The 127,580-nt window shown below is 51.2% G+C and overlaps 26 protein-coding genes across 31 annotated transcripts; 19 read left to right on the top strand and 7 right to left on the bottom strand.

Moving 5' to 3' along the window:
- Positions 1-15,611: 15,611 nt before the first annotated feature.
- On the bottom strand, positions 15,612-16,198 carry LOC128275329 (uncharacterized). The gene is made up of 2 exons (XM_053013797.1): positions 15,995-16,198; positions 15,612-15,932 (listed from the first exon to the last, which is right to left on the bottom strand). Exons 1-2 carry the CDS (start codon positions 16,196-16,198, stop codon positions 15,612-15,614), a joined length of 525 nt encoding a protein of 174 aa, XP_052869757.1.
- Positions 16,199-18,167: 1,969 nt separating this feature from the next.
- Positions 18,168-45,541, bottom strand: LOC128278353 (centrosomal protein of 135 kDa). Its single transcript, XM_053017071.1, has 10 exons — positions 45,371-45,541; positions 44,957-45,227; positions 44,567-44,790; positions 33,640-34,940; positions 33,368-33,578; positions 33,186-33,301; positions 20,457-20,582; positions 19,980-20,133; positions 19,693-19,799; positions 18,168-18,821 (listed from the first exon to the last, which is right to left on the bottom strand). The coding sequence occupies exons 1-10, from the start codon at positions 45,539-45,541 to the stop codon at positions 18,179-18,181; spliced, it is 3,324 nt and encodes a 1,107-aa protein (XP_052873031.1). The 3' UTR covers positions 18,168-18,178.
- LOC128278354 (uncharacterized) lies at positions 22,643-32,645 on the top strand. The gene is made up of 5 exons (XM_053017072.1): positions 22,643-22,765; positions 30,818-31,213; positions 31,291-31,450; positions 31,522-32,357; positions 32,594-32,645. The coding sequence occupies exons 2-5, from the start codon at positions 30,825-30,827 to the stop codon at positions 32,643-32,645; spliced, it is 1,437 nt and encodes a 478-aa protein (XP_052873032.1). The 5' UTR covers positions 22,643-22,765; positions 30,818-30,824.
- Positions 35,189-36,667, top strand: LOC128278357 (luciferin sulfotransferase-like). The gene is made up of 5 exons (XM_053017074.1): positions 35,189-35,567; positions 35,639-35,987; positions 36,045-36,150; positions 36,215-36,293; positions 36,376-36,667. The coding sequence occupies exons 1-5, from the start codon at positions 35,233-35,235 to the stop codon at positions 36,494-36,496; spliced, it is 990 nt and encodes a 329-aa protein (XP_052873034.1). The 5' UTR covers positions 35,189-35,232; the 3' UTR covers positions 36,497-36,667.
- On the top strand, positions 36,759-38,116 carry LOC128278360 (luciferin sulfotransferase-like). The gene is made up of 5 exons (XM_053017078.1): positions 36,759-37,084; positions 37,146-37,494; positions 37,554-37,659; positions 37,724-37,799; positions 37,867-38,116. The coding sequence occupies exons 1-5, from the start codon at positions 36,759-36,761 to the stop codon at positions 37,985-37,987; spliced, it is 978 nt and encodes a 325-aa protein (XP_052873038.1). The 3' UTR covers positions 37,988-38,116.
- Positions 38,109-39,342, top strand: LOC128278355 (luciferin sulfotransferase-like). The gene is made up of 2 exons (XM_053017073.1): positions 38,109-38,552; positions 38,608-39,342. The coding sequence occupies exons 1-2, from the start codon at positions 38,212-38,214 to the stop codon at positions 39,272-39,274; spliced, it is 1,008 nt and encodes a 335-aa protein (XP_052873033.1). The 5' UTR covers positions 38,109-38,211; the 3' UTR covers positions 39,275-39,342.
- On the top strand, positions 39,756-41,063 carry LOC128278358 (luciferin sulfotransferase-like). The gene is made up of 5 exons (XM_053017075.1): positions 39,756-40,102; positions 40,158-40,509; positions 40,573-40,678; positions 40,752-40,827; positions 40,900-41,063. The coding sequence occupies exons 1-5, from the start codon at positions 39,774-39,776 to the stop codon at positions 41,018-41,020; spliced, it is 984 nt and encodes a 327-aa protein (XP_052873035.1). The 5' UTR covers positions 39,756-39,773; the 3' UTR covers positions 41,021-41,063.
- LOC128278359 (luciferin sulfotransferase-like) lies at positions 43,111-44,328 on the top strand. Its single transcript, XM_053017076.1, has 4 exons — positions 43,111-43,445; positions 43,511-43,971; positions 44,042-44,132; positions 44,208-44,328. The coding sequence occupies exons 1-4, from the start codon at positions 43,111-43,113 to the stop codon at positions 44,326-44,328; spliced, it is 1,008 nt and encodes a 335-aa protein (XP_052873036.1).
- Positions 45,542-45,885: 344 nt separating the features above from the next.
- LOC128268909 (general transcription factor IIH subunit 4) lies at positions 45,886-47,856 on the top strand. Its single transcript, XM_053006206.1, has 3 exons — positions 45,886-46,194; positions 46,281-46,385; positions 46,461-47,856. Exons 1-3 carry the CDS (start codon positions 46,010-46,012, stop codon positions 47,668-47,670), a joined length of 1,500 nt encoding a protein of 499 aa, XP_052862166.1. The 5' UTR covers positions 45,886-46,009; the 3' UTR covers positions 47,671-47,856.
- On the bottom strand, positions 47,795-52,171 carry LOC128268910 (BAG family molecular chaperone regulator 2). 6 transcript variants are annotated; one of them, XM_053006211.1, is made up of 5 exons: positions 52,117-52,171; positions 50,183-50,557; positions 49,828-49,970; positions 48,647-49,040; positions 47,795-48,534 (listed from the first exon to the last, which is right to left on the bottom strand). In XM_053006211.1, the coding sequence occupies exons 2-4, from the start codon at positions 50,377-50,379 to the stop codon at positions 48,676-48,678; spliced, it is 705 nt and encodes a 234-aa protein (XP_052862171.1). In that variant the 5' UTR covers positions 50,380-50,557; positions 52,117-52,171; the 3' UTR covers positions 47,795-48,534; positions 48,647-48,675. The 6 variants fall into 6 exon arrangements, with proteins under 6 accessions (XP_052862171.1, XP_052862167.1, XP_052862168.1 ...); XM_053006207.1 differs by having other exon boundaries at positions 47,795-49,040; XM_053006208.1 differs by lacking the exon at positions 52,117-52,171 and adding an exon at positions 50,827-51,369 and having other exon boundaries at positions 47,795-49,040.
- Positions 52,172-52,501: 330 nt separating this feature from the next.
- On the top strand, positions 52,502-54,809 carry LOC128277895 (T-cell immunomodulatory protein). The gene has a single exon (XM_053016497.1). It carries the CDS (start codon positions 52,678-52,680, stop codon positions 54,508-54,510), a length of 1,833 nt encoding a protein of 610 aa, XP_052872457.1. The 5' UTR covers positions 52,502-52,677; the 3' UTR covers positions 54,511-54,809.
- A 161-nt stretch (positions 54,810-54,970) lies between these two features.
- Positions 54,971-60,939, bottom strand: LOC128267227 (neuralized-like protein 4). The gene is made up of 5 exons (XM_053004026.1): positions 60,772-60,939; positions 56,733-60,697; positions 56,564-56,668; positions 55,498-56,498; positions 54,971-55,440 (listed from the first exon to the last, which is right to left on the bottom strand). Exons 1-5 carry the CDS (start codon positions 60,937-60,939, stop codon positions 55,019-55,021), a joined length of 5,661 nt encoding a protein of 1,886 aa, XP_052859986.1. The 3' UTR covers positions 54,971-55,018.
- A 749-nt stretch (positions 60,940-61,688) lies between these two features.
- Positions 61,689-68,263, top strand: LOC128275310 (transcription termination factor 2). Its single transcript, XM_053013773.1, has 6 exons — positions 61,689-61,743; positions 61,816-61,878; positions 61,942-63,152; positions 63,198-64,997; positions 67,893-68,050; positions 68,119-68,263. Exons 1-6 carry the CDS (start codon positions 61,689-61,691, stop codon positions 68,261-68,263), a joined length of 3,432 nt encoding a protein of 1,143 aa, XP_052869733.1.
- Positions 65,262-67,755, top strand: LOC128269178 (dynein regulatory complex protein 11). Its single transcript, XM_053006563.1, has 2 exons — positions 65,262-67,531; positions 67,608-67,755. The coding sequence occupies exons 1-2, from the start codon at positions 65,262-65,264 to the stop codon at positions 67,753-67,755; spliced, it is 2,418 nt and encodes an 805-aa protein (XP_052862523.1).
- Positions 68,264-69,461: 1,198 nt separating the features above from the next.
- On the bottom strand, positions 69,462-72,385 carry LOC128275300 (probable glutamate receptor). Its single transcript, XM_053013760.1, has 5 exons — positions 72,128-72,385; positions 71,519-72,041; positions 70,891-71,084; positions 70,091-70,392; positions 69,462-70,023 (listed from the first exon to the last, which is right to left on the bottom strand). Exons 1-5 carry the CDS (start codon positions 72,383-72,385, stop codon positions 69,462-69,464), a joined length of 1,839 nt encoding a protein of 612 aa, XP_052869720.1.
- Positions 72,386-74,651: 2,266 nt separating this feature from the next.
- Positions 74,652-76,608, top strand: LOC128275290 (uncharacterized). The gene is made up of 5 exons (XM_053013749.1): positions 74,652-74,945; positions 75,009-75,337; positions 75,403-75,782; positions 75,855-76,270; positions 76,588-76,608. The coding sequence occupies exons 1-5, from the start codon at positions 74,652-74,654 to the stop codon at positions 76,606-76,608; spliced, it is 1,440 nt and encodes a 479-aa protein (XP_052869709.1).
- A 172-nt stretch (positions 76,609-76,780) lies between these two features.
- LOC128275250 (epoxide hydrolase 4-like) lies at positions 76,781-77,988 on the bottom strand. Its single transcript, XM_053013692.1, has 2 exons — positions 77,815-77,988; positions 76,781-77,752 (listed from the first exon to the last, which is right to left on the bottom strand). The coding sequence occupies exons 1-2, from the start codon at positions 77,986-77,988 to the stop codon at positions 76,781-76,783; spliced, it is 1,146 nt and encodes a 381-aa protein (XP_052869652.1).
- A 316-nt stretch (positions 77,989-78,304) lies between these two features.
- On the top strand, positions 78,305-80,316 carry LOC128277733 (apyrase-like). The gene is made up of 6 exons (XM_053016240.1): positions 78,305-78,447; positions 78,516-78,741; positions 78,799-78,999; positions 79,061-79,348; positions 79,407-79,764; positions 79,836-80,316. Exons 1-6 carry the CDS (start codon positions 78,305-78,307, stop codon positions 80,282-80,284), a joined length of 1,665 nt encoding a protein of 554 aa, XP_052872200.1. The 3' UTR covers positions 80,285-80,316.
- Positions 80,317-81,114: 798 nt separating this feature from the next.
- On the top strand, positions 81,115-83,367 carry LOC128267664 (epoxide hydrolase 4-like). Its single transcript, XM_053004551.1, has 5 exons — positions 81,115-81,383; positions 81,454-81,578; positions 81,636-81,748; positions 82,647-82,821; positions 82,881-83,367. The coding sequence occupies exons 1-5, from the start codon at positions 81,171-81,173 to the stop codon at positions 83,284-83,286; spliced, it is 1,032 nt and encodes a 343-aa protein (XP_052860511.1). The 5' UTR covers positions 81,115-81,170; the 3' UTR covers positions 83,287-83,367.
- Positions 83,368-85,111: 1,744 nt separating this feature from the next.
- LOC128267557 (uncharacterized) lies at positions 85,112-90,699 on the top strand. The gene is made up of 5 exons (XM_053004423.1): positions 85,112-85,940; positions 89,062-89,257; positions 89,322-89,561; positions 89,629-89,791; positions 89,851-90,699. The coding sequence occupies exons 1-5, from the start codon at positions 85,112-85,114 to the stop codon at positions 89,995-89,997; spliced, it is 1,575 nt and encodes a 524-aa protein (XP_052860383.1). The 3' UTR covers positions 89,998-90,699.
- Positions 90,700-91,089: 390 nt separating this feature from the next.
- Positions 91,090-91,995, top strand: LOC128267951 (probable DNA-directed RNA polymerase III subunit RPC6). The gene is made up of 2 exons (XM_053004916.1): positions 91,090-91,488; positions 91,562-91,995. Exons 1-2 carry the CDS (start codon positions 91,090-91,092, stop codon positions 91,967-91,969), a joined length of 807 nt encoding a protein of 268 aa, XP_052860876.1. The 3' UTR covers positions 91,970-91,995.
- A 457-nt stretch (positions 91,996-92,452) lies between these two features.
- LOC128275243 (uncharacterized) lies at positions 92,453-95,092 on the top strand. The gene is made up of 3 exons (XM_053013679.1): positions 92,453-92,552; positions 92,630-92,836; positions 92,912-95,092. The coding sequence occupies exons 1-3, from the start codon at positions 92,453-92,455 to the stop codon at positions 94,768-94,770; spliced, it is 2,166 nt and encodes a 721-aa protein (XP_052869639.1). The 3' UTR covers positions 94,771-95,092.
- A 159-nt stretch (positions 95,093-95,251) lies between these two features.
- On the top strand, positions 95,252-97,332 carry LOC128267552 (ufm1-specific protease 2). The gene is made up of 3 exons (XM_053004418.1): positions 95,252-95,364; positions 95,444-96,635; positions 96,707-97,332. Exons 1-3 carry the CDS (start codon positions 95,326-95,328, stop codon positions 97,300-97,302), a joined length of 1,827 nt encoding a protein of 608 aa, XP_052860378.1. The 5' UTR covers positions 95,252-95,325; the 3' UTR covers positions 97,303-97,332.
- Positions 97,333-98,645: 1,313 nt separating this feature from the next.
- LOC128275211 (uncharacterized) lies at positions 98,646-100,404 on the top strand. Its single transcript, XM_053013629.1, has 3 exons — positions 98,646-99,182; positions 99,267-99,589; positions 99,681-100,404. Exons 1-3 carry the CDS (start codon positions 98,646-98,648, stop codon positions 100,402-100,404), a joined length of 1,584 nt encoding a protein of 527 aa, XP_052869589.1.
- A 424-nt stretch (positions 100,405-100,828) lies between these two features.
- Positions 100,829-103,510, top strand: LOC128275198 (uncharacterized PPE family protein PPE24-like). The gene is made up of 8 exons (XM_053013618.1): positions 100,829-101,030; positions 101,263-101,406; positions 101,492-101,626; positions 101,942-102,112; positions 102,199-102,477; positions 102,540-102,779; positions 102,869-103,012; positions 103,338-103,510. Exons 1-8 carry the CDS (start codon positions 100,829-100,831, stop codon positions 103,508-103,510), a joined length of 1,488 nt encoding a protein of 495 aa, XP_052869578.1.
- An 8,163-nt stretch (positions 103,511-111,673) lies between these two features.
- LOC128268328 (uncharacterized) lies at positions 111,674-113,193 on the bottom strand. Its single transcript, XM_053005386.1, has 5 exons — positions 113,086-113,193; positions 112,224-112,311; positions 112,064-112,149; positions 111,822-111,989; positions 111,674-111,760 (listed from the first exon to the last, which is right to left on the bottom strand). The coding sequence occupies exons 1-5, from the start codon at positions 113,191-113,193 to the stop codon at positions 111,674-111,676; spliced, it is 537 nt and encodes a 178-aa protein (XP_052861346.1).
- Between the last annotated feature and the right edge of the window lie 14,387 nt (positions 113,194-127,580).

The following is a 127,580-nucleotide window of genomic DNA, read 5'->3' as shown; positions in this document are numbered from 1 at the left end:
TAAGCCGTTCGGTAGACTTCTGCCAATTTTTAAAACGTACAACCATGGATCGTCTTATAAAGCTGGTGTACGACGGCTCAACGCACAACACCAACTTTCCTACTCGATGTCCGATCCCAGCCGGTGATTATTACTTCCGCAGTATTCAACCTTCCCTATTTACTATTCCTGGTTTTCTACCAGAATCTAAATTCGTGTTGAAAGAACAGTATTACTCTGGTCCAAATTGTAAGCCATTGAGCTTTATTTCAGTGTATGGTAAGATGATGCGTAAAGCAAATAACATCAACTAATATTTAATACTAGCCGACCCAGCGAACTGTGTTTTGCCCAAAGTTGATACTTTGCAATAAAAGGAAACGTTTATTACATCCAGTAGTCATTCTTTTATTTCCTGCAATCTCTACTATTCTCGATCCCCACCAATATCAAAACATTCGTCTATGCAGATTACATCGTTCTTGCCTCTTCCCACAGATCTTCTGCCATAACCAGGAAAAATCTCCAAATAGCCATCTCAAAGCTCCAGCAATGGAATAGATTTACAGGATATGAAATTCTAAGCATATACAACACGGCCCACCGAAAGCCAAAACCCATACTGTACAACGTGTTTCCCATGCCCCAAGTACGATGAACTAAGATATTAGAAATAATCATAGACTGCAAACTGAATTTTCTGGCCCACTGTCGCCACCTTAAAGAAGTGACCAGAAGCCACATCAACCTTTTTCGCATGCTCGACTGCGGCAAAATCCGCAGCACCCTCATCAAAATACTCAAAAACTGGTTCCTTACCAAACTTCTCTACGGCGCCGAAATATTTAGCTTCGGTGGCCAGAAAGTCACTGAACTTCTCGCACTTGTTTACCACACTGCAGTTCGGAAAATCTCTGGAGCTTTTTGCACCAGCCCCACCGACTCCACCCTATGTGAGATGGGACTACTAACTACTACCCTTCTACTTGGTTCTTCTAAAAAACCTAATAGACTACTCAAGCAGACTCATAGAAAAAGTCTACAAACCGACCAACGACCTCAAAAGAACAAACAGTACAATTTTCTCTCTAACAAACCAAAAACTCGAACTGCTATGGCTACTGCTTAGAAAGATCAAGTTGTAAAAAAGACCAAAACACATCCCAAGTCCTCTCCAACCGTCCTAACCAAGGGCGTAAACTACTAAATTTCCTCAGAAGCATCGGATTATACAGTGAATACTTTCTGATCTGCTCCCAAATCTGTATACTTTCAGATAAACTCCAACCAGTAACAACTTCAAATACCGACCACAACAGCCAACTAACAGACGAATGAAGCCCTACGCTCAAAGTTTCTATAATACAACAACAACAGGGCTGGTTCGTCGTGCACCATTCTCATGACATGACCATACCACCGGAGCTTGGCGAGGTGTATACGCGTTGCACGACAGTGAGACCGTCGTACGGTGCGTATAGCTCGCTGTTGTAGCGACTTCTTCATCGTCCCTCCACAAACATGGAGCCACAGCGTTATCTAAGCATGTTCCTCTCGGGAGGATGATTTCGTCAGTGTTAGAAAAAGTCCATGTCTCAGATGGTTCGCACCTTCGCACCTGAGCTGCATTGGGGAGCCTTCGACGAGCTCGGAGAGCGACGAAGTGTACCTCGAGCTTCGTAAAGAATTGAAAGATCCAAATCGTGGGGATAGCGGGAATCGTAATCATTGGAGAATCATCAGCTGGTTACTGTCAACATTTTGACTTGCAACATTTGGTCTTTCCAACATTTGGACTTGTACGTTTCTGCTTGTAGGATTATACGATCGATCATCATGTGGTCTCCGAAAGCGGTATTGTACAGAAAGCACTCATAAGCCGAACGGTGGAGCTTTGCGACTTCATAAAGAGTCCATCAGAGAACCGTTTGTTAAAGCTAATGCATGATGTCATCTTACGGACTCCAACTTCCACAACAGATGCCCAGTCCCGTCCGCTATTTATTACACTCACGACAATAGGCCGGCAAATATTGCCATTCCGGGATTCTTGCCCGAATCTAGCTTCCTTTTAAAGTCCATGTACCCAACCGGGCCAGATCAAAAACGGGGATTTTTAAAAGCTTAAAGATGAAAGGGAACAAACGGATGTAAATAAAAAAAATGTGTAAAAAAAAAATCAAAGCCAATTCAGCGAAACGCAACCCCCCAAGTGTGTTGGCACCGTTCACAGTACCATCGGAATTAAATGCACATGAATCGGTTGTCTAGATCTGCGATCACCATAAAATTGGTGAACAAATCTACATAATTACATTTAAAAAAATGACATCACTGCAAAATGCAATAGTTACATTAAATGTGCATTACGGTTTTCGACATATTTGCGTTCACTTTTACTGCATCTGCTGGTAGTAACGTTTGGTGTTTTCGTCTAAGTACATGATGCAATGGCGGCTGATCGCAGTTTCAGTGATGTTGTTTTCATCCGCATTTTCAAGGACATCAAACCCATTCGTCTCTGTAAGTATTCCGTTTCGTTATAAACTTATACTGGTTCTCAGTGCTGGTATCTATTTCAAATATCGTTTTTTTCGGTAGCTGGTTCCAATAGTCACGAAGATTGAAAAGGTCGTTGCGAACGAATACTTAAATATGACGATAGTTGTTCGCCAACAAGGGCCGACCACAAACCAATCCATCGATTGGGATATTGAGATCCTTCGGAAACAGAATGACTTTAAGGTAAGCGAATTATTATAATTCTAGTGGTTTGGGTACATTCGATGTACGTAACGATGTATGGCCATTTGTTGAGTTTGTTAATGCAAGATTCACATATTATATGATTAAACCTTAGTTTACAGCAACGTACCATATCGTCTCGGCAAAGGGAGTTATACAGAGAGCACTCGTAGGACGAACGGTAGACTACTGCGCGTTTATGAAACGTCCATCCATGGACCGCTTGTTAAAGGTTATGTACGATGCCCTGATAACGGACAGTAAATTACCTTCATGTCCTCTTCAGCCTGGCACGTACTACATGCACAATGTCAAACCATCGAAAATCAATGTTCCAGGTTTCTTACCCGTAACAGACTTCGTGCTCAAGAATTTTTTTCAGCCCGGCCCGTATCGGAAAACTGTTGCCTGTATTCTCTTTTATGGAAAATTTTTACGTATTAGAGACGACGCTGATAAATAGTTTAATAAATAGCTGATAGGATATCTCTTTCGGGTGTTGTATATAGCACAACTTCAATTTCTTGCCCGAGTCGAATTTTCCTTTTTTGGAAAAGTTTTGTTCTGATCTTCAGCAGAATCCGCTATGCTACACTCGTTTGTATGGTGAGATGGCGCGGCTAATCGCCAACGTAGTTAAGGATTTAATCTGACTTAAGGATTTTCGCTGACTTTCTATGGATTGGTTGAATATAGTTATCCAAAAATGCGTTATCAAATATTACAACTTATGATAACTAGAAAATAAATTTGGGTGTTATTGTCTTATCTCAGAATTTAAATTGCGCTCTCCGCTCGCCTATACTACTATAGACATCGGCGATCAACTAACATTCGTGTTATTATGGAATATTCGTGCTAAAAAATACTCAGAATAAAAATGTAACCTACGAGCGTTCCGATCGCGTTTGACCGTTCATTTAATGATCGCTGTCAGCTCATTCAGTTGCAATTATAAAAAGCTGAAAGGCATTTAATGAACTCATTTACGACGCGATCTTTGAAAACAAAACCATTAGTCCAGTTCAACTTAAGCTAACAACAGGGATAACGAAAATGATGTTTCATTATTTCTTTTTATTACGATTTGAGATTCGTCACACGATTTTTGTTTAATACCTATCATTATTTACATCATTTTGAAAAACCCTTCCAATTTATTTGCTTTTCGGTCCACAAACGGTTTTAGTACAATTCCATCCCAACGTTCGACCGATTCGTTCAATTTTTCCACTCCGAGAAATGATAAATTTTGCTTCGTTATTGGTTCTTTCGGCTATGACGTTATCGTTACACTTCGTACCTGCGAACTCTCTTGCTCCCGTAAGTAAGAATTATAGTTCTTAAGCATTTGTTCTCAGAGTTGGCTTCACTACACTATTTTACATTTGCTTTGTTTTTTAATATTTAAACAACAATAGCTAATCCCTGTAGTAACGCGTGTTGAACACAGTAACAACGTAAATTATGTTAATATGTCTTCACGTATGACTGGACCTATCACAAACCAAACTATTGATTTGTTTGTACAGATTCACCGAGAGTTGAGAGATTTGAAAGTAAGAGAAGGGTTTTGTTGAAAATTGCTTGCTCAGTGTTAAAGCATTAATATGTTTTTCATGGTTCTCAGTTAACAGCGGCGTATCATGTCGTCTCTAAAAATGGACCCGTTCCGAACGCACTCGTAAGCCGTTCGGTAGACTTCTGCCAATTTTTGAAACGTCCAACCATGGATCGTCTATTAAAGCTGGTGTACGATGGCTCAACGTACGACACCAACTTTTCTACTCGATGTCCGATCCCGCCCGGCGATTATTACTTCCGCAGTATTCAACCTTCACGATATACTATACCTGGTTTTCTACCAGAATCTAAATTCATGCTGAAAGAACAGTTTGGGTCTGGTCCAAATCGTAAGCCACTAAGCTCTTTTTCAATGTATGGTAAGATGATGCGTAAAGCAGACAACATCAATGAAAAAATATGAAAAAAAACAAACAATGTGAGAAGATACACGATCGTCAAATAAGCATGTTTCAACAATAACTTTTTTTATTAATATGTTACAACTCGTTCCTTTACAAAAAAACAATAAATTTTAGTACAAAAACAATCGACGTACTGTTAAGTATAACTGAAAAGTTCAATATGACTACGCCTTCTTCTTTGTTTTTAAATGTAAATATACAAACATCAACGTAATCAATGTGAAATTGTATTTTACAGACACAAAATTTAATAACTCTGTATAGCTCACGATATTCAAATTTCAATGCGGTTAACAGTATAATCAACATTGCCACATGAATGCCTCAACGCAGATTCGTCAATCGACAGCGAACCAACGAACCAATTCATCGATTGGGTTCTCCAGGTTCTTCGAAAAAGAAAGGAATCAAGGGTAAGTGGCAGAGGTATAAGATAACTTTTCGCATCACAACGCAAAGCATTTCATGCTTTGGTGTGCATCTATACACTTATTACTATCCTGCAGCTTTTAAGAGACGAATGTTAGGCTATTGCAGCTCAAAGTCTTTATAATTCAAAAAACAAACAAACAAACTATCCTGCAGCTGTCATTGTCGTACCATATCGTTTCAAAGAACGGAGCCGTTTAGAAAGCATTTGTAAGCCGCTCCGTAGACTTCTGTGCATTTATGCAACATGCAACATGAATTTATTTATGAACGACACTTCTAACAGAATATTCGTTGCTTTTTGATTGCGACTAAGCAGCTCATACAGCTTATACAAACCTTTCACACAACAGTAAATTATTCAATAAACAAAGTGAAACAGCGTGATGCTGATGCTATTTAACTGATGGTTATGACTTACCACACGATATCACTAAATTGACTTTATTTCGTTGTACAAATATCGTTTCCGAACCAGAAACCGACAAATCATCCAGGTTGAAAATCATGCATAATTTATCTGCTTTTAATTGTAGCAGCTATTTAAATCAACTAGACATGAAATAAACGATGACTCAAAAACCTATTTATATACCAGCATTATGAGTTCCGATCGGTTTTGTAGTTCCTAAAATGTTACAGTAGACATCAACATTAGTCAACCCGAAAGGAAACTCCATCATGGAATTGCGTCCGTGGCCGGCCCTACTAGCAATCATTTTAGCAGCACACATAAGATCGTCCGTGTGTTTTATTTCTGTAAGTGTAAACATTTATTTTGTTCTTCAGCCAAATTGTTGTTTTCGAACCAATTAACAAACCACTCAAAGCTCGTCCCCTACATCGCAAAAATTGAAACAAATAATCAATCGACCATGACATTTGTAACGATGAGCACCAGCATTCGTCAAATGGGACCGATTACAAACCAAACCATCGATTGGGAAATAAAGATTTTTCGAGAAATAAAGGATTTGAAGGTAACACTGTTAACCCTTTGTGAGGACAATAGTATGGATGTAACATAATCCGTTTTCTTAATTTGCTTCCGCTTTCAGTACACAGCGTCATATTATACCGAAGGAAATATGCGAAAACCACTCCTTACTCGATCGGTAGATTTCTGCGCGTTTATGAAACGCCCATCCATTGATCGCCTCATAAGGCTTATGTATGACATCGTCATGCGGGACACCAATCTACCGAAATGTCCTATGCCGCCAGGCACATATAACATCAATAATATAAAGGTATCGCTTATAAAGGTTCCAGGTTTTCTGCCGGAAAGCAAATTCGTTTTGAAACATACGTTTATGACGGACCCAAATCGGAAGCTATTCTACGATTCCATTTGGTTCGGAAAGCTTATGCGTATTGTAGGTGATGGAACATAATAAACAGCAACTAACATGAAGATGTGTCACTGAAAACTCATTCAAGTTTGTCAGAATTTTTTCGAAGATCATTATACTTTGTATATACTTATCATTATATATACGTATCATTATACTTTGTATATGATCTTTGTTTGTATACCAGGGGTGTGCGTTGAGAATGAGACTGTTAAAAAGATGGCTGTAGCTGTCGATTGGGACATCCCAGTTTATCGGTTCATTCATCATTACCTTGTGTTGATATCCGGTAAATGATTTCATGTCGAAAAATAAATTATTTCAGTGTGCAACCCATCATTTAAAGGGTTAAACTATGTCAACTTTTGTGCCTGAAAATGACGTTTTGCGGGGATTATTATTTTTCTGCTTCTCTTGAAGAAAACTGCTTCGGAATCGCACCAAATGCTTGTCGGGACTTGTGTTTGGAAGATCGCAATGCTTTAAGTGGTTTAAAAAAATTCAAAATGGCGATTTTGACTTTACAAAAAAAAGCGTCCAAGGATTCCAAAAAACGGATTTTCTGATGGGACAGAAAGGTGTGGTGTTTCACAAGCTCCTACAACCTGATGAAAACGTTAATTCCGATCGCTATTGACAACAAATGATCAATTTGAACCATGCATTGATCGAAAACGACCAAAAAGTCGTTCCTGTTTTTTTTTTAATGGAGACGCCTGGTTGCCCGTGGCAACAGCCACCAGCCGCCCCTAAAAACAAAACTGTTTGAGGATACTATCAAATCACTTGGATAGGTGCTATCCCTCCCCGCGTTATTCACCAGAATTGGCTCTTTCCGAATATCATTCTTTTTCATCGATAAGACACGTATTGGCTGAACAGCCCTTCGTTTTTCTACGAGGAAGTCGAAATTGGATGACTAATTAGTTTACTTTAAAAGACGAAGAATTCTTTCGTCTGGGAATCCATGATTTAGCAGAGAGATAGGAGAAATGTATAGCTAGCGATGGCACATACTTTGAATAACATAGAAAATCGCATTAAAATTTTATAAACATTTTTTGTGTGTTAAAAACAGTCTCATTCTCAACGCACACCCCTGGTATTATACAGGGTGGCCCAGCCAGAATTCTTTTTTTCATTTGGTTATAAAATAAAAACGGCTTAATACTTTTCGATGCTTGAACTTTTATTTGAAAGGTTGATTCTTAAATTTTGTTTTATGTAAAACAATTTTGGTCAAATGTCTACCACGATTGGTTTGGCAGTAGCCAATTCGGTTGACGTATTTTTGAGTACGTTTTCGATTGAATCTGGTCCTATTTCGTCAATAGCAACTTGAATTTCGGTCTTAAGGGTTTCAACACCTGCTGGTATGTTCACATAACATAAATATTGATTATGGCTGTCACTGTATGGCACGTAGCGCCGTCCTGTTCAAACCAAACGCCGTCCAAGTTCTCAGCTTCAATTTATCCGAAAAACCAATCAGACAAAATCCGCACCAAACAGTCACTTATTGTGGATGAATTGGCTTCTCTTGCACGATATGTGGGTTTTCCAACCCACAATACTGCTTATTAACAAGCCACCTAGGTGAAAATTGAAGCCAGCTTCAATGAAAAGGGCTTTTGACGAATGATTTGACGATCTACCACTTTGGAAATAAATTTTTAATATTTCCCAGCTTTCTTCAAGCGTAAAACGTCCCATTTCAAAGTGTATACTAATGATTACAATTTGCAGAATGAAGTTTGACGTCTTAAATATGAAGTAATTGGAAGTTCAAAAAAGAGCCCCAAGTGGGCCACCCTGTACTTTGAAGCGCATAAAAAATTATCGCTTGTTTAAACCGATATCCACTTAAATCAAGCACTTCAGAAATACAGCAAAAAGAATCTCAAGCAAGATCCCAAAATCTTCAGATTGTTCCTACACACAAAATGGAATGCGTTTAGTTCACGTAAGGTAAAATTAATATAATACACCATAAATGGTACTTAAAATGAGATGGTACCCAAAATGTCGTTTTAATGTTGTTTATTAGCGATTATAATAAATGTGTCTATTACCTACGCACGCACTACGCACATGTTTCATAACTAAGTAAGCCGGATTTTCAACAGCTTAACGTCAGTTGCTTTGCGCCAGTTGCTACAATCTGCTTTTTATTTCATACCGTGTACATGATGAACGTTTGGCTATTGACGGTAACTTTATCAACATGTATAATAGTTTCAAACTCTTTCGTGACTGTAAGTATTCCACGGCGTGCGTTAATTCGATATCGTTTCCGTCGCAGCATCAGTAGTTAATTTTCAATTCTCTAACACCGATAGCTTCTTCCATTAGTCACACGAGTTGTGGTAAACAAAAACTTCCAATATGTGAACGCTTCAGTAAATATTAAACAAATGCAATCGATCGGGAACCAGTCTTTTGATTTGGATATTCAGCTTTCGCGACAGTTAAAGGATCTGAAGGTATGAGAGACATTCATGAATGGCATGATTATTTGAAATTGTTCAATGTGGGTATATTTCCAAGTACCATTTTTAACATTTTTTCCAGGGCGTTGGGTCGTACCATGTTGTTTTGAATAACAAAACAGTGCAAAAACCACTCCTGAGCCGAACGGTGGACATCTGCTCTTTTATCAAAAACCCATCACAGAACCGCCTGATAAAGATTTTGTATGATGTACTGAAAGAGGACTCCAACTTCCCCACCAGGTGTCCAATCGCCCCGGGTACATATTACACACACAATATCAGACCCTCTCGTACTGTCGTTCCTGGTTTTCTGCCCGAATCAAACTTTCTTCTAAAGGGAATGTTTCATTCTGGCCCCAATCAGATACCGATGTTTTACGTTGAAGTGTACGGAACGTTGTTGCGTGTCGACGCCGTCAACAGATATTGAGCACTCTTGACAGCAAATATAACCATAATCAATAAAACATCATTGCAAGCATAATAATGCATAAAATGGCCACGAAAGACAATTGGAACGCAAGTTCTAAAAGCAATTCATAAACGCAACATTAGAAAGGTTTACATTATCCTGCTAACACAAGAAGAAAACGGTCCAATTGTCTTCCATTTGGCGCTCTGGCGAAGGTCAGCACAATTTGCAGCTGATACCGTCGTATCATACCGTCTCTAAAAACGGAGTCGTTCAGAACCCAATCGTAACCCGTTCGGAGGACTTCTGTGCTTACTTAAAGCAACGAGTTATTATTTATATGGTTGTTATCAAGTTATTATCAACGAGTACGACACATTGAGCGTAAAATAAAGAAAGGTTCTTCAAGTGTGTTGTTAAAAAATAGCCCGAAGCGTAGAATCTTCGAAGAAATTAAGTAAAAGCAAACGTTTTGCAACCTTCCTCAAAGTTAGTAAAAACATCACAAACTTTTGTTTACCAACTTTTTGAGTCATTGAAAGTATGGAAAACAGCCTATGAATGAAAGGGTTTCTATTGAAAGGAACAAACGGATATGAGTAAGAGATGGCGGATTATAATAACTGTATAAAAAAATTCAAAACCAATTCAGCGAAACGCAACCCATCCAAGTGTGTTGGTGTTCGGCGCCGCGTTCGGTGTTACCATCGGAATTAAATGCACGGAAATCGATTGTCCAGATCTGCGATAACAAAAAAATTGATGAACAAATCTACATAATTACATAAAAAACGGACATGACTGCACAATGCAATAACTACATTAAATGTGCATTACGGTTTTCGACATTTTTGCGTTCACTTTTAGTGCATCTGCTGGAAGTAACGTTTGGTGTTTTCGTCTAAGTACATGATGCAATGGCGTCTGGTCGTAGTTTTAGTGATGTTGTTTTCATCCGCATTTTCAAGGACATCAAACCCATTCGTCTCTGTAAGTATTCCGTTTCGTTATAAACTTATATTGGTTCTCAGTGCTGGTATCTATTTCAAATATCGTTTTTTTCGGTAGCTGGTTCCAATAATCACGAAGATTGAAAAGGTCATTGCGAAAGAGTACTTAAATATGACAATAGTTGTTCGCCAACAAGGGCCGACCACAAACCAATCCATCGATTGGGATTTTACGGCCTTTCGGAAAGCGAATGACTTAAAGGTAAGCGAATGATAACCGTTCTAGTGATATGGTTTGGGTACATTCGATGTACGTGGTGAGTTTAAAAAGTTTTCATAATTTGAGCCAAATGATGACGATGTGCCAAAACACGTCCAAGTAAAACAGCTGTAAAAAATTGACTGATCACTCGAAATGGCCGAACTAATCACCATAAGCGAGTGACATGAGTAGCAACTTAACGCCACAAAAAACGTAACGAACGAACGTAACAATATACGTATCACGCGTAAATACAAAGTTATCAGAACTATTTGAACACACCACGTAAGACCGTTTGTTGAGTTTGTTAATGCAAGATTCACTTATTGTCTTTTTATGTTCTTAACTATATCTTCATAAACCTTAGCTTACAGCAACGTATCATGTTGTCTCGGCAAAAGGAGTTATCCAGAAAGCACTCGTAGGACGAACGGTAGACCTCTGCACGTTTATTAAACGTCCATCCATGGACCGCTTGATAAAGGTTATGTACGATGCCGTGATAACGGACAGTAAATTACCTTCATGCCCTCTTCAGCCTGGCACATATTACATGCACAATGTCCAACCATCGAAAATCAAAGTTCCCGGTTTCATACCAGAAACAGATTTCGTGCTCAAGATTTGGTTTCAGACCGGTCCGTATCGGAAAACTACTGCCTATATTGTCTTTCATGGAAAATTATTACGTATTAGAGACGACACTGGTAAATAGTTGATCGATAGGAAACCTCGTCTATGCCAAAAAAAACAAACCATCAAATCTGCTATTCTTACATAAACCTGGTAAGTCACTTGTCACTTGTCACGTAAGTCACTTGATAGATCACTTGGTAAAGACCGTATACGATGTCTTAATACATGACTCGGATTTAATAATCAAATATGTTATTAAGCTTGTTGGGATGTTAAATGCACGTTTATTATGCTTTTTAAGACAGCCAGATGTTTATTACATGCACAACTTCAGACCTACTCGCATAGCCACTTAACGTTTTTATGGATGGATTAAAATAGTTATCGAAACATGTGTTAATCAAATACTAATAAAATAAAAGCATTATGGATCAAGGCAATGACAATGACTAATGATAACTAGAAAATAAAGTTGTGTTTTATGGTTTTATCTTGGAATTTTAATTGCGCTAGCCGCTCGCCTATACTACTGTTGAAAGCAGTGATCAACTAACACTCGTGCTATTATGAAATATCCTTGCCAAAGAAAACCTCAGAATAATAATGCAAACTCCGACTGTTACGATCTAATTTGACCGCTCATTTAATGATCGCTGTCAGCTCATTCAGTTGCCATTATAAAAGGCTGAAAGGCATTTAATGAACTCATTTACGACACGATCTTTGAAAACAAAACCATTAGTCCAGTTCAACTGAAGCTAACAACAGGGATAACGAAAATGATGTTTCATTATTTCTTTTTATTACGATTTGAGATTCGTCACACGATTTTTGTTTAATACCTATCATTATTTACATCATTTTGAAAAACCCTTTCAATTTATTTTCATTTCGGTCCACGATCGGTTTTAGTTCAATTCCATCCCAACGTTCGACCGATTCGTTAAATTTTTCCACCGCACGAAATGATAAATTTTGCTTCGTTATTGGTTCTTTCGGCTATGACGTTATCGTTACACTTCGTACCTGCGAACTCTCTTGCTTCCGTAAGTAAGAATTATAGTTTTTAAGCATTTGTTCTCTCAGTTTACTTTACTTTATTAATCTACATTTACGTTGTTCTTAATATTTAAACAACAATAGCTAATCGCTGTAGTAACACGTATTGAATTCAATCAAAACGAAAATTTCGTTAATATTTCTTCACGTATCACTGGAACTATCACAAACCAAACTGTTGATTTGTTTGCACAGATGCACCGAGAATCGAGGGATTTGAAGGTAAGACAAGCCGTTTGTTAAAAATTGTTTGCTCTTTATAAAGTTAAAGCTTTAACATATGTTTTCATGGTTGTCAGTTAACAGTGTCGTATCATGTCGTCTCTAAAAATGGAGCCGTTCCCAACGCACTCGTGAGCCGTTCGGTAGACTTCTGCCAATTTTTGAAACGTCCAACCATGGATCGTCTTATAAAGCTGGTGTACGATGGCGTAACGCACGACACCAACTATCCTACTCGATGTCCGATCCCGCCCGGTTATTATTATTTCCGCAGTATTCAACCTTCGCGATATACTATACCTGGTTTTCTACCAGAATCAAAATTCCTGTTGAAAAGCCAGTTTTACTCTGGTCCAAATCGTAAGCCACTATGCTATATTTTAACCTATGGTAAGATGATGCGCAAAGCAGACAACATCAACTGATATATAACAGTAGTCAGCGAACTTCGTTTCGTCTAAAGTTGATTTTTAAAAATATAAAGAAACGTCGATTACATCCAACAGTTATTCTTTAATCGAATAATAGGGTGTGTTTGGTTCCATTAAACATGAAAGTTTATTATACCATTGATTAAATGTCATTCATGGTTAAAGTGCTGCTGGGTATACAATGTTTTTAAGTTTTCTTTTAGATGCATACACAAACAAATGTAACGGTGTTCCAACTCGCGAACACATAAAATTGACCGTGGACTTTTCAAGCATCAATCCACGTTCTTGCACCGGCTGTACCTGCGCCTTGTTTCTTGTCATCGCAAAAGCGAATCGCACGGGTAACTGCATACGTTTAAATTTAAAGTGCATCTCCGTCGGCAATAGTATTTCTTCCGCACCGCCAAAAGACAGCTCATACCATTCTGTTTCTTCGTCTAAAACCTAATCATATAAACGGTAGTGACACCGTACAACTTCCTTTGATCATGAAAAGGTACACCACAATTTAGATGAAAACATTGGCTAAGCTTAAAAGGGTTTTAGGATTTTTTCATAGTTGATCATCGGAGCCATTAGAGTTCTGAATTAATCATCGAATTCAATGGTATTTGTTTGACTTATTGAGATGCACGATAAATTAATAAAATTGATTAATTTGCAGCTGCATTTAAAACACCAGGGCAGAATGTTGATCCCTATGTTGTTTCATGTCCATCCTATTTGATCATTTGATCTAATTTAGTTCAACTTTTGTCGATTAACCATTTATTTTGAGCACAACCAATTCATGTTGTGTTTAATGTTTATCTTTTCATATTTATCAATCGAAAAGAACATACGTTAAGTGTTGGGTAAACTATAAATACTACCTTCCATCGATGTCGTCGCTCATTTAAAAAATGTTCGAATTCACGGCACTACTACCCAGGAAAACGCCGCAGCGAGTGATGGTTATTTTAGTAGTGATCATTTGTCTACACGCAACCGGATCGCGCTATGCGCCTATCGCGGAAAAGGTTGACCACACGGTAAACTGCCAATACCTAAATGGTACCATCAGGATGCCGTCGCCAGCTACTGTGGAAGTGTTGGTCCACAAGCCCATTACATCGGCAGAGGCAAGTGTTTACAACTAAATGTGTAACGGTTTGTACTATGAAAAATGAACTAATTCTGAAACACAAACGTGCAATAGGTGAGCTACTCAATATCGGTCACCGGTCGTGCTATCGGTTCCTTCAATCAACCTGTTTTCAACGAAACGATTAATTTTTGCGATGTTCTGCGTCATCCTCAATCGTATCATTTTAAAAAAGATTTCTTTGTCGAACTAAAACGGTACGGACGCATACCGAACCAGTGTCCCATCAATCCCAGGATGTACGGGTTCTACAATGTCCTATTTAAACAGATGTCACTGCCGTCCTTTCTGCGGGGTTACGAATTTAGAATCGAAATTAATGGAAAGGTTGGACCTGAAAAGGATCAATGCCTCAATGTAGTCTCGACGGGTAAAATAAAAATTTTAAAAACAAAATAAAGTCGTTTGCACATCAAATGATGCAAGAGGTTCATTTGTAGCCGGCATAAGCCCAATTAAAATTAAAGTGTTATTTTTAATCCCTGCTCTTTGGAACCCATGGTACAGGCGTTAGTAAAAGTACTTTCCCTAAACTTCCTGCTTCTTTATCGAACCGTACCACTGAGCACTGAAAGCGGGCTCAAGCTTTCGACCAAGGTAAAAACTAAGATCGAAGCGAAAGTTGGTTAGCGGTAGCTGACTAGGTACTCGTAGCCCGGAATGGCTCGTGTTGAAGTAGTAGACTCCGGGTTCGATGGGACATCGCTTGGGCATCACTCCGTTACGGCTCACGTCCTCGTAGATCATCTGCAGTATCCGATCGCTCGCGGGACGCTGCAAGTAGCCGCAAAAGTTCATCGTTCGATTGTAGATCGGATAAACATAAGCTCCGGTGAGCATTGGAACGTAGTATCGAATTCCGACCTGTCAAACAGAAACGATTACTGAAACAGCGGGCAGGTCGGTTCCCGGTTTTCTACATACTCGCATATCGTTGATCGTTGCAAACGTTACGAAACTGAGATATGATATATAGCTTGCACCCTGGCGTGTGATATGCGCACTGACATTGGCCAGTCGAGGATTACTTGCGAACTCTACCCGTGAAACCTGCACGATCAACTGTAAGAATGGTTTAGTAAACCCTTCTCATTTTATCAAGTTTAGTTGCAGGAATGTTCACCTTTGATTCCAAGTTTTGAATAAAGATCCATGTCAACGCGAGCACCAAAAAGTATCTCCAAACAACGGCCATTGTGGATTGGCAACTGACGCTTATGTAAAAGAAACTTTTAGGTAAGCCACATTCGTAAACAGCTTCCAAAGGTCAGACCCTAACCGGTGCCATGATTAGCCGTGAAACATTTAGATGTGGAGATAAAACGAATGTTACTCGTACCGTTACGGTTCCGGGGTACAGGAGATTCATCTGTGATGAAACATTGCCACGCACCGGTGCACCTGCGTTAAATGATTACCTATTTATCTAAAACACGGCGGTTTAAAATCGCATTTTATTATCGTTCACAAAATTTGACTTCAGAACCCGAACGGATGTAAATCACATTCACGTTGCGGTAATGAACCAGCGATTCATTTTGATTTCCTTTCCACGGTGGTAGACACCGAGCTCGATGAGGAACTCTCCGGACGGAACCACGCTCATCATCAGGTGTCTATCGTCAATCTCAAAGTTGCGCACCTCGTAGTGACCGGTCGGGATGGGACATTGGGTGGTTAGGTTCGAGTGTTTTACCAGCTCCGAGGCAATGTAGCGATCGAGCAGATTCCGGGACCGTCGCAGATCCTTTCCACACAGCTGCTGCTTCCCGGTGTACATCATCTGGTGGTACTTTCCGGACATTCTCTTGCACAGCCGCACGTCATACTAGCGGAATATCACCCCGAATACAGATTGGAACCGTAAGGAAGATTCTGGATCGCGCTTACCTCAACGTTCTTGTCCAGCACCTGTTTCAGGTCCAGATCGAAATCAATCGCGGTCGTCTTGTCCAACCGCCGTACACGTAAATCCACGTCCAAATACTTTGGGTCCCATTCGTCCGTGTAGTTCGTAATGCGTACGGATCCGTCAATCGGCAGGACAACACAAGCAGCTAAAAAAGCGCTCAACAACCAGATGATGGCAGCCATCTTCTGTTGGGCCTCGTTTTACAGCGGAACCACAAATGGCAAGCTTATATATGCTTCATCCATCGTTAACATTACTCCCATTAAGCAGCGAAACGGCTTTCCGACGGGGGTCATTGGGCAAATGGCCGATCCGACGAACTCATCAGATTTGCCTTCTTTTTGTATAAAAAATCACTCAATTTGTAAAGCGTGCGCGAACCTTGTTATGGTAAGCAGATGGGTGATTAAGTCCTTAAAAAACGCATACCTCGGCTCATCAATTTCAAGTAATGAACGTAAACCAAATGATTGCCCGCCACGGGCCGTAACCCGTGAGCGTGCCCCATTCGAGTATTGCACCATACAATATTTAATCCACAAAAAGGCACTTATTCCAACAAAAGTGAATAATATCCACAATCATTAATCTACAATTTCTGGTGGCACTTTCAAAATTTAGGCAGTCCAGCAAAAATTGCAAAACAAACAAGGGTTAATAATAACTGTAACAAAAGTCATTCCAGCAGCGGACTGTCCTTCGCAAATTTCCCGTGTTACGTAGCATTTCGAGTGTTCGAATTAGGCAGCTGTACACTGAACCGTAACTGATAGTTATGTGACGCCGGTCCCCGAGTGCTGGCCATACTTTTCACTGCCCGTTTACCTTCGGTCGTACCTACAAAGGTGTGCAAAGAGTGACAAATAACCAAGCACCTTACCGAATGAAAGCCCACTACACAGCGGTGTACTACACCCGTAGTCGTTCGATTTAACAACATAATTACCATCAATGGCTTCCACCGGCACCTCTTCTGACTGCGCCGGGCGCATCGACGATTGATGATCGAGAACTTTTGCCCACGTTTCGACGACGGCCGTCGTCGTTTGCGTTGGCCTTGTGGTTGTGCTACTGGCACTGAAATTGGCACCGAACTGGGCCCCGGGACCGGCGAGCTGAATTACTCCCGATGAGCAGGAGTCGCCCGACGGTGGTTCATCAATTATCATTACCCGACCAGCGGCGGCAGCAGCATCGGTTGGGGATCGTGTTTCGTTCGATAATGCACCCACCGGCGAATGCTGGCGGTGCCACAGATTTCGGCCTTCCTCCGCCGGCTGATTGTTCTTCAAAATTAAACGATCACCCTCGGCAGTTTTATAGATGACTACCGTTGACCCGGCACCATCCATTCGTCCTTTAACGATGCCTCCATTGGGCGGCTGCGCCGCGTGCAGTGCCACGTTCGGCCCACATTGCATTTCAGCACCACCGCCACCCGCGGCACCGGCACACCGTGGGGGAAAAGAAAATTATAGAACGTCGAAGGTAATTAATGGAAACCGATTAGCAGCACCAAATGGACACCATTTCTCTCGCATCCGTTTGCTTAGTGGGAATAGCTGAGGGAAACTGCCGGAACCAGTTTGGTTTGGCGAAACTCCTTAAACCAAAGGAAAAAGTTGTTGAGCCGCACCCAACACCTACCTCCGGGACGATAGTTTCGCAGGAGAGGGACGAAGAGACAGTCGAGCGAAGCGAACTGAGCGAAAGATCGCTAAAGTAACTCTCACTCCCGGAGGAGCTTTGGTCGAGTTGCACAGCATCGGCCATTAGTTTGCGCTCGGTCGGCCTTTCGTATTTGGTAATTTTCCAGCCAATTGGGGCGCCCATTTTCGGCACTGAAAGAAACCCGTCCATGTAGAAAAGGGCGTCTCGCACAACTACAAAGTCAAAGGGGCATTTTACCAGACTTTTGAGTGCCTCGGTCGCGACGCTCCTTTAGCGGATGGGGTCTTTTCGAGTGTGCATTCGTCCTTTTCGGATGTTCATTGGGTTTTGGCGATTTCGGATTCTGAATCGTATTTTCGGAAGCTTCTTGTGTATGAGTCCCTTCGCGTTGGTATATTTTATTCGCCGCATCTAAGTACCTTCTAATTCTTGTCACGAGTTTACGAACAAAAAGGGTCACGTTAATGGAAACTTTGCCTGAAACAGCTAAACTACATCGTGGAGTACCTGGTCGTGTCATCGTCATCATCCTCCACCTCATGATCGTCGGCGGCACGCGATCGAGCAAGTGCGAATCGTTCATCCGTTAGCTTCCGTCTCAGTTCCTGCAGCTGAACACTATACTCGCTGGCCAGCGCTTCACTGCGACGAGCTGTTTCCTGCTCTTCCGCCAACCGTTCCTGCAGAAGAACATTTTCCGACGCCAGCCTATCCTTCTCCTGGGTTCGCTGCACCAGCACGACGCGTTGCTGTTCAACTTCCGCTCTGCTTGCCGTCAGCAGCTCTTGCAGCCCACCGACCGCCGCCCGATCACCGGTACGTGCAAGCGACAGCTCCTTGAGCATCGTTTGCTTCTCACGTTCCAGCTGCTCACGGATGTTGGAGTGTTCCTGCAGCTCCTCGTTCAGTTTGTCCTTCTGGAGGTCGAGCTTTTGGCACAGCTCCTTGTTGGCCTCCAGGTCCAGTGACAAGGCACGGTTGTCTTCCCGCAGTGCATCAACCTCCGACTCGGCTGCAGCCAGTTTGGCAGACAGCATGTTTATCTGCCGCTCGCACTCGCGAATGTCCTGCTCGCGCTGTGCCATCAGATCTTCCAGGGTACCGATGTGGTCTTCCGCTTCCTGCAGCAGTTTTCTTTTGGCGCGATAAACAACAGCAAAGACGACGTAAGCAGGGGAAAAATAAATAACCAATAAAGTCATAAAACTCTACACTATCCGCCGCTACCGGGTGGAATGCGCCAAGCTGCAGCGAAAATCTAATTATCGTCTATACTGGTGGTATCTATACCTACGGAGCATTAATTCACACACACACACAAACCACGTTGCACGTTGTGTCAGTCCAGCCAGCGTGCGCCAACCGGTCGTAAGGGGCAGCAGCCAAAATAATGAAGGTCGAGAGTTAGTGCAAGTTATTTTCTAATTTACGGCCCTCTCATGTACACCGAAGCGCCACAACACCGAGTCTCCGTTGCGGCATCGTACGGACAGGAATATTAGTCGACCGGAGCCGTAGGTGGAAAAATGCATTTTCTTTCGAGTGATAAGTATTCCCCGTCTGGCACTACACCACACAGAGTCAACGTTTCATTTTGCGTTCAACAAACTACGGTGAAAGCTAACGTCAGGATGGTTTAAGAAATACATCCTTATTCACGCGTTGTTAAACGGTATCCATGAGGTGAGAATGTTGACTAGGTCCCGTAAGGTAAGAAAAATGTGTCTAAACCCAACTTAATACCACATCTAATTTGCTTTTTCCAATATTATTCAAAGATAGAAAACATCAATAATTGGCTACTGGTGCTGCTTTACACCAAAACTGTCTAAACAATCAAAGAAAAAGATAATTGTTGAACTAATTGGAGTCTACTACAAATTGAGTAAAACAATGCTCTAGACCTTAAGTAGTGCCAACTGTTTCCTCAGACAGACCGAAGACTCTTCTACTTTGCGCTAGTCATTACGGCCTAAATTTACGACACAATCCCGGGGGCACTTACTTGGCTTCGGAGCTTTCCATTTCCAGTGTCTGATTGCTAGCCTCCAGCGTGTTGGCGCCCTCCGACAGTGATTTGTACTGTTTCAGAATTTCCTCCCGCTCACGTTCCTACAGCCGAGAGAACAGAAAATTGTAAAAATTCCCATATTTCCATCATTTTCGCCCGGCCGCTAATTAGGTTCATTGTGCTATTGAATCCTGCGGCGGAATGTTAAAAACAATAGAGGGCTCTCCGAGCTCACTACCGGGTTCTGCTCTGAATTTCAAAATTCCGAAGAATTTAATTACCTTAACTAGCAGCAGCTCCTCGGCACGCCGTATTTCCTGAACATATTCCCGCAACTGCGTCTTCATACCGTCCACCTCCTGCTGGGAGTCCTTGAGCTTCCGCTTCGTTAGCGCCAGCTCGGCGATGGCGTCAGTTAACTCGTTCGACAGGCGCCTAAATTGCGGCATAGATGCCGGTTCCGCATTGGAATGGAGCAGAAAAGCAAACACATAAGTAAGACGCGGTGGGCCACGGTAGGAGCATTCGAAAGTGCCAGAAGCGCGCGTTGGTCAGCCGCAGCCTTGGGAAGCGGCGAAGACACTTTGCTGTCTTCGGCCGAGAGTCGCAAAAGGAGTTATTTTAAGATTTTTAGGTTAAAAACGGCTTGTTTCCGAGTGCCAACAGCACATTCGCCCTTTTTCACATCATTATTCGTGCCACATGCTGTGAGTCGGCGTAACGCTACCCTGAAACCACTGAATAGCCTAGACACGAACCCATTCTCCGTTGCGGCGTTGTCGTTGCTTCGCTGCAATGTCGCCATTTTCATTTTCAGTGTGTCCGTTTCGGTTGCCACGCTCCGCAGCGAACTCTCCTTGTGGATGATGTCGGTGCTAACGGTGCTGGCGATGATAGAAGAAAACAAGAACAAGTATTTAAAATAAAGCGACTAAATTTGTGAAAACATTACGCAACCCCATCACCATTAAGCAGCTCCAAATATTGTCCCAAACTTCGTTGTGGCAGAGCATCTTACCGGTTCAATTTGAATTGTGCAAACTCACAGCATTACACTACCAATCGTTATGCATCGTTGGGAAATTAAACGATCCTCACAACCACCACGTGTTGGCCCGGAAATGGACCCCGAATGGCCCGCGCAACATCCCCAACGTAAGCTTCCGGTTTAGAAACGTGCGAAAAAAATAATCAAAATTGGTTTTTTGGCACGATGATTGGGAGTTCGAATCGCTTCCAAATTATCTCCGCGAAAGTCCTGCCCAAAGCGGATTGGTGTGAAAAAGAAATGGGACACGGCGGAACAACGGCGAAACGTCTGCCAGTAATTTCCCTGTTTTACACCAAACCGTTTCCTTCGTTAGCTCAGAGCAGCAAAACACGCGGACACTCGGTGTGTTAGCTAACTGAAAAGCGGATTGCCAAACGGCAACCTTTACACACATTATCGACTGGCGTCAAAAATTGCACCATGACTCGAGGGTCTACCAAGGGCCACGATGACTGGGCACTCTCCCGGCACTCTTCGGCACGGCCCAATAAAAGTGTTATCTAACGATAAAAAAAATGCAGTCGACGATGATGTTGATATAACACGTCCGTCTCTACAACGAAATTCCTGTGGGACGTTGCGGGACGCACAGCGCCAGATCCAGTGACCCACAGAAAGGTGCGCGCCTGCAGGTCTTATGCTACACCGGCCAGTAAAAGTATTGCGATCCTTTTAATGAGGCACCCACCCGAACACTTCCATAATCGGCAACCCCGTTGAGCGGCCAGCTCTGACAGATTGGAGAACATAAAACACTTTCCACTTTACGGGATTGCATAATTCGCCACACACACACACACACGACAGGCGGACGGAATTCCCATTCTCTCATAATTTTATGTTTACTTTGCAAGGACGTTGCTTCATCAGTTTCAGTTTCGATGTCTGGGCCAGGCTTTTGCCTTTTCCCGGTTGTGCATTCTCTTTCTTGATTCTTCGCTCACAACATAACTGAAGATCCTCTGTCTGTCTGGTCGATCTTATGCTTTCTGTGCTTACCTTTTTTCCTTTCCCTAGCAGAACTTACGCAGTTCTCTTTCTGCCTCTCTGCCTCTTCTCTTTGCGATGATTTTAGTCATCGCGTTCCTTCCTTCCCTCTTTCTCGTGTGTCTTCTCTATTGCTTCTCACTCGCCGCCTCACTTATCGTCTGTTCCACTTCGCACCGTCTTTCACAATAAGTGGCTCGGCTGCGAGAGCGCCGTCCCGCGAGTCGAGGCGTCCGATCCGATGCGACGACGGCCACACGATCGGGTTGTACGCGGTGATCATTTGCCATGGCAGTCTTGCGCTCGTCGTGATCGCGTGCGGTTTGCTGTTTGGCTCGTGCCTTCGTCACACCCAGATCGAGAGTCGATAGCACGCCAAAAACAGACAGACGGAATGATCATTTGCGGATCATCAACAGTGCACCCGTTCGCGTCGCGTTCTCGGGATCAGTCTTTTCGACAAACGTGAAACAGAACGACGACGACAGAAAAGCTTACCCAGTCAGAGTGCCGCGGTTCAATGTTGTCGCTCGTCGGCGGTATCCTTAAACAGGTTTTCGACACCTACGGCCACCGAGACGACGCCGACGCATCGCTGTGGTAGTGGCGGCTCCTTGCTGTGTTCTTTCTGTTTGAAAGAAAGAAAAAGATACCTCCGAAGAAAGGAATCACGCGGCGCGCGCCCCCGTGAGTTGCCTGTCGATCACGAATGGGCCGTGAAGGTGTGTGAGTGTTGTTGGCGTGGCCAAGGTGCGAAGAATCAGAATGCGTTTCATTCAAGTTCTTGCGTAGAGCGCGTTGCCTGTTGGGGCTAAGTGCGCTGCGCCGTGTGGATTTAAACGGGAAGCCAATCGCAAGTGACGTGACCGGTCGAGACGAAGTGAATTCATTGGTGGGGTAGATTTAATTTAAAAAACCGTGACAAGTGGCACAATCTTGTGAACATCCGAAATAATAGAACGGGTGTAACGACGGCAACATCCGAAGTCGGTGCTTCTTTTGGGTGTTTAATGATCTTTCTATCAATCGGTAGGTTTGGCTTTCGATGAGTATTTTCACAGTTTTCCACAGAAGAAACTTAAAATAAATCCAATAAATTGCCGACGAAACATTAATTTTAAGGTTCCTTCGCTAACCGCCCGTTGAAGTCTTTCGTTCCATTGTCGCAGGTCGGTTCGGCATAGTGTCGATATTTTTTCTCTCCGAACCCGCGCTATTCAACCCATTCTTAGTCGGAACCCCGCCGGTCATCAATCACCTTACGGGCCGTACTAAATCTCGTGCCACAGAAGACCTGCGGCTAACAATGGTTCAAAGACCCACACCCGGTCGGACGGTTGAGCAAAGAAACGCCCGCCTTCCGCCCCTTCTACCGGCCGATCGGTGAATGGTTAAACACTTACGGTAAATGAAGACAGGCCGAAGTTACTGGAAACCCCTGTTCTTAGCGGTGTTGTGTGGACCCCGCGCACGGCGGTTGGCGGTTAGAATTTATTACCATAAATTAACACCACATTTGTCGGACATACCGGAGAACACCGGTGAATGTGCTGACGACTGTCGCCGCGACCTTAATAAAGCTTTCTTCCATCGCGTGTTCCCGTCGGACGGTTAGGTAGAATTTTGTAAATTTTGCCCAGTTTTGTACGACTTTTAAACGGATCGGATTCCTCGTGACGAAAGCAGAAGGATGGACGGTTTCTCGTGTCACTTTCTAAATCGAAACCGCCCCAGGACCATTCAGAGGCAGCGGCACGCGACGGGTCTCACACGCCGGACACTTTCGGCAAACACCGTATCAGTTCGTGTAGCCTTCGTGTCGGACAGCCACCTTGAATTGCACGCGTTCTGCTCGAACTGCACTGCAAACGATTTGCTGCTTGAGCGGCAACCAAAGTGAAGCTGCTGCCACCACCTTGCCAATTGGGCAATTTCCACATCGCATAACTGGACACCCACCCGGGCAGCTACCACCGCCAAACATGAGGCGTGTCTAGTTTGTATGTGGCGTGGCCACAGTCCATCCTGGCCGGCGGCCGAGGGGCTTGCGAGATGAGGATGGAATTTTTCGAGGCCGATAAATGGAGCCACAATGCAACGAGCGCCACAACAACCAGCGTTGTTGTGGCAATAATTTGGCACCAATGGGAAAGTTTTCCCCGCCAACCCCCTCCCCGATGGTGGCCAGCTGATGAGCTCTCAGCTGCTGCTGCTGCTGGTGCTGCTGAGAGATGCGGCAAGATAGGAGCATAAAAAATGTGTTACCAACGCGTGGCGCCAGTTGTTAATGAGTAAGAAACCTATCCACAAAACATTGCAAGCCACGTGTTGCCATTACTCACAGAGAACCTGCGCGCCCCCGTGGCGATTGCGCCAAGCAGCGGCGCAGTGCGCGGCACGCACCGCGTTTCCATTTCACCAAGAGCCCCTCTCTCTCTAAACGAAAGCATTCGGGGGTGTTTGGGGTTTTCTTTTCACTGTTTTCACTCCGTTTCGATTTCAATCGGAGCGTTTTGCAATCGATCGATCAGTCGCGCGCGCATTCAAAGCAAACATTATGCACCGTTCTTTGTTTCAATCGTTATGCGCAATGTTTCATTGTGCTAAAGTCGGGAAACGAGCTGCTAATTGCTAAACCCGTTTGAAACACACTCGAAGAGGGCTTCTAACTCGCTGTCCGCGAATCTCTGTCGATCACCATCCTTCATCGGGGATGACGCATGGAATGATAATGACCCACCACAGTAGCAGCAGTTTCGCTGCTGGTCCAGGAAGGCCACCGGGAAAACCTCCACTGCGATCGCCTGCCTCCAAAGTACATTAGGCCGCTCATCGGAGCTGATTCACGGTGGCAACCTTCGCGCCACCACCGTCTTTCCATTTGCAATGCAATCGGGTGCGGGTTTGACCGCCAAATGGAGAACCTTCGACGGTTCGAACTCTGCAACTTGGGGTTCGATTCCATCGGGGCCTTTCGAAGGACGTTCTTGTCCCCTTGGGGTCCGTGAAAGTGTCCGTCTCAAGTACGGAGCTTTTCTACATTTATTTTTCCCATATTATCCATAGGCTTCTCTAAACGAAACGATTTCTAAGCCGCCTTTCGAAACACTTCAAATGGCGTCAATTTGCATTACGCAGCACGAAGCGTGCACAAACACAGCAAACATTAGGCACACCAATCGGAGGGGGCCGATATTGGGGAGCACCACGCGCCCCGGCGCTGATTGAGTAACAACAACGTGCCGTGTGTCGTCGCTGCGATTAAGCGCGAACAATTTCATTGTCATTGTCCCCCGTTACCTCGCGTCGGAGCACGTAATGTTGGGGACTGCGAAGCGGATAAAACGCGCACTTCACGGCCACGCGAGATCTCTCGTGACACCAAGGAAACGCCGGACTTTTCCCCGGCAAGAGCGGCGGGGAGTGATCATTTTCTCCTCTCGGTTTTGTTTTGCCAATCGAACCATAATTGCAGCCGCGAGCAGAAATTGGCAACGTCGAGCATTTTGCGGCCCAAAACATTGAACCAGCGCGCCGTTTCACACGTGCTTTATTTGGCGTTTTCTTTGCACTCAATTTGCATCTTTTCCTTTCTGAGACGCGACGTGGAACGCGTTGTTTTCGTGGTTTTCTTTCGGCGCACAACGCGTTACACGCCTCTGATTTCCTTCCGTATGGCCGGAGGACCCGCACAACCGGAGGCTGTTCGGCGCCGCGGTTTCGGTGAAGCATCTCGTGGTTTTTTTTCTTTCATTCAACTCCGCCCGGATGCTTTCGTAACATCAGACGGCGGGCGCGTACCGACGGCGGGCAAATTGAGCAACTTTGGGGCTGTTCCTCGGGCCACCGTCTGGTAGCGTTGCAGACGAAGGTTAGGAGACGACCGAAAAAAAAACGACCAAGCTCAACCTTCTAAATTTAACCGATTCAAAGTGCGATTTATGCAATGCGAGATGAAAGAACCCGAAGGCGATGCAGGAGGACCCCGTCCGGTGATAAATCATCGACCCTCGACTCGGGCAGATGCAATTGAATGAGAGTGAGAGTGCACGCCTTAATGTTGTCCAGGCCCAGCCCAGCCCATTACTCAATCGCATCGCCGAGAGGTCAGCGCGATTCGTTGTTCCTCCGCGTCCAGTTGGTACCGATTCGAGCGAATCATCATCATCAGCCCTGGAGGGGTAGGCCAAGATTCGTTTATGACTTCACCCGCCCGGCGGCAGGAGCTCGCCTTTTTCACTTCATCGGGAACCGGTTTTTTGGTTACATTATTTGCCCTTTTCATGCCCTTGCTTGCGCGGCAAGTCTGTATACTTAAGTTTGTTTTACGATCGGCATCGAGGCCACTACTAACAACGGATGCCAATCAACCGAGGACGGATACGCGTTCTGCGGAGTGGGCTGAAACGAGGTTGGGATTCGGACAGACGGACGGATCAGTATTCCATCGTCGTCTCGATATGGGAGGCTCTTGCACAGACTGCCGGCAAAAGTGAGTGTTCTTTTGGTGACCCACACGATCGCGCAAAGCTCGAGCTGCACCCTTTTCCACTCGATCGAATAATGTGCCAACGTGTCGTTTGAAAGTCCCCGACCCACGCTGCCGCGTGAAAGAATCGAGGTTCCTCGCTTACCCGCCCGTTGGTGTCTTTCGTTTGAATCGTCGCACTCGAAGCTGCATTTCCCGCCAGCAGCCAGCAGCGCCAGCCCGATTATGCAATAGCGCCGAGCAACGACAGAAAGAAAATTGCCCTTTTCGCCGGCAACGACAGTTATGATCTTGCCGATCCTTCCCGGTTTCGGCGGTTCGGGATTCGGGCCCAACGGTAACGGCAATGTCTCCCGCGCGATTCGTGTGCGTTGCACTCGTAACTTTCTAACGTCCTACCGGGGACAGCCGATGCTGCTGCCCGGTTTTCGTTGGCTCGATCTGCAGCCGGCGCGCTACTAGGCCACTTGGGCATCGCTTCCTCGACTAACAGGCAAGCGCAGAGCGAAAACTTGATTTTACGATTTACCCCGGAAAAATGGGTAGAGTTTCGGTCGGCAAGTGGACACGGTCGGGCTCGGTGGGTGAGTATTGCGTAGCCACCACCTGAGACCGTCCGACGGAACGGAAGCCAGCAGGGGATTCAGTAATCCGCGTAAGCTATAAATGCATCCTCTTTCACATGCCACTAAAAAGTTTACCAACGGATCTAAAAGCAAACGAACTCATCATGCACGTTGCCTCGGAATCGAAAACAAGGCCCAGGAACCAACCTTCCAACCTCGGTGTGACAAAAGCGGAAGAACGTTAACGACCGGCAACTTCCGCACAACTAAAACGCGGCTCTACCGCGTTGGGGGAGAATGACGCCTGCGGGCCAGCCAGAGCGCCAGCGATCTCCGTCATGGCCCCGACGACGATCTCCCGACCGTCGGTGTCGGTCGTTGTATTGCAAATTCAACGAGAAACACGACGACGGCCACGTGAAACAACTCAGACTTCCCGTCACTCACTCACCCGTGGCGTGACATTAGATATTACCATTGTGTCCCCGTGCGCCTTGGGCGGTGGGAAAAAGGAAAAGTGATTTCCATGTCACCCCAGTCAGTCTCACCTTGGCGTGTGTCATCCGTCAAGCGCCCCGTCCCGGGAGGGTTTGATTTTGGTATCGATAAATCAAACACGGTCCGGCGCGAAGAGTGTCGTCGCTTGTGTTTTCTCTTTTCCATTCCTCCATTTGGCAAAGAGTGGACTGCCGTTGGGCTGGTTCCTCAGATCATAAGATTGCACTGACCACGAAATGAGTTCCGCTATATTAGCTTAATTTTTTGAAAACCTTCAAACAGAGCTTTGGCAATGGCATTAGCGCCAAAAGTCCAAAGTGCCTCGGTGCCCTTGCTGCCGATGGAAGAGCGGCCAACGCTACCACCGAAGCTGATGTAAATAATTCGTGGTTTTATAATCGATTCGTTCGTGGCCGCGGCGTCTATCGGTTCATGCGCGCACCCGCGGCATTTGATGTGGTTCCCAAAACCGGCTCCCGGCTTAATTAAAGCCAAAGGTTTTCCTCAAGCAAACGAACGACACGAAGGCGGCACTTCCTTAGAAAAGAAGTTAAATTTACAATCAAATCAAATGAACCCAATACCCAAAAGTTTCTTAAGCACTAATTAACAATCTGGTTTCGTCCGGAATCACTATCGCAATCAATCTCCCGCGTGTTTTTGGTGCTGATTATTATTGTGTGTGTAAAAACTGTTCGCAAAACTTAACCAGCAACCATTTGAACAGACTAATTAAACCGCAATTCATTTGCCTCCCGGGCACCGATTGAACCCACTAACGGTTAAGACCTACTCCCGCCCGCCTGAGTACCGAGCTGCGTAATTAATTTAATTAAATTTTACAGTTCGTGTCTGGCTCCGTGTCAGCCGCCGCCGCCGTATTTGGCACGCGCGGCATAAAAAATACGGTCAAGCGGCGGCTTACGGCGGTGTGTAAGCCAATTCTTAGGAAATCATCAAAACGACTTCATCATCGCGCCACGACAGAACAAACAGCCACAAAAAAGATATGCAAAATTAATCCATTGTTTCTGCTGGGAATGTGGAGGCCTGGGGATGGTAAACCGCCCTCCCGGGTTCCACACCAAACCGATCATCCATTTCAACGGCGGATTGCAACAGCTCCGCCATATCTTATCTTGGTAGACGGTGGCCGTCCCCGTTGCATCAGCCCGCCGACAACAGTTTGACACCTTGACGGCAATAAACCTCAATTGCTGTTAGATGCTGATGGCGCCCGCCTGCCTAATGATGATGCCGATGATGAAGACGACGACAATTTCGAAATTAATAACATCGACACCGCAAAGTGATGTAACTTTTACTACCACCTGCTACGCGCTGCCGTGGTGTTTTCTCTATCTCTTCTGGCCACGACCGTGGGGTCCGACCGAATGAAGTCGAAGAGACTGGAGTGCACTATTGATGCCAAGATTTGTAGGTCACGCCGCGGCTCACGATGTTGGCGGCAATCACGACAACGACCGACCGACCGACCGGTCGGGTGTTGCTGTGCGTGACTCTTCTCGAGGGGTCCGCGTGTGTGATGTCCACAAATTGAACGCCCGACCGCGGGAAGCTGAGGTTACTTCACCCTTTCATTCCGGACTGCGATTTGTAGTACAACCAAATGATTGTTGGAAAAAAAAAAAAGTTACTTCAACAATCTTGTTCACCATCTCGATCCAGAAGATCAGCGGTATCGATCGTACGTTTTCGTTTCCCCGCACGTTACGTAGACCCACTTGAAGATGACTTGCCGATCCCGATCGGGTACCATCTTCCGACAAGGAATTGATGGCACAGAAGACCCACGCCATTTATAGCACGTCAAATCCAATCCGGCAACATCCAATTATCGCTGCTGAAGAACGGTTTAAATGCCAACAGATTTTTACCTCAACCGATGGTGTATGTGATGGGCCAAACAGTATTATTGCTGCTGACCATCGCCACGCAACGTCACACTATTTAATTTGTTGCACACTTTCAACCCACACGGCATTATCTAATCACAGTTTACCGATTTTAAACGGTGCTCGGTAGCGCAATTGTCGGTGGTACAAGGCAAACAAAAAATAATCATAATTTTAACACCAAGCCGCCGCCAACAGCAACAACAATAGTCAAACCAAACAAAGCTAGTCAATCGCCATCAGCAATCATTAAACACGCCACGCCACGGTGGTTGTCACCTTGATGGTGAGCGGGCTCTAGGACGCGGGACTGATTATTTCCTGCTTTTCCGCCCGACAAAAGCCCAACCGCCGCACTGAGGTTAGACCCAATTTAACGCAAGCTTGCGCCAGAGCTTTGTGAGGTGGGCTCCCTCACATAATAACTTGTATGACAACTCCGGAACGGTACGCGGCAAAGCTCCTCAGCAGGCAGAGCAGGTGGCGATCAACGAACGGACGGGACCGACCACAGCTTTAATGGGGAAAAAGCGGTTTCCACGCGGAAACGGCACTGCATGCCATTTCCTAACCTGCCCCACACGGGATAAGTAACTGAATGAGGAATTAGAGACCATTTGACACACAACCGGCGAACTTTTAGTGCAACGCGTAGGGTTTCCGATTTCCGAAACCCTCGTGGTGCGAACCATCAACACCGCGGAGGTCACACGATAACAGTTAAACGACTTCCGAAGCGTGGCGTGGCCTTGAAATCACCGTTTTACTACCGGTCATAAATACACATCACCCTGGCTCACGGAGGCCTGTGGCTTCTGTTTCGTCAATATCTCGTCTCGGTCGGGCCAGATTCTCTCTTCGTCCGAGAGAGCCACACGCCGGCGCCACTTCGGTTGCATAATATCTGGAGCGGCAACAAAAACGTGTTCCGTCGGGACCGACGCACGGTCACGCAAGATTATGCGCAATATTACTTTCTCCCCGTCCTGAAACGGGGTGCACTCCGTGTGTGTCGCGCAGCAGGAAATCGACCCGGTCACCCGTTCGCTAGCTAGAGCAAGGTTTGCAGGAACGAGCCTTAAATGTAGGTCACCATCTGTGAGTGGCCGGCCGGCCGGGTCGCGAAAGTGAAATTGGAACAACTCGGTCAACCGTCGGGTCGGGTTGTGGCGCAATATCTTTTCGCAGGCAGATAAAAATCGTTCCATTCACACAGAAGGCCACCAAATAACGTCGGATGCTTTTGCTCCGGGAAACCGAAAACCCTCGAAAGATGGTCAAAACATAGACATTCAGATTCGTTGGTCCGACAGAGACACCAACGGATGTCTAGCGGGGTGTTTCGCTGAACTTTAGGTGCCTTCCAAAACACGTTAATCGATGCAAATTTATGCGCCCGTTGGCCGGTGGGCCCACCGGGGGCACCATAAGTCTGTCAAGGATTGACAATAGAAAGGACAAATGGAGCGCCGGTTGAAGGTTGGGGATTTTATCAATCGACCGGATGACCGAGCTACACGATCCCGACCGATGAAACGATTAACACGTGGCAACAATGACGCAACACACCCTAATGAACACTTATCGAACTCGTTCTCCTTCTCTTATCCAGCACTGTGATGAGGCATGCATCCGTCTGGATGTGTATCCTGCTGACCTTCTACAACCTGCATGCGACGACCCTGGCGGCCATCGTGCCGCCGCCATGGAGCGACCCGAACAAGAACCCGTGCGCTAGCCAGCCGGGCGGCTGGCAGCTGCTGTACTGGCCACCGCTCAAGCGCTGCTTCAAGATCTTCCAGCTCGGCTACCCGTGCCCGGACACGATGGAGCTCAGCCCGGTCGGGGCCGGTTCGACGGGCCTCGGATCGACGGCCGAGTGTCGCTGCCCGCCCGGCACCGCCCAGTCGCCGCTGACGAAGAAGTGCCACAAACTCTTCGAGCGGGGCCCCTGCGAGTTCGGCCAGTACTTTGCGCCGATCGCGGACGGTGCCGGAAGGAGTGCCATGTAAGTGCCATAACCCTCACCCCCGGAACCGGGAAACGAACGCCTCACTAACCTTCCGATTCCGGTGCCTTCCGCAGACCAAAACAGCGCTGGGGTCTGTGCAAATCGACGGAAATCTGCGACAGCGGCATGATCTACTGGCCGCAGGACAACAAGTGCTACCAGATACACACCAAAGGACCGTGCGCGAAGGGGAAGCTTATCAGTCTCGACAACAACGGTATCGCCCGGTGTAGGGTACGTCACACTTTCTGCCGTTTGTCAGACCGCGCCCCTAATCCGTTCTTTCTTCTTTGTCCCCTCGACAGTGCGAAAGCGAAGGCGATCTGGGCAACTACTTCCACGAGGACACCGAAACCTGCCATGAGTTTTTCACCAAAGGACCGTGCCTGGGCACGGGCGAGCTGTTCCTGCCGTCGCGCAAGTGCGCCTGCCACGAGCGGCTCCCACACTACCACAACGAGACGAACCAGTGCTACGAACTGGGCACGATCGGGCCGTGCCCGTTCGGACACACGTTCCTCGTGGCCGACGGAAAGCGCCCGGCGGACGGTAACACGGCACCTCCCAAGGCCGGCCCACTGAAGGCCGAGTGTCGCTGTAAGGATGGTTACGTGCGGTGGAAGGACGGGTACTGCTACAAGCTCTACACGCAAGGGCCGTGTGATTTCGGTGCCTTCGTCACGGAACCGAACGTCTGTACGCCGAATCCGTGCGAGAAGGGTCGCCTGTACTTTCCGCAGGAGAAAACCTGCTACCGGATCGGTTCGCAGGGTCCGTGCACCCTGCACCAGGTGGTCATCTTTGACTTTACGTCGCGCCCCTCGCTGGACGGTATCTCGTACAACGGGATGTGCGGCTGTTCGGGCGTCATCTCGAACCTGGACCAATCGTGCACGGACGAAGCGGACCAGATACCGCAGAGTGCGTGCGACAGCACGCCGGACATGGTGGAGGTGAACCGGCAGTGCTACAAACTGTACACCCGCGGACCATGCGGTCCGGGCCAGTGGCTCGAGCCGAAGAAGATCCCGCCGCGTGTCCGATCGGCGGCCTGCGTGTGCCGGCCAGGATACACACCGTACGAGCAGCCGCTCGCTAACGGCGTCATCGGGTGCCAGGCGCCGAGCGTTGGCATCGCCAGGTACTTGAACGAACGGCGCCATCTACATTCGCGAGCTCCCGGCAACCTTACCCTTCCACTGTCCTAGCTCCGACTGTCCGCGCTGCCGCATCGCATCCCATCCTCGCTCTGCTCTGGCGCACTCGCTTTTCCGTAGGGGGCTTCTTCTTAGCAACCCTTTTCTTATCATCTTTTTCTGCCTTCTCTCTATCCATTTCATTCCCGCGTACGTGTGCTTTCTTTCGCTACTCCGCAAGGTGGTTCATGAGCTTACTGGGCTTTGGTTCATCCGATCCGGACGAGTACTGAGCCATCGATCCCCAGGCCGCCGCGTATCATCATCACGCCTCCCAGGACCTGGACCCCAGGCGCCAGCCTTGTTACCAAGGAAAAGCAATCCCATTCAATCCCACGTCCAATTACGCCATTTTACATTGCCTTGTCCTCATTTCAACCTGCCACACGCACACAAAGTCATTGCGCACCTACATCAAAACCACACGCACCATGAACGCACCTTTATCACGGGTCACGGCCATCAACCGAGCCGCATCATCTACCATCAGCGTCCAACCACGAGTGCCATAAGGACAGCAAAGTGGACGCTTGGCTCCTGATGCGTTTGGTGCCTTCAATCGTTATGTATTTAAATTCTAACTTCAACTAAGACGGGGCGGACGGATAGTAACGCGATCAATCGATCGAATAGTAGGATAAACAATGAGCGATCCGTACGTAGACTGAGTAGCATCTAAGGACACAGTGTACACACATTGTAATTAAACGAATGTAACGGCGGCCAAGGTCGGAAAATAAAGTTGGAAACACCGGATAAAAATGCGGACTCACTCGAGTTTGTGCTGCATCCGACCGATCGTCGACTGCAGCTCGGTTCGTTTCGATTTCAGCGACGACAGTTCCTGCTCGACCACGAACAACTTTTCCGTTTTCTTGTCCAATTCGATCTAAAATAAATGAGAAACCCATCAAAGCACGAGAAAACCCTCCGCAGCGGCGTGTGTGTGGCTTACCAAAAGTTTGTCCTTTTCACGCTCCAGAGCACTGTTCGATGCCCTCAGCACGCTTAGCTCACTCCGCAGGTTCCCCAGCTCGTTCTGCACATCCTCCACAGCGCTGTCCACTCGGTGAAGCTTGGCCTCCGTCGAGCCCAGCTGCGTTTCGGAGGACATCAGGCGACTCTGGTGTTCCGTCAGCGATCGTTCCGTTTGCTCCTGAAGGATCCTGCCAAAAAAGCCACTAAGTAACGCAGCGCCCAGCGTGTCAACCCCGTGTGGCCACTTACTTCAGTTGAGAGTACGAGACCTTCAGCTTGCTGTGGGATGCTGTGACCTCCTTCAAACGCTCCTGTAGCTCCCGGTTTTCTTCGTTCAACAACTGAACCTGCGACTTGGAAGAAGATCGTCCGAGCATCAGATCGCGCCGTTCCGATTCCAGCTTCGCTATCTGGGCCGTCTGCCCAACGATGAGCTCCTCGTGCTTAGCCAGTTCCTCCTGCTGGCTGCGGGTGGCCAGTTTTAGCTTTTCCCGCACCGCATCCCGTTCCTGCGTCAGGCGTTGCACCTCATACTTGGCCTCATCACGTTCTCGCTCGACCCGATGAATGGCCGCCTGGATGGAGAGCGATGACTGACCGGAAGCGGCAGAGTCGGCCGTGCGTAACCTGCTGGGCCCACTTTTCGTCGGAGGCCGGGACAATTTACGCTGCAGCTCTAGCTCGCTTTTCAACTGCGCCAACTCGTGATCCTTTTCGACGCTCTCACGCTTCAGGTCCCGCACCAGGCGCACCTGACGATCGGCTTCCGAACTGTGGCTATCGCGTTCTGCCTTTACCTTGCGCAGTTTCGATTCCAGCGCCCCGCACTGGTCCTTCCACGATTGAATCTCGGCCTGACTCTCGACGCTTGCCACCGCCGTCAGGCCCGTTTTGTGAGCCAAATCTTGGACGGCATACTTTTGCTTCAGTTTGGCGTACTTGCTCTTCAGCTTCTCGTAATCGGCCAGCAGCCCGTGTTCGCGATCCCGCAGCTCGTTCAACTGTTTGTACAACTGGCGCTTCTCTTCGGTCGCCTGTTTGAGGGCATTCTGTAGTGCCACATCCAGCACCGCCACGCTCGGACACGAAGAAGAGGTGGCCGAACTGTCCGGCTGGCCAAACGGTGTCTGGCTAGTGGTCTGGCGTTGCGTCGTGTACTGCACTGCCAGCAGCGCTTCGAGATCGTTCACGCGCAACTGTGACTGCTGCAGTTTGATTTGCAAATCCGAGCTCTTACGGTTCTCCGCCAGGATGTTAAGGTTCGCTTCCGATTCCACCTTCAGCGCTACGTTTTCCATTTCGCGCAGCTCCTTCTCGAGCCGTTGGTTCGTTTCTGACATTTTGCTCAACTTCCGGGCCATCCGCTCGTGAGCCGCCGCCGCGTCGTCGAGCTTCTGTTGTAGTGAAAGTTTCTCCTGCTGCAACGCGTCCACATCTTGGCCGAGCACATCGACTCCGCGATAGCAACAGTCCTTGGCCAGTGCGGCCGCCGGCCGGCCACCCGCAAACAGTGCGCTCAGTCGATGGATTTCACGGTCACGGAAGTCAATCTACGGGCAAGTAGGGCCGAGAATAAATACCGAGCGGTCATCATCATGGCGGGGGGTAGGCCGATAAAAAGCCATTACGTTTTACAAAAGTCACACCTCCCCGATTGCAACAGCGACCGTGACGCAGTGTCGCTCAGCGTAAACATTATCTCATGTTTACAGCGCTGATAACAGGGGTTCGGGTAGTGTCTAGCTGAACCTGTTCCTACTTCTAATACCTAGTTAGCTTCAGTACTGCTCAACGCTTTGCTAAGACGGTCGCAGTTGTCCACCGGCACGGGTGATCCACGGAATGTTCTCCTACAAACCACTGACTTCCGAACTAGCGAAGGCCGTTCAGGTGCCCACTAATGGCCCACTGGTTGAGGTACATCTAAACGATCATTCCGATCTACCGGTGTACGGTAAGGGCCGAAAGAAGGCAGCGTACAGTGTGCTAAACGAAAACTACAAACACTTTGCGGAGCGGATCCACAACCTGACGGTGTACGAGGATGATTTGTGGGTAGTGACGGCACCCAAATGCGGTACAACGTGGACCCAGGAGATGATGTGGTTACTCGATCACGATCTCGACTATCGGACGGCGGCTGACGTTAACCTACTGCACCGATCGATCTTCATGGAGTAAGACAGGGCGAGGGACAGAAAATTACCTTTTTTTCATCAAATAAACATCTTTATCTTGTGGCACAAAGGTTCAGCACGCTGGTGCCAGCCCTCGAAGAGGACACAGTCAGCCGCGTGGAGCAAATGAGTCGTCCCAGGCACATCAAAAGCCACCTTCCGATGGCTCTGCTCCCGAAGCAGCTGTGGACCGTGCGGCCCCGCATCGTGTACTGTGCCCGCAATCCCAAAGATATGATCACCAGCTTCTACCATCACTACCGACACCTGCATCATTACGCCGGCTCTAAGGAGGCATTTCTGGAGGCCATTCTCGAGGATCAGATGATATTCCTACCCCAGATAGCGCACACACTGGACTTTTGGGCCTTGCGCTCGGAACCGAACATCCTGTTTATCCACTACGAGCAAATGAAACGGGTACGAGTGATAAGGGAGTGATGATTGCCGGTGGTCTAAGAACACTTTCCCCTGCAGGACATGGCCAGTGTGCTTGAGTTGGCTTCCAAGTTTATTGGGAAATCCTACAGCAAACAGCAGCTTGCGGCGCTCGAAGAGCACCTCTCGTTCGATGTGATGAAAAGTAAGGTGACCCCGTAGAGCGTGCTAATGAGTGGAAGTGACACTACAATTTCGCTTTCGCTTAGATAATAAATCCGCCAACAACTCGGTCCTGCTGGACATTGTGCACACCATCTCCAAGCCAGAAGCAGCGTCTGACTTCCGGTAAGTGTGCAACTCCCAACCCTTTTGGGGGGTTCCCAAAGCAAACACGAACCTAAGCCTCGGTTCTGCCATTCTGCTTCAGATTCATGCGAAAGGGACAGATTGGATCCCACCGGGAAGAGATGTCGCCGGAATACATTGCCCGGCTGGATGCGTACATCGAGCGAAACCTAACTGGAAGTGACTTCAGGTTTATCGAGTAAAAAGCGGTGACTTCTGGCAACACAAGCGCCATCGCACACCACCACCACGCAGGCCTACAGGGTGGCCAAGGTCATCGCCGAAACTGTTGGCCGACGGACGGACGGACAGGTTTTTTGTGGCTGTGTATGTGTGTAGCTTAGATGCGAAAAAAATAAAAGCTGCAATTACCAAACACAACCGGACTTGCGTTCTTCGCACCGCGACGACACCGAATGAGTTCGTTACACGCGCTCGGTGGTTAAGCAGCGTTAAAAGCTCGCAATGTTCGTCACCAAACCGCTAAACTCTAGCGTGGCCACGGCAGTGGAGGCTCCCATGCACGGGCCAACGGTGGAGGTGCACCTCAGCGATCACAGCGATCTTCCGATCGGAACACGAACCCCAACCCATTCCGTTTTAACGCCACAGTATCTGAAATCGGCCGAGCGTATTCGCAACTTGCCCGTCTACGAGGATGACGTTTGGGTCCTGAGTTACCCCAAGTGTGGAACGACCTGGACACAGGAAATGGTTTGGTTGGTGAGCCACGAACTGGACTACAAAACGGCGTCCGATGTGAACCTGCTCGATCGTTCCATCTTTCTTGAGTACGGCACAGGGCACGATCGCTGTGGTTCGGTCAGTGACAAAATTTGTCCCCTTTTGCAGGTTCTCCACGTTTGTGCTCAACTATCCAGGCGATACGATCCATCAGGTGGAAGAAGCTAGCCGACCACGGCACATCCAGTGTCACCTACCGATGGCGCTGCTTCCCAAGCAAATCTGGACGGTGCGACCACGTCTCGTCTACTGTGCCCGTAACCCGAAGGACGCGACGGTCAGCTTTTACCATCACTACCGTCACATTCACGGCTACGAGGGAACGATGGACGCGTTTCTGGAGGCCATCCTCACCGATCAGGTCCTGTTTGGACCCCAAATACCCCACACGCTGGACTTTTGGGCCATCCGGCGAGAGATGAACATCCTTTTCGTTCACTTTGAAGACATGAAAACGGTCAGTGAGTTAGGAAAATAAGCGTTCGACCCTTACAGACCCATTGCTTGCGCTTCTAGAACATGTCCGGAGTTCTGCGGAGAGTTTGCCGATACTTCGCAAAATCTTACACCGATCAACAGCTGATCGAGCTGGAGAAACACCTCTCGTTCGATGTGATGAAAAGTAAGTAACGTGGTGAGCCCAATGAAAGGAGCACAATAATCACCTTTTGACTTCGCTTTCGCAGACAACAAATCGGCCAACAACTCGTGTGTTTTGGAGCTGGCGGAATCCCTGTCGGGCAAAAAGGTGGAAAACTTTCAGTGAGTACCCAGAATTGGTCGGTTCGGTTATTGAGCGAGACCATTGATAAATCATCTTTCGAAACAGATTCATGCGAAAAGGACAAATCGGATCGTATCGGGAAGAGCTATCAGCCGAATACATTGCCAGGCTCGACACGTACATCGAGCGACATCTCGCCGACAGTGACTTCCATTTCAGTGGTTAAAAATATCTTTAAAATAAAAGATTACCCCCTGAATGGTTCGAAAATGTGCGGTTCACGCACGGCAAGATACGATTGTTTAACACTAACACACACGCACGGTGAAACCACGATTCCGAACACACACGAACACAACCGGTTGTCACGGAATTCACTCGGCGCGTAGAGCGCGACCAAAACAAGATAGTCAAGATTCCGACGTCGCGTTGTTCAGTCAACCAAAGACCATGTCGACGTTCGAATACATCGAGATAGAGGATCCGGTGTTCCGGGACACCTGCCGAGAGCGGAACGAAGCAGATTACCTCCTGGTTCGGTGCAACGACTACGCCAACGTTCCGATCAACCTGCCGCATTGGAAACCGTCCCCAATCTGCCTGTCCACACACTTTGCTCGCGTCGCTGAAACGATCAAGCGGATGGAGGTGCGCCCGGACGATGTGTGGATCGTGACCTATCCGAAAAGTGGCACCACCTGGACGCAGGAACTGATCTGGCTCGTGTGCAACGACCTCGACTTCCAGAAGGCACTCGATCTGTCGCTCGATGCACGGTTCCCGTTCATAGAGTGAGTATGCGCGTGGCGAGTATGCGTTTTGAATTTAAAACACCACTCATTGTAGCCTCTCCGGAATACGGGATCTGCCGGAGTCATTTAATCCACTGCGCGATGCTCTCGAAATGCCCTCACCGCGGTTCATCAAGTCACACCTTCCGGTAGCCTTCCTGCCGGACGCGCTCTGGACCGTACAACCGAAGCTGGTCCACGTCCGGCGTAACCCTAAATCGGTGGCCGTCTCCTACTATCACCACTCCGTCTCGCTGCACTGCTACCGCGGCACGATGGAGCAGTTCATCCGATCGATGATGAACGAGCTCGTCTACTACTCGCCCTACCATCGGCATCTGATCGAGTTCAGTGAGCTGCGCTACCCGAACATGCTGTCGCTGTCCTACGAGAGCATGAAGCGCGATCTTCCGGCAGCCATCCGCGAGATGTGCCGCTTCTTCGGCAAATCCTACACCGATGCGCAGCTTCAGCAGCTTGCCGAGCATGTGTCGTTCGATCGAATGCGCCAGAACGAGGCGGTCAACAAGCGACAGTGGGTCGAGCTCAACCTGCGCCAAACGGCCCGGACCGATAAGCTGGACGATAACAACATGCAGTTTATCAGGAAGGGCGAGCCGGATGGGTGGAAGCGGGAACTGTCGGACGACCTCGTCGGGGCGCTGGACCGCTGGACGTTAGATAACGTCCCAGATAGCAAATACTCCCATCTGTTTCAGTGAAGACTGTATGAAGGGGCCATAAAAATAATGATAATAAAGATTTTACGCTGATCAACTGCATCTGCAACTGCAAATTTACTGCTCCATAAAATGAACTCAATCAAAATAAAACACATTCTTTGGAATGGAACGATCGTAGCGTTATCATTTTGCCATGTTTGTAAATAAATTTCCCGGTAACGTGGTACGATCAGAGACAAAGGTCTCCGATCTGCGGTTCCGTTAAAGTCCCCCTTTGCTATTCGTTGGTAATTGATAATTCCAGCGGATCACGAAACCACTACAGTCTTGGTCCGTTCGACCTTGGCGATCGTCACACCGACGCCAGTGCGTGCGTGTTAGTTCGGCATGGCCTCTTTGCCCCTTCTTTTACCACAGATTTCCCACCGACACGCTGAAGGTTACTCTAGCAGCGCAGCAGCGGAACGCCCATCTACCAAACGGTAGTCGCCTTTTGCCACCGGCCGTTAGCACATCTGAACTGAACGGCCCCACAAAAATGTCCACCTCGTTCTCCATTGCCGACGTCGAATCGGACCTCGGTTGCCCCGGGGCACTGTCCTACATTAAAGTGCTGCTCAACGATCTATCCGACTACCCGCTCGGTGACGGATCACTGCCACCGGTCCCCGTCGTAGTGCCGGCCAAGTATCAGCGCTACGCCCAGCAGGTACGAGACTTTCGAGTGTACGAGGACGATGTGTGGATTATCACCTTCCCCAAGTGTGGCACCACCTGGACGCAGGAGATGGTCTGGCTGATCGATCACGAGCTGGACTATGAAACGGCCCGGACTGTCAGCATCAACACTCGATCGGTGTTTCTGGAGTGAGTATATCGACCCCTGTCCCTGCAGTAAGATGCTTTACGAACGCACTTCCAGAATCGGTGCCATTGCGGACGGCATACCGGTGGACACAGTCACAGCCACGGCCGGCATGAAACGTCCGCGGCATATTAAATCCCATCTGCCACTGCCTTTGCTGCCCCGTCAGCTGTGGACCGTGAAACCGAAGATCGTGTACGTCACCCGAAACCCAAAAGACGTGGCCGTGTCGTATCTGCACCACTACCAGATGATTATGGGCTTTCGGGGCACCAGAGAAGCCTTTCTCAATGGGCTCGTCGAGGATCGTGTCATGTTCTGTCCTCAGGTGCGTCACGCGCTCGAGTTTTGGGCCTTGAAAGATTCCGCCCCGAACGTTCTCTTTCTGACGTACGAGTCCATGAAACGGGTAAGTGAGGGTTTTCGGTGTGAGGAATCGTCTTCTGATAATCAATCGGTCTCGCCTCCGTAGGATCTGAAGGGTGTTCTGCAAAGGGTTTGCAAATTTTTCGGTAAATCCTACACCGACGACCAGCTCAACACGCTTGCAGAACATTTATCGTTCGATCAGATGAAAAGTACGGTAACCGGCAGATACGAAACGCATGAAACCCGGTTTTAAACATCCGCGTGTTCCGATTCCCATTCTAGAAAATCCATCCACCAACAATGAGCAGATGGTGCGCAGCGCAATGAAGATGAACGGCCGGGAAGGCGAACACTTTGAGTGAGAGAGAGAGACAGCTTCTTATCGGTCTTGATATTTAAACCACTTCTTTGGCCATCTTTCATCACACAGATTCATGCGGAAAGGCATTGTTGGGGACCATCGTAACGAGTTGTCGGAAGAGTATATCGCCAAACTTGATCGTTTCCTAGAGGAACAGCTCGCCGGAAGCGATTTCAAATACGACGAGTGAAGGCATATCTGAGACTGAGTTGCATTAAAAAGTATAATAAAATTCTGCGCTACCGATTGTTGATCTTACTTTGCACTGTTTACACTGTGATTAAATATTGCCGGCTCCGTAATCTTGAGAAATGTGCGCACTGTTTGTGGTTGCAAACAGCCGCAAATGGCATCTTCTAGCGTCAGTATCTAAGCTCTTATCAAATAAAACACCGCAAAAAACGTCATCGTCACTGTAGGCCGTAGCCATTTTGGGCGGTGTCAAGAACTCACCCGAATCACACTGCACCCGAACGGCAAGCATTGTGCATCGGAAACGCATCGAGCCAACAGAAATGGCGTCTAATACGTTCACAATAACGCGCGTGGATCCGGATCAAATCACGCTGCAATTGAACGATCTTTCGGAGTATCCATCAAACGTTTGCGAGCCGAGTGGTGTGACCATGACCACGAGGTATGCGGACTACGCCCAGCGCATACGAGATTTCCCGGTGTACGAGGACGACGTGTGGATTGTGACATTCCCGAAAAGTGGCACCACGTGGACGGAGGAGATGGTTTGGTTGATCAACCACGATCTAGACTACCAACGGGCACGGAGCGTGAAGCTTAACAATCGATCGACTTTTTTGGAGTATGGACAGGCGCTTTGGGATTCGGGCTTCTGGTGAGTGAACTAAAACAACCCCCTTCTCCATAGGATCCACGCGATCGCCGATCGTTTCGTGATCGATACGATCGCCATCGCCGAGAACGCTTCGCGTCCGCGACAAATTAAATCTCACCTTCCGCTGTCGCTACTTCCGCGGCAACTGTGGACCGTGAAACCAAAGATCGTTTACGTAGCGCGCAACCCAAAGGACGTGGCTATTTCGTTCTACTACCACTCTCGGGTGTTTATGCGATATGACGGCACGAAGGCGGCCTTCCTAGACAGCCTATTCACCGACCGTGTCGCGTACTGTCCGCTGGTGCGTCATGTGCTCAATTTTTGGGCACTCCGTCACGAACCCAATGTGCTGTTCCTAACGTACGAGCGCATGAAACGGGTAAGTGGTGCCCGGACGACCGGATCGGTGCCAGCTTGTCACAATTATTGTTGTCCCCAGAACTTGAAAGCCGTCTTGCCAGAGGTTTGTGGTCATTTTAATAAAACATTCACCAAAGCAGAGTTGGACGCCCTGGCGGAGCACCTATCGTTCAGCGAAATGAAAAGTAAGTCCGTTTAAGGTCTGGCCATAAGCGTGAGGAAGTATAATCTCCCGGTAATCTACTCCCGATGCACAGAAAACCCAGCCACCAACAAACACGATGTTGTGCGTGACGCTCTCAAAGCCCATCACCGTGAAGGTGAACCGTTTGAGTGAGTTAAACGGAACATAGGGGTAATGTCCCACTTTAACCCAATCTGAATGTCCACTTTTTTAGATTTCTACGCAAGGGTATCGTTGGCGATTTTAAAACCGAACTTCCGGAGGGTTACGACGCCAAATTTGATCAGTTCATTAGCGAGCAGCTAGAGGGAAGTGATTTTCAGTACGAATACGAATAGCGAATCTGTACTTTTCGCAAGCAAAATATGTCACATCTGATTACCTAATAAAACGAACCAGCTTGAGGCTGGTGAAAGGAACTGCCGATTGACCCACTGCAATGCAACAGTTCCTCACTTTCGTCTGTACCGAACGGGACTGCAGCTGCAGACTGTAGTCTCACCGTTGCATTTCATGCCTGACCGGCAAGTCGCTATCTGGTACTACGAATGGTCATCGAACTCTCCCTCCGAACCGATCGATAACCTTGCCTTACCTCCTTGGGCTCCTCCTTGGCCCCAAAACGATAAGTAAATACAGAATGGAGGAAAAAAAAGTGCAACGCACTTCAGCATCGCGGTGCAATCTGGTTTGTCGTTTCAACGTTGTCCCAGCGATGATGGTCCGCAATGCAAGTTACCTCGCCGGTGGGAGGGAAAAGGCCAACCACCTATCAACAAGTTTCGCAATCTGCATTCGGCCCCCCAACCGGTGCATTTGCAACTTTAGTTCTGAACGAACCGCGGCCACCGGTGGTCGCGCATTCGACTCGCTGTTCATCAATATGACTCGCTACGAAAAATTAAACAACGAGTTCACCGATCGGATCGACTGTCCCGGAACGGAGAAACATTACCGCCTGACGCGACCAAAATGCCGAAAAAGCGATCACGATGATCATCCTGCGGAAGGCGTGGAGTGGTGTGTTATGATTGAAAAGTTTCTTCCACTAATCGAACCGATACGCCGGATGGCGGTTTACGAGGACGACGTGTGGGTCATCACGTTCCCGAAGTGTGGCACCACCTGGACCCAGGAAATGGTTTGGTTGCTGAATAATGGCCTCAACTACGAGCGGGCCGCGAAGCAAACCCTCGAAGAGCGGTTTCCGTTTCTGGAGTGAGTGCCGAGTTGGTGGACGGGTTTGCGGTTCCCTTTTTAACCCTCCCTTCCATTCGGTACAGGCTGTCGGGAGCCCTCTCCCTCATCGATGGTGATTCCGTCGGCCGGGTGCAGGACCTGGCGCGTCCCCGGCACATAAAATCGCACCTTCCGTTCATGCTGCTACCGGAAGCGATTCAAACGGTGCGGCCAAAAGTTATTTACGTGTCACGCAACCCGAAGGACGCCGCCACCTCCTTCTTTCACCACTATCGCAACATTGTGGGGTTCGATGGTCCGAGGGAACATTTTTTCGACGCTTTCCTTAACGATAGTCTCATCTATGCACCGTTTGGGCCGCACGTACGGCGCTACTGGGAGTGGAGCAAGGATCCGGCCGCCAACTGTCTGTTCCTTACGTATGAACAGATGAAGCGTGACCTTTGCGGCGTAATAGCGAAAGTGAGCCGCTTTCTGGGGCGACAGTACACGGCGACCCAGATCGAGGAACTGTCTAACCACCTGTCAGTGGATTCAATGAGAAGTAAGACCACCGAAAGGGGCCACGCATCGATTCGCTGCTTGATTGTCGCTTCCTTCACCCTTGTTTTTAGATAACAAATCGTGCAATATGGACGATCTGCTGGAGTGGGCCAAGAAAACCAATTACAGCGAGGAACGTCAAAAGATGGACAATGATTTTAGGTAAGCCACTCGCTGAGGGGAGTTCTGTGGCCCCTTCTGGTAGTTTAGCAGTCTGCTTTTGTTCCCCCCATTCAGGTTCATCCGTAGCGGAACCGTCGGGACGTACAAACAGGACATGGACGAGGCGTACATACGACGCTTCGCGGAGTACGAAGCGCGGGCCACGCAGGGAACGGATTTTGACTTTTTCTTTTAGTACACCCATAAGGTGTTTAGGGTCTTTATAAGGTGTTTGTACATAAGGATATCAACAATATTTCAATAATACATAACTCAGCGTTAAACTCAGCCAAAAGTTCATGTAGCAAGGGTCCAAAGCTTGGCAATGATTGAGGGGACACCTTCGGTAGGCGTTAGGTAATGAATACATTAAATAGGGACGCGTTTGGGGAACGATCACCCCCTTCGGAATCCCGGCAATGCCCTACCATTACCTGGTGCTGGAGCGCATCGATGACTCCTTGCTGGTTTTGCGTTTCGACCCGCAACCGTTCCACTTCGTGCAGCGCGTCCACTTGCTTCACTTGATTACACGGACAGCGGCACCGCATTTCGCCCGCAGGTTGTCCGGGCTGCGATGCTTTTTGCTGCAGCTCACAACAACTCCCCGGTTGGTAGGTAGCGCCGGCCCTCACCGTCGATATGAACGGCTTGCGTTCTGTGGAGAAGGATGTCAAGGAACAACCGTACAAACCATTTAAATTGGACCGCCACCTTCGGCAACGCCAAAGGTGTCGCAACTGATTCGCACGCACAATAAACGTCGGCTCCAGGCACCGACGGCACAAACGGATAATCGATATTTCTGTAATGCGGTTACTCACGCTTATTAACACTGTCCTTGCGCGATTTTACGCTGTCGCTACCGCTGTTAGCCTGCAGCTCACGGACCCGGCTCTCCGAGAGGTGGCATTTCTCTTCCAACTGCTTCTTCTCCGCCTGCAGCGTACGAACCCGCGACCGCAGTTCCGTGTTCGCCAGGATGTTCTTGTCCTGTTGCTTGATCAGCTCCAAATGCAGCTCGTTACATTCGGCCAGCAGCCGCGAATTGTCACACTTGTACGGCTCGACACCGAGCTCCCAGGCCGCTTTTTCCTGCACAGCCGAAGGACACACCACCCGAAGCAGAAACAAATGCAGTAAAAATATAAAAACAACTAACAACCATTGGCCAGCGCGACAAGTAACACTTCACACCATGCCATGTGTTGCTATGATCGCCCCGCACAGAAACGCACCTGATAAAGTTGTTCGATCTGCTGGTTGGCTGACTTTAGCTTCTCGGCGGTCTGGATGAGATCGTCCAGGATTGCCGACACGATCCCGATCGCACTCAACGGAAGTGGATGCCCGAAACCGAGACAATCCAACCGTTGCCGCAGCTCACTGTGCCGTGTTTCGATATCCATTGTTTTGGCGAAGGAAATCGTTTCAATGGCAATGTAAAAACTAGTCTAGCCTACGGTGAACACATTCGGTGGTAGTTTTAAAGCACTTTCCGATCACAGCATTACCACCGCCGGCATCAAGCACATTCGCGTTCAAAATAGCAACGGTTCGAAGGATTTGTTTACGAAATCTGACAATTGGCCGCAAACAAAAGGAGTGACATTTTGGCGCCTTCGTAACAAGCTCTTTCAGCTGTCAAAGCAAATGTCAACAAACGTCCAGTACGCAGCCTAAAACACAATCAACTCAAAAATGCATAAGAAAAATTATCAGTGATGAAAGATCATTGCGGTGATTAGTTCTGGTGCCGATCGTTTGTTTGGTATGTTAGTTCCCGTTAGTTTGTCTTCTAGCCTGTTTCGCGAACCCGTTATTTTCATGTAAACCCTCCCAACAAACATCGAAATAGCAACGCGTCTCCTCTAATAATGTCGGACGCGAAAAGCAGCGGAGCCGGTGCAAGAAGTTCCAACGCGCCCGGTTCTGCTTCCTCCCTCATCACAAAGCCGGCCAACTTGGAATGCAAAGACCTGGAAGAGTATCTGAAATCGAGGGCCCCGGAAGTGCTCGAGAAACTGTACAACTATCCCGCCATCTGTCTCGCGGTCTATCGGTATGATTCTGTTTCATCACAGCCCGCAGTTGTTTGCTCCGATTTGCATTTATACATATTTATTTCCCTTCCCGTTTCGGGTGTAGCGAGTTGCCGGAGATAGCGCGCCAGTTCGTCATAAGAATTCTGTTCGTCGAGCAACCCATCCCACAAGCGGTAGTGTCCTCGTGGGCCACACAAGTCTACGCAAAGTAAGTGATCCCATCCAAGTGTCCACGCATTGCTCCTCGTTTTGCTGAATGCTCTGCAACTTTCCCGCGGTACAGAGAAAACACATCCGTTTCGCAAGTGTTGTCGGAGCTCGGAGTATGGCGCAGCGCAGCGTACCCGGGCGGGCTGGCCGCCTGGGAGCTGTGTCCGACGTTCAAGAAGAACCTGAAGATCGCTCTGCTGGGCGGGGGCCGCCCGTGGTCGATGTCGAACGCGCTCGATCCGGATCAGAAGTCGCGCGACATCGACTTCCTGGACACGTACGCCATGTCCCGGTGGCGCTGCGTGCTGCACTATATGGTTGGTGCCGGTAGCTCCAAAGGAATGGAAGGCGAAGGTATCTCCCCGGACGCGGTACGCATCCTGCTGCACGCGAACCTCATGAAGCGAGACGAAACGGAATGCAGTCCCGTCATCACGCGGCAAGGATTTCAGTTCCTCCTGCTCGACACCCAGGCCCAGGTGTGGCACTTTATGCTGCAGTACCTCGACACGTGCGAAGCGCGCGGTCTCAGCTTACCCGAGTGCCTGTCGATGCTGTTTCAGCTCAGCTTCAGCACACTGGGCCGCGATTACAGTTCCGAGGGTTTGAGTAACGGGCTGCTAACCTTTCTGCAGCATCTGCGCGAGTTCGGGCTCGTGTACCAGCGCAAGCGCAAGGAAGGACGCTTCTATCCGACGCGTTTGGCTCATAACATCACGTCGAAAAATGCGGCACACGCTACTACGCTGGCGCAGGATCAGGAAGCGAACACCACCAAGGACAAGGGCTATATTATCGTCGAGACAAACTATCGCGTGTACGCGTACACCGACTCCAATCTTCAAGTGGCCCTGCTCGGCCTCTTCACCGAGCTGCTGTATCGCTTCCCGAATCTCGTGGTCGGCGTACTGACGCGCGATTCCGTTCGCCAAGCGTTCCGTGGTGGCATTACGGCCGAACAGATCATTAGCTACCTCGAGCAGCACGCACACCCGACGATGCTGACGGTGGAGCAGGCAATCACCACCCGTTCAACGCTGCCACCGACGGTGGTGGATCAGATTAAGCTGTGGGAGAACGAGCGGAACCGCTTCACGTACACTGAGGGCGTCGTGTACAATCAGTTCCTGTCGCAGGCCGACTTTATTACGCTGCGCGACTACGCGCAATCGATCGGCGTGATGATTTGGCAGAACGAGCGCATCCGGACGATGGTGGTAACGAAGAACGGGCATGATGATGTGAAAAAGTTTTGGAAACGCTACTCCAAGGGCGGCAGCTAGGTGGCGCAGGCCCGCATTGGATGGTGGAAAATGTAAAGTTCTATTCGAGTTCCTTTTAAGCCCGCAAATAAACTTACCTTTAGAGGTCGGTCGACCGGAGTGAAACAAAGGGTACGGATTTAGGTACGATATTGTGTGTAATTTCATGTTGACATAATTCACGAAAAACCGCTTTCTAATGTCCGCATCCCACATAAACACTCTGTTCTACGGTTCCATAAAGCACTTGCTACAGCGCATCTTCTGATTCGCTTTATGCCACAAAAATGGTACTTTGGTAAGGAAAAAGGTGTGTGTTGTTAAGTAATGGAGCACATTGATAGGGAATAAGTAAACTTAAAGTAATTGTAAAACCAAACACGAACCGCCAAACCGTATCTGCTGGCGCAGACCCCCCATAATTGGAGCCAATTCTCACAATAGTTTGTTAGACGAAAAGGCTGAACTTTCCAGCGTTGGTCTTCATTCCATTCGCTACATCATAAATAGAGTGACTATTCCTACTATTTCGAAGTACTACATTGTTTGTGATAACGACACTCCTGTGAATTCGAATATAACCCTACTAGAGAAAGACCGCAGAAGAACAATAAAAATTGTAAAGTTCAAAATATCGATGAGTGACGAAAACGGACCAGTAAAGTAGTGCCGAAGCCGAACTAAATCCAAGCGGAACGTTGAAGCTCTTCGGCGAAGATAAAAAGGTGTAGGAATTCTACTTCCCAGAATGTTACGCACTCCGTATTGTGCCAGTTGAGTGTGCTTCACAAAGTTCCCCCAAGTCTGCTTCTCTTCTCCTGTACGAATCTGTGAGGGGATTCGGCGCGATGTCCACCTTCACGGCAGTATACGAGATGCTGAATGCTGTTAACAACGGTAAAGGGGCCAGAAGCGGGAAATCGATACGATTCTTATGTTAAGGGGAAAATTGGAATATTTTGTAACTATTTTTGGGGTATTCTAATTTTCAACCAACCCATGGTCATAGCCGCCCGCGTTATCACTTCAGTGCACGATCGTCTGCTGCGTCAGGTAGACCAGCAGCGCCTGTAGCCGCTTCTTGATCGTTTTCTGATCATCGAGCGTACAGCCGAGTAAAGCACTTTCGAACTTTTTGTCCGTGTAAATAGTGGCCGGATCGATCTCAGAGTAGACGCTCGTGTCGGTGGTGCTACAAGCGTTCAGAAACTGTTGGCACTTCTGGCGGGATACGACCGAATCGCTATTGGAGATGATCATATCGATCAGGCTGTTGACGAGATGCAACGAGTCCTCCTGGGCCGGATCGCGCACGGTGCAGACGTTCAGTTCAACCGTCCCGAGTCGGTTGCTTATCCGCTGCACGTAGCAATTGATTTCGTCCCGTTCGTCTGTGAATCGTTAAAAGGATGAAACGAAGAATATTAGACGCATGATTCAATAAGGTTCAACCCACAGCTCCAGGTGATCCAGGTTATTTTTCAAAGCGTAAGCCGGATAGGTTTAAAGTACGACGCAATTGAATAATGCGCGCAAAAAAAGATCCCTCCCACGGGGTGCTGGAGCTTGCAAATCGACACAACATTCAAACACCAGAGCCGGCCTTTTTCGGTAAAAGTCTTGCATAAACGGCGTGGGATGGCTTAAGTGGGAACTCCAGAGGAACGACGCCCGAAACCGGTTCGGCAATGGTTTTACAAACAAAGATGTTTTTATTATAAACAACACCTCCACACTTCCCAAAGCGTAGGGGTAGGTATTTAAGTGTGTAGGCGATGCCTTTTACGGTGAAAAATATCCATTGAACTCTGGCCAAATTGTGCGATACTGAGCATTATTTAAACCACAATAAAAATTACTAATACTTGGACCCAAATATGATTTAAATGATTTGCAAAAAAAATTCAAAGTGCTGACCTACCCAAACACCTTGGGGCAACGCTCCGCTGCACAGTGACGCGTTTGTAACGAACGCGCACGATAAACAAACGGTTAGTTTCGGTTGAATGATTCATAAAACCCAGCAAAGATGCCACGCACTGGTCAACCAATGCACGCGTTCGTCACAAATGGACTAAAATCGTCTCGAAATAGAACTTTTCAGAAGAAGCACAAGATGGACGTGCCTTTTCCGACGAATCACCCTATGTGCGTATGTTCCGACCGCTATGTACTTACTCTCGTTCAGTCCAGTGAGGTACTCGTTATTCTTCAGCAAATCCACCGACATGGCCAGAAAGTCCTTCTTGTCCCGCAGCACAAATGCTTCCTTACGCAACGCTTCTACCTTCGAGTCTAGCTGGTCAAGGATGTCGACGAATCTGTCGGTTTGAAGAAAAAAATAGTATTTGTAACGTTGAATAGTATTTGAAATGCCCGCTGGCAAATGTTTGGCAGCACACAGTTCTAGAAAAACTATTAACTAATATTAACACTGTCACTGCATTAATCGACCTCAAAGGCACACTCTATTGCCTCTTGCGCGATAAGACACTTTTTTTTATATTCAAATAATATTGGAACGACGAGACACCTTTCCATGGGCGGTTTGTTTAGCCAGGCATTGTTTGATTCGTCGATACGCGGCAGAATCTCCCATTGGTCGTTGCTGTTGCTCATTGTGGCCGCACTAAACTCTCCGGCGGGCTGTGTATCGACCTCCATGCGTTCACAGTCGCTGCCGGCCGAAGATTTCGATGCTATACCTCCCAAGGACGAACCCGTTAGCATTGGCCGCCTTCGGAAATTTGGCACAAAATACCGGCAAAGATCGGAAACTTCGCCTGCTGGCTTCTCCTTTTCAGGGCACTTCGAAAATGTCTTTTGTTTCGATCACAGCACTCTTTGGTTGACGCGATCCACTCAAATTCGGCCTCCTTTCCGCCGGGTTGCTTTGGTTCACAACCGCCTAAGATGGGTGTGTGCACAGCATCACCGCGGAACGCGATTTGGCGCAAGTGAATCGTGTGTTTCGACGAAGACGAGCCGGCGCGCGACACCAACCACAATTTGGGAGAAAAGCCGGGGAAAAGAGGGAGAAAAAAGAGAAATGATGAATCAGGCTGCTGTGTTGACGCAATTACCTTGACGTGCTGGCGACCGCCGAGGACCCAAATTCGTCGTCAAACTGCTGATCGAAACGAGACCGTTTGGCGCAACCTGCTCTACCGAACCTACCACCGTTCCTAGCAAACGATGACCTTCCGGTGGTCATTGTTGCACACTGCGTCAGGCCCAAGGACACTCCCGACACCACTGTTCGGTTCTCCACACGTTCAGCCGGATGCTAAACCCAACTTTTCACTGTTCACCAATTTAAACGCAACATTGAACCACACATAACGAACGCCATCAGTCTTTCTCGCTCGCACTCCGCTCGATTACGCGGAGAAGCAGTTCGCTAAGCGCCAGAGACGAATCCTTCTAGAACATTTGCTTTGCGTTTGGGTCGTGACGGCGTCGTCGCGTCTTACAAAGAGAATGACTTCTTTGCCGTCGTTTTACTCACTGGACTAAGGTGTGCTGAACTTTAAGCCTATTGCCATTTGTGGCCAATTGACGCAAATATACCTAAGAGATGATTTCTTTTTAATTTTACGCCCTTAAAAGGAAGACACTCAATCTTAACGCAGCCAAAGCATAGGAACAAGCTCACTGATCAGAGTGGCACAACTTCGTACACTAGCGCCCAACGAATCCTTCACTTTTAGATCACAGTAGCCCGGGCCGTAGTCAACAGTTACAAACTGTTCAATTCACCAAACAGTATCTGCCATCTGGGCAGTATAAGCTAAAGCAGCCGAATGACGTTTTGCTGGTTGCCCGCCCGCGGCCGATTGGCATATGAAAGTGGATTCGGGTTTCCCCGTTTCCCCCCAACTGCTGCACTCTCTTTTGATACATCGCGCACGCACTTTTCGACTCGCTCGTGGTGGGAACGTGCGCTATAAAGAATTTTCCAGAAAAAGATTTATTTCTTTGCAGGGCGCGACCACCCAAACAAATGGCCTGCCTTTGAGTGTGATGCACCAAAATATTATTGCACTCTCGCGAATGCAGTTGCATCACTACGACGCAGTATGCGTGCAACACATTTCGGGAACAGAGTGCGCCGTATTGTTTTGGCCCATACTTTGTTGCGCTCTGGGAAGCAAAGGCTACTGACGCAATGTAAGGGCACGATTGCAGCATTTCCAGGTTTTGGCCAGGTCTTTGCATTGCCAGGCCAGTTGTAAAACGCCACCTTGATACATATTCTATCGTATATTCAACACAATGCCAGATGGGCGCAGAAAAATCGATCGCAGTCGTCGTCGGGTCAAACGGTTTCGTTTCGATGCCAGCCAGGAAAACAACGCACTTTAGCATTCACAAACTGAACGGCTACTTTCGGTGGCCACTCGTGCCGGTTCGCCGACGTTGTTTTAACAGCACGAACAATGTTTCACACCATTTCTGTATTCTTACCTGAATCTTTTGGAATCCGAAAAACAAACTGCTTCGTCTCGAGAATGATTGTGGCTGACAAGAATGGCGCTCGGCTGTTTTTGACAGCCGGGTTGAAAGGATGAAAACTGCATCAAAAAGTGCATTTTTGAATTGATAGAAAAAAATACAATGCGCTCAAAAATGAATCTTTCAGCCTAATGGTGCATAATTGTTGCACATGGTAAGCTGGGAAAGAATAATCCAAAGGTTGAGGATTGAATCAATTAAATTGGTGTTCGAATCATAATAATCATTTGACAGCATTTTGCATTTGACAGTTGGTGCTGTCTATTTTCTTCTCACTGATAATGAAAAAGAGAAAACAAACAAGAAAACAAGAGGAATGATTCATATAAACAATCAACTTTAGTTATCTACGTCGTTATCAGTGGATTTTCGTGAAGAATAAAGGGAAGATCCCGAAAAAAGGAAAGCGATACGATTTCGCCCGGACGGTCTTGGTCACAGTTTCCATCGCACGCTACGATGTGTGTCCAGAACCGAGTGTGAATTCTTCCGGAACAGGAGCAGGCAAAAGAAATGGAGTCCCAGGTTCTACTTCCATTCGGGCGGTCTTTATTTTACCTGCTGGTCAGTGGTTTACTACTCTCGGCTACGGCACGAGGCGGTGACATTATCGACATCACTAGCCAGGCGTTCGACAAGCTGACCGATGCGATCCCTGCGGCATACGGAGATTTCAACTCGGACGAGTTGACCGACGTGTTTGTGCTGCGAAACAACTTCCACACGCTCCAGATACTGCTCGGCAGTGAGGACAAACCGTTACTGCAGGAGGGCCCGCGATGCGACTACCGGAACCATCGGATTACGAGCATAGTGCCGGGCGATTTCGATGGCGACGCTTACATGGACGTGCTTTTTACCGTACAGCACGAGGGCAGTTCTATCGAGGATTACACGTACGTTTACATCAACTGGGGATCCTCGGAGCAGATGAACTGCACGGCGGAGGACGAAAAGCCGCTGATCGAGATGATTGGCCAACCGCTGGCACTGGACTACGATAACGATTTCATCATCGATCTCTTCGGCATGGACATGAAGCGGCAGCGAACGTTTTGGATCTTCAAAAAACCAGACGATACCGGCCGGGGAGGCCCCTTTCCGGTGCGGCTGGACAACGGGAAGCACGGATCGGAGCTCTCGATACCGCACTCACACGCCATTATCGATCTGGATAAGGACTTCAGTGCGGATCTGTTTCTCACGACGACGACCGGGTTCGAGGTGTGGCACGGAACGGAAAGCGCGCGCAAGTTTGTGTACAGCCACAAGATAGACTTTCCGGACGGCAACTACAACAAGCACGTCGGCCGAGCCATCTTTCTCGACGTGGAACTCGACGGCAGCTTGCTGCCCGTGTTTCCGATGTGCTTCGATGCGAAGTGCGTCAACTCGAGCATCCTGGTGTACCACGGGAACCATCTGCACGACCTGCAGATCGACTTCAAGGACGACCACAACGATGCGTGGCACTTTGTGGTCCCGGACCGTTCAAACTGGGCCACGCAAACGATCACACTCCGGGGCGGCGACTTCAATCTCGACGGTTATCCGGATTTGCTGGCCACGCTCACCAAAACGGGTGACCAGATGCAAACCTTTCTGCTGGAGAATGTGCCGTGCGAGAAGAGTGCCTGCAATCACATGACCCGCACGTTCGCCGTCCGGTGGAAAGCGTTGGCCCCGTTTTCAAACGGAACGATGATCGGTTCGTTTTTCGACTTCTACAACGACGGCATCCTGGATGCGATCTTTGTCGAGCGGTACGGCAACAGCACCCGGCCGGTAGCGTTCCGTAATTCTCTCGATTACGATGCCAACTTTGTGAAGGTGATCGTGCTGACGGGGCTCAGCAATCGGAGCGGACCGAAGAAACTGACGCCACTCGGGCGAAAGAAACGTACATTCGGTACGAACCTACCGGGGCCACGGATCGAGTACAACACGACGACGCAGGACGGTGAGCCACAGCACGGCGCATCGGCCCAGCTCCCGCAGTCGGCATACCTTTCGTTGCACCTTCCGTTCACCACGTTTGGGTTGGGCCGGACACCGAACTTTGTCGATACGCTTACGGTGGGACTGTCGAACCATTCGCGCACCTGGACGCAGCTTATTCCCAACTCGCAGATGATCGTCGTCCCGAACCCGATCGAGGAGCCGGAACGGTGGAAGGCGCAACTATTCGTGACACCGAGCAAGCTGATCCTGATGAGCGTCATTGCGCTCAGTGGCATCTGCCTGGTAATACTGCTGCTGATTCTCATCCTGTACGCGAAGGAGAAGCGCGAAGATCGAATACAGCGATCACTTGAAGCGCATCGATTCCATTTTGACGCAATGTAAGTGAGAGCCAGAGAGACCGCGAAGCAGATCGAATAGTCTTCTTACGAGTACGCTGTGTTAAATGGGCGGCAGGCGCTTCGGGAAGGAGCTCCCGGCTAAGGCTAACAACTGTTTCTATACTGCGATATACACCTAGTTGATAACTACACTACTTTAAAAGTTCTTTTATTTCCCTTTTCATCAACACTTTCTCAAACCGTTGACAAGCGTGTCTTTTCGATTTTGTATCTTTTGAAAAACCTATTTTCTGTAAGCAGAAGTAAACCCCCTATTTATTGTATGTGAACGCGTGAATAAAGAGAAAGTATAATCGGATCGAACGGATCGAACGTTTTCGGATCGGCTGCGACGCAATGAAGGACACAGAGGTTGGTTACAGAGAAGGAACTACCGATGGATAGATGAAATCTTTAATTGTATGAAGCAGTGCAAACATCGAATTCTACGCACGAAGGGTAACAATAGTTGTGTGTGAGTTTTGATTCCGTCCGTGGCCCCATTGGCCACTCTACATCGGTGCCAAGCAAAGGAGCAGGGCGGTCAGAACGCAAGCGTCCGCTTCCTTCGTGGTCCACGAGCGGAATGTAATATCATTGTTGGCGGCATTGTTGTTGCTCGTGCTGCTGGCCGCCGTCGGGGCTCCCGAGCCGGTCGGTGTGCTTCCGGCACATGCATCATGGGCCATCAGACGTGGATCGCCGCTTAGGTGATCCACGGCCGACAGGGATTGAGAGCGTACGCGTACCTCGAATGCGGTACAAATTCGATAGCACTGACCGTTGGCCATATAGCGGTGCCGTGTCCCGGTGCCCCGGCTGGCTGCCGGTTCGGTGGCGTCGGGAAACGAGCGAAGCAGAATGTGTGTGCCGGGAATGAAATTATCGTTCGAAGCTGCCCCGAGCGATGGGTCCGCTAACGAATGTCCCGTTTCTGAAAGGTAAAAAACATTCAAAACAATAGCCAAGAATTGCGCGCCTTCACACTTACCGATCGGCAACGGCTGGCCATGGTCCAGCACCGAGCGGATCTTATCCACTCGCGTATTGTAGAACGCCGTTGTCCAAACGAGATCATCGACCGTACTAACGATGGCCCCACTTGTACCGCCCTGTACCGTTTGTTGGTTCAACCGGAAGCGGACCCAGTTCTTGCGCACACCGGCATACCTCTCACTGCCACTACCGCTGACCACCGCTGTCGTCGGGTAGCACCCGGGACAGTAGCAACGGTACGGATCGCAGGCAAAAAATGCTTCCGGTAGCATCAGCGCCCGCTTGAAGCCGATCACAAGCTTCAGATAGTCACAGTCCCGGTTCTCCAGCACCGTCGGTCGGTCGAGCATCACCGACGGTGGCAACGACACGGACCCGGAACGTACCGGCATGTGCTGTCGCGCTTCGTCCTCATCTTCCGCCCCTTCCGGGGCCAACCGTTGCATGATGGTTGGCAGTGACGATGCGGACCCGGAAGCGGCACCGTGCCCGGCCATCAGCAGTTCCATTTTGGATCGACGGTGCTCTTCCCGGGTACGGTAGCATTCTTCCTCATCACCGCCTGCTGCCGCCGCCACCGCCGCCAGTGTTTCTCCGGTCGCGGGGCCATTGTTTTCGGCAGACAAGTTCGTGTCGCTTCCATCGGGATCGCCGCCACTGGCACCGGCGGCGTGTGTCATACTGAATTCCGCGTTCGAACCCACATCGTCCAGATAGTTGGGGTCAGTGTTTTCTTCCCGTTCGGCGGTAGCACCAGCGTCGCTTGCGGCACCACCTCCCGCCACCCCGGCCGCTGGTCGCTGATAGTCCTCGAAACCTTCGTCGTAGTTACCCGAGCTCATCGATCGCGATTGTTCGTCCATTCCGCCGCCAGCGGCACCCCCTCGGTTGCTGTCGAAGCTGCCCAACATACTGGCGTTGAAACGGTGAGTGCTTTGGCTGCGTTGAATGTTGAGATTGGTCGAGTGCTGCAACTGCAACGAATCCCGCAGACAGCTAAGAAGAAAAAAACCCCAGGAATGAATCATAATCCGTAACCTTAACCACATCCGGGCACTTACCACGAGTTCGACAGTTCCTGATTGCGTGCCTCGTTGGCGGTACGGATTTTGATGGAAATATTCATCAGCAGATTCTCGGACACGCAATCCATCACCGAGCGGCTCCTGCAAAAAAGAAGTAGAAAGGCTTAGGCAACATTCCTACGATCACCGGGTGACGGTAACGTACATTGCGTTCGAAGAGGAGCCACCGGCGATCGCGGCGGCCGTTTGGTCCGTTTCTTTTTCGTGCACCTCCAGATCGGCTTTCTCGCACTGGGGAACATTTTCTCCATTTTCCAACCCACCGCCGGCCGATCCGGCACCAAACGGATCACCGCCAGCACCGGCAGTTCCCAGGGAGGGCCCACCACCGGCAGCAGCACCGCTAACGCCGTTCGCGAGACGTGCCGGTTCGTTCGGCAGGACACCCAACTCTTCTTCGATCGGACTGCCATTCTTCGGATCGCCACTGACGATCGTCAGTCGTTCACACTTTCCGTACAGATCGAACACCGGGTACACGTGGTGCGGCAAGCCGCTGGCGAGCTCGTCCAGCTGAGTTGAGCCACAGCTAATGAGCAAACTTCCGGCGTGCGTAAGCGTGAGCGTAATGATCGTGCCGGGTACGATCGCATCCAGCACCTCACCGTAGCGGGACTGCGTTTTCGTGCCGTTAATGTTCACGTAATCGTGCGTCGCAATCCAGCACGGCCGGCGGAACAGAATGGCCGACGTTGGGAAGGGAAACTGCTGCCCGGTCCCGGGTGCAACACCGAGTGCACCAACGGCGATCGTACCCTTCCACTGCGTGTTGGTGCTGTTGATGCGTACACTCACGCTGTGACCCTTACACAGTGGCTTCGAGAGACACACGATGGCCTGATTGTAGGACTGCGCTCTCGCGGCCGATTTCCGGTCATCGTGAAGCGTCACATTCTTGCCCAGGTGCAACTCGGAAAATTCCATCGCCAGACTGTCGGAATCGATCGATTCGAGCATCGAGTCCTGCTTGTTGAGTGGATCGAGCCCAAGCTCGAGGGAATCCTGTAGCCGCAGGCTGCACGGCCGCAGCGGCGACGTGGGCCCCTGTGATGAGATCACCTGAACGGCCATCGTGGAACCGATCAGTTCGACCACCGCAAACACATCCGCCTGCTGGTCGGGCAGATTCGTAAAGCCAATGTTCATGTCCTCCGAGTTGAGCAGAATGCGCAGTGTCCGTGCCGGGGTCAGCTCGATGGCGATCCGATCGCCAACCCGTAGCCACTCGAGCGAGGCGAGTGATCGCTGAAGTAACGTCGAGTTGTGGCGCACCTCGTTCCCGCTCACGTACCACACGTTGGCCGGGATGCGGCGCATGCTGATCGGAATGTTCTTGCGCACATGCTCGTCGGACAGGTTCAGATCCGTCGCTCCGACTCGCAAACATCCGGCATACAGAGCGTTCATTTCCGTGATGCGAATTTCGAACGTTTCGCCCGGCACCAGCGGACGGTCGGAAAAGACGAGACAGTGCGACAGGGAGCTGCGTGTGCACCGGGCGGCCAGTGTCCAGTTGTGCATCAGCGTGACACTGTTGCCGGTGATACACGACCACCGGTGCTTCGACTCAACGAGCGCCATCGGCTGAATGACCGAGGTGGCCTGCAAGCTCTGTGAGTTCTCACTGATCGCGTACGGAGCCCGCAGATCGGCGAGGGATTGAAGCGCCCCAGCAGTGGCCCCCACGCCGGCTCCTGCAGTGCCGCCGCCGGGCTGATAGACAGGGGCCGTAATGCTTACCTGAGCGCACTGACCGTACAGATCGACCACGGCGTACAGGTTCGGGGCCCGAGATTCGTAGAACGAACCGAGATCGGTGCCGTTGACGAAGAAGTGGATCGCGTCACCGTTGCGCATCACCCCGACGCGAGAACCCTGCCCGAGGGCGTCGAGATCGAACGGAAGATCGCTGCGCACGGTAAACCCATTCAGCAGGAGCGTCGTGCCGGAGACCATGATCGTATCGTGCTCGAGATCGGTGGCGGTGCTCGGTAGACTCAGCTCGTCCGGCCGCATCGCCGTCACCCCGATCTCGATGCTGCCGTTCCACCGGTCGACCACCGTCTCGAGTACGATCTCGAACAGTTCCCGCTGGCGCAGCGGTCGGCTGCTGAACACGATCGCATCGTTAAACTCGGCCAGCGCCTTCGGCCGGCAGGCGGTCAGTCCGCTGGCGAGAATGTGTGCGTTGCGCCCGTGGACCGCCGTATTGAAGCGCATCTTGGGCTCGCCGGACAGAGGGCCGCTGCCGGCCCCGCCACCGATTCCGACGCCACCGCCGCCGCTGGTGGCACACGGGAAGAGCGTCGTGTTGGAGATGGTCGAGTTGCCCGTGTCGGGCGTTCCGCACTCGGACGTGTCGACGATACTGGCCTGAGCCGCCTGGCCATACAAATCGATCACTCCGTATACTCGCTCCGCCACATTCGTCGCCGCCGGGCCCTGGTCGATCCCGTTCACCCAGAAGTGGAGCGTTCCGTCATCCTTCCGCACGACCCCCACACGATCGCCGACCTGCAAGCGATCGAGGTTTTGTCCATACTGCTCGATCACGGTGATCCCATTGTGCATCACACCGTTCCCCGTCATCATCCACGTTCCGGAGCGCACGTTCGTCATGGTGAACGGAAAATCGAGCTCCGTCGGGCTGTGCGTCGTGACGCCCATCTCGATCGAGCCGGCCCACTTCGTGACGACACGCTCGAGTCGCACCTGAAACAGTTCGTTCGGCCGCAGCGGACGTCTCGTGAGGACCACGCCGTTGTTGAAATCGTCCGACGCATTCGGCCGCAGCGCGGTCCGGCCACTGTGTGTGACGCTCGCATGGGAACCACACATCGGGTGAAACAGTAGCCGATCGATCGCCGACGGACTGCAGTCGGCCGCCTCCGATGGACTGCCGACCGTGTGTGAAGCCGGCGCAGCCAGGGCGAGCGGAAGCTCCTGGACCGTGCCCGTCATCAGCATGTGATTGCGGCGCGTCACCAGATTGCGCTGCTCGCGCTCATCGCGATCCACGATCGTCACCTTGATCGTCATACCGTACAGATCAATCACGCCCCAGAGCGTCTGGGCCACACGGGTTGCCGCCACACCCTGATCGCGCCCATTGATGTAGTAATGCAGATTGCCGTTCGCCTTGCGCATCATCCCGACGCGATCGCCTTCCCGCAGCTCGTCCAGATTGAACTCCCCGTACTCGCGGCGTGTCCCCTTCCCATTGGTAAGGATGCCACAGCCGGACATCATGATGGTGCCGCTCCGCAAGTTGGTCATCGTTGCCGGGAACTGCAACGCCGACGGGCAGTGAGTCGTGACTCCGACCTCGATCGATCCGGACCACTTGTCCACCAGCCGATCGATGCGTATCTCAAACAGCTCGTTGTCCCACAGGGGCCGGTGCGTCATCACCACTCCGTTGTTAAACTCATCTAGCGGCCTCCGCCGTTCGGCCGTACGACAGTTTGCGCTCAGCTTTACGAGAGACCCGCAGCGAGTATGAAACCGAAGCTTATCGTTCGGGTCAGGCCCGGTCTCAGCGATGCCCCCTATCACGGTGCTGGCAGCCGTGGTGCTGCCGCCGACCATCGAGGACGATGTTACGCGGTCACCATTTACCGACATTTCCACCGACATCGGACGGTCGATATTCTGGGAGACGTTTTGCTGGGACGACGTTCCGGTGCCCGTGGTGACGCATTCGCCGTCTTCCTGCGGTCCTCCGCTAATCACCCCGAGGGAAGAATGCTCCCCGCCACCACCGGGTTGGGGATCGGAAGAGATGGAAACCTGAGCACATTTGCCGTACAGGTTGACCAGGGCGTACACCGGGCGCGGAAGATCACGGGCAGCAATTCCTTGCGGTTCACCGTTCACGTAAAATACGAGCCCACCGCGCGATGTCCGCTGCACGCCGACGCGGTCTCCTTCCGCCAGCTTCTCCAGATCGGTACCGTACGATTCGACCAGCAGCAGCCCGTCCTTCAGCACCGAGATGCCTGACATCACCCAAGTTGAGTTGCGGAGCTTGGTCGCGCACGGTGGCAACTCGGCCGACTCCGGATTGACGGTCGTCACCCCGATCTCGATGCTGCCGCTCCACGCTTGTATCTGTTGGTATCGAATAAATGTAATACTAGGCCGGGGACGGATCGGGGGACAGCTTCTTTCCCCGTTTCCCTTACCTTCTCGTCGATTTGGACCTCAAACAGTACATCGTCCAGGAGCGGTTCCGCCGACAGCACCAGCCCGTGGTTAAACTCACTCACATTTCGCATCGCCGTCCGGTTGCCGTTGGTCAGCGTAATGCGTTTGCCGCACCGTCGGTGAAAGGTGGCCACGGTCGGGGTCATTTCTGTGATTACTTGCCTGGGGCGGCCACCTCCAGCAGCAGCAGCTCAAATGGCGTCGAATGGCTCTGTTTGGCGATGGAAAACTTTTGACAGCCTCCCCAGGGGGAGGAAAAATCGATCGAAAACTCCGGGAAAACTGACGTTCCGGGAAAAGCGTGACCAAGAAAAACCATTTGGGAAAGCTGAAAGTGGCAGCAGCTGATTTTTGTTGACAAACATTCTGGGAATGTTTGCTTGGAATGCTGTCAGTTCTGTTGTGAGTTTCGTTTCAACAGAATGCATTTATGAACCCACAGCATGATACTTGCTGTGAGTGTGGGAAGGAAATGTTTTCTATTCTACAAAGCAGGGCTCAGTTTTCGAAAAAGAGTCCAATTATCTGTTGGCAATGTATCAATTTTCCGAAGTTGATAATCTTAATAATACAATATTTCAAACTACCGAATATTTTCTAATTACAGCTGATGAAAGAGCCCGGTGAAAAATCGTTGCCCTGTGGTCAACTATTTGTGTATAACACTTGTAGCGTATAACAGTTCACTTGAATTTCAACGTCTGTCAACAACGCTCATTTTGTAAATGCGTTTGTCGAGCGTCATCGTGTGTTCCAGGTGCTCGCAAAGAAACTAAAATTGCTATTGATAAATCGGTTGTGCCATCGTTTATCTAGTAATCGTTCCAGTTTGTCCAATTCACGTTCTCTGTGAAGTTAGATTGTTACACCTGGCCAACAACAGAGCTAACCTGCGATGTCTGACGAGGACGTTCTTGTGGAGCAGTCGGCGGACGAGGAATCGTATTCCAGTGAGTTGTGGTCGCAATCATTTGGGTGACGATGGCATTTCTAATTACGATCATCCTTTTCGTCCCAAACAGGCAACAATCAATCGTCCCGTATCAGCCAGTATCAAAACGGGGAGTCGATCACGATCGATGAAAGTAAGCACGGGGCAAAAAGTAGCTTGCAAATAAGTCCGACTCACTCTTATCTCCCTATTGCAGCCGATTCAGACGGCGAATCTGATGTTGTGGTTAGCAGTCGTGCCGATAGTGAGGATGAAAGTTTGATCATCCGCCTGAAGAAGCGTCAAAGCAAACGAATGTCGATGCACCCGAGACAGGCGGAATCGGACGATGACAGCGACCGTGCCCGCCAATCCACTCAAAGCAACGATCCGGAACTGACGGAAGATGGCGATGACGAGGAGGACAAGGAGGTGGAGTATCGGGCGTACTCCCCGGCGACACGCCGAAGTATCTACGGTGTGCGATCGACCTCAACGGAGGAAGAAAGTGATTCGAACGGCAACGGCAGCGAGAGCGACGACGGCGAAATCATCGCTGTTCGTCGGAGCACCCGAAAAATGCTCGTTATTTCCGACGATGAGGACGAGGAGGAAGATAAACCCACCGAAGTCCCACGGAACAATTCCCGTAAGGGGCAAAGCTCTTTCGAATGCTCGCTAACAATGCATAGTTTCGACGCAGAGAACGACCCGGACCCTGCAAAGCTCTCATCCACGTTGAATGAGGCCGAGGACGAAAGCCGTGGTCGCTCCGTGTCTGCGCCAGGTCAGACCAACGATGGCCGGCAATCGCTTTCGCACCAGTCGGCGGACGATTCGATTAGCTCCAAGCTCTCGTCGACTTTGAACAGTGAAAAAGCGTTTCAGCCACGGGGCACCGGCGGCGATCGACATTCGATCAGCATCCGAGCTTCGATTGGAGAGAAGATTTCTTCGACGCACATAAAAGACGCATCGCCGACGGACGGAGAGCCAACCGATGGTCGGGCAGCGGATGAGTCAAGTAGCGTTGAGTTGATTGAAAAATCGGAAGAAATTTTTTGTGTCAGTAGTGGCGACGAAGGGTCGCCGGTAAAACCGGTAGTTGCGCCACAGCCTGTACGTAAAAGTGTTCCCCAACCGATGGTACAGCCCACTCTGCCGGCGTTCGTACGAGAGCGGGTGTCCCAGAGCGATTACGATGCAAATATTCGCCGGATGGCCGATCTGAAATCGCAACTCGTGCTGGGCGAAGGCATGCTTCGGAATGCTGCCAAACTCCCGGACGGCGGAGCCAGTTTGGTGCGCCGTCTGGGCGACATTAAACAGCAAATCTTCGCGCTCTCCAAGGAGATGGAAGTTTCGCGACCCACACCGTCGAAGAAGGGTATCAAGCAAGCGATCCGCCAGCAGTTCGAGCAAGGCGTGGTCCAGAACACGAGCGCCAACTGGGAATCTCAGGCAGCGGCTCAGCACCACATTAGCTGGGATGCGATCAAAAAAGCGGCCGATGACGCTGTACCGCTGTACACGGGCAAGAAGGGCATTGCGACGTTCGAGAACCAAAAGATGCTCACGATGGATCGTCTGCAGACGCTGCACAAGTCGATCGAAACGTGCCCGACCGAGGACACGTTGGCCGATCCGCCGCAGCTGCTCCAGATCGAGCTGATGGGTCACCAGCGGCACGCCCTGGCGTGGATGTTGTGGCGCGAATCGCAAAAGCCGCGCGGTGGCATCTTGGCCGACGATATGGGTCTCGGTAAGACGCTAAGCATGATCTCGTTGCTACTGAAAGCGAACGAACTGGACCCGGACGGTGAAAATCTGGCCGGAAGTGGTAGCGACGAGAGCGAAGATGAGCAACAGGAGGGCAAAGCAAAGGGCGGTTGGTTGGCTAAAGGAAGGCGCGATCACTACGTCGGCGGCACTCTGGTCGTGTGTCCGGCCTCGCTGATGCGCCAGTGGGAAGGGGAGATAACGAAGTACGTCAAGCGCAATTCGCTGGCCGTGTGTGTCCATCACGGAACGCAGCGAGACTCGAAACCGCGCTACCTGGCAAAGTACGACGTGGTCATCACGACCTACAACCTTGTCTCGCGCGAGCATAAGTCACGTGGAGGAGGTGCCGTGTTTGGCGTTAACTGGGAGCGACTGATCTTGGACGAGGCGCACACCATCCGCAATCATAAGTCGGCCATGTCGGAGGCTTGCTGTGCGCTCCGCGGACGTTTCCGCTGGGCACTGACGGGAACACCGATCCAGAACAAAGAGATGGATGTGTACGCTCTGCTCAAGTTTCTGCGCTGCACACCGTTCGACGATCTGGTGCACTGGAAGCGTTGGGTGGACAATAAGAAAGCCGACGGTACGATGCGGCTGAACACGATCATGAAGTCGATCATGTTGCGCCGGACGAAGAAACAGCTGCAAGAGCGCGGTACCCTCAACAGTCTGCCCTCGAAGTCGATCGAGCTGATCGAGGTGGAGCTGGAGAAGGACGAAATGAACGTCTACCAGAAGGTGCTCCTCTACTCGACCACACTGTTCGCCCAGTTCCTGCATCAAAAGGCCGAGAAAGAGCAGCTGAATTCGTACGGTTACGGTTACGGTTACGGCGAACGGCAAACGCAGGCTCACCGGGGCGTCACGAATGCCTTCGAGAAGGTGCACCAGAAGCTGAAACGAATGCACAACGGCGACGGTGGTGGTGCGGTGAAGCAGGTTGAGATTTTGGTGCTCCTGTTGCGCCTCCGGCAAATCTGTTGCCACCCGGGGCTGATCGACAAGATGCTGAGCGATGACGAGGGAAACTTTGATGTCTCCGGTGCCGACGATTCGACGGCCAACGATCTCGATCTGCTGGGGCAGCTGAACAAACTGAAGCTAGACGATGTCATTGCCGAGCAGGAAGCGCTAGCGGAGAAAGGGACAACCGATTTAGGGGCGGCGGCGATATCGTTAAACCTTTCCGACGAGCTCGCGCCGGCCATCTCGAAGGCATCCTCGAAGCTAATGCTAAAGTCGAACCCGGTCTTCAATCTCGGACGCGTCAGCTCGAAGATCGACAAAATGCTGCAGCTGTTGGAGGCGAAAATCCTGGGCACCGACGATAAGGCAATCATCGTGTCGCAGTGGACGAGCGTGCTGGAGATCGTAGGGTCCCATCTGTCCGCCCGGAATGTGCGACACGTTTCGCTCACCGGAAAGGTGCCGGTGAAGTTTCGAAATGACATCGTAACGGACTTCAACAAACCGTCGCGAAAAACGCAGGTAAGAAATCATAGTTAACAAAAATAATTAAAAGTTTGATAAACAAAATTCAATGTAAATAACGGAGTGCGCCGTTTGCTGCGCACGAGTTCCGCCTGTTGCATCAGCTGTCCCGCGAGACAACCTGTGGGTTTGTCAGAACCTTGGAAACGGCGAACCTTTGTTTATCGGTTGTCAATACGAAGTCGATTAAAGGTCCTTCGAAGCGCACAGGGAACTAGTTATTCAAGTGCCCCGAAAGTGTCCTTCTTGCTCGTACGGATCATGTCGAACCGTACCTTTAACCGGCTGTGGACCGGGGCTCAGAAAGATCTCGAAAAGCTCGCGGTAAACGATTTCGAGTATCAGGCGATCGAAGCGCAGCACGATCGCGGTGAAATACAGGGCCAGGTGTACGAGCTGTACCTACGCTACCTGGTCATTTCGAACCGCCTGGAGGAGATCTACGATCAGATCGTGCAGCCGCAGAAGCGCATCCTGATCCGCAAGCTGCTCGACAACTGTCTCGGTCGGATGCTGGAGCTAAAGCACGACCTGGTCGTCATCGATATGACCGAGTTTAGCTACAACGACGCGGTGGTGGACAAACTCGGCCTCACGCCGCTCAGCATGGAGGTGAACGTGCCGCGGTACTTCCGGCGCGAGCGCGAAGAGCAGCTGAACGAGCGCAAAAAGTTTATGGATGACATCCTGAAGAAGATCGGTGCCCTGGACGAGGAGGTGGTCGAGGAGGAACTGAGTGAGCTCGAAGCGATCCGCATCATTCAGACGCACGAACGGGCCCGCCAGGGGCGGCTGCGGGCCCAGTTTATGAAGGAGCTGAAGATTCTGAAGGAGAAAGGAAAACCGGACAGCAGCCGTGACAAGTCGACCACGGGGCTGAATGCGGCGATGAAGATTCAGAAAACGTGGCGCGGATACGCCACACGGCGGCAGACGCGGCGCAAGAAGATGGAAGAAATGATACTGATCGGTATGGTGCCACCGCCCGTCACCTCGGCACGGACCGCGATCGACGAGCTGGAGGATTTGAAGCAGTTCCGGTACAAGCAGCAGAAAACGTTCCAGGACGACTACGAGCGCTCGTTGGTGCGCGTGAAGGAGGAGATCAGCGTGAAGCAGGGGGCCGCCATGACGGAGGACATTGCCGACGAGATCCGGACGTGGTTCAAGGAGTACCAGAAGCGTACCGGCCGGCTGCCCGACTTTCCGTCGGAGGAAGCGGGCGGTTCGCGGCATCTGCTGAGCCGCCAGGGAACGGAGAGTGAGCTGAGTCGGTCGTCGGTGATGTCGTCGCGCGAATCGAAGCTCAAGGGCAGCGGCAAGGAGAAGCTGGCCCAGAAGAAACCGGGCGAAGTGTCACTCGAGGAGGGCCTAGATAGGGCGTTCAAGCCGATGCAATCGTCGTTTCTGCCCGAGATCAAGGGCGGCATCGAGGAGTACACGGACGTGTGGAAGGGTAAGGACGAGTCGCAGAACCTCCGGCAGACGTACTACGACGACATGATCTACGAGGAGAAGTATGCCGACGTCGAGGCGGAACTGCGCCGGATAGTGGACGAAATTATGCGCCAGGAGCTGGAGCTGCTACAGATTGCGCTGGAGCGCGACCGGGGTGGCAAGAAGCTGAAGAAGAGCAGCAAAAAAGCGCGCCGCAGTGGCAAGAAGGGCAAGAAGAAGAAGGACAAGGATCTGACGCCCGACCGCACGACGGAGTCCCTGTTCGAGGAGCTGGTCACGAACGGGATCATCAAGAAGTATCCGGAGACGCCGATTAAAGCGTACGTCGGTGACCTCAGCTACGCGGCCCGCAGTGCCCTCAATCCGTCGCCAGGGGACGTGCGGCAGTTGGTCAAACAGTATTGCATCCTGCCGCTCGGTTCCGAAACGATCCGCAATTTTGGTCCGTGCATCAAGTCGCTGCTGATTGCCGGACCGAAGGGTTCCGGCAAGACGTCGCTGGTGCACGCGATCTGCACGGAGACGGGTTCGGTGCTGTTCGACATCAGTCCACCGAACATCGTCGGCAAGTACCCGGGCAAATCGGGGCTCATCATGCTGATGCACCTGATCTCGAAGGTGTCCCGGTTGCTGCAGCCGTCGGTGATCTACTTTGGGGACGCCGAAAAGCCGTTCATGAAGAAGATCCCCAAGACGGACCGGACGGATCCGAAGCGGCTGAAGAAGGATCTGCCCAAGCTGGTCAAGAACATTCAGCCGGAAGATCGGATCATGCTGATCGGCACGTCGGACTGTCCGTGGGAGGCGGACATGAAGCTGATGGTGCAGACGTACCAGCGGTTCGTGTACATTCCGCGCCCCGACTACGGGGCCCTTTCGTTTGCGTGGAAGGAACTGCTGAGCCACTACAGTGGGGTCCACCGGCAGTTCGATACGGGTGCGATGGCCAAGATTTCCGACGGCTACACGATCGGTTCGGTCGTACGGTGCATCCGTGAGGTGATCACCTGCAAGCGGATGCTACAGCTCCGGGTACACCCGTTGACCCACCTGGAGCTCATCAATGCTCTGAGGTACTTTAACGCTTGGATGCCTGCGACGCACCGTCCGCCAATTCGATTAACGAACGCCGTTCCCCTCGCATTGCAGTGCTCTCGAGCCGGTGTACAAGGAGGAAGAGGAAGCGTTTCTCTACTGGTGGTGCAAGACACCGCTCGGCCGGCGTCGATCGAAGCAGATGGAGAAGGATCACGAAGCGCTGATGGAGATGGAAAATGTGCCGAAGAAGAAGAAATAGAAGATTTTGTGAAAATAAACGTGTCGTGTACGGTGGAAGGGCCATCAAACTTTAATTTATTTTTCCATTATTTTTAGCCTTTCAAATGATCAACATACGAATGTTTAATCGCCCTTTGTGCAATCCGTTTTTTGCAGATTATGCTGTTGTCGCTGACGGCCGGAGGTGTTGGATTGAATCTCGTCGGAGCGAACCATCTGCTACTGCTCGATCCTCACTGGAACCCACAGCTGGAGGCTCAAGCGCAAGACCGCATCTATCGCGTGGGTCAAACGAAACCCGTCCACATTTGGAAGTGAGTTGCAACAGTGGCACCAGTTCTTCTGGCAATTCGGTAACCGACTCCTTCGTCTCGCCCCGTAGGTTCGTGTGCAAGGAAACGGTTGAGCAAAAAATTCATGCCCTGCAGCAGCACAAGCTCGCGATCGCGGATGGTGTGCTGACGGGTACGAGCAGCAAGGGCAGCAAGCTGACGATCGATGATCTGAAGTCGCTGTTTGGATTGTAAACGGACGGACGGAACGGGAGCGAACCCACACTCGGGCACCGGCTAGCCGTTCTTCTCTTCCGTCGGGCGTTCCACCATCGCTTCAATCTGTGATACTAAAGCAAAGCAGACGACCCTCATCATTCCCTTGTGCGCTCTGTTCCGTGCCTCGTTCTGGAGAAAAATGCCGTATGCAAGACAATAAGGATACGGGACACCCTTTTTGGAGTGTAGTTTAAAAAAACGTTTTAGTATACGAACAACGATGAAGACCCTTTTTTAAGTTCAATATGATGTGCAGAACAATAAAAGACAACATTTTTTTTGCCATAGAAAGGAAAACGAGTACACTCCAGGCACAATTGGTGTTTATTGTGGGATCTATTTTCTCAGTGGTTCCGGTGCATTGTGGTGGTGGTCGGTCAAACAGACAGCAAAGCAAATAATCTAATTGGCCGTAAGAACTCGGTATGTGTGGTGGTTGGTCACCCTATTGTTTTGGTCATAATATTTCTGGTTGTATTGTGCTGTCCTTGTTTCAGAGAGATGCAATACGCCGTATTCCTTATCATTGGGTATGGTTCTGAACTAACCTACAATTTCCGTCTTCACCTCGTCTGCACTCTAAATCCTAAATCTGTTCGGTTGATAATGTTTTATACGTATAAGATAATCGCTCGGATGCGAAGTTTGTATTCATCAAATGGAAACTACAGTTATTGAATCTCAAATATATGTTCTACTACACACACCTTATCCTACCAATCGATGCGCTCATTGCGAGCATTCCAATTTTTTTGTTATGATTTTCGGTATCAGTTTTATCGATACATTGCTCTTACATTTTGTTGGGTGATGCACGTAACGGAGGATCTGGATACTTTGCCTATGATGGTTCTATTCGTTTTTTTCAAACAACACACGTAGGTTAATGTTGGTTTGTGAGACAAAAAACGGCACACGGTGCGAAATATCTGCTCCACTAGCGCTGTTTTGCCATTTTTTAAACGATTTGATTGTCACACTTTACGACACTACAATTCACACTCTGCTATTGGTTGTGCAGTTTCAAACACTCGGGTGAAAGCGGAACACGGCATATTGCATCTCTCTCGCACCGAAGGAGTAAGTGTCTTAAGCTAGCTAATCAGCGATTGTGTGGACAAGGTTCTCAGGAGATAAGAAGGATGAAGGAACAGAACAATGTGACTGGCCAGCTTCAGTTGGCATAGCTGTAGTGAAAGATGGCGGCCGACGGTGCCCGCATCGGGATGAGCCGCGATCCGAGCCCGTTCTTCTCCCGCACGACCATATAGTCGCGCCCGTTAATCATCTGCCGGTTGGCGGTGCCTTGGTCCAAGCTGCCGTCGAACAGTTTGCCCGTCCGCTCGCTACCGAGCACTCCGAGCTGGTGGCGGCTGAAGATTTCGGCGTACGGCGGTGGCGGTGAGTCCCCGGTGGTGGGCCCGAACCGTTTGCCAAGGTACGAAATGCGTTTGGTGCCCCCGTTCGGTTTGCTGGCCAAGTTCGGGTGGTGCCGCTGGAGCAACACCATCTGTTCGTTCAGCTTGCGCTGGTTGAGGAACCGGAAACCGAGCTCGCTCACGAAGACGACGATCGCCGTAACGAAGCCCGTCACCATAACGAAGTACGTCATGATCAGGTCCCGGTTTTTCAGCTGCCGCTCCGTGCCACCCAGATTCTGCGGACAGATCTCGGCCTTCGGGAGCCGATCGAGCAGTTTGTACTTGATGATGCCGCCCTCGACCATTTTGAGCAATCTGCGAGCAACAACGTGCGCGTGAGTTAGTTACAATACAATTGTGAAATGGAAAATGGTCCACGTACTCCGGGTCAAAGAGCCGATTCCACTCGGTGGTCAGTGGGTAGCCAAAGGCACGGTTGCGTTTCAGGAACGGAGTCGTGGCGGTCGCGTACGGACAGTGGACCCGCTCGTTGATCGGGTTGATCTTGCGCCGCACCAGATAGTCCGCGTAGATCATGTGATCGATGGCGGGACGATCGCGCACAAACACATAGTTCTGCTTCGCGACTCGTTCCGCGAGCGTGGCGCTGTCGTTCACGTTCGTAGTAAATTCCACCAGCCGCTTGTCGACCAGCACACTGAGCGCGTTCAGAGTTTCGTCATGCTAGAGAAGAAACCAAAATTGATTAGTAATCCCAAAAACCGATCGGTGCAGCCAAATCGGAGCGTTTGCTTTGCCCCAAGCACACAGCACCTCTTCGGATTTGTATTCACACCATTTGCGCAATGTCGATGGCGGACCAGCCAGCTGTTTACACACCGGTTCGGTGTTGGGGACATGATTTGTGTGGCCTCGTCTCTCTGTTTGCCATTAATCGAATGTAATTTTTTGGGGAACCTTACGTGGTTACCGCCGTGAGCTGCGTAATCGACTGGTGAGGTCAACAAGGTGTCGGTGCGTCCGATTACTTCTTGCATAATGGAGTAGCTTCGCGCCATGCAATGCTATGCGCGGTGAACATCAATCAGTGGCACTGACGAGCTTGGGAGCACACCCTTCTCTAGGTGAGATCTAATCTATTTCTCGTTCTGGAACAGTTCCCTATTTTTGGGACCTTCGTGTGTCCGGATGGGGGCCGACTAATAAGGACAAACCACTTACATTTTTGATCGCATACTCGACCGCACCGCCACGGATGGTGACGAACTGTTTCTCCTTGCGCCGCACGTCGTCGGCGTTGTTGATGGGCAGCGTGAACTTCGAAAGCGTCAGGAAGGCGGTCAGATTGGCCGTGTAGAAGGAGGTTAGGATCGTGATGAATATCCACCAGCTGGCGAACAGGATGCGTGTGGAATCTGTAGCGTGAAAAAACATCAGCACAATCGGTTTAAATGTTTCAATGGATCTTGGAGCAAATAGGCCCGAGTGCGTCTTAACCTTGACCTTATAGGAAACTCTAAAATGCAACCATTCCGCACGCTCAACACGTAAAGTACCGCTATTATCCTGTTTTCCCTCTCCACGAACGAGAATGGAACGGAATGGATGTTTGCAAATATGATAAAATAATCATAATGTCCGTGGGCCGAGTCGAAAATATGGATGACTACGAATTGCAACACAATTTGAAACCAAATTGCAGGGCAAACAGTAGCGAGTTAATAGACAGACAATTGTCTAGCATTATGATAACGAGCTTCGGTGCCTGTTGAGTCCGAAAGGGCTTCATTAAACAATCATAGGATCAGTGTCATCAAGCGAGTGCGATGTCTTCAATGCGATTGCTTACCTCCCGTCGGCGATAGGGTGCTTCCCTGTTTCATAAGCGCCCCGTAGACGAACCAGACACAGTGGGGCAAGCTGTACAATACCTGCTCGCCGTCCTTGGTCAGCCGGTGACGCAGAATCAGCAGACCGTAGATGAATGGCCCGACGGCGAGCAGTGACACCAGGATTAGTATCCACACGTCCCGGTTGAAGGGGGCCAACAGTCCGGAACCGCTGGCCGATTCCATCGGGCGCACCATGATCATAATCCACTCGCCCTCGTCCAGCCCGGTCGAGAAGGTGATGTACTGCTGGGCGTCGGCCAGGATCGGCAGGAACGCCACGGCCAGGTCGGCGGTGCCGTTCGCTAGCAGCTCCAGCACACTGCCGGCCATATCGTTCGACGAGCCGACGATGTTTTGCTGAGGCATGACCAGTTCGTAGGTGAAGTTGAACTTTTCCATCAGAAACTCGAGCAAATCGAAGGCCACGCCACCGCCTACGATCGTTCCGTTGATCTTGGCCGTGTAGCTAAGTGGCCAATCCTTTCCAGCGCAACGACAGACACACACACACAAGGTGTTAAGGAGCATGTTCCCAGCGAAGCCTGATTCGATTGATACGAGCTCACCTGAAGCGTGGCCACACGAAGCGTTTTGCCGGCAAGTTTTTCACGCAGCAGCTGCAGCTGTGCCTTAACCTCGGCACTGTTGTCCAGCTCCAGCTGGTAGTACTCGGTCGTTTCGTTCCCGTCCGGCTCAATCGGCTCGATGCCTCCGGTTTCTTCCTGGGACGCAACATTCGGGCCACACAGGATCCCCAGCAGGAGACCCCAGCATGAAAGTAGCGCCACTCCGTCTATTGTCGACAGTAGTCGAATTTGGCGCATGGTATCCAACAGGTTTTCGGTAGCGGCGGGACAGGACAGCGGTGGGACATTTTTGCTCAACGATCAATCTCGTTGAGCAGCTGATCTGCAGGACGATCGCCTTAAGGAGTGCGGAGAAAGCCGAAACAAATAATGGTGGGGCAAGAGGGGAAAAGGAAATTGGGCAATCGGGACCAAATAAGACAATAAGGATAAAGGCTGCGGCGCAAGAGACTAGAGGGTCCGAGTTCCTCTAGCAACCAAAGGGAAACCTAACCAAACCGTACCCGGAAACTGAACGAGGTAACTTGGAACCGATAAAGGGACAAATTAGACCACTTTTCACTGAAACACAACAAAACTCAAAGTAATTAAAAAAGGAAGTCTCGCCCGAGCTGTCACTTGTAAATTCGGAGTGACCGGGTCGACCTAGTGTGGCGACGGGTACTGCAACTGGCTACAGACGGTCCTGGAGAGCGGAGACCTCCAGGACTGACCCAGTGTCCGGCGGAGAGTGCGTTCGTTCCCGTCGAAAGTCACCGAAGGACTGACCAACTGACCGACACTACGGCTACGGTAACTCATGCGATCGGAAGTCACGGAATCGAGGCAAGCAGGACACTTTTTTTTCGTGCTCTCACTCCTTCGCTCCCTTGGCACCGCTGGGTCTTCCATTTCCGGCGCCGTCAGCAGCTTTGTTTGTCCACCTTTGCCTCCCGCCCGTATAGGTCTTGCCCAGTCAACCGTGACCTGGCAATGATTGGGAAGAATAATTTCATATTTTTATTTATTAAACCTTGGGAATCACGCGGTGTGGGGCCAAAGGGCGGCCACTGTCCCGGATCGGAACAGGAAGCCCATCGGGCGGGGGAGGAAAGGTTGAGAAAAACTTTGATTTCCGGTAGGTTCCGTACGTAAAGTGCAATTGAAATACCCAACACACACATATGGAGAGGCCACCAAAAAACACGTGTTTCGAACGATGACAAAGCGCACACCCGAGATCTTATCGGGGCACTGATTCTGATGGATGGAAGTGCATCGATTTCTCGATCGGCCCCTGGGACCTTGAAAATGGTTCAGCGTTTCCACCGTGGGAGTCATGGGATGAGTCAATTTGTTGTCACATATTTACGGCCGTGCGGAAGTGGCCTCCACCATGCGGATGATACTTTTGCTATTTGTCAACATATCGATACGCGTGTAACTCGCGCGGGGTGACTACTTCTTGACCGCGGGAACTGTTCGTTCGCGTGCAGAATGCCGTGGCCCGTTCGTGATCACAATCGGGTCACATTTCAGGATCAATATCATTACCGGCATGCAATGGGCGGTCAGTTCGGTTGAGCGGTTGCATTATGAAGGTGCAGCGTTTTCTTTTTCCCCCCCTTCCAACCCATAACCCATGCTTTCAAATGATTGATGCAAATTGTCAAAATGGCATTTCGACCCCTGACCATTTGATTCGATCCCTGCAATTGATGCGTATCCGTATGGTCGTATCCAGATAAACGCAATGTGATGCATCTTTAATCGGTGAACTCTTCTGTTGGGTTACAGGGTGTACGCTATTTGAACAAACACTTTGCTGATGGACATGGAAATTATTCCCCCCTGTGGCTGGCTTAATTCCTTTTGTTATTTTATTTTATATTTTGTATCCGCAAATGATTGATCAATTGGATTAGAAGGAATTGATTCGGATTAAGATTCGCAACAAACACGATTTGTTGTGTAAACACCTTCATAAACATAAATACATACATAAATTAGACGGAGCAAAAAATTGTGTAACAAATCAAAATAAATAGATGAAAGGATTATTCGAGAAAAAAGGGAAAGAATATTAATAAAGAGAGTTATTGGTTGGATGTGCCCGCCGCCCAATGCGGAACGCCCCGTCGTCCACCCCAATCCGAGGTACACATTTTTAGTCTTGGTGTGCGCAACAATGAAGCGTATAGCGGCAGGCTTTGTTTAGTTCAAGGACAAAACGTGTTCAACATTTACGCCGTTTGTTTACGCAAGCCCCCCGCCGCAGGCCGGCCTGCCAAATAAAAGCAAGTTCCGTACCCACAAAGGACAGCAAGCCTTAACGGCTCAACGGGACGTGTCCATGGTAACGGTAAAAAAGGGTCGATTGTTTATTGGCAGCCTACTGCGCGAGCTTTCAGTTTGCGGGCTGAGTTTTTCACCAAACCGAAACGGTTGTCCAGTGTCCAGTGCTTCAGTTCAAACAAAACTTTGTCTTTTAGGTGGCCACACACTCCTGCAGAACCGTGTCCGGATGCCCGAACAGCAGATCCCGCTGGACGATGGGCTACGTCCGGCGTCGTCGGCGTCAACGCCCCGTTCGCGCCACCCATCGCTCGGGGACGTGCAGGACGTACCCAATGGCCCGATGGTTCCGGAACGTGTCGACGGTGGCGGTGGCCATTTTGTGGCGATCCGCAACATGCTAAACGCATCCCGGACCCGCCCAGTGGCTCGGATAGCCCCGCTGGAACCCTCTTTTGTGCCAGCACCGCAACGCTACTACCCGATTGTTATTCCGGCCGAACCTACGATTGAGGAACTGCTGGTAAGTCGTGAGAAAGTCCCTCGCCTTGCAGTGCACCCGTTGCATCAGTTCCTTTGCCTTCAGCGACAAGCGGCCGGAACCGAGGATCTGGCGACGGTGAGCGAAATCAAGCTGAAGGTCATCTCGCACCTGACGAGCCTACAGCGGATACCGTGCTTCATCCCGCACCTGCGGTCCCTCATCCTGGAGGGCAGTATCGTGATGACCTTGCGCGATTTGGGCTGCGATATGACGACGCTGCGTTACCTGAACGTGTCCCGGTGTAGCCTCAAGCATTTGGACGGAACTACCGGACTGGAGTCGCTGGAGGAGCTGGTGGCCGATTACAATCTGATCGAGGAGGTGGGCCCCTGCACGAACCTGATCAACATTAAGAAAATCAGCCTCAAAGGGTACGAACAGAGGCGCCACAGGCGCTGTCAGTTGTCCTGACCTAAGCTCGCTCCACCCGTTTCAGCAATCGGATCACCGACCTGGGCAGCGTTACCTTCTTGGCGCTCTGCGAGAAACTCGAAGCACTGGATTTGCGCGAGAACTTTGTGTCGGAGAATCCCTCCTTTCGCCATCTGCTAAAGACGAACATCCCGCAGTTGCGGTGCCTGAACGAGACACCGTTCAGCGATGTGGCCAGCGAGGAGACGGACCTCTCCAGCTCGGAGTACCGCTCGTCGAGCTCCGGCAGTGCGGAAGACGTGCAGCGTGGCCGCTGGGATGTGACGGCAGGGGACCACCGGCGATCGCAGATCGTGGCGGTCGCCCCACGCCGTCCGATAACGGCCACGGTCGAGCGGCGTGTTACGGTGGAGCTGCGGGACCAGGACCGCCCGTCGACGGCAGGTGAGCGCTGGATTTACTGGCTGTTTGGTTTTTTGGGTAACCGGATCTCCCGCTTCCGACTCTGTTTTGCAGATCCCGTCAAGTTGAAAGCCCAGCTAACCTCGGGAGAACCGGTGGTCGGGAGCATCGTGACCAAGGCACGGCGCCGCCGCCGTCAGCGAACGGCCTGGGGCGAGTCTACGTCCTGCTCCAGTGTGAGCAGTTCCGATTCGTCCTTCTCGAAAGATTTCCCCGACCGATTGCCCCAGAAGGTGGTCGACCTGGAGCTGGGCGTTGTCGGTATGGCCGTCCGGGGCCGTCACGTGCCGGCTGCGTCGCGTGACGGCGGCTTCAGTGAGCAAGTGTCCGCCGGCGAGCAACCGGAAGATGATCCACAAAGCCTGCTGCGTGCGGCCCGCTTGTGGCGCCAGCGATCGCTTCAGACCCGGGAAGCGATTCGCGAGCAAGAGCAAAAACTCGTGCTGCGGCAACTGTTACCAATAGCCGCGGCTATTGGTAGAGCCAGCTAGCCGCCAGCCAGCCAGCTAGCTTGCATGCCAGGCTGCAAACAAGCTGAAGACCCGCATACGAGCCAAGAGAGATGATCACCGATCGACTCACGAGCGAGAGAGATCATCGGTCGACACTCTCTGGGACACTCTTGGCATTACGAAAGAACCAGGAGTGATAAGCGAAACGCCGGACCAGACGGACTAATTTTGAGTCGCTTTTTTCGGATCGCTTCTTTCGGGTCGCTTCTTTCGTGATCGATAATAAAGGACTTCAAGATACGGAACGGTCGCGGTGTTTGACTATTACTCAACAGCAACTGACCGACGAAGACTAGGGCTTCCCGGAGAGGCGTTGTTTTTTTCTTTCAGTGATCGTGTGCGAGTAGAAGTGTAGCCACACCATTAAATTAGTATCTCCCCCACAAAGGTACTCACTTTTTGTAGAGGTGCTCCAAAATGCAGTACGTGTAATAAAGGAACATTTATTGAACGCCCGCTCTGGAGAATTCAGGAATGGATCGGTAACCTGACCTTGTATCGCATTTCCCAGTGTTCTTCTCCGTCGCAGTTTTGGGCACAACTGCGCGCATGACGGTGCTCTGGTATCGGTGCACTGGCACAATCTATGCACAGTTCCTTGCGGACCACCTCTATCACTGGCGGCACTTTAATGTTCAGGAACTTGCGCATCAAGCGGTTCACCGTTTCCGGGTCTTCCTGCGGCAGGAACCAACCGGTTCGGCGCACCAGCTGAACGTCGAGCGATTGATGGTGCAACAGATTTCGGTAGTGGGCCAACGGGACCCCCTGGAGGCTGTCTCCGACAAGAAACAGACCCGGTGAGGGGGCCACTTTGTGGGAGTCGCGCTCGTACTTTTGTTGCAGGAAATGGACCAAGGTATTGCGGAAAACCCGCAGCGCCTGGGCAACGGACCCCGGTTGCGAAAAGGCGTACCTGTACGCCTCAAGATCCGCCGGTTGGACGAAATGAGCGAACAGTCGCTCGGCCAGTTCGGCCCCGGCCAAGATCGTCGACAGTCCGGGAGTACAGAGCAGCAGAGCTTTCAGGTGCACCCGTAGCGGAATGGCCCCGCATCGGTGTAGCTCCTGGAGTACGCCCAAGGGGGGCAGGCTCATCATGACGTACTTCGAAACACGGTCCGGATGCTGCCGGATCAGGTGCCACCCGATGAGCGCTCCAAAGCCGTGACCGACCAGAACGCAGTGCCTCTTCCCGAGCGCATCCAACAGTCCGGTGACGTAGCTGGCGAGATGGTCGACGGTGTATGGCTGGCTGCCGGCAGTGGCCAACTCATCGGACTGCCCCCAGCCGGGTAGATCGACCGCCACCGTCCAGTAGTCGCCCGAGAACTCCGCCACCTGATGGCGCCAGCCGTACCAGAAGTCCGAAAGGTCGTGAAGGAACAGCATCAACGGTTGGCTACTGGATCCACTTTCCACATAGTGCAGCTGCCGATTCTGTAAACAATCCCCAGTCGCTATAGTGGCGCCGGTTCGACCCGTCCCTCCGCGGAACTTACGTGAACTTCGACGTAGCGATGCTTTCCCCACTTGCCGGGCCGCAGAGCATCTGGCCGGTGTTTCTTCACCGTCGGAATCCAGCACGTCAAGTAGCACCATTTGAGCAAACAGCGCCAGAACTGTCCACACAGCACTACCGCCCGGTTCCAGCACCCGATCACCAGCGTGTCCATTGCGGAGTGTGAACATTGGCGTCCCAATTGAATTTATACTATGCCTCGCGTCTCGTCATGGTCCGTCGACCGTTTGGGCCGTTCGGCCTTCGCGTTTTCGCGTTCGAGGCGTTGGGAGAATTAGTAGCACGCACTTGATTCACTAACCTTGATTTGCTGGGCCAGCACCCAGTGACTAGTGACAGGCGAGCTGGGCGAACGAGGGTTTACCTTTGGCAAACACTGCAGGACGCACCTGTTTAGCTTATCAAACAGTGAAGGTCATACTATAAAAGGTCCGGAGGAGCCTGATGAAAGCTCGATAACCAGAGTAAAGATGTGGCGAGTGGTGATAGCCTGTCTGTTGGTTGTAGTACCGAACCCGCTGTGCAGTGCCAAGGATCACTTGCCCCAGGATCGCGGGGAACTGAAGCAACTGTTTCCCGTGACGATCATCCACATGAACGATCTTCACGCCAGGTAACCGAAAGATCTCGTTGGTGGATCGGAACCCTCTGACTGTCTGACTGTCTCTCGTTTTGTGGAAGATTTGCGGAGACCTCAAGCAAATCGTCGAAATGTAAGAAGGACGACACCTGCATTGCCGGTGTAGCACGCATTCACGCCACCGTTACCTCGCTGAGGGCAGAGTACCGCGATCGGACGCCACTGTTCCTCAACGCCGGTGACAACTACCAGGGAACGATGTGGTACAACTACCACCGCTGGAAGGTGGTGGCCAAGTGTATGGAGTTTTTGCGCCCCGATGCGATGGTACGATTCAGCCGTTGTGACCCATCCCAGTTAAGCGTGCCCCAATCCTGATTACAGACCCTCGGGAACCACGAGTTTGACGATGGTTTGGACGGGTTGGCACCGTATCTGAAGCACCTCCGAACGAAACGCATCCAAACGCTGGCGGCCAACTTGATCGATCGTTCCCAGCGATTGCCACGGCTCCCAAGAGCGATGGTCATCAAACGCAACAATCGCTCGATAGGAATCATCGGTGTTGTGTACGACAAAACGAACGTACGTCCCACGGGTCCCGTGCCCTTCGGACTAATACTCAATCGAGAGCACTCTTTCGCAGGAAGTATCTAAAACGGAGAGTGTCGTCTTTTCGAACTCGATCGCCACCGTGCGGAATGTGGCGCGGAAGATGAAGGAGAAAGGAGTCCACATCATTATCGTACTGTCACACTGTGGCCTGGAAGTGGACAAACAAATTGCGCGCGAAGCGGGTGATCATGTGGACGTGATTGTCGGTGGCCATTCGCACTCCTTTCTCTTCTCCCCTAGCTCCGGGAGAACGTACAACAGGGAGGACCCGATTCTGGGCGACTACCCGTTGGTGGTCCAGAATGCCAACGGTAGAAAGGTACGTTTTGCAGTTTCGCGGAGTGTCTTTTTATTGTCCCCTTTTCGAACCCTCACAGATCTTGATAGCACAGGCGTATGCGTACGGTAAGTATGTTGGCCGCCTGACGACGTATTTTGATGCGGCCGGTGAAATCAAGTACTGGGAAGGATATCCGATATACCTGGCGAATAACGTGACGCCGAGTGAGGATGTGGTGAAGGCGTTGCGACCGTACCGCCAGCAGGTGGAGCTGTTCGGTTCAACCAAGATCGCCGAAACGCGAATCGATCTCGACCAGGAGTCGTGCCGGGTTCGGGAGTGTCGTTTGGGTAGCGTCTTTGCCGATGCGATCGCCGATCACTTCACGAACGAGACGTTCCACCCGGTGGCCTTGGTCCATGCGGGCAACTTCCGTACGGCGATCCCCAAGGGAGGTAGGAAGGCCTTATGCGCACGGTTACGGTTCCATTGGTTGATTGTCTCTCTCTCTCTCTCACCTCGGCAGACATTACCAACGAGGATGCGATCGGGGCGTCTCCATTTGCCAACTCGATCGATCTGCTAACGCTGCGCGGCGATGCGCTGTGGAATCTCGTGGAGCATTCGGTGGTTTGGAGTGCGGAGAAGCGAACCAACGTAGCGCAGGTGTCGGGACTGAAGATCGTGGCCAATCTGGACAGTGCCCGCTACAAGCGCGTCGTCTCGATTCAGGTGCAAGACTTGAGCACGAAGGAGTACAAACCGTTGAACCGCGGAGCTTTCTATAAGGTGGCTACGATCGCGTTTCTGGCCAGTGGCAAAGATGGCTTCAAATGGGCCCTGGAAGCCACCGATCGGCAGATTGGGCCCCGCGACTCGGATGTGTTTGTTAAGTATTTGAAAAAACTCAAAGTGATCACCGAGGCAAACTTACCCGGCGGTAGGTTCACCATCACCGGGACTGTTCGGTCCTGAGTCCCGATTCTTGGCATAATAAAAGTGTATTTGCTGTAATTTACAAACTAGATCAACGGAGAAGTGTGGGAACCCACCACTGGTGGATGATTGTCTTGAATGGACGCGGATGGTTTCCCGGGACAGACAGAACAGGTCATAATGAGTCGTGCCTATTGCCTTTCTTGCGGAACTAGAATCGATTGCGCAGAATTGCTCATCATGCCACGGGCGAGGTGCATAATTCCAGCTACCGTTGCCAGCAACACGCTGAAGAGCGATGGCGGTTTGCCGTTTCCGTTGATGTCCATCGGGCGTATCACGAAATTGCAATCCTCATCATCATCGGCAGCATCATTAATGGGATGCGCTTCGTATGCTATCATTAGCGCGGTCGGGAGTACTGGACCCGATATCGGCGGTGACGGACTCGCGTTCTGTCTCACCAATCCACCGATACGTAAGTCCGAAACGCCCATGCTGATAAAAATCACCTTCACGGTGCCTTTGCGTTCGGAGGGTCAGCGCTACAGTGCAGCGCTTAGCTATTGGTTCGTTGCAAAAATCTAAGTAAAATGACGGGACTGTTGGATGGTGGACAATATTAAAACTACAAATGTAGTAAAATAATTAAACTATGTTTTAAAAGTAACAGTTTCTATTTCTAAGGAGTTAACTGAACCCTCCCTACGCTTATCTATACCAATATTTATGACGCACCACTGTGAAAATAGTATCTCTATGCTCTGTCTCTCAGCACGGCCGGTGACGATCGTCGCTCTCACCCTGGCGCTTATCGCACCTACGGAGAACTTGGTTCGCGACCGCGTGAACAGTGATTTGACGGAAGTCGCACACGCCACATCTTCACGACACAGTGTACCCGCGCGCGCGTGTGTGTCACGAGATGGGCACGGTGGCTTACTACATCCGCGAGTCGATCTCGTTCGTCGTGACGTACGTGCTCTGCGCGTTCTACAGTCTGACGGTTTTGGGCGGCATTCTGGTGTTGTTTGTCACGAAAGCGCACACCAAGTTCTGGCAGGCGAAGAGCCGACCGGTGCCGCCGCCCTGTCTACAGCAGCACGACTACGGTGTGCACAAGTATCAGAATGCGAACGTACGTTCCGGCCGTCGGAGAAGACGCCGACCACGTGTAACTCGATTCCTATTCTCGCTCATCCGCGCAGGGCATCAAGATTCACTACGTCGAGAGCGGGGACCACTCGAAACCGCTGATGGTGTTGGTGCATGGGTTTCCTGAGTTTTGGTACTCCTGGCGCCATCAGCTGAAGGAATTCTCCAAAGATTACTGGTAAGGCGCTGATGGGACTGATAAGGAATGACAAATTGACCGATGACGCATTCACAGGGTCGTCGCGTTGGATATGCGTGGCTATGGCGACACCGAGAAGCCGGAGTATCGGTACGCGTACCGTATCGACAATCTGACCGAAGATATACGCTGCCTGGTGCGAGCATTAGGTAAGCCGGTGCCGGTGGCCACACCGTGGGTGAACAAAAAGGTGATAAATTGAACAGTGCGGCGCTGATAAGAAACGCCAATAAGCAAAGTCATCCTCCAGCCGGCCGCCTGAAGCCGGTTGCGAAATCCCAATTCCAATCGCCACAGCGCACAGATGATGTCAAAATGCGTCAAGGGTGTGTCGTTTGTTTGAACTATGAATCCGGTTTGGGTAAAAAGGGAAACAGTTTATGATCCCCTTCGAACCCAACAACATCCAATGATCGGCAGACCGTTCGATCGGCAGCAAACAGATCTTGTTAGCCGATCGCCTAACTTATCGCTTTCGGGGCAGCAGACGGTTTACGATCAATTAAAATGCAGAATTCCACCAAACAACGAAGAAATAGAAATGACAATACAAACCTTCTCCGCAACCTTCGCTAAAAGGCCCGTGCTGGTAAGAAGTGTTAAAGATTCGCTCCGAGAATGAAGCGAACGACGCCACATGGACCTTGACCGTGGCCATCGAATTGGCGATTAAGTGCCAGTGCCGGTGATAAAGTGACCAGTGGACGACGAGTGCCTACGATTGCTGCGTGGATGGCCGGCGACGTTACATAATGGGACAATGTTTACGGACGCGATCGGGCCGATGAGACACAAACGCTAAGCATTGGCCAATACGGTTGTGGATGCTGCGGGCAAGCGATTGGGAATTCGTGTTTGTATTACGATCGACGACCACGATGATCGCATCCTCGACGAGGGCACGTGTCGTGGGGTCGTGAATTTTAAATTAACACTTCGAGGTCTTTTGTTTAGTGGGTAGAAGAACTACTCCATTACGTTATACGCGAGTTTCGTTTTCGATGGCAGGGAACCCATGGAATAACGATCGTTTACGCTCGATTTCAGCTCCAGGAAGGCCCAAGTTTACGTTGGTGGCCCACGATTGGGGTGCGGTAGTTGGATGGCACTTTGTGACCAAACACATGGAGCTGGTTGACCGGTACATCATGATGGATGCTCCCTCGTCGCGGGTTGCGAGAAAACTGTTCGCCACCAGCAAAACGCAGTTCAAAATGTCTTGGTAAGTGTCTTGGCCTGGACTGACCGCTCCTGGAAATACTAAATTAAAATCACCCACAGGTACATTTTCTTCTACCAAATGCCGTGGCTGCCGGAGTTCTTCCTCCGGTTGATGGATTTGCGCATCTTCAAGATCGTGTTTCGGGAGCACGGCGGAGACGAAGTGATCGAGGCATACAAGTACACCTTCTCCAAACCGAACGCGCTCACCTATCCGATCAACTACTACCGCCAGAATCTACGGTTCTTCGCGGGCGGTCCACCGGCGAAACCGAAGACCTTCGCACTGGGCCTGTACCTGTTGGGCGAAAAGGACGCGTACGTGTCGAAGGAAACGGGCCCACTGTTGCAGCGGGACTTTGAGAACCTGGACTTCAAGATAGTGCCCGGCGTTGACCACTTCCTCCAGCAACACAACCCCGAGCTGGTCAACCGGTACATGCGGGAGTTCCTGGCCAAATCTTGAGCCGCTGGGTCGTTGCCGCCGGTAGTTTCCCAAAGTATTACGCCCTTCGAGAAAAAGGCCCAGAATAATAACGGAAGTAATGTAGGAGAAAGAATTTAGGCAGATGTGTGTTGTGTTGGGACTTTATCCTCCTTTAACAACCGGTGAATACTAATGCACCCCCCGCTGTCCGCTGCCCGCGGCAGAGTGCAGATTTATTGCCCGAGCGGGCCAGAGAGAGACGCCCCAAAAAGCCGAACTTGTAATCGCAAAAGAACCCGACAGCCCGAATGGAGCTGGACGTCCCCCCGCACCGGCGAGGACGTCGCAAATCGCACTGCGAGGATGGCCGATTCGCGATTGACGTCATCAGCCGAAGTTGACGTCATAAGGACGAACCGAACCGTTGCCCCTGTCCCCATCCTTCTCTATGACGAATGCTACATATGCAACGAACCGCGGCCAACCGAAGGGCAACCCGGGTCCGGGACGGGCACAGTCTGCCAGGGGTTTTTACTACGGTTCATTCATTCGCTTCACCATCGCTGCGCGCACACATCGAAAAGCGGGCACACACACACACAGAGAGAGCGAAGTGGTGGTGTTAGTCGGGTGGAGGGCTACCCTTACGCCTTCTCCTACTTCCGGCTCGGTTCGCTAGCGCCCTCTGCTGGAAGGGGCAGTAATAACGCTTACGTAGGGCTCCTTCTGTGCACGGTGATTACGTATGCCTACGACTCGCTACGACTCCCTCTGGCCACCCTTCCGGTGACATCCGGTGGTCACCGTCAACAAGTATCGATAGACGTGGGTGAGCTCTGGCCATCGCTATCGAGTTGCTGAGAAGCCGATTGGCAAAAACGCAGAAAGATTCCCTCTTGGACTCCTGTGTTGTTGTCAGCGCACCGCTTACCATAGCAACGTGGCCAAGCAAAAGGCAGTGTTACGTTGTTTTCCTTGGTTCGCTTGGTTACTTCGATTGAGCGGCGCTTATTAGGCGGTGTATGGTTTTTAATGGATGTCGTCCATTTTTTTCTCCCCGTATTTGTGGCGCTCGGCTGACATCGATGACGTGGTCGGTCCTGCGCTGCACGGGCATGGGTTGCGGCCGCGGCCGAGGGTGGCATGTTTTTGTTGCGCCCCGCACCGCGCCGCACCGCACCGCCTTCCGGGACCCGGCCAGAAGCCGAAGGCCAGCGATCGATAGCATCGTTGGACTCCAGTGCGCATGGTAGAGCTGGCGGCACCCGAAGTCGGCACCGACTTCGCGAGGGTATTGGGTATTGGGCCAAGAATTATTGCCCGCACTACGCAATAACTGCACGCGGCGTCCCGAAAGCAGGACGTGCCAAGTCCTGGCCTGCAGTCGGACGCCCAGTCGATAAACGAGACTAGTGGCGTGTGCAGCAGTAGCTTTACTGGTCCGGCCACGGGTCTGTGTTTGTTTCTGTGTTCCACTCCGGCGAGGGCGCAAGAGCGAGACAGAGTGCGTGTAGGCCGTTCGTGTGGGTGTTCTATTACTGCCCCCCTCACCATGTCAGTTCCAAGGAGCGCTGTCGCTCCAATCTGATGCCATTTTCATCGTTGCATTCTGTTCTCGAGTGTGCATTTCCCCGTGTTGATGTTTTCTGTGCTGGCGTTCCCCGAAGCATCCGAAGAGTGTCGCTGTAAAAGTTGATGTCAGGGAATAGGGAACCCAGTTGGAACCGAAAACCCGGGTAGTTGTTTGTGAGAGGCTCTTCCGCGCGTCCTACGCGCTTTTGTAAATACATAACCCCGCGGGGCCGATTCGTTGCGTGCCAAGCGAATTCGACAGTTCTGTATATCGGTGCAAGGTGTAGTGTCGATGGATACCACGGCCCGTGTGCACCTGCCGGCGTCCGGACGGCAGCGTAGCTCCCGGCCCAGCCGCCGCAGCGCCACCCCGCAGCGGCTCGAGCAGCTGGAGCAGTCGGCGGTACGCGGTGCCGACGGTGGCGGTGGTCGAGATCATCAGGCCACCGGACCCTGCGAGGGATCCAAAAATAGATCCCGAGTGGTCCGTCGACCAGATACACCGGAGCAGAGCGGTGGCAGCACGACGACCAACGGTAGCAGCGCCAGTGCAACGACTTCGCTGGCCAACGGCCAGGAACACTGTCACTTCAGTGCCAGCGGTGACGGTGCGGGACCGGGCGGAACCATAGTGACCACACAACCAGTTGGTCAGGGAACCGAGCCACCCGAGCTGGTGGCGGCGGCCGACCTGGCGAGCGGCGAGGCGGTTCCCGGCCCGACGGATGATAAGCTGCAGAAGGGCATCCTCGGCTATATGGACCGCCAGCTGAAGGTCCAGTCGCTGTCGGACCCGCAAAAGAGCCCGGCCCAGCGGAGCACCCGCAGCCGGAGCAGTCTGGAGAAGAGCCCCCGGCGGAAGCGCAGCAAGTCCGAGTCGCGGCGGCGCCGCGAGCGCAAGATACTGGCCGCCGGCGAGATGGAGGTCCGGCAGGCGAACGAAACGCTGATGCGCTATCTGAAGCAGTGCTCGGACTTTAACGACGCCTCGCTGTCTGGGGACCTCGAGATACCGGAGCACCTCGAGGACCGGCGCGTCCACCGGAAAACAAAGTCCCAGCGGGAGCGTAAACTTCACCAGCTGCAGCCGGACCGGGGAGTGCCGGGCAGTCGGTCCCATGGTTAGTATGTGCGGACGAAGGCGTGGGCCGTCATTAAAGGTTGTTTAATTTGCTGGCTGGCCGGCAGGGACGGGGGCGTAGTTTTCGTGTGGCTGGAACGCGAGGTTACGTTCTAAAATTAGATCGGATCACCCTTCGGAGCCCTTGACGGCGCGGGCTTGGACGCGGCCCTTCGCGACACGGCCAGGCGTTGGTCGAGTGGTTTCGATTTTCCCGCTCGTCCCCCCCCGGGGTGGCTGTTGGTAGAATCAATTTTCGGATCTCACGAAACACGAAAGCGTTCTGGATTTAGTGTTCCTTTTTTCCGTGTGAGATGTGGGCGCGAATCGCGATCGCGTATTCGTGGAGGGCTATTTATAGGAACTACGTTCGTCCATGTATCAGCACGAACCGAACACGGACATCGGGTTTCGGGGACGAGAAAAAAAAATGGTACTTTCAGACACCCATAATCCGCTACCACATTATGGGCAGGCTTATGTGAGGCCGCCGCTTAGTCAGTTAATTGAATGCGTGCAGCTAAGAACGGTCCAGGTCGTTTGGTCAGCCAGTCGTTTGGCCGGTACTTTTTTGGAGTAGAATCTTGTTAGGATTTCTGCGGCCGACCCCGTCTACGCCGACTACCGGGCGGCGGGCGGGGGGCGGCGATATCTTTGCGGTGGATGTGGTAACCGGAGATAATTAAGTTAGTAGCGAAACACTAACTAGCCGCCAGGATAGGCATTCTTTGGTCTGGATAACGCATTCCGCGTCACGAAATGCTAAATCAACCTTCGCCGGTAGTCTGTGGTCTCCTTGATTATTGTTTTGTCGGGCTCCTTGATTGCCGGGTGGCAACCTGATAGGTTGCCATCAAATGTTTGCAGTTTGTTCGACAGAAGCCTAGAGGCTCTCACGTTCTCGGTCCGGGATCGACCCATCGAATTCCAAAACCCCGTGGTCGGCCGATAATTCTCTTCTGGCTGTCCTTTGGCCAAACGTTGTTTGGGAATCGATCGAAATAAAAAGAGCGATTCAACGCCGCGTGAATTCGAGCGGCCTGGCAGCACTGACCAGAACGGGCTCAACAGCTCAGCGTCAAGTTCGTTCGGCCCCCCCGTTTCCGGTCGCGGGACCGGACCGCTGCCCGAATCGAATGCTGAGTACGGCCTGAGACCGTGGGCGGACCGTGAATTGAGCCGTACCGTTGTGTGAGTTCTAGCGTCCTGTTCGGGTTCTATCGTCGTCGGGATGGTGTCACGATTTTCGGTCCAGGGATGCGGTTGCGGTTTGGCCGAGGAAGGGATTCGAGATTGCTGTACCACACCACCATACTCTGCGGACACTACAGTCCGAAAGAGAGAGATAGAGAGAGAGAGAGAGCTTTCGGTAGCGACGCAATGACGTCACTGGCATTGCGGGCGAGCCACAGTGTAGAGGGTTTTATCAATATTACTAGCAGGCCCGGCGAACTCTGTTTCGCCCCAAAGGCAATGGGCCCCCGGTGATAGGAGCAGTCGGTAACGCTCGTCCCTGTATCGCAGCTGGCCATGGGTTCGATTCCCGATTCCGGCGTTCCAGGGGGGTTGGCGCGGGACTAACAACCCGGCCCGTAAAAACGAACGTTTAGAAAGAGTATCAGGGATTAACATTGTCGCTGGTTGGTGCAGGCTAAAACCGTTCAACGGTCGTTGTCCAATAAGAAGAGAAGCACTTCATGCACTGTCTGTCCCGTTGCAGTATATGAAAAAAAAAACACATTGTGCGTATTGTGGCTTCATTGTGACGCGATCGGATTATAAAAAGTATCCTATCTGGGGCCCTTGGATCTAAGCTACCTCCACACCAATTTTCAGCCAAATCGGTTCAGCCGTTCTTGAGTTATAAAGGGAATAACAATAACGCGGTACTCTTTTATATATATAGAAGATTATGTGGCTCTTTTCGTTTTACATCTCTGGCCACTTCGTGCCAGCCTGCCGCTAAGTAACCCTGCCTGAATTACACTTTTCCGAAACGCGCACGTACCAGAACCCACTACCCAAGCCTTTGGGCGCGTTCTCTGCGTTCCACGTTTTCCAAATCCAAATTTAGCTTCCGTTGCGAGAGTTGTGCGGTGTTCGTGGAACCGATTTTTTATGAACCTGGCCGGACGAATGGCTTGCGTGTTTGGCGCCGCCCAGACAGGAGAGAGTGGTGGGCAGGATTCGTATTTCCTCCAAGATTACGGTTATTTTGGGCGGCCTCTTTTGGAGGGCTGCTATTGTCGGCCAGCGTTTTTTTGTCATCGCCACCTGCCAATCGATTATTGACACTGTGATCTGTTCGATGACGTTCAACCTTCGCGTTGGGTGATTTTGAAGTTTTCCTTTCAATTTGCATATTCATTTGCCATTTGAACGACTCCGGACGAGTCCGTTTGTTTGCGTTTCGAAACGATTTTCCTTGTGGAAATCAATTATTTCCACCGTTCCGGCGAAGCGTTACGGCTCCGTGTGGTAATCGGCATTTGATTCCCGTCCATCAGGCTCGTGTATTCCTCTCCCGGGGTTATCGGTAACTGATTTGAGCGAGGCCACCGGTGCGCAGTGGGCTGTCGGGCGTAGAAATGAAATGGCACTGGTCTTGCCTTGAACTTCAGTCTCGCTTCTGACCTTTACGCAGGGATCGGAGGTTTCGGAGAAAGCAGTCGTTGACATTTACTAGGACGAGACGATCGGGAAGTCGAGTATCTTTCTCCACCCGGAGTGGTGGCCCCCCCGGGCGTAGGATCTGACCTATTCGAGGGACCATATGCCATGGTAACATCATGGAATCATGGGTGCGTCGGTTTTGTCGGACGACCGTTTGCTGATTATTTTCTACTGCCTGTCCAGCCCGGATCAGGATGCGATTGCGACTGGAAGTAATTAGTTTCGGTGCTTGAAGGAATCGTTTGCTTTCCTTTCGCGCGTCATTTCGTTGGATGGTTTCAGAAGAAGATTGCCAGAGCCGTGACGATACCTTTAAGCTCTTAAAGAGTTCACAAAGGATGTGGCGTCAAAGCGCACGCCTCTTTTGTTACCAAACGCAGCGAACCTTAGGAGCTTCACATAATATTGTTTTAATAAATTAACGTTACTCTGGCCGATTTCGTCTCTAGCCGATGATCTACTAAATTACCACGGAGAGATCTACAACCCATTTACGCCGGTTGTTTCGCCGACTACGGAAGGGGCGCCGACGCGTATCGATAAAATGTACATACAGACTGCAAGCGGCTATCGACCAGTTGACAATACCTACTCCTACCATAAGACCACGGTTCTGGCCATTGGCGGTGATCCGGAAAGCAATAGGTACGGTGCGGAGCGATGCGGCCACCAAGCGTAACCGTAGTTCACGGAATCCTTATCCTTTCAGCAACACAATAAGCACATCCGTGCATCTGTCCTGTGCGGTGCAGCGGACGTGGCATCTTCTGTCGACCATCTGCCACGGGCTGCTCGGAGGCCTAGCGTTCGCCCATCTGCTGTTGATCAGCACGACCAGACCTTATGACTGGGTGGACGCTTCCTTACGACACTACTCGGACTTCGCCGAGGTGTACGCCAATACGTTCTACTGCTTGGCCATCATTTGCATGGTCTCGATCTTTGATCGGTAAGTACTGGCGGGCAGACCGTTAATCGCCAGGAGCAGATTGTTTATGGACCGTGTTCTCTTGCAGCATGGATATTGCGCAAGGAGGTGATTCCAACATTTCGTTCCGGTCGATCTTCATCATTATGATTTACATGATGACGATAATAATGAGCCTGTCGGCCGGCACGATGGATGAACGACTGTATTTGACCTCCACACTGAACGTGACCATCTGGGAGGAGGAACTGGTAGGTGCCCGCCCGTGGTCAAGTGTAGTGCACCTTCTTACCATTGACTTACTTCGCAGGAGACGAACAAAGTACTAAGCATTTGGAACGCCCTGTCCATAGCGCGCAGCGTCGGTGCCATCTTCGGCTGGCTAGTGGTCGGCTTTCTGCCTAACCAAGACAATCTGTACGAGCAGCTGCTCGAGATGGAAAAGTATCAGCAGTAGAAATCCATCGGGTGCATCGGGGGCTGCGTAGAGAGTGTAGAGCCTTTTCGGTTCGGTTTGTAAATAGGGGAGCAACAGTAGTGTGAATGCGTGGCTCTCGGGGCCGACGGATCGACTAGTGGCCGAAGGTATACAGCATTAACCATAATCACGCTTAAACTGCGGGCAAGTAGGCAACCGGTTCCGTTTTGGTTTGGTTTGCGTTGCAGTGAAATATGCCTCTTCCAAGTTAATATCCTCATCGTGATGAACTTAGAAGCTCGGAGCGTCGGATGGCGTTCGGCGCAGTAGGTTCGGTAGTGCGAATCGAGTGTGTGTGCACCAGGCGAAATCCTGGAAAAGTTATGGAATAAGTAATGTTAACTGAATTGATAGTTAGCGATGGCAGCAGGAGTACACGCTGCTTCTGGGGCCTGTGCATTAGCGACAACTGTGACAAAAACTGGAAAGGACTGATAATCATTTTGTAATCAAATGATAGTAATTACGAAAGTACACGGACACTAACACATCAATACTAGTGCTGAGGGAGAACACTAAGATAAGCGACATGAAAGGGTCAGAGAAGGTCCGAAAGGTGGCAATTCCTTCACCGGAAAGGGAGTGATCGAGATCGAGGCTGTAATAATATTCAATCCTTAAGCGAGCGTTAAGTAAAATAATAAGCAACAGTTTGCTTTATGAAAAGAAACAAAATACCTAACGGGGCATGCAAATGCTGGTAACTGTATACACACGAAGCATAAATACTACACGGAACATAAACATAGCAAAATACAATGATTCAACGTACAAGAGAACTTTACAGCGCGTTTCCTAACGTTCCAATGTTAAGCAATCGACACGGGTAAGTAATTTTTGCACCATTTCATCAAACACCTATAATGTTCAGCATAAAAATGGAGCTACAGAATGCGCATGCAACGGGTATGCAATTTTAAATTCCTTCGTAATTGCTCAATCTGGGCGCTCAAGGTATCTACAAGCAACCTCATTGGTGAATTGAGCAACAAACCAAGCTGGCATGTATTAACCGTGAAACGTCAAACGGGCGCAACCAAAACATAACACAAAATATTGCCGGCAAACGCAATGGACGAAATCGCCACTGTTGGCTTTCAAATAATTGCGCTAGTGAGAGATAAACCGGAAGGCATTACCAATGATGATCTTTCGGAAGCGCTGCAATCTGTTGCGGTGGAAGAACGGTTGCAGGCAGTGAACAAGCTGCTCGTGGATGGTGTGCTGGAGATACTGAAGCGAGGCAACACGCTGGTCTACCGGCTGAAGGATCCGGGCAAGAAGTCGAACGCCCCGAAGGACATCGACAATGAGGAACGGGTCATTTACAATATCGTGGAAGAGGGTAGCAACAAGGGCATCTGGATACGGGATATTCGCGAGAAATCGAACCTGGTCATGACGCAGCTGACGAAGGTGCTGAAGCAGTTGGAGAACAAAAAGTTGATAAAAGCGGTTAAATCTGTTAATGTGAGTCTCGACTGTGAACCCTGGACCCACCTTGACCGTGACCTGACTAAACAGCTCGCGGTTGTCGTTTTAGGCAAGCAAAAAGAAAGTGTACATGCTGTACAACCTGGAACCGGATCGATCCATCACCGGCGGTGCCTGGTATCAGGATCAGGACTTTGAGGCGGAGTTCGTCGATGTGCTCAACCAACAGTGTCTTCGGTTTCTGCGCATGAAGCGAGATTCAGCGCGTACGTCTACCGATGGCCCACTAGCGGTGCAGAAGCTCTCGGAGTGTTCCGTGGCGGACGTTCACCGGTTTATCTCCGATTTCGGCATTAGCAAGATAAGTCTCGACGAGGACGACCTTGAAACAATTCTCAAGACGGTGGTGTACGACGGGAAAGCCGAGCGGATTGCTCAGGTCGATGGAAAGTTTCTCTACCGTCTGATCGAAGCTCCGCTTGAACCGCCCGGTTTGGTGCAGATATCTGTCCGGTGATAAAAAATTGCTCCGACTGCGGCGAAGTTACACCCAAGCTTTGCACGTACATCAGTGAATGGTTGGACTGAGATAGTGCTTGGTAAGTGATATATCGAAATCCGCGTTTAAATATAGCAAACTCGAGAAGCCAAGAAAACGCATTAATGATTCAAATAAATCCGAAAGTTATACAGGTTCGTCTGGCAAAGCATATCTGTCCATCCCTTGGCAATTGGCGGGATACTTGTGTACCCTGCCGTTGCATCGTACGCAGGATGCTGGAACGCACACATGTCGGATATCCTTATCGCTGCTCCGACGACTTGCGCTGTTTTCTGGCTCGTGATTCAGTCCATTCATTCACTCCGTCGTAGACTGCGTATCTATCTTAGTTTTATCGCAGAACCGGAGCTATGTGGCTTCGGGTGTAGAATTTGGTTTTCAGTTGGCTAACCGCAGTTCTCGGGTGCACCTCGCAACGTAACGATAGCTTCCTGAGGTATGTCGATGCTAAGAAGACCCAAATGGTTGGTATGGCTGATCTTTCTGTGGCCAATAGTGTCAATCGCGGCACAGCAATCCGCCGGAAGACGATATGGAGGTGAGACAATCGAAACCTTACCGACTGGACAGGGTTTGGAAACCTTTATCACCTTTCGAATGCTTTCTGCCCAACAGCTTCCGGCGGAGCCCTTGTTCGGCGCCCTCTGACACGCCAGATAGTGATGCAGTGTGCTGCACCGTACTTTCCGAACGGAGAAGCCAAAATCCGGAACCGTGGACGAATGATTCGGTTCGATTGCACGAACGGTTTCAAGCTGGTCGGTAATCGGTATTCCAACTGCCAAAACGGACGATGGGACACTTCGGTTCCGGTGTGTGTCAGTAAGTATCTGATAGTTTCAAAAGGGACAAAGGGCAAAACACGGTGACGAGTATTTCTTTCGTTTCACCAACCAGAATCCGGATGCGAGTCGCTGCCGAAGGTTGAATCGGGCTACGTTCTGTACGAGTTGAATAAAGCATCCGCTTGGTTGTCGTGTTTCGAGGGCACGGAGTTGGCCGGTTCGAAGAAGACCTACTGCAACGGTACGCACTGGGACCGCCCGTTGGGTGTCTGCCGGCAGACGGGCCAGCTGACGCCAACGATGTGTGATTTCGAAACGGAATCGCTCTGTGGCTGGACCAACGACGTCTTGCACGATTTCGACTGGAAGCGCAGCGACGGAACGCTCAACCCGCGTGCTTTACGGACTGGCCCGAAGTACGATCACACGACGATGCAACCGAAAGCGGGCCACTTTATCTTGGTCGACTCGTCGGAACAGTTTACCAACGAAAGTGCGCGCTTCGTGTCGCCACTGTTCGAACCAGAGTACGGAGCTGGGGCGTGCTTTCAGTTCTACTATCACATGTACGGTGAAACCGTCGGTTCGCTGCGGGTGTACGTTAAGCCGATGAGCAGCGATCTGTACGACCTGAAGCCCCTGTTCCTGCAGGAGGGCAACCAGAAGAACGTGTGGCACGAGGGGCACGTCGATATACCGCGGCAGGAAGAGCGGTTTCAGATCATCCTGGAAGCTTCGCTCGGAAACCGTTACAAGAGCGACATTGCGATCGACGATGTGAGTTTGTTGCAGGGCGACAGTTGTCGGGTGGCAGTCGAAGACGGGCTAGATCCCGAAGAACCGCCGACGGACAGTGAAAAGGTGCCGGTAAAAATTGAATCGTGTGAAAATCGTTGTGGCAGCAATATGACGACGATCCTGAACGCGAACGATACAATCGTGCATTGCGATTGCCACGATGAGTGCGTGGCGAGTGACACATGTTGTCCCGATTACCGTGAACGGTGTGTGTTTGGGGTAGTGCCGAATGTGACCAGCATCAGTGTTTCGACATCTACAACGGTCAGAATTCCAGCGACAACTACAACGATACGGAGCGCTACGAGTACGATAGTTCCGCCAATAACCAGTTCCACTACTCCCGTTCCGACGACGCCATCGACGACGAGCACCACCGTAAAAGCTACCACACGACCCCTAATTATCGCATCCGTAACAACCATCCCGACGACGTCCACTACAGCCCAGAAGAAACCTGCATTCGTTGGGCTGGTCAATTATAAACGAATGCATGCAGTGAATGAAACCACATGGTACGAAACGACTGTTAGACCGACAAACCCGAAACGAACAACTTCCACATCAGTTCCTGAACCGAATGATGTTGTCGAGCTAGCCACCTCTGTGGAGTCGGTGAAAGTTCTACCGATTGCCATTCCAGCCTTCGCCACGGAAAGTATTCCATCTTCGAAAGGAGTGCCGATGTATTTCATCTACGCCATTCTGGCTACGCTGCTGTTCATGGCTATCCTAACATTTACGGTGTACCAGCTCCGCCGGTCACGGTCCGGTGTGCTCGCCCGGTTGAAGGAGAAATCGCAGAAGAAGTTTGTCGAAGACATCCGCTTTCTGGCGGGCGATGAGGATCTGGACTTTAACATTACCCTGGGAAACGAAGTGATCGAGGACGAGGCAGCGGAAAGCCCCGACCGAAAACGTGGTAAGCAAAAGTCGGTGGAAACTTCCAAAGTGATTCAACAAGAAACTGGCCGTACCCAACGGGATGCCGACGACGCGTCCGATGAGCACGATTACGAAGATCTTGATTCAACGGACGACGAAAATGGACCAGCGAACGGACCGGCGTGCAAACCGTCTACCAACAGTGGCAGTAGCAAGGCGAGCGGCAAGAAACCCTATCAAAAATATGTTAAAACATACGACGAGGATATGCAGGCGACCTTACTGTGAGCGATAAGAGCGATGGTGGCGGTCAGTGGCTGGGAGCGCCAGCGGACATGGTACTTGCGTGGCGCGACGCAATGGGACATCCCGATAAGACGATGGTGGACCACAACAGGAAGTTTGATGTGCAAATGTGCGAGATAAAAACACCCGGACTGATCTTGAGCGAAGGGGTCGTAACGCAGTGCAGTTCAGCAGCGATGAATGCCGCATCGTGCATGAACTAAGGTTGTCGCTTTATGGCAATAATTTCACTTAAACGATGTCAGTTAAACCACACACGTACGTTGTAATTTTACTTTAAGTGTATACTGCATTGAGAGAATAAAAATGCATTTAAATTCAAAACCAAAACTGATGGGACGCCAACTGGCAGTTTAAACCTCGAACTAAATGTCAAACGCAAATGTCGTTTTTCGCTCAAACTGTCAAACAGTTTTTCCCATTTTTTTTTGTTGACACGTAGTTGTTTACGTCGAGTAGTCTTTGAGGCTGGTTGTGAAGAAAACGCATTCCGATTTGCATTTAAGTTTTTCCAGCGGTTTAGCATTCTACGATAAAATGACGGATACGTTGCGAGTATCCGAGCATGTCCTGAAGGTAATATTGACTCGTGTCTATGTGTTGAGTGGTGCTCCAATCGTCGAACAAGCCATCTGATTGCGTTCCCCACTTGCAGCGGATCGTTTCGATCAAGGAACCATGTACCGGGCAGCTGTTTGGGTCGCTGGACGGCAGTATAATGCCGACGATTTTAGGTTTCTGCAAGATGCCCGAAAACGACACACCACCGGATGACGATGGCATGAGAACGGGCGCCCGGCGGAATCTTCCGTGCGAGATGGATCTCTACGGTTGGGTGAAGGTCGGACCATTGGAAGGCGTGGAAGAGTTCATCTTAGCGCAAATGCCGCAAGAGGCAGACATTACGGATTTTCCCGTTTTTCTGCACCTTCTAACCCCGTGCGATCGAACGTCGCTACGAACGTACATCTACCTGCAGGGCAAACTGACCAAAATCGAGTGTCAATCGGTCCCCCAAACGATTCTCTTTGACGAGTTCTACCTCCTGCGCATCCAGTGCACGTTGGCCATGTTTTGCGAGCAGTCGCCAAAATCTGTTAGCGAAAATGCGGTACGCTTGCGGCGGCGGGTGGCAATGGGTGACGTGGCCTTCAACGTTCGTGCGCCGGCCTCGGACGTGATGATTAACCAGCACCGTACGGCGGGCATTAGCTGTGAGGAGAACGTCGAATCGCTACACCGCCTCACGACGGCTCCCGCCGCCGAGCGGGACGATGGATTCGGTGTACCCGGCGTGAAGGTGACGAAAAAAGCACAAAAACCCACCGCTCCGCTAACCGAGTACCGCGTGATCGATGTGGAAGTGTTGCTGAAGAAATCGATCGACGATTCGGACAAGCAGCTACGGCGCGATGCCTGCAATGTCACGATCGACAACCGCAACGAGGGCCAGACGGTGAAGATACCGATCCAGGTCGACTGTCTCGCGATGCTGCACCGGGACACAAAGGTTTCGCGGCTGTTTTTCGCCATGGTAGAGACTGTGTTCCGTTCGCTGGGTCTGATCGAATTGGCGCTGCTTGAGCAGCTCCGCGAACTGAAGCGCTGCTTCGTCCCGAAGTGTTTCCACGTGTTAGCTCGCGAGCTCGGTCACTTTGTGACCTGCGTGTACCCGTACGGCGATCAGCTACCGGAAACGGACCCTTTCCTGCAGGCACAACGGGCCGCATTGCACAAACAGTTTGCGCTCCCCACCAACAGACCGTTCTTCCGGAAGGGCAACGCTTACCATTTCCATGGCAACAAGCAACTGTTGCTAAATCCTCACCAAACGCTGGCGGTGCCGTGTAAGTTTTACCGCTCACAATGGGAGGCATTGCGTAAAGCTAATACACTCGGCTCCTTGCGTTTGTTACAGATCCCGACGGACAGACGGCGATTGTCGATGGGGTTTACAGCTATCACCACTACATGCAGGACGAGTTCGACGACAAGGGTTGGGGCTGTGCGTACCGTTCGCTGCAGACGCTGATCTCGTGGTTCAATCGGCAGGGTTACAGCACTGACCAGACGATTCCTTCGCACGCCGACATCCAGAAGTGTTTGGTGCGCGTTGGCGATAAGCAGCCGTCGTTTGTCGGTTCCCGCCAGTGGATCGGTTCGACGGAGGTGTCGATCTGTTTGAACGAGTTCGTCGGAGTCGATTCCCGCATCATGCACGTCGCGTCCGGGGCCGAGCTGGCGATGCGTGGCCGGGAACTGGTGCACCACTTCCAGCTGCAGGGCACACCGATCATGATCGGCGGCGGAGTGCTGGCGCACACCATCCTTGGCGTGTCGCTCGATGCCGACGAGGGACAGACCAAGTTCCTCATTCTGGACCCGCACTACACGGGCGTGGACGAACTGGGGCCGGTGTTGTCGAAGGGATGGTGCGGTTGGAAGGGCGGCGATTTTTGGGACAAAAGCTCGTACTACAACCTCTGCATGCCGCAGCGGCCAGCAATGATATGAAGGCCAAGTGGGGTGTGACATGGCTTGAGAATGTATGCTTCGGTTGAATGGGTAATAATAAAAGAATTTACGTGTTTCATATGCATTTATCTAAGAGGCAGAATATTTACGAAATTTATTCACACTCCACGGCGCTCGGCGTTGCTCGGCTTGATTACTACGTATCACATCGTTCATTACGTTAAAAAATGCACCCCACGTCCGATCGTGCTCCGGAAACGGAAGTGAGCTTCTATCACGCTGGTGTTTAAACTCTCCACGCGGTCGCCAATCAGCGGTGCCATTCCGGTGGGTCTGTTTGAAAATAATTTTCAACGAAAACATTGTCGCAACTGCAAAAGTAAACTTCGCGAGCTTCGGTGCGGCCAGTGCCCGGTGTGAGATTCGTGGTTCGTGCCCTTTTGCAACGTTTTGGGTACACCCCGACGCTGCTTATTGCGCAATCAGCAGCGGCGACAGGGGCACAAAAAGTGCTCTGCACGTGCAGATGACGCGACTTTGTGGTGCGCCCTTTGGCACTGCTGGAATGCTACGCGATGATCGTCGAATTCCGTCGTCCGCTGCGGTGCAGCGACCTTTGTTCCGTCCCACGGAACGACGGCGTCGAGCTGAGCCACTGAGATGCAGTGGATACTCTATCGGATGCGTGGCTCCAGCGCTGCGCGGTAACATAAACCACGAGCCTAATCTGCACCCCTGGGTGTGATAATCGGCGTGCTGCTCTGAAGGCACCGCCGTGTGCCGATCAGTGTCGAATTGCTTGAAGATCACGTCCGCCCTGAGGTAAACGCAAATAAACTAAAAAGCAAGCATCACCCCGAAGCCCCTCGCAGAGTTTGCTCGAAAGCTTACTGTTTCCAGCCAGCGGCCGATTGAGGTTTTCGGCGGACTCCGTGGGTCAAGTTCCGGGAGGGCCCTTTATCAAAGATGCGTGAAAATTCGCAGGTTCCAGGCTCAGGCGCGGTGTTGTATTTTCCAAAACCGATAAAACCGCGGCTGAACAACCGAGGTCCGAAACGAAGTGGCTGCCACTATCACCATCATTGTTTGGTGGCCGCACGGTGGCCACCCGGAGACCCCCATGGGTCTTCGGGGAGAGGGTGAAATTTGGGGTGCGCGGGTTATATAAGATGGCCGCCGTGCGTCACAGTGGTGTACAGAGCGCACCGAGCAGCGGTGAAGTGTAGTTCCCTGAAAAGTGTTGCAACGGTTTCGTTTGGCGACCATTTGTGGTAGTGCTTCCCGAGTGGTTGGTGCCTCGCCGCTTTGCTAGAGTGGGCCACAAAGTAATAGTGGAAAATAGTTGACTTTCGGACTGCCTGAGTGCCTGAGCAGGAGACAAAATGGTTCCCGTGTTGGTGGCGCTGGCGGTGGTGCTGTGCAGTGGGGTCAGTGCGGGCAAAACGTGTGGCGTCATCTGCCGGGTGCGCGATCCACTGACGGTTGGCAACAGCCACGTGCTGAAAGAGTGCTTGTACGAGGTGTATCCTGTCGAGAGTACACAGAACGGAGTGGGGCCAATGTTCCAAAACAGCAACGGCCACGACAGCCGCAATCGTCTCTTCTCGCTGTACGGGGGACCGAGCTCTTGTGAATACTTTGGCAACATGATCCAGACGGCGAAGGGACGTGACACGCTGGTGGAAACGATCCGCAAGCAGCTGCAAAAGAGTGGCTTCAAGGGGCTGGACCTGCAGTGCGATCCGTCGCAGGCCCACGTCTCCCAGCACACCTATGCCGAGTTTATCGAGCAGCTGCGTAGCTTCCTGGGCAACACGTACGTCATAATGGTGACGATGGCCAGTTGCCAACCGGAACCGCAGCTGATTGAGGCGTTTAACCGAGCGGTCGACTTCGTCACAATCAATTCCGCCGTGCAGGTAATGAGGACCTGAGCGAAAAGCCGGCAGATCTTGCGAAACACAGAAAATACTAACCCGCTTTTCGTTTGTCCGTTCACACAGTCGTCAACCCTGACCAGTGCACTCATGTTCGGGCTGGCTCGGCATCGTGTGCTGCTGGCCGTTCCGTATCCTGCGTCGATAAACTGCCCACTCAATATGGAACATTCGGTTGGCGACGTACTGAGCAATATCGAGCAGCACAATTTGTTCGGAGCAGTCGTACAGCTGGATCGGGACGATGTGAACAACGAATGCGGCGACGGGCCGTACCCGCTGTTCCGCAAGGTGCTGGATCGTCTCTGCCCGAACGCCGAGTGTAACTTCCAGGGATTCGTGCGCGATACCCGTGACTGCGGGCGGTACTACTCCTGCGACCACGGATAGTGAGGATCGTTTTACTTGAGACCCGTCTTACCCAGACCGCTCGGCAATTTGCTACATTCCCCCTTTTCTTTTCCTTGTCCTCGTTCACAGCAAAAAGCCGCACGACTGCCAACCTGGCTACTCGTTTGATCTGTGCAAGAGCACTTGCGCCCCGTTTATGTACGTGAACTGCAACCAAACGACGTGTACGGTTTCTGGTTCCCTTCCGTCGGGCCAGGTACCGATTCCATACCCGATTCCGTTCCCGATCAACGGCAACCCGAATTGTTTGTGCCTTAACAACACCGGTGGTGGCGGTGGAAACAACGGCGGTGGAGGCGGCAACAATAACGGCAGCAACAGCGCTTGCTGTTGCGACGTGCTGAAGAACCTCACACTCGCCCTCAACGGTACGGGCCAGTTCTCGAAGCTGGTACAGCTGCTCATAGATATCGGGGTGGATGATACGGCGGGAGTGCTGTCGGACGTTTTGAAGGATCTCAAACCGGCACTGAACAAACTGGTCGAGACGGTCAACAATTTGCTGTCGAGCCTTCTGCTGGGCCACAACGCCGTCAACTCCACCACGAACACTTTGAATAACTTACAGAACAACTCCAATCTGCTTACTGCGCTTATCGCTACGGTTTCGAACCTGCTGCAAGCACTGGTTGGTAATGTGGCAGGTGTAGGTGGTGGTGGCGTCGACGTTGGTGGCATACTCGGTGGCGTAACGGGAGGCGTGGGCGGTAACGTGGCCGGTAATGTAGTCGGAGCACCCGTAGCCTTAGCTGGGGGCCTTGGTGGTGGACTAGCAGGTGGATTACTCGGCTAATGGGGAATTTAATGGCCAAATTGAAGAAAAAACACTCAAAACCTCACAACGGTAGCGTCAGTGCCAACATTTGGCCCCAGGAAGGGGATTGATACCGAACAAGGAGCGGCCTTACATTACTTTACCTGCTTTACATCTTTCCGTTTTAAATGCCACAATCCTGTCTAGCCTACCAATAAAGCTCCAAAAATACTACTACCTACCTCTACTACTGTTTTTTCTGTGTCTTATCACTCTTTCCTTGTTATCCTACTATGGGTACAGTATCTCTTTCTCCGAATCCGTTTCACATCTTTTCTGTTCGTAAGTCTAAAGTACTCTACATTATGTTCTCGTTTGTCTCGAAGCACTAGCGCAATGCAACACTCCTTGCCCGGTGCCTGTTCCGCCGGTAACGATACCAGTACCAGTACCGATGCCGATAATGGTGCCTATAACAATTCCGCCGATCATTATACCAACGATCATCATACCGACGATCACGCTACCGACCGTTCCGACAGTCACACTTCCGATGGGCCCGACTGTTCCGGCCGCATGTCCCATCTGTCAGTGTCCCCAAACCAGCAACGGTCTCGTCACTGGCCTGTTGCAAATCATTTTTCAAATCCTGCAGACGACCACAGGTAGGTTGCGGAGTGAGTGTGTGTTGAGATTTTAATCAACGCTAGCAGGATCCTGAATGACCTCGTCTGGTTTTCTTTCGTCCACCTTCGCTCTCGCTCTACCTATCTCACTCTGTAGTCCTCATGCTTTTTGTACTGCTTTTCTTTCGATGTCGCTCTGTGCCTCGGCAGATATTCGTCGCGTTCTTTCTAATCGTGTTCCATAATGCCTTTCAACCGTGCGATCACGCAGGAAGCAAAACCGTGGCCTGTGCCTTGCCGGTGGCCGGTGTAACACTGCCCAACATCAATAACATTCTTCTAGGGCAGCTGCAGAACAACGGCGTCGTTCCGGATCTGCTGCAAGTGGTCAGCCAAGCGTTGCAAGGCCTTCTGGGTGCGTCATTTCAGAATTGCTCCAAACCTTGCCAGAATTGGATCTTAACCTCTGTCCTCTGTTCTGTTCACTTCGCTGGGTTCAGGTGGGACGGGTGGAGCTCTACCGATCGCCCAATCGCCACTGTCTGGCATCAACGTGCTGTTGGGACAGCTGAAAAATGCCGGCGTAGTACCGGAGCTTCTGCAAACCGTGAGCCAAGCGGTACAAGGACTTCTCGGTAAGGTTTCGTTGGCTTCGATTTTACTGGCGCTGGCACTGAACGGTGCGCCTTACGGATTCCTTCAGGTGGTGGTAGCAGCGGAGTAGCAGGGGTTTCGCTTCCGCTGGGCCTGGGATCCCTTACCGGAGGAACTGGATCACTTTTGCAGGGACTTCCACTTGCAGGCGGTTTGTTGGGTCAGACCGGTGGCGTCGTGCCGGACCTGTTGCAGGTTGTTAGTCAAGCAGTGCAGGGATTATTAGGTGCGTTTGAAGAGACTTGTGGGCTGCTTGAGAGTGGTTACATTTACCTTACTCTGCATCTCTCGTGCAGGAGGCGGAAGTTCTTCACTCGGAATCGGATCCATACTAACCGGCGGACAGTCGCTGCCGCTCTGCCCTGGCGTAACGCTGCTACCTCCGACCTGTTCCGTCCAAACGACCAGCAGCAGTGCGGTGCAGCAGATTGTGGCTCTCATCACGGTTCTTCTGCAGAACCTGCTGGGTATGTGGAGTACAAAAGTCAGATTCTGTCTTTTAGTTTCAACCCATTCCTAACTTATTCGGCACTACTCATCTTTGACCCGAAAGGTTGCGCATCGCAGCTGCAGTGTGCTACTTCGCCCGCGGTCACTATACCGCCCATTACGATACCGCCCATTACGATTCCACCCATAACTTTACCGCCCATCACCATACCGCCGATAACTGTAACACTACCGGTGATAACCCTGCCAACGCTGCCTTCCATAACCCTTTCACCAATCGTTTCCCAACCATCCGGTGCTTGTGGCATTGCGGTGTCGGCCAATTTGGGTTTGGTACAGCAGCTGCTTCAGATAGTCTCGAACCTTCTGCAGGGCCTGCTTGGTAAGGTGCCGGTAGAACTTTCAAAGTTCCAAATCTATAGTCTATTCGTCCTTCTTTCCAAGGTGGATCGATACTTTCGCCAGTAACGTTATCACCCGTAACAATACCACCCGTTACTCTGCCACCGATTACGCTTCCGGTCACATTGCCGGCCATAACGTTACCGGCCATAACGTTACCCTCCATAACGCTACCGAGTTTGGGTTCGGGTGGCACTGGAATTTCGCTATCGGTCCAGGCCAACGTGGATCTGCTCAGTGATCTGCTACCGGCGCTGATCACATTGCTTCCACTGCTTCTCGGTAGGTTGACGCCCTGAAAAGCTCTAAAAAGGCCATCTTAATGAAACCGTTCTTTTCGGTTGTTTTTCCGTCTCGTTTTCGATCCGAAGTACTGCTGCCCTCGCTGCTAGGGACACTGTCTTCGCTTCCCCTGCCGACGTCAGCGCTAGGCATCCTCGCCGATCTGCAGTCCAATCTGGGGCTGCTGAGTGGAGTGGTGCCGGTTGTGTTGAGCTTGCTGGAGAGCCTGCTGGGTATGTTTCTTTCGATACTTGGCCTTTTTTGGTAACAGCAAAAAGGACTTTTATTCAAATGCCTTCCATTTTGTTCTTGCAACACATCGTGTAGGGGGTCTTCCGAGTATCGGAACTCTGGCATCGAGCTTAACGGGGCTTTTGCAGAATTTGCTCGGTAGGTTCAACACAGGAATGATTCCGTTATCTTTTCCCCTGTCTTTTTGCTGAACCCCTAACGTAGATTCTATCCTGCATCCTGCATTCTATCACACGATCACTCACCTTCTATGAGATACGCTGAATTTCTGGGGCATGCTTTCTGATTTTTGCTTCTTCATTTCAGGTTCAGGTTCGGGCTCGGGTGGAATAACAATCCCGCCGATCACTATACCCCCGATAACTCTACCAACTATCACGCTGCCAACTGTTACACTGCCGACGGTTACACTGCCGATCACACTGCCGGTCACACTGCCGCCGGTCACAATTCCTACGCTACTCGATGGCATCCTATAGTAGGCCCGGCGTGGTCGTTAGAGCGTAAGATAGTTTATTTAATGAAAGCAATATTAATTAGCTTCAACTGAACCGTCTGTTGGGCTTAGCATCATCCTCGATTTATCCGTAGTCCTTCATACTGTATCATACCATCTGGACACGACGAAGGAGAAGCAAAGAACTGAGAGCACCAAATAACTTTCGTGAAAAGCTTCCCAATCTTCCGTCGCCTTAATCTATTCCGCCATGGGAATGGAACGGTCTGCGGGTGGTATATGAATAATGTTTCTGTCCGATTGCCATGTTCGATAAAGCGAAACGAAATACTCACACACACCCGCGCCCTCATAAACCGCTTTCCAATTGAAATTTTCGTCCGACTCGGACATCCGAACAACAACCGGCACACCGGGTGTTTTGGTGGTGCGGAAACCGGCGGCACGGACACGGGCACCGGCTTAAATATTCATGAAATGGTTTCATTTCATTAAGGACGAGATCAAATGAATAAAAGACTCGGCCATCCCCAGTATTACGGGCGATGCTGGTCCTTCACGAAACTGAAGCTGGTCACATACTCGTGGAGCTGGGGGACCGACAAGATTTATGTGGCCAAGCGACTTACGGATTACGGGGGGTTGGCGGTGGGCCACTGTGCCGAATCGAAATCGTTCAAGGCTGTAACCACATGGATACACACACATTTCTGGCCGGGAACACCGAAAGTGATACAGATAATTAAATCCGCGCAACACACCGAGCGTGTTTCGTCCGGGCTGTGGTTCTGGCAACTGGTTGGTCTCTGTGAAATGGGGCACACTCTGGGCACGAGCCTGTGCCGACCGTGCTCACAGAAGACATCGCGGCAGCCTTATCTACCGGCCCATTAGAGCACGTGAGAACGTGGCACTTTCGGGCAAACGGATCGATCTGTGGCGAAGTTGTCTTTCCCTTTTCCACGATTCTGTGGAGTCTATAAAAGAAGCGCCGCTTTGCCAGCCTCCGGGACAGGTTGACGTGACGATGCGGGCTCTGACAGTCACACTGACCGCACTGTGGGTGCTCGAGGGCGCGATGGCGTTGGATACCATTTGCCAGATTCAACTGCACCAGCCGATCGGTGTTCGGATGGCTGAGCAGCTTTGCCATTGCACCACATTCATCGTCGGCAGTAGTTTGTTTGATATCGATAAATCGACAGTCCTCACTAACGAAGGTAAGTAGCGTAACGAGGAGGCGTTACGTGACGCGTTATATTAAAATGATAGTGGTCTTTTTCAGAACTCTCCCGAATCAGCGCCATGAAAAGATGTAACCCCCGAGCGGATATTCTGCTGACGATCGCGCTGCCCGTCGAGGTGAGTGTCACCACAATGGCGCACCGAAACCTGTCCGATCGTATCAGCATCGCACTGCGCGATAACGGCCTCGATGGAGTGGATCTTGACTACGACGTAGCGCTACTCGATCAGTCCGGACAACTGCGGTACGGTCAGTTTCTCCGGAAGCTAAGGACACTACTGGGGGCGAAGTACGTCATCAGCACCACGATTGGCTGTCACTCGCTGGGCCCCGGGAATACCTTGCTGGGCACAATCAACGATCAACTGGACATAGTGAGTGTGATTGGGGTAGACAAACCAAGTGACCAAGTGGCCACAACCGAGTCGAGTGCGGAGTTCCGGTTGCGAGACTACTCAGCAGAACCGATCCACCGGCTGGTGCGACAGGGTCTAAGCATTGAGAAGATCGTACTTAGTGTGCTCACGGTGGGAGTCGTGTTTGATCCGCGTAACTATCGGACCACCCGATCGCTGCAACGTAGCCGGGTTGGAGTGTTGTCGTACGGTCAGGTCTGTGAGCTGCTCACCGACCGAGCGGCCAAGTGCGGTGGTCAAGCGTTCGTTTCCACCACCAAGCTGCGCTCCACGTGCTCGCTGTTCGGTGGCAATGGAGCGATCGTGTACGACAACGAGGACACGGTCCGCAAGCGTACCGCCCAAGCGCAGGATCTGCACGCGAAAGGCGTCCTGTTGCTGCTGAACTACGACGACGCGGAGAACGTGTGCGACAAGGGTTCGTTTCCGCTGTTCCGAGCACTCCGTCAAACGGTAGCGGATGGGCGGGTGGTCCACAATCTGGAACGCCGTTTCGGTGACACACAGGATCGGGCCGTGTACTACACGTATCACAATGGCCGGTAAGACCTTTCGAAGGACCTATATCGAAACGAAGCACTAATCCGATTCGACACCATTTTAGGTTTCTCCAAAATCGCTGCGCTCCGGGCGAAGAGTTCCACGGGCAGCTAGCGATTTGCATCAGGCCTGCAGCATCAATCGCATCGCTGGCTTCAGAAGCGAGAGCGTTGGACGCGAAGAACCCGTCATCAAGAGAAACCCAACAGTCAGTCAACCCTCCGACGGTCACCAAGGAAACACTCCGCAGTGTTCTTGAAGTTGAACCACTTCTTCCGATCGAGGCGAACATTGGCGAGCGTTTAGTGTCAACCCTGCGCAGCGCCCTCACATATCTGGATGGGATAGTTGAGCGTGCGGTGTCCCTGGTGCGGCGGCTAGAATATCTAGAAGACCTGTACTTTAACCGAGTAACTGACGCTGGAGCGGGAAACTTCAAAACGAGCCCATTACCAGACGGCAGCACCGTGAATCCGTCGAAAAGTGGCGTCTCCGAAGCAGACGCTCCCCGAGAATCATCGGCCGGGCACGAAACGGTGGACCGTACGGAAATGGAAAGTTCATTAGTGCCAGAATTGTTGCGGTTCCTATGGTAGGGTTAATAAATTCCTCCAAGTGTACGTCGTTTAAAATAAAGTTTTGAAAAGCCACAGCTTACGTCGATGGTACTCCTGTTGGCAAAAGTGACGGTGTCTGTACACATTGTTGCATCGCCGACCGCAGTAGCCTATGCTTTGCGTCACTTCAAACGCTGGTTGCTATTTGTCGCACTTCGAAACTCTCCGAAGCTGCCCCAAGGCTGGCAATTTGCGGTCCTCAATATCGGCATCGGCAGCACAACAACAACCTTCGCCACAATGTTCGATTGTTTTTGTGAGTACCCACCGACCACCGTATCGTGGCACCCGGAGTGGAACGTGCCCACGGGAGGCTCTCCAAATCAAGAGTTACCGTTGCCGCGCTGGCTGGAAGCGTGGTCATGGTCGGCGGTAGGCCTGTTGTTTGCGGAATGGTCACCGAATAGCTGGTGGAGCACGGCTCGGTGTTACCTGCGCTGGTACGCGGTTCTGATCAACGTCACGGAATCGGTACGCGAGTGGTCATCGGGGTCACCGGAAGTCGCGTAAACTCATTACTCTATTTGGGGTCTGCGTTTTAACTAGATCTCTGGAGGGTGATTCGTTTCCCTTTTTTGAAGGTGCTGCTTCTGCACGGGGTACTGTCGACATCCGGCTGGGAGTATCGGGCGAGATGGCGCCAGTTGCCGCACATTCCCGAGGACTTGCGTGTCAATTTGGCGCTGGCTGTATCGCTGCTGAGCATCTACGCGAACGTGGCCAGTGCGGTCGGTGTGCTGACGGTAGAACTCGACGGATCCGTTACGCTTCCCTAGCCACGGTGTGACTAACGTTCTCTTTCGTATCCCATCTGCCGCAACAGGATCAACGGTGGCTGTCGGGTCCGTACATTGTGCTACACTCGGCGATGGCACTACTCGAGCTGGGCTATCTGCTGGCAGTGTCGAAGTCGGTCCTGTCCCAACCCATCCCAACCTGGGGTCGGCCGTCCATGTGGTGGATGCTACTGTTTGTCGCCTTCAATTTATCGATAACGATCGCCGTTGGCCCCATGGCCCCAACCGTGAGTACCACACGGTTATAAGCGATGACTAACGGGACGACCAAGTACTGGCCAAAGCCTCCGAATGGTCCAGTTATCCGGCCGAAAATTTCACACAATCGAACGTGACCGACAGAGCAAATTCCCCACCGTTACTCTGTTTGCTGTTTGTGTGGACAACGACCACGGTAAGTCGAGACCGGCGCTACTGGATTAGCTTCGCGAGGATTATGGATTCCACCGGCAGCACTCGTGGAACGATACCCACCCCTTGTAATCAAATACGCAGTGTCCCAAATTACAGTCGACGAAATATTGCTTGTTCAGGGTTTATTGCCGACTTCGGCTCTGGAATGCTTCGTTGGCACAATATTGTCCGGATGCTGTACGCGGTAGCTGTGGACTCTTCGTTGACTTTCAGTGTAACTCTCATGCGTGCGCTTTGTGTTTACGAATTTTATTCCAATTCATCGAAAGCCTACAATTAATTGGCTCATGGTTTCTTGTTTGCATTCCGTAACCTACCGGATAAATGGTAAAACACTTAAAGGCTACTAAATACTCACCAGCGCCGTTGCGCACAGAACCAATGCCGATTTGAAGCACGGCTACCGAACGAGGGCACGTAGCGGCAAGATAGTATCGAGTTTTTTACGTTCGAGCTTTAAAGAAAGACGAAGCCCGGCCGACCGACGCTCCACGTTCCGGAAGTAGATAATGAGCCGTGGCACTTTTTGTCCACCGAAAGCTTCACCCTACCCTATTGGGGTTCCAATCACTCCAAACACGGTCCGCCGGGACGGGCTGCAATCCGGACCGGAGCTCGGTATCGTGAAGATATCGTGTCGTAACACGTGCCTGTGGCCACATCGAAGCGCGGTCACGCTTCTCCCTCCCCTGGGGATGGGTTCGGGGCTCGTGCCGTTTTCGGACACGTTTCGGTGATACGGTGATGGGCTCACCCGAAGACGCGGACCAAAAGTCGGTAGCAAAAAGCCTCACCACACGGTGCCCCTGGTTGTTCGTCGGCCTGGAGAGGGCTAAATGGGAGGGCCAAAACGGTCAACCTCGTGTGGGCGCAACAACTTCCAACAAGAAACACCAACACCTACCAGAGAGCGGCCTGGAAATTGGCCGGGAAAGATTTCAGCTGTTCCTGCTGTGCCGTGTGCTGTGGTAACAAACTTTGTCGATGAAAACGGCACCAGGCACCAGGAACTACTTTCCCCCACGGGGACGAGGTCTAATTTTCTAATGTCGTAAATGTCGCGCGAATGGAAATTCAATATTTTGGCGTAAAAGTTTGCGGGCCAGGGGCTTCAAGGCACCGAAGTCACGATGTGTTCCCAGGGGGGCCATGTGGTTTGGGCTAAAACATTCAACAATCAGTTGTTGACCTTAACCCTTAACGGCGACCGGCGGCGGTGCTCTGGCTCCGGCGAGAGGATGTGTGTGACGCAGGATGCTAAAGTTTGTTCTAACCGTTGGCCAGGCCACCTGGCTTGAGTACGAACAGACGTCCTTCTTCTAATGGAGTTTTCTGTCTTCTCGATGCCGGGCCGAAGGGCCGGGCCTTTTCAGTATCTGGCGTCCGGGCCGGGATCCTCACCTTGATGAGTTTCAATCTAAAGTGCCGGTGCCGGGCACAAGGCGCAATCCTGTTTCTTGAAACAATGCCCGTAATGGGGCTCTGGACTCCCGGCTCCCTCGACTCGGCCGCATTGTAACCGGATGCGGGGTATTAGTGTTTTCTTTATTTCTCCCCGCACCAGGAATCTTAATGTGTAATGGCGCACCATTTAACGTTGGTCGGAGTGTTTTCTTCCACGGAGCGGCGTCCACGTTTATCGCCGAAGAAAAACGGTGTGCGCCAAGTGTGTAGCGCTGTTCTATCTGGGACAACGAACGCTGGGAAACGGTGCTGCTGTACGTGCTGCGCGTCCGTGGTGCGTGCGAACTTTGCTGTGGTTTGCCCTCGTGCAGTCGTGGCCATAAAACGTACCTCATCCATCATGGAACATGAATGAAAATGAACACGAAAGCACGGTGTGTGCGGGAACTACGGTCCTCCATTCGTCGATCCGGATCGTAATGTTCTCCCCAGCTGCAAAACCCGTGCGGGAACGGAGTCATCACTCAGATTGGCCCCGTCCCGACCACAGGACCCCAAGCATGGGCCGCCGGCGAAAGGGCAGTCAGCATTCGTCTGCATTCATTTGTTATCGGTGAAAAATGAAATGCAGATGGCTCGGAATGCAGCTCGGCACTGGGCTCGCAAGTGGCTTCTAGGGGCCCAGTCGGTCGGTGGAAATTTATTGGTCTGTCAACAAGCTGACGCAGCCTGACGTGTGGCCCAGGACCCGGAGGCCTGGCGTCGATTGCGAACATCTAGTTCAGCCCGAGGCCGGGGATGCCAGTGCCATGTGGTATACAAGGGTATTAAATTTTATTTTGATGTTGACTCTTGCGATCCTGGGTTGGGATGTCTGGATCCTGCCGCCCGGTACCTGTCACGAATTCCTCGAACCGTCGAGAGAAGGTATCCGTTCGGAATGGCGCTCGGTAGCTCGTTCGGTGTACGGTTCGAGGCCATGATGAATTTATAACAATGTTTTTTTTGTTGATCGCATTGCTGTGGCCTGGCACCTGGAAAGAGTTTCAAAAGTTCACAAAAGTTTCTCCAACGTTATGATGAAGGGCCACTCCGATTGACGGAGGACCACTGCAGAAAGTGTGCTACTCGATGATCGCAGCTTTTGGGGAGTTTTCCACTTGTCGAAAGTTCCGTTCCTGTGCAACACCTTAATACTTCCTCGGACAGCTCAAAGCAGTCGTCCGGCACGATGGCCCTGCCATCGGACCGACACAGTCGTTTCGAAGTCAAAGCATGCACGTTGCATTCAAATCAAAGCACCGAGATAGAACCCGGTCCCTCGGGAGTCGGTCTCGGAAAGAAAGGAGTCGAGTGGAGGGGCGGAAACCAGTGCACCATTGTAATTTGTTACTGACCAACACAAGCCCGTTGTGGTTCTTGTGGTCCTGGCCTGCCTGCCCGGTGGACCTTTGCTCCGGACCGGACCGGACCTTTTGTTGTTCGCCCGATGCGATGTGATGCTTGCGAAGTGCCTCCAGGATGCATGCTAAGCATCATCATTGCGCCGTGTGGTTGAAGTATTACAAATTCCGGGAATGACGGCAACCAGTGTCCCGAGAGGCGAATGTTATTCGGCAGATGTTGGCCTGCCTGGCACGAGCTTTGTTTAATTACGATCTCCTTATCGGCTTAGGGGGAAACACCAGGCACCACGGGGCTAATGAAACTTTGGGTGTTGGTGAAAAGCCACCCGGGTGTTCTCGAAAATCCCACCCGTAATAACTTCAGGATCAGGTCACAAACACACTCCGAGGACCAGAGACCAGAGTGCCTTGGGCTGAATCGATCGGTTTGGCAATCCTTTCTTTCGCGGTTTAAATGATTGAATTACCACAAAGTGCTTCTCTTTTGATGTAACCTTTGGCTTTCGCTTCTTTGATTCTGCTTTATTTTGCATCGTCCTCGCCTTCGCCGTCGTGATTTAACAACTTTTGCACGTTTAAACATACGCTACACGATAGCTCAATATATATAATATATCTATGTACTAAATCTATGTATAATAGTTTGTATCTTTTAGCGTCTTTTGCCGTCCTTCACCTCTCTATGTACAAAAGCTGCCCGTGGCACTGCCCGGCCTCCATTTTGCCGCGGACTGATAGTTACAATACTTTTATTTGTTAGTTTCTTGTCCCCTTTTCCCTTCACAACTTCACTTACCTATAGGTCTCTCTGTCTCTCTCCCGCCCTCTGTTACGTAACACCTATAACTTTGCTCTCTCTCTTTGGTTTTTGCTGAATTTTGCTAATCGCGGGTGCGACCTCTCCTGCGTCTCCCTCCGGCCGAGTTCTGCGGGCTTAGAAAAATATATAAATCTGCGCGTAAACCTCGATACAAAATATGATCAGAAACAACAACACGGCACTGTCCGCCTGCCGCAGAAACTCGACCGTGGCGTACCGCAGGAGCTTGTGATATTGTCAAACGGACGCCACCGAATTGCTGTCGTACGCCACCAGGAGCGAGTCGTCCTCGTCGCTGCCACTGCCGGCCGCACTACGGCCACCGCCGCCGTCGTCGTCCTCGTCATCCTCGTCCGCCGTCCAGCGAGGATGGGCGGCACTGCCGAGCATATTGTCATCGGTGTCGTCACCCCGCAGGCCACCGCAATCCGGGCCGTCGTCCGGGTCCGGGCCCGGAATGCGCACGATCAGGTGCGTCTCGTCGCGGAACGACGCGAGCGTCTTCTCCGTCTCGTTCGAGTTGTGTCATAGTTCGATCAGCTCCGGCCCTTTCCAGGTGACGCCGGCCCGCAGCAGGTTGTAGAACCGGGTGACGGCCCACATGGCCAGTATCTGGGAATGGGATCGAATCCAGTCAATTGCCCTTTTCCGGAGTAATTCCCGGCGCGCTTACATTGATGACGGCACGCGCCACGAAGAACGCCACCTCCGCCTTGCAGAGCGAATCGAACTGGCGGTTGACGTGGTCCCGCAGAACGTTCGAGTACACCATGGCGACCGCTTCCAGCGCCATGAAGGTGATGAACCCGATAATCCACGGTACCACCAGACCGATGTTTTCCTGCGCGCGAAGAAACCGTTAGTCGGGTTAGACGGGGGTTTGGTCGCCGGCCTGCGGACCGATTCGTCACTTACCCGGTAGATGCCGAAAATGAGCACCACGCTGAGCAGAATCATCGAACACTGCGTGCCGATGATGGCAAAGTACGCTATCTGGACCCCTGCGGGTGAGAGAAACCACCGAAACCACCATCAGGGCTCGGTTCGGGAGACAAACCCACCCGGGGACACTCACCGTAGTAGACGTCCTCCAGGTCACCGTACTTTTTCACGTTCACGCTGATGCGCCACGAGTACAGCAGCACCACCAGGATGGAAATGTTCTGCGGACGAAACGAGAATGGAACGGGGTGGATTATTGGAAAAAGTGGCATCGACACCCGGTGGTTGGATTCGAGTTCCGTGCAATCTCCGTCTCCAGATCGCCGTGGTGGCGGAGGTTTAATTCACACTCAATCATCCCCCTAAGGGGGGGAGTTTGCCACCCCCGGGGTAGCATACGAAATGTGTCCTAAATCGGGGGTTTTCCGGGCCCGGAATCCGACCCACGGACACGGTCTTATCTCCGAGGGCAAATTGTAACACTATCCGCTTGGTCTCGGCTCTTGGTGATTCATTCTGCGAAGATGGACCCTACACACACACACACACACACCTAGGCGATGATTTGTGTTGGAGGACAACTTCCGGTCGCTCGGTGCGATTACGAACAGCTCTCGAGAATTTTTTGTATGTTCAACGCTTTCCCTAAAGTGAACACTTCAGCTTCAAGTGCTTTAAAGTCGGAGTGTCCACGTCTCACCAGCCGTGATCTAGGCGTCATTAGGCCAATGGTCATTAGTAAATATGTAACTATCAAGGGCGCGTGTTTATGTTTTAAGCTAATCGAAGCCGTGGAATCGCCACCGAATCCTATCGGAGTGGTCTTCAAAATGTAGTTTAAGGAAACATTATGCGGATCGTTCGGTTGGAAAATCGGGTAGGTCGTCCGTTTGAAGTCATGGCGGGAACATTATGTGCCCCGGGTTGATTCCCGGAATACGTCGAAGCCGAACCCGTTCTTGCTTAATTAGCCGTGTGGCCCGGCTGCGACTTACCAGTGTGTAGATGGCGCTGGTGAGGGCCAAGTGCTTGGCGTGCAGCATCCGGCAGCACCCGTTCGCCCCCCGCAGTGGACCGTACGGGTACAGGATGGCGGACTTCATGACGGTCGGTGTTCGGCGAGCTCGTTCTCTGCTCGGCTGACTTTTAGTGGAGTGTAGTGTTCCGCAAAAACACGCCCAAGCACACTAATGAGCAAAACGATCTGGAATGCAATAAAAAGTGCCCAAGCTCTTCCCGGGTTCGGTTGGCCACTAAAATCTGGAAGCACTACGGCCGGCCGCACCACGCTTTCGCTCACCGATTATGGCCGGCGGCGCTCGGTGGACCGGACCGGCCAGACGGTGGCCTGCTGCTGCCGGTGCTGCTTCATAGTAGCGGCATTAGGGCGCGTTGGGGTGGTGGAAGCGAAATGTCCCTGTTTTCGTTTCAAACACACACACACACACGGTCACACGGTCACTCACTGGCCTTCGCGGGAGGACGCTTCACCATTTCTACTTAATTACGATGCTCATTTCTTTTCGAATGCACTAGCGCCATCGCGGCTTTCGCTGGCTCCGTTATGATGTTGTCCCACCGTCGGGGTTTCTAGTTGCTACTTTTCCGTCCCACTGGGATCAGTTTTGGGGTCAGCTGGGCTGGTGATTAGTTACACAACTTTCACGTGTTGTATAATCTATTAATTTTCCCGCTTTACTCCCGGTATGTTTCAAGTTTTGCACTCTATCTCTTCCAGGACCAGTGGGTTCAAACTGTGAACGAAAATTTAAGAATGTGGGTTGGACAGGGTTTTTTTGTACGAGGAACAACTACCGCCTAGTAGACGAGTAAATTAGAAACACTGCGGCAACACTGCGAGCTTCACGCTTCGAATCAGCACGATACAAACGAAAGTTTCACAGCTCCAACCGGTCCCACGGGGACACTCTGTTTTGCTTTGTGTCTGTGTGTGGGCCCATTTTTTCCGCATTTCCGCGCCACGGTGAGTTAGTCGCTGCAGATGACGTTTCACTTCATTTTAGTCCCCAACCCGCGACAGCAGCAACCGGAGTGTGGGTTGACACTTTACAGTTCACGGCACACATCCGGTGCCGCCGTGCGACGGTTCTTGCTAGCGGCCATTCTGCCAGCGACAAGCGGGTTGATATTGTGGGCCGTGTTCAAAAGGACCAGCGACGAGGGCGACTCGGAAAATGAGAACGGAAAATCGTGGAAAATCCTGTTACCGATGATGACGACGGAAAACACATTCTGTGGCAGGGTCGCAGCAAAACAACGCGGCGGTACGAAAATAGATTCTAATTCCGGTGCCGGAGCCGACATGAAGGGGCCGAAAGAAAATTATAATAATTGATTGAATTTGTCCTCGGCGGAAGTGTAAAGGAGTGTGCAGCGAGCAAAAAAAAAATGCCTTCCGATCGAACTCTTTTGCGGTGCGATAGGTGGCCATTAAAGAACAGGACATTCCTTGCCTCCTTCCGGATCGTTTCGGCGGAGGGGGGGGTTGGCAAATCAATTCGGAAACTTACACCGAACCCCGCTGATTGATGGTCGGATCCGAAGCGGAAGCGACCGGTGACGTACGATGGGAAAAGTTTTTGCCCGGCCCAGGCTCCACGCGTGTAGCTTCCCATCGTGGGGGGGCTAATAAGGTTGGGGCTTGGGGCGAAAGTTTTCCGAGGCCACCGTGGTTGAACGACTGTTGACGCCACGGCACGCCACGGTCAAAGCGATCGGATCGATCGTGGATGTGACGTGTTTTCGGTTCAATTAGTAAACAGGGCGGACTTGATGACGCAGTTTATCTGCGAAACGATTCATTTCAGTTCTACATTCTCTTGCGTTACATCCTGGAACCGAATTTCTAAAACTGCCTGTTGTAGAATCCGTTTGAAAGTGTAGAGTGGAGTCCCCCGGAGTGCTGGCCTCGTAAACTTTGGGTTGAAATATTCCACATTCTGGGCAGCATAAATCAGGCGCCGCGCACCCGAAAAAGATTGCAAAACAATCTGCCACGTGTGTGTGGTCACGCCACGCCAGCGAGTACTTCATGGCCCTTCGCCATCATTGTTGTTGCTGGCGCTGTTGTTGGTTGATAAATTCTAATTTAAGCAAATAACTCACAGGCTACACGGGGCATCGCAACGTTCGCAGCTCGCGGCCGTGTACGTGGCGTGAGAATTTGAACACCCAACCCAACCGGGTCCGGGAGAGCGAAGCGAAGCGAACGGTTGTAGCGTGGTCCTTTGCTTTCCCCAGCACGCCGTGGTGTTAAATTTTAAAACTTTATCGCCCACCAAAGGCCCACCCGCGTGGCGCATGTGAAAATGAGACTCGCGATCGAACGACACGTGGCGGGACCGCTCGGCTTAATCACTTGGTAACCGCGAAATGAATTTTGCCCGCGAGGCAAACAATTTTCCCTCCCGCAAAGGTTGGTGGAAGAAAAATTTTCATTTGACCCGCACCAAAAAGAACGAGGGACGGAAAATGCTTCTCGCGGAGTCGAATTCCATTCCGATAGCGTGGAGCCGCCGCCGCCGCCAGTGGAGCCATTTACCGGCGCCGAAAACAAAACCAAAAAATGGCCGACCCACCAAGGCTTCTCTGGGCTGGGGCTGTGGGGATATTGTTGTTTATTATGGTTACCCAGCCCGAAGCCATTCTTCCCACGGCGGGGCCACTACACAAGCCGCCTCAGCCTCCGCGGACACTAACAATGCGTTTGTTTGGCGAAGTAGGATTGAAGAGCCGCCGAACTTGAAGAGCCGAACTTTGAATGGAACCTTTGAGTCGGCCCCGCGAATGAATACTGCATGAAGGCGCTGGCAAGGGCAAGGGGCGACGGGGCCATGTCTAAATAATGCCACACGGGGCCCATCGGAGCGCTCCTCGAACGGCCCATAAATACTCGTGTGTCGAGGGCACGCTTTCGACTTCCGACACCGTGCTGGATAAGCTAAAACGTGGAACAAATAATGACCTCCCGTTGCGTGCCAGGATGCCTCTTAAAGACCACTTTATGCTCCGGGTGCCCCGCGACTGAAAGTTCTGCTGAGTAGATTAAAGCCCCGCACAACTTTCAACCGAACGAAGCGTCGCTTTTTGTTGCACGGAGCGTGACAGAAGCTACCGGAAATGCACCGGTTATGGCGGTGCTCCCACGTAGTGCCAAGGTGGGTGTTTTATTATTAATTCGATTACTGCATCGTTAGCGAGCGAGGTTAAACCGAACGTGATCTTCTTACCAAGCCGATGGTGAGGTGGTGGTTCCGAACTAACCGAAGTGCCAGTACGGTTTAGTGGAAGTAATGAATTCGCGGAACGTGTCGGAGATTATCCGCGATCGCTTGTTATCGAAACAGCTGCCGAGGACAGCGACCCTAAGTATATACGCCATAAGGCCGCGCGCCTTTTAATTGAATTTTTCAGACACACTTCTCGAGGCGAAGATCCCACAGAAAAATGTTCACACAAAACTTTGCGCCCCAGTGGATCTTGAATTGGCCCCGCAAAAACAGTGCGCAAGGTAATGGTAATTCAAGACTTTGCCCCGTCGTGCCCCGGTTCCATCGTTTTCCGCCTCGGTAGACACTTTTTGCCGGCGGGGGGAACTTAAAATTATGCATTTTGCATGCGCGCCGAGCGATTTTTTGGTGGGACCAACAAAAGTGTCAAGCCCCCAATCGGGTGGGGACGTTCGCGTTCTGCCCTCGAAGGGCAAGTGAAGACAGCAAGTTCTTCGCAAAACATTGTTCGATGAAAAGCTTTTTTGTAATTAATTGGTCTGCACTTCCACACAAACCAATGGAACACTCCGAGGGTAACACATGTTTGAAATGAAGTTTTAGTTTCTCCTCACCGGACAAACCGAGGACCTTAAATCGTTTCTGGCGCGCTTCCCAAATGAAGCTAACACAAAAGGTACACGTAATCCAGAATACTGTCCCTTCGCTGTCCCAGATATCAGGTTCCCACACTCGAAAGCTCCCTAATAAAAGAACTACCTTTCACGGGCCGATTCATTGGCCAATCGGTTCCCAGCGGGAGGGAGTGCCCAGCTGGATTATCTCAGCCCCATGCCGTGGGAAGTGGTGTCCGAGGTACACCCGTAACATATACCGAATGATCCGCTCTAGTGCCTTAGTGTCCGGAAGGGGGCTTTTTCTATTTTTGGACCACAAAACGAACGCCGTGGACCGTAAAGGAATTTTCACATGCGATGAACGAAACGAATATTGAAGGAAGCCGTGTTGGCTTGGCTTTCGTTCCGTGTCCGTGCGACATATGGCCGGTGCTGGTTTTAGTTCCCAACTTGAGTTCCGCTGGTCGGGACTAGTAACTGTTGGAGGCGGAACCGCGAGAAACCTGACAGCTGATTGTGATCCCGAACCGGGTGAGATTATCTCTGTCTCCACGCCTGGATGACCGAAAACTGGTGGCCTTTATCTCCCGCTTGGAGATGGCTAGGAAGATTTGTGGCGCCGAAACGACGAAATAAGGCCGTGAAGTGAAGGAACAATAAAAATCCATTCTTCTTGGTTCGGACTCCCGGAACGCGATTTGCGATCACCTCAAATCACCGTCCTTCCGCGATAGGATCCGGGGGGCCGAAGAGGCGAACTTGGTACACCTTTACCAACCTTGCTGCCGCCGACGGTTCCGAAACAAAGTCGGAAGTGATAAAGAAGCGGCCAAGGTTTGGTTTTATATAATTTTTCCCTCCACACGATGAAAGATAAAGAAAACGAGAACGGAAGAACAAAGAAGAGGAATGCTAAAGTTATGTAAGAATCTCCACAAGTGTCTGCATTCGAAGGTGCTCTGCTCCGAAAAAGTTTTTAATTAACTCCGACGCTCGACTGTTGCTCTTGGAAAAGTTTTTGGGCGCCCTTTTGGGGGCACTGCAATGCACAATTCTTCCTATTCTTGAGTCCAATTCTTTCGTCTTAACAATCCACATAAAATGGTAAATTAATTCGTGAAACGGTACCAGACGTGCCACTGTCTCTGGCAAGTCCATCAAATTAAGAACCTTTTTATGAATTTCTTACTTCTATCAAAGTTTAGCCCACAACCCAACCAAGGTAAAGGTGTGATGAATTTGAATGGATGGGTCCGGTCTCGAAAGTGTCCCATCCAAGATGAGCAGAGAATGATGGATGGATGCGACGGCAGCTAGCTCTTCCCCCGGGGGGAGATAAAGCCGTCCTCTCTGCCTGAGCTAAGTGATGGAGTAGACGCAAAGTTGGCGCCATTCATCAACAAAGTTACGGTGCCACACGTCCCAGCACACGGTTGATCACATTTTCGGGCCTTCCTTTTAAATAATGCCGTAGGTACTGAGTGTCGACGACTTCCATCCATTGCGTCACCACTTCTTGAGAGTTAAGAGGGTAACTGGAGGGTCCTTGCACGGCCCCCGTCGCCCGGCTGCCGGGCGCGCTGGCATGTGTGCTACAAAGTGGCAGCAAATCAGGAGTGGGCCGCTCGAGAGAAGATTCCAATCTCGGTGCTTTGGTGAAATGGCACAGACAGAAAAAGGATGCAGGATTTCATGCGGCATGCGATGGCGTACCGATGGCCGGCCGATCGATCGCATGTGCGGGTAGAGTGCTGCCGGCGCCACTTCAAACTGATTCGATCAAACTCATCAGCACCGAGAATGTCGCCCGCCATGGCCCGGTCTAAGGGCCCCTCATCCGTCGGGTGAGCAATTACTTTTTCCTCGGCCCTGTTGATTTACTACTCGAGCGAACGCGCGCTTGGGCTTCGGAATTTTCGTCTTGTGCAGTGTTTGCACAAATCGTGTGTGCTCCCCAGGGAGCCTCTAGAACCTCTGGAAGGGCAAAGTTACGATTTTAGTTTCGATGCCGGATCCGATCCAGTATCGCTTCCTGGTGGAAGATATCATTTTCTGATAAATTGAACCCAAGTTCCACGTTAGATCTGGTCCGGAAGTTACGGAACGGAATTGTACTCAAAACTTGTTTCAAAGAATTGTCAAATGTATTTAAACACACCTCTTAATAGCTGCACTAGGTTCTGGGTGGACCATTGCAAATGTAATTTAACTGTTGCCACGACGTGTCCTGTCACTAGCAGACCACCAGTATTGTTGCTCCTATTATCCGGTTCTCTGTCAAACGTACACAAATTGGAAATGTTGCGCCAACATCGTCAACACAACGAGTCCTCCACAACCTCCACTCCACAATCCGATGTTCTGGTCGGGTTTGATTTCACGCATGCCTTTCCCTGGGCGGCCCTGGGTCGGGTGGGTCGGTCAGAGTCAATAAATTGGGTTGCGAGATCAGCAAGCTGCGGCTCGGTAACTCGACCGGACAGCTGGATCACCCCCCCCCGGCTATCCTCAGGATGCGTTTAGGGCTCCGGGCACCGGGCACTGGGTCCGGTCTGGGAGAGTCATGCAAGATTTATGGTGCGCTCCACGCGAGGTGATGCAGTGCAGCACCAGTCGGTGTCACAGGATGGAAGTTCGAGGCACTCCAGGCAGTCCGCAGGGCTGCGATGATCCCTGGATCCCCGGACCGTTGGTGAGGATAATAAACGAAACAGACGGCCGATGGCAATTAATGTGACTATGGCCGGCGGGGAGATGGGATGTATTTTGCAGCCATTTGTCATGTTTGGCGAGGCCGGCACATGGTGACAGGCATGGTGTCCCACCCCGATTGGCGGCCAGCGGGCAAAGCCGATAATTTACTGCAAATTCAATTGACACACCCATCCACGGACGGGCGCATCGATTACGCTTGTTGGCCAACGGCTGATTTTTGCCATCCGTTTTAATGGATTTTTTGGAAGCCCTGTTTAAAGCTGTCAACCTTGCGAAAGTTTCAGCATTAAAGTATCAGCTCAGAGCGCAAAGCTGTAAGAAAGGTTGAAGTGTGTTTCAAACCACGAATGAGGCTGAGGCCGCCACGCGTAATCGATTTCAATTAAGGCCTACATCAATCAATCGGAGGTCCAAGTTCTGTGTGTTTCTTCGTAGCCCTGCCCTGACTTGAAGGGGCGACCGCAAAGCGTTTACGGCAACCACCGAAACGACAGCATCTCCAGCGGTATCCTTAAGGCCTGTCGAGAGCTGTCACCGGTGGGGGTCATCGGAGAGCTAGGTCGGCCCGCATGTGAGTGCAGAAACTGCGGTGAAGGTCGAAGCACGAGTCAACAACTGTCATCAAGCGGCCCAACGGTCCGGGTGTCTCCCCGAGCGAAGTTGACTAAGGGAATTATGAAATGCTGGTGCCGGGCGGGTCCTACCGGTGCGGGGAATCAAGCGTTGCGAAATGTAAACAAAATCTTCACCACGGCAAACATGCTCAAGTCTCGGCGCATCCTTCCACCCGTCCCGCACCGGTTCCCGGCTTTTCCTAGAAGAACCCACGCCAAGGGCACGGGCGTTTAAAAATGAAAAAAACTTGGCCGCTACTGGAAGGACACACACACACACGGAATAGGCCCACTTTGAGAGGAATTCCTCGGAAGCCGAACGAGATGAAACCTCAAAATTGTCCCCAAAGACTCCACCGTACAGTTCAAGGGCGTGGAGTTGAAAGCCGGCGACGATGTCCACGTCCACGAGGGCGAAAGAAGAAAGGAACCAACTCCGAGTGACGAACGGCACGTCCTGCAGCCCCCTCGGTGGCGGTGTTTGTGGTCTCACAGTGGACACACCCGTTCCGTTTCGTGCCACCCACCCCAAGACAGGATGTATTATTCGCTGATGAAATCGAGCCTTCGCTTGACGTCCACGCCGGATGTTCACCGGCCACCGGCGGGAATGGGCCGTGGTTTTTCCCAGGGACGGAAATCCGTATCTTCTTTCGTGGCCTGGTGGCGGCTATCCAGTCTGCCCGGTGTTCTGCCGGAACCGCCGCCGGTAATAACTGGTCGCCGCGATGGAAGTGACGGGTGGTTCGATGGTCAAGCGGTGCCAGTGACCTTCCCGACGTCCGGTTTGGACTGGACGTGGACGTCCGAATAGATGAGATTTGTTTTGCTGACACCAGCCCCTAGCCCCATGCCGTACCGTGCCGTGCCGTGTGATACTCAAGCCGTATCGATTAAACAGAAGTAACCCCAGCCGCAGGGTGCGCCATGCCCAGGGGCTACGGACGAGAATCAATTTCCGGTAAACTTTTGGTCCAAAGTTCCCTTTTGACGGTGTGCCACGGAGCGTGGTAGGATACACCATGGTCGTCTAGCAGCGGGTCGCAATTAGAAATGGTGCACTCTAGGCCTTCGCTCGACGGGTTCAAAATGATAAACTTGAGTTACGTTGCCCATAGTCGTTGCCCGGGCCCGGTCCCGACTTCATTCCCGGTGGCTCACCGGTTGGATATGATTATTCCAGCGAATATGGTATAAAGGAAAGGACCGCAGGTATCTCGCCGACTCGCTTCACTGGGCTGCCCGATAGCCGTGACTGAGCGGGATTATCTCCGGGGCGACTTTGCATTGCAGGCTGACCCTTCCCTCGAAACCCGGACGGTCATCGGGGAATCGGTAATTTCTTGCAGACGACTTTTTTGCACTTCTAGGACCCCCGAGGCGTTGGGTTCGTTATCATCCGATCAGGGCCGTGCTTTCGGTTTTCGTGGTTGGCGAGGTTTCGCGTTATGAGAAAAAGAATGTCCTCCTGGGAATTCCGGACAGATAAAGCTTAAAAATTAAGCACAATTTATGATGTATTTTTTGTGTTGTAATAGTTTTCGAAACGAGTCACCGGCACAAGGGACGGCCGCAAACGTTGATTAAAGCAAAAAGGAACACCTCACGGCGTAATCGCAGGTGATCCTGTTGGTCCTGGCTAACGCTTGCCCTTGCGCTTGATATCTCTCTCATGGCATGGGTTTTTTTCTCTCTCCTTTTTGTTCCTTCCCAAACACCATTCCCCCCTCCCGTGGCCACCGGACCGGACAATCTTTTTCGCACCCGAAAAACCAATTCCAAACCCAAACGATTTCCGGTTCCCGCACGAGCCCTCGGGGAGGTGGGAGAGCAGGACAGACCGGAACAGACCGGTTGGCGCAAACATGGCCGGGCCGTGGTCGGGTGTTTTATTTGTGTTAGGCTTTCGTTTCTTCGCTGCAGGGCTGAATGCGTGGAGTTTGAATCAGCCGGCGAAGGATGCGGAAAAAGAAAACATTGCGGCGGACAAGGCCCCGGACGGGACGAGGTCATCAGCGCGCGGCAAACAACCAACAGCTTGCGGGCCAAGCAACCGGCACCGAGATTAAAGTTTTGCTGTCAAACCTGCACGAGGCAGGTCCTTTCGCGAAGGCACACAAAAAAACCAAACCAAACAAAACACAAAAGTCATTAGCAGCGAAGAAACAACATCAACGAATCGATTGAAGGCTGTCGCGTGACGGCGAAATAATCCCATATTTATTCCGCTTTCCGTACGATACCGGACCTGAGCCGGACAAAGGGGGAAATATGTTGTTGGAAAGGACAGCTAAGAAAAGGGACCCCAATCATAATAATCCAATCAATTCAGCTGTGGAGCGGACAAGGTGAGCGCTAATAAACGGAACGCTGTCCTATGCAAAGCTTGTCCGTAGGTCTACAGGTGATCGAATAGTTTTATGAAAGAAAATATATATTTTTCAACTTTGCTGTGAAATCTGGTTCTACTCTACCATTGGAATGTTTGAGAGCACATAAAATACAACATGACAAGCAACAGTAGGGATGATCCGTATTCGTGATCTCGAAGGTGAAAACGAATTTATTAGCACAACTCTGAGCATAGAAAATGCTAAAATTTGAGCCAATGGTATATCCGCTTTAAGGTTCTCTAGCAACCGGAGCGATTGAAGCTTTTTAATGGAGATTCACGAGACGGGGCCGTTCATAACTAGACCCGGACACCAACCGGCTGGTTCATAGTTATCTCGTAAGAATAGCACCGTTTTTGTCAGAACTTGATGTCTGAAGAGCAGAGTGTCAGTTGCCTATTTGGCACGCACGCTTAGGAAAAAGAACAGAAGCAAACCAGTAACATCGATTAATGTGCCGCACGCACGATAAGTAATCAATAACCGACCAATAACCGAACCAAATCGATCCGATCGGAACCGAATCGATCAAACGGGATTGCTTGCCCAACTTCACGGCAGGCCAGGCCGTGAGTCGACCAAATTCCCGTGTCACGGGGCCCGGTGCACGATGATTGAATTATAACGCATGATTGATGGTTTCGGCTGAAAATTGGCAGGATTTGCATAAACTATGAGCGAGGACGGAACCACCGACGGACCACCTGTTTGCGGTTTGGCACGGCGCCGCCAGTCACTGTCGGCGGAACTGTGGATGATTTGCTTGTGTGGTACGGACGTAACCACCGGAAAACAAAACCCGAGCTAGGGGTTCGGCTCCGCTAGGACCAGAGGCACCGGCAGAGGCACTTTATTTGTGCCCCCCCGGAAGCGATCCGTAGCGATCGATCGGAGTGTGGGGTTAATATGTTTTAAAGTCCCAAAAGTGCCTGGCGGCTTCGGCAACATGTGGATGACACACATGAAGTCATAACCGCAAGGCCATCGTTACGTAGGACCGCGCACCGGCTTCCGGACCGGGCTATCGGTTCTAGTGATCCAAACAAAATTCAAATCAAATCGTTTCTCGATTTAAGCCCGCCAGGTATTTCGCGGCACATCGAATCTCGTGAGTAACATCCCCAATAAACCATGGCCCCCCCCCCCCGGGGCCACCGGGAATCATTGTCATCCCCCGTTAACATCATCATCGTTAGCACCACCCAGAAGCATCGCCTGTCGCGCCGCGGCTACAGGGAAACAATGTGGAGCTCCCCGGAGAAACGTGTACCCGTAATGTCTGGGTGAACGTTTTGCTCCGCAGGATGTCGTCTTACATGACTCGATCTCGGGGGCCCCAGGTTTTTTTTATCTGTCGCTTTTTATTGGTTGTTTTTGACGTGTTTGTGGAAAATGTCAGCCCCACGAATCCCGTGCCGGAAGCCTCGCGCGAGAAGCCTTCGGCGGAAGTATTAGCTTTATCACAACACACAGACACACCCGACAGCCGAAGTAGGCCGGGCTGGATGAAGCGCAACTTTCGTTTACTTTTCAAACCGTTCCGTTTCGCGAAGCGATAAGTCATCCGAGCAACCCGGGAGGTGGCAGTCGGCTGACAACCGATGGGGCTGATGATTGGAAAAATTGTCGACGGTTTTCGGTTCGAGGTGTTGATTTTGGGGATAAAGTGACGTCTTTTAACACTCGATAGCTGGCGGCGACGGCAACATAATTATGTTGGCATTGGTGCGTCTCACTGTATCGATTGCAAACCAACACACACAGTTGGGGATTGTTTGCCACATTCCGGGAGCAATAAAAGCTCCGGAAGAGGTCCACTGTGTGTGTCTGTGTATGTTGGTTTGCCCATCATTTCCGGTTTATTTGGGACTCGACTAGAGATGCGCCTTTATTTTCCCGACACGAGAAGCACTTTCGCACTGGCCGGGGGCGTGTCGGTTTCGATCGGTTGGTTGATCACGAATGGCACCGGATATGGATCCGCTCTCTAGTAGACCACCGCAACAAACACACACACACACACACACACGCGGACTGAGAAGCCCCGCGCATATGATAATGGCACCGCAATTTATCTTCTTATCACTCGCGTGAGGGTGCTGGCACTGGCGCTATATATCACTGGCGCTATCTGGGCCACCCGGAATCGATCCACCCCCACCGGTGGCCCCTTTCCCATCTAGTCCAGCGGATGGGTTGGTAGGTTTGGGGCCGAACCGGACGCAATTTACCGGACACACCTTTTTTGGCGAAGTCCCTTTTACGGTTTCCTTTCTTCCGAGGAGAGAGAAAGCGGCCAAGTTTCTAATTCAATTTCGGTTGGTCACACGCAAAAACGATGGCCAAATATTTAACGCGCACACACACACACACAGACACCGGACGGACGAGGCCGAAATTGTCGTTGGCGGATTGTTTTGATGCTTTCTCCGACCGACCGGCATCGGAATGCGTTGAAATGTCTTTGAATCGCAGGCGGCGGCGGCGACGACCTGACAGGCGATCTCGAGCCGGTACCGCCCAAAAAGGACAACCAAAAGCACCCACCAATAATTGATTATTTGTTCCAGCGAAACGACACGAGACGACGACTTGGCGATGGTGACCGCGGAAAATCTCGGAACGCAGCGTGGCCGCTTGGCTTTTCCTTGCTGGCGAGCCCGATGTTCACTGAACCAGCCGCGGTCGATGGTTGCCGGTTTTAATTCCGGCACTCACTCAGGGCGGCCACGAAGCGTTGAGCCGGCGCAGTTCGGTTTTAGTACAGCTCGTTTAGTACAAACTCGGTCGCATTTGGCGGTTTGTTTGTGCGATTTGTACCGTTTCGGGTGTCTTTTTCGTTTTTCCCCGGCCTCAGACAACGCTGATACAAAGAGGCCAACCAGAGGGCGGGAAGAGACGCTGAGCCTGAGCCTGAGTACCGGTCCTTATTTCCTCGACGCCGCAGAGCCTTGACGCCATGGCCACGGAAAGGCGTTCCTGTGTTTCGTGCGATGCTTTAAAGGTAGATCAGGATTTGTTGTTTTTGGTTTTGTCTTTCGGGCAGCTTTCGGTGCGCTTCAACAAGTGTCCTCCGCGTGTTTCCATGGGAAGGGAATTTTTTTTCATCCTGTGACTTTGACCAACCAAGAGTTTGACGAGCAAACGATTGCTTATGAGGGAAAAATGCTTGAATAATAAAAATGTCGTAACCAATAGGAACTCTTGGTACATTTGGGAACTGTCGAAATTCGATAACGTCTTCGCGGAAGGTTGAACGTCCGTTCACGGAACGGCAAAGATCGGGCAACATAACTCATGTTGCATTTTACAAACACACACACACACGTGAGTATCAATAAAATATTGCTGACCAGATTTACAATTGTTCCGAAACTTTCGATCTTCCTTTTTTACGCTTTTATCGCATTGGGACCCCCCTATCGATTGATCGAGAGAGACAGAGGAAAAGAGGATTAAGAGTGTTCCCTGCGGAGAAACATAAAATCATAAAACGCTTATCGCTCGCATCGTAAACCACCCAATCGCCGGCAGTGGCAGAAGTTTTCTCGCTTCCTTCCCCCGTGCGCCCCGCCGATCGGTTGGTTCCGTAAGTATGAGTTGCTGAGTACTTCTTCTTATCCGGCCCTGCGGGTTGGGTTTTAGTATCAAACCATTAGGTCCCCGGAGCAGCAGCAATCGATGGAAACAATTTAAGAAAACTTCACTTAAATTGTAACACTCACCCTTTTCTACACCCACCCAACCCGGGGTCCCCGATTGCCCCGGATCGCCCACAATACCAATCATGTCTCTCGCGTCAAATCTTGCCCATCGCTGCCGGGGTTAATGGGAGAGCTCTTCCGCTAGACGGCTGACGGCCAGTCAGGGTGGGATCGTAAATTGTCGGAAAAACTTCATTAAATTTGATTAATAGACCCAATTGAGTTAATTGGCCTTTCGGGCGTGCGACGCGTGGCAACGGTGACGGGGGCCGCGCGTGGGATCCTCGCAAGAACGGCGTCGTAATTGGACCTCCGGCTGACCAGGGAACCGGGGCACTGATCTGAGGCGCTCGACACAGAAACCTAACAAAGCCTTCGCCGGAAACAATCGATTGGTCGTTTGGTGGCTCCGATAAGCGACGTCGTTTGAATTCGAGACGCTTCGATCAGACGTGGCAGATGGGTCTGAGGGGCCGAAAGATGTTTCTTGTGGCAACTTTCTTCGCGAGCTCCTTGTTTGCTATCGATCCGGCAAGATACATTACACCGGATACAGGACCGGTGGCATTCGGGGGGGCGGTGATAGTTTACGCCCCATCAAAACATGGCCCAAGAAGAGGCCAAAAAAATACGTAACGAAAGGCGGCTGCTCGCATAAAGCCAAACTTTTGTTGCTCTCTCCGACCAGATGACATCCGACCGGTCCGGCCCCGGGCTTTGCGAGAGCCGAAAAATCACGGACAAAACAATTTCCTCCAGTAATCCTCTACAAATTACATTTCCCCATCGTTTGTGCGCCACCGTCAGATTCATCGCCGTCTTCGTCCGGCGAAGGACAAGCAAGTTGAGGGCTAGGCAAACAAAAAACGGAAGTACATTACGGACCCTTTGCGCTGACGCGCGGACATCACAGGCACGGCTCGGTGTCGAGGGGTTTCTTGTTCCGACATTTGGCGCTGGTAAATGAATGAAAAAGTGGGCCCCATTAGTGTCGGTAACGGGCCGGCCACTTCGGGGAGAGTGGTTGTTGCGTCGCTCGTTTACCTCTGTCCTTGTGCTAGTGTCCTCGTTGGCTGCCTTAGGCAAGTGGTAAGAAATTCACGTTTCACGGATTGATGCCGCTCGTCCGTTGGTGTGAACAGCGGATCCCAACCTCTTCGGGGGGCCTCTTCGGGAAAGTTTGTCGTCCTCGTACAA

The sequence above is a fragment of the Anopheles cruzii genome, chromosome 2 (assembly GCF_943734635.1).
Source record: "Anopheles cruzii chromosome 2, idAnoCruzAS_RS32_06, whole genome shotgun sequence".
Lineage (NCBI taxonomy): Eukaryota > Metazoa > Arthropoda > Insecta > Diptera > Culicidae > Anopheles > Anopheles cruzii.
The sequence above is the reverse complement of the archived record's forward strand: the minus strand, read 5'-3'. Positions and strand labels throughout refer to the sequence as shown.

Bases quoted from the DNA above. Each gene is read 5' to 3' on its own strand.
- LOC128267951 (XM_053004916.1), top strand. From the start codon at position 91,090: ATGGACGAAATCGCCACTGTTGGCTTTCAAATAATTGCGCTAGTGAGA. The intron at 91,489-91,561 runs GTGAGTCTCGAC...TTGTCGTTTTAG, and splicing joins AAGCGGTTAAATCTGTTAAT to GCAAGCAAAAAGAAAGTGTA.
- LOC128267557 (XM_053004423.1), top strand. From the start codon at position 85,112: ATGGATACCACGGCCCGTGTGCACCTGCCGGCGTCCGGACGGCAGCGT. The intron at 89,258-89,321 runs GTACGGTGCGGA...TTATCCTTTCAG, and splicing joins GGTGATCCGGAAAGCAATAG to CAACACAATAAGCACATCCG. The intron at 89,792-89,850 runs GTAGGTGCCCGC...CTTACTTCGCAG, and splicing joins CCATCTGGGAGGAGGAACTG to GAGACGAACAAAGTACTAAG.
- LOC128275198 (XM_053013618.1), top strand. From the start codon at position 100,829: ATGGTGCCTATAACAATTCCGCCGATCATTATACCAACGATCATCATA. The intron at 101,407-101,491 runs GTGCGTCATTTC...CGCTGGGTTCAG, and splicing joins AGCGTTGCAAGGCCTTCTGG to GTGGGACGGGTGGAGCTCTA. The intron at 102,780-102,868 runs GTAGGTTGACGC...TTCGATCCGAAG, and splicing joins ATTGCTTCCACTGCTTCTCG to TACTGCTGCCCTCGCTGCTA.
- LOC128275250 (XM_053013692.1), bottom strand. From the start codon at position 77,988: ATGGACACGCTGGTGATCGGGTGCTGGAACCGGGCGGTAGTGCTGTGT. The intron at 77,753-77,814 runs GTAAGTTCCGCG...GATTGTTTACAG, and splicing joins ATCGCTACGTCGAAGTTCAC to AATCGGCAGCTGCACTATGT.
- LOC128268328 (XM_053005386.1), bottom strand. From the start codon at position 113,193: ATGAAGTCCGCCATCCTGTACCCGTACGGTCCACTGCGGGGGGCGAAC. The intron at 111,990-112,063 runs GTAAGTGACGAA...CTTCGCGCGCAG, and splicing joins TCATTTTCGGCATCTACCGG to GAAAACATCGGTCTGGTGGT. The intron at 111,761-111,821 runs GTAAGCGCGCCG...TCCCATTCCCAG, and splicing joins TGGCGCGTGCCGTCATCAAT to ATACTGGCCATGTGGGCCGT.
- LOC128267227 (XM_053004026.1), bottom strand. From the start codon at position 60,939: ATGACCCCGACCGTGGCCACCTTTCACCGACGGTGCGGCAAACGCATT. The intron at 60,698-60,771 runs GTAAGGGAAACG...CGATACCAACAG, and splicing joins AGGTCCAAATCGACGAGAAG to ATACAAGCGTGGAGCGGCAG. The intron at 56,669-56,732 runs GTACGTTACCGT...TCTTTTTTGCAG, and splicing joins GGCTCCTCTTCGAACGCAAT to GAGCCGCTCGGTGATGGATT.
- LOC128267664 (XM_053004551.1), top strand. From the start codon at position 81,171: ATGGGCACGGTGGCTTACTACATCCGCGAGTCGATCTCGTTCGTCGTG. The intron at 81,384-81,453 runs GTACGTTCCGGC...TCATCCGCGCAG, and splicing joins ACAAGTATCAGAATGCGAAC to GGCATCAAGATTCACTACGT. The intron at 81,749-82,646 runs GTAAGCCGGTGC...GCTCGATTTCAG, and splicing joins CTGCCTGGTGCGAGCATTAG to CTCCAGGAAGGCCCAAGTTT.
- LOC128278357 (XM_053017074.1), top strand. From the start codon at position 35,233: ATGTTCTCCTACAAACCACTGACTTCCGAACTAGCGAAGGCCGTTCAG. The intron at 36,151-36,214 runs GTAAGGTGACCC...GCTTTCGCTTAG, and splicing joins CTCGTTCGATGTGATGAAAA to ATAATAAATCCGCCAACAAC. The intron at 36,294-36,375 runs GTAAGTGTGCAA...ATTCTGCTTCAG, and splicing joins GAAGCAGCGTCTGACTTCCG to ATTCATGCGAAAGGGACAGA.
- LOC128278359 (XM_053017076.1), top strand. From the start codon at position 43,111: ATGACTCGCTACGAAAAATTAAACAACGAGTTCACCGATCGGATCGAC. The intron at 43,446-43,510 runs GTGAGTGCCGAG...CATTCGGTACAG, and splicing joins GAGCGGTTTCCGTTTCTGGA to GCTGTCGGGAGCCCTCTCCC. The intron at 43,972-44,041 runs GTAAGACCACCG...CCTTGTTTTTAG, and splicing joins GTCAGTGGATTCAATGAGAA to ATAACAAATCGTGCAATATG.
- LOC128275310 (XM_053013773.1), top strand. From the start codon at position 61,689: ATGTCTGACGAGGACGTTCTTGTGGAGCAGTCGGCGGACGAGGAATCG. The intron at 63,153-63,197 runs GTCCAGAACACG...GCAGCGGCTCAG, and splicing joins AGCAGTTCGAGCAAGGCGTG to CACCACATTAGCTGGGATGC. The intron at 64,998-67,892 runs GTAAGAAATCAT...CGTTTTTTGCAG, and splicing joins AACCGTCGCGAAAAACGCAG to ATTATGCTGTTGTCGCTGAC.
- LOC128277733 (XM_053016240.1), top strand. From the start codon at position 78,305: ATGTGGCGAGTGGTGATAGCCTGTCTGTTGGTTGTAGTACCGAACCCG. The intron at 79,000-79,060 runs GTACGTCCCACG...ACTCTTTCGCAG, and splicing joins TTGTGTACGACAAAACGAAC to GAAGTATCTAAAACGGAGAG. The intron at 79,765-79,835 runs GTAGGAAGGCCT...TCACCTCGGCAG, and splicing joins TACGGCGATCCCCAAGGGAG to ACATTACCAACGAGGATGCG.
- LOC128278353 (XM_053017071.1), bottom strand. From the start codon at position 45,541: ATGGATATCGAAACACGGCACAGTGAGCTGCGGCAACGGTTGGATTGT. The intron at 44,791-44,956 runs GTGAGTAACCGC...CCTTCTCCACAG, and splicing joins CAAGGACAGTGTTAATAAGC to AACGCAAGCCGTTCATATCG. The intron at 34,941-44,566 runs GTAATGGTAGGG...ACTTGCCCGTAG, and splicing joins TCGATGCGCTCCAGCACCAG to ATTGACTTCCGTGACCGTGA.
- LOC128278354 (XM_053017072.1), top strand. From the start codon at position 30,825: ATGAGGCATGCATCCGTCTGGATGTGTATCCTGCTGACCTTCTACAAC. The intron at 31,451-31,521 runs GTACGTCACACT...TCCCCTCGACAG, and splicing joins ACGGTATCGCCCGGTGTAGG to TGCGAAAGCGAAGGCGATCT. The intron at 32,358-32,593 runs GTACTTGAACGA...CTACTCCGCAAG, and splicing joins CCGAGCGTTGGCATCGCCAG to GTGGTTCATGAGCTTACTGG.
- LOC128267552 (XM_053004418.1), top strand. From the start codon at position 95,326: ATGACGGATACGTTGCGAGTATCCGAGCATGTCCTGAAG. The intron at 95,365-95,443 runs GTAATATTGACT...CCCCACTTGCAG, and splicing joins TATCCGAGCATGTCCTGAAG to CGGATCGTTTCGATCAAGGA. The intron at 96,636-96,706 runs GTAAGTTTTACC...CGTTTGTTACAG, and splicing joins CCAAACGCTGGCGGTGCCGT to ATCCCGACGGACAGACGGCG.
- LOC128275300 (XM_053013760.1), bottom strand. From the start codon at position 72,385: ATGCGCCAAATTCGACTACTGTCGACAATAGACGGAGTGGCGCTACTT. The intron at 72,042-72,127 runs GTGAGCTCGTAT...TGCGCTGGAAAG, and splicing joins TTCGTGTGGCCACGCTTCAG to GATTGGCCACTTAGCTACAC. The intron at 70,393-70,890 runs GTAAGTGGTTTG...TTTCTTCTCTAG, and splicing joins TCGAGTATGCGATCAAAAAT to CATGACGAAACTCTGAACGC.
- LOC128275329 (XM_053013797.1), bottom strand. From the start codon at position 16,198: ATGGCTGCCATCATCTGGTTGTTGAGCGCTTTTTTAGCTGCTTGTGTT. The intron at 15,933-15,994 runs GTAAGCGCGATC...ATATTCCGCTAG, and splicing joins TGCTGGACAAGAACGTTGAG to TATGACGTGCGGCTGTGCAA.
- LOC128268910 (XM_053006207.1), bottom strand. From the start codon at position 50,379: ATGCTAACGGGTTCGTCCTTGGGAGGTATAGCATCGAAATCTTCGGCC. The intron at 49,971-50,182 runs GTGTCTCGTCGT...TCAAACCGACAG, and splicing joins AACAAACCGCCCATGGAAAG to ATTCGTCGACATCCTTGACC. The intron at 49,041-49,827 runs GTAAGTACATAG...AACGATTCACAG, and splicing joins CCTCACTGGACTGAACGAGA to ACGAACGGGACGAAATCAAT.
- LOC128269178 (XM_053006563.1), top strand. From the start codon at position 65,262: ATGTCGAACCGTACCTTTAACCGGCTGTGGACCGGGGCTCAGAAAGAT. The intron at 67,532-67,607 runs GTACTTTAACGC...CTCGCATTGCAG, and splicing joins GAGCTCATCAATGCTCTGAG to TGCTCTCGAGCCGGTGTACA.
- LOC128278355 (XM_053017073.1), top strand. From the start codon at position 38,212: ATGTCGACGTTCGAATACATCGAGATAGAGGATCCGGTGTTCCGGGAC. The intron at 38,553-38,607 runs GTGAGTATGCGC...CACTCATTGTAG, and splicing joins GCACGGTTCCCGTTCATAGA to CCTCTCCGGAATACGGGATC.
- LOC128268909 (XM_053006206.1), top strand. From the start codon at position 46,010: ATGTCGGACGCGAAAAGCAGCGGAGCCGGTGCAAGAAGTTCCAACGCG. The intron at 46,195-46,280 runs GTATGATTCTGT...TTTCGGGTGTAG, and splicing joins ATCTGTCTCGCGGTCTATCG to CGAGTTGCCGGAGATAGCGC. The intron at 46,386-46,460 runs GTAAGTGATCCC...CCCGCGGTACAG, and splicing joins GCCACACAAGTCTACGCAAA to AGAAAACACATCCGTTTCGC.
- LOC128275243 (XM_053013679.1), top strand. From the start codon at position 92,453: ATGTCGATGCTAAGAAGACCCAAATGGTTGGTATGGCTGATCTTTCTG. The intron at 92,553-92,629 runs GTGAGACAATCG...TCTGCCCAACAG, and splicing joins CGCCGGAAGACGATATGGAG to CTTCCGGCGGAGCCCTTGTT. The intron at 92,837-92,911 runs GTAAGTATCTGA...TTCACCAACCAG, and splicing joins TTCGGTTCCGGTGTGTGTCA to AATCCGGATGCGAGTCGCTG.
- LOC128278360 (XM_053017078.1), top strand. From the start codon at position 36,759: ATGTTCGTCACCAAACCGCTAAACTCTAGCGTGGCCACGGCAGTGGAG. The intron at 37,660-37,723 runs GTAAGTAACGTG...TCGCTTTCGCAG, and splicing joins CTCGTTCGATGTGATGAAAA to ACAACAAATCGGCCAACAAC. The intron at 37,800-37,866 runs GTGAGTACCCAG...CTTTCGAAACAG, and splicing joins AAAAAGGTGGAAAACTTTCA to ATTCATGCGAAAAGGACAAA.
- LOC128278358 (XM_053017075.1), top strand. From the start codon at position 39,774: ATGTCCACCTCGTTCTCCATTGCCGACGTCGAATCGGACCTCGGTTGC. The intron at 40,679-40,751 runs GTACGGTAACCG...TTCCCATTCTAG, and splicing joins ATCGTTCGATCAGATGAAAA to AAAATCCATCCACCAACAAT. The intron at 40,828-40,899 runs GTGAGAGAGAGA...TTCATCACACAG, and splicing joins CGGGAAGGCGAACACTTTGA to ATTCATGCGGAAAGGCATTG.
- LOC128275211 (XM_053013629.1), top strand. From the start codon at position 98,646: ATGGTTCCCGTGTTGGTGGCGCTGGCGGTGGTGCTGTGCAGTGGGGTC. The intron at 99,183-99,266 runs GTAATGAGGACC...CCGTTCACACAG, and splicing joins CAATCAATTCCGCCGTGCAG to TCGTCAACCCTGACCAGTGC. The intron at 99,590-99,680 runs GTGAGGATCGTT...CCTCGTTCACAG, and splicing joins TACTCCTGCGACCACGGATA to CAAAAAGCCGCACGACTGCC.
- LOC128277895 (XM_053016497.1), top strand. From the start codon at position 52,678: ATGGAGTCCCAGGTTCTACTTCCATTCGGGCGGTCTTTATTTTACCTG.
- LOC128275290 (XM_053013749.1), top strand. From the start codon at position 74,652: ATGCCCGAACAGCAGATCCCGCTGGACGATGGGCTACGTCCGGCGTCG. The intron at 74,946-75,008 runs GTAAGTCGTGAG...CTTTGCCTTCAG, and splicing joins CTACGATTGAGGAACTGCTG to CGACAAGCGGCCGGAACCGA. The intron at 76,271-76,587 runs GCTATTGGTAGA...ATTACTCAACAG, and splicing joins AACTGTTACCAATAGCCGCG to CAACTGACCGACGAAGACTA.